We start from the raw sequence: 128,577 nt of genomic DNA on the forward strand, positions 1-128,577 counted from the left end.
GGACCAATTAGACCCACAATCTCTACTGTTCACTTGAAACATTTTCATTTCATAGGGAGCAAGCTCTCAGGATGACTGTGAATACGCTACTGCCATCCTCATGGGTCATAGGTCTCCTTCAGAGGCTGGATAAAGGGGATCTGAAGAATCTTTCAGCTTTTCCATGTTGGTTAGGAGTAAGGGATGGTGGCGGCCAGCGCTGTGGATTATTAATTGGAGAATTTTTGTTCTAGAACATTCTATGGGCAGTTGCTGAAATCAAGGCCATTTTGGCCACAGCCAGATGACCAAATGTGCAGTGATGTATTGCATGCAAAAAGGTGCAGGGAACAAAAAGGGGTCATGTGCATCTTTTGAGTGCGGTTTCCTAACCTTGATGTGCATTTCCCAAACTAACAGAGCCTGGATACCTAGGATGTGTGAAGAGCAGCTATATGGGGAATGCCAGTAAGATTTCTTAAAAAGATCCTCAGTATATGTTCCCCAAAGGAACATGTGAAAGTCTTAATGATGTGCAGCCCTAGCTTGTTTCTAGCATTAGGAGAGCTGGAGCGTCCCCCGCCTCCACACACCCCAAACACCCAAAAGGCTTTTTCCACACAGCTACACACTGACAAGAGGATACACAGGCAAACTGAAACCCCAAGCGTGTATCTCTAGCTCCACATTTTCTGAAGGAATAACTGACAAGCTGGCATCACCTGCCTGAATTTCTCCTTGCTCTCTGAATGGCAATAGTCAAGGAGTATTAATTTATATTTCATTTGACACATTCTGAGATTTAGCCTGGCAGACTGTCAGAATCTGCTGAGGGGGTACGAAGAGAAAATATGACAAATATTTGATGATGGGTTTTGTTTGGTTTCGAGACGGTGTCACTTGAAGTTGCAGTCCATATGAGATTCTTCCAAGCCATTCTTCCCAAAAGCTTTGGTGAATGGCATCAAGAACACAGCATATAGAGGGAGGTGTGAAGTTAAATTGAAAGGTGAGAAGATTCATCCCTGACCAAAAAAAGCATTCTTTACAGATGTGAATTTAGATTACTGAACATGCTGTAGGAGAGCATGACACTGAATTTTTGTGAGAATCAGACTAGGCATGTCTGTACTCCGTAGGCTGGATTTAATTTTCAAAATAGGAGGTTCCAGAATGTGAGCTGACCAAAAAGGAAGCAGGAAGTGCAAGCCATTAATGTCAAATCCATGGGCTCAATGACATTCCAGCCATGGGGAAGGTCAAATCCCAAAGTGGGTGTGGGCAGACCCATACACAATCTTATATCTCAACCTCTATTTTCTTCAAACTCTGTTTTATTTGTTCTGACTGTGGGGGGGGGGGAGGCAAAAAGAGCTCAGTAGTCCCAGCAGAAGCACCCAGACTTAAGTCAATGCACAGCTGAAATGCATACGGCTATTTAATTCTCAGACTTCAAAATGCAATTTCACCCTGAAACTTGCATGCATTTAATTGCAAAATGCATGAACTAGTTTTTGCAAGGAACACAAGCCTGCTGAGACAATGACCTTTCTGCTTTTAGCTGATTGTCTTACACAGGAAGTAGATGCAATGGATGTTTAACAAGATCAAAGCCCCTTTTCTTCCCCACGGAATAGTTGGGAAAGAATCCAGAGGGTTGCATGAAATTTGGATGTGCATCTGACCGGAAAACTGAGGTTTCCCCACCTCAGAGTTAAACCAACTATTATCTAAGATACAAGACATACGGTATTTATTCCTCTCTCACTCCAATGGCCTTTGGGGTGATTTGAGTTGGGCAACATGCCTCGTTTTGCTATTTTGAATTGTGACCCAATTTTTTGTGCATGGTCGCCTACTATTTACCAGTGCTTTCTTTTTTCCTAGAAAAAATAGGTGATGGTACTCACCGAGAAGTTGTTACAGTAAGTGTCACATTTCCCCCCTCCCCCCAAAGGTGCTGGTACTGTGTACCCTTGGGTACCCCCTGAAAAAAGCACTACTATTTACAGACCTGTTTAATTGAATATTGCTATGGTAAGAGAGAGCTATGTTTTCTCACCTACTTCACCAGAAACTTCCTTTGTGGCTATGACTACAAAGTACAAATGGAAAGAGACAGAGGCATTTTTAAAAGGTAAAGGTAAAGGGACCCCTGACCATTAGATCCAGTCATGACTGACTCTGGGGTTGTGGCGCTCATCTCGCTTTACTGGCCGAGGGAGCCGGTGTACAGCTTCCGGGTCATGTGGCCAGCATGATGAACCAGAGCAGCGCACGGAAACGCGTTTACTTTCCTGCTGGAGCGGTACCTATTTATCTACTTGCACTTTGACGTGCTTTCAAACTGCTAGGTTGGCTGGAGCTGGGACAGGGCAACGGGAGCTCACCCCATCACGGGGATTCGAACCGCCGACCTTCTGACTGGCAAGCCCTAGGCTCAGTGGTTTAGACCACAGTACCACCCGTGTCCCGAGGCATTTTTAGTGGAGCGCAACTGGTTCACCCACACTGGGCACCATGCCAAGAGGGTGCCAAAACAACGATGTAGAGCAGAAGGCGAAAGGTAAGGGTGTGTCAAATTTTGGCTGGCACAGGGTGCCACTGAAATTTGAGAGTACTAAGTCTGCTACTGGAAGAGGCAGAGGCAGCTGTGAGCTACACTGGTGGTGTCCCAAAGAACCTTGCTTAGGGTTAAGGAAACTGAGGACAACAGGTTTTGTTTTTTTACTTGAGCAGCTCAGACTTTTCCATCACACTCCTTTGCAGGCTGTGTAACACTTGACAATAACAAGTGACATCATAGCTACTGTTCCATTTTTTGCCGTTGAAGGGCCCTTCTACTCAGCAGATATACCTTGTGCTCGGTAAGCCAGGCTTGGCATGCATGGTTTAGCTGCAGTGACATAATATAAAGCAAGCATCCCCAAACTCGGCCCTCCAGATGTTTTGGGACTACAATACCCATCATCCCTGACCACTGGTCCTGTTAGCTAGGGATGATGGGAGTTGTAGTCCCGAAACATCTGGAGGGCCGAGTTTGCCTATGCCTGATATAAAGGAATCTGGCATAGAGATGGAAAGGTGGCTGTCTCCTACCCATTGAAAAGGGGAGATTGCATTGCCATTTTCATACAATAACCATTGTACAAAACTGAACCTATTCCTTCCAGACTGCTTCCCCCTCCCCTCCCCACACACTTCATTTTGGTCTTAATAGGATCATCTTCTTTTCTGAGGGTAGCAGAGTTCATTCATGGGCATCCGACAAGCTGCTTTAAATCATCCTGACACTATGAAAAAGGGCATTCTTTCAACTGAAGCCAGTCATTTGATTTATTAAGAATGTGAGGTATCTAGTGACTGTCCTTTGTCTCAGAAAGAATAGGTTCCACGTTGATATAGAAACAAAGGTCTGGTAGCAATAAAATAATGAGGCTATGTGGTAGATGCCATTACATTGAGCAAATGAACCCTCTACTCAGCAGAGATAGATGACTAATGAGAACAAACATATTTGTGTGAAATATTTCTGGCGACTTTGCAATCTACAAGGACTGCATTTCACAACACAATTGGACATTAGCAGAGTCACAGAGTCTGCTTCAAATCGTGTATTAGATGAACCTTGGTGGCAACCTTAGGAGACGAGGAACTTCAGGCCCTGACCAGAGGCGAAATATGGTACTCAATGTCTCTCTATCTGGCCCTTGGAACTCTCCACAGATTGCCACATGCCCTCTGCCCAGGGGCACATCCCTCACTGGCCATGCTTTGCATCCAGAGTGTTTTTGCCTGACTGGAATATGGCCTTGACATCTGACAATGCTTCTTGGTTGTGTGGATGGAAAAGAGGGTTTTGTGTCAAAACTAGCCTGCTGTACAAAGATGAAATATATGTTTAATGTTCTGCCTGCTTTTGCCTCTACCTCCCCCCACCACCAAAATGGCACGTGGCTCTCAGAAAGTTGCTCAGATGGGAATAAAGACCTCAAACTGTAAAAGGTTTCTAGGTGGAGCTCTTCTCATCTTCCCAGCTTAAAAAACTTTCCAGTGGTCCCTCACTCTCCTTTTAACTTTTAGTATTGGTTCCCAGGGACACAAGCCTGTACCAATGAGCTAGGTTGGATCCACCAGAAACCCTCATTACCCCAACCCTTCTTCCTAGGCTCCATCTGTACACCTAAAGCAGTGTCATGCCTCCTGAAACAGTCATGGCTTCCCCTAAAGAATTGTGGGGACTGTAGAGTGTTTAGGAGGCTGAGAGTTAAGAGACCCCTGCCCACACCACTGATCTACAATTTCCAGAGTTCCCTCACAGAGGGAATGATTTTTAAAGCACTCTGGGAATTGTAGCTCTGAAGGGGAATAGGGGCCTCCTAATGACTCTCAGCGCCTTCAACAAATGACAGGCCCCAAGATTCTTTTATGGAAGCCATGTTGGAAATGCTCTGAAAGTATAGTTCAGATGGGGCTCTAGTATACTCTGACACAGCTAGAATTTTTACCAAGGCCAGGCTTTCTTGGGCCTCACACTGAAATATTCAGCACTTGCCACTTGTGAGTCTACTCCTATTTAGCCTTGGTATGAAGCATGGACCATAAAGCTGGACCATAAAGAAGGCTGATCGCCAAAGAATTGATGCTTTTGAATTATGGTGCTGGAGGAGACTCTTGAGAGTCCCATGAACTGCAAGAAGATCAAACGTATCCATTCTTAAGGAAATCAGCGCTGAGTGCTCACTGGAAGGACAGATCCTGAAGCTGAGGCTCCAATACTTTGGCCACCTCATAAGAAGAGAAGACTCCCTGGAAAAGACCCTGATGTTGGGAAAGATGGAGGGCACAAGGAGAAGGGGACGACAGAGGACGAGATGGTTGGACAGTGTTCTCGAAGGTACCAGCACGACTAAATGACTAAACAACAACAACATGAAGCATGAGGAGGCTTCACTTGGAATTCAGTACTCATCTGTACAAAGGATAGTTCAGTTCGTAGAACTCAGAGTCATGAGTTTGAGTCCCACATTGGGCAAAACCATTCCTGCATTGCAGCGGGTTGGACTAGATAACCCTTGTGGTCCCTTCCAGCTCTGTGATTCTGTGGTCTCAGAGAGATTGCCTGATGCTTATGGTAACATGGTGTTTGTGGATAATTCATTGGTTTTAAATGGACTGAAGCCATTCCACACCTTGCTGTCTGCTGTGGTCTTAATATCTATTGTTTGATTTGTAAGGGTAGCATTATATGGTAGCTCTAATTGAAGACGCTGCTGCTGCTGCTTTTGTTGCTTTGTAGTGATAACTTTACTGATGTTTTCTGAGTGTTTCTTCAGCAGATGTGTTAATAAAAAAACAAACTTTAAACCATAGTTAAGACTAATTCATTTAATTAGGGCATAAGAGCCAACTGAAAGGATTTGAAGATCCAGTTGTGGAAGGAAATGAGCCTTGAGGACATTACATTATTTTTTAAAAAAATTAAGTCCCTGTCTATACTGCCATAATGCCTGTTCTTTATTCTCCATTAAAGAACACATCTTTGGGCCTGCACATTGAGCTGTTTTCATTAAGAAATCAAATTATGTCATTTCTGTCAAGAATGGAAATTGAACAAAAATGACTCAGCTTCAGCTTATTAAATTGTTGTAGAAGTTTGATCAAAATGTACAAAGCAACCCACAATCAAGGGTATCATATGGTGCGAGGGAGCAATGCATGCAACGTGAAATAAACAAACATGTCAAATAGACCCTGGTTATTCTGGAAAGTCAAGTAATGAATGGCACATTCCTGATGCATCAGTGGGCAACGTGGAACCTATATTCTTTATTTTGTACTTGTACTGGGTGTTTGTTTATTTGTTTATTGCATTTATATCTTAGCATTCCTCCAAGGAGCTCAAGGTGGTGTGCATAGTTCTCTTTCTCACCATTTTATCCTCACAAAACCCCTGTGAAGTAGGTTAGGCTGAGAGTGATTGGCTGTCCCAAGGTCACCTAGTGAGTTGCATTGCTGAGCAGGGATTGGAACCCTGGTCTCCCAGGTCCTAGTCAAACACTATAACCATTACACCCACAAAGGTTCTATGCAGATGGTTCAAGAAAGGCTCTCAAGTGGCAGGATTGGAGACCCTTGACAGCTGTTGTCAGCTGTCCATAGTCAGTATGGAACTAGTTTGGTTGTGCTATGTCTTGGCATAATTGCAAAGCTTTTCTCACGATAAATACTCTCAAAGCTCTTAATCAACTGATAAGCATGGACACAAGTATGCATGCACACAAACATGTTTGTGTGTGTATTTGTACTTGCGCATGCACACACACACAAAAACCTGCAACAAGCAACATTTTTATAGTGCATGTCCACCCCGTATGAATAATTCTTCTAGCTAGCTGGAAGCCTTGTTCAGGCCGTGTGTGTGTGTGTGTGTGTTTGTGTGTGTCAAAAAAAAAAGAAAAGAAAGTGTGGGCCAGGCCACTTTCAGACCCTCCAAGTGCCCCTATTTTCCAGGGACATCCCTGATTTAGAGAAGCCGTCCCAGTTTCTGATTTGATGCCGGAATGTCTCGCTTTTCCTTAGGATGTCCCTATTTTCATTGAAGAAAGGTAGGAGGTTATGGAGTTATCTGACCCACACACCCCCAAGCTGTCTGAAGGCAATCCTGTATAGGGAAGTTTTTCAAATATTTAATGTTTTATTATGTCTTTATATATGTTGGAAGCTGCCCAGAGTGCTGGAGCAACCCAATAAAATGTGTGGGCTATAAATAGTAAAACTATCATTATGAAATGGGAAGTCCCCATTTTCATTGGAGAAATCTTGGAGGGTATGCACTATTTTGTTCTTTCCACCCATGAGGCATTTCTCTGTTGTGAGGTCTGGCTCTACCATTAGGCAGGGTGCCTCAGGTAGCTGACTTTGGTTGTATAATCTATCCAAGGTGTAAACTATTTCTTACCTCAACTGTCTTCAAGGTTTTTTTAATCCTGGCTTTTCGTCAAGGTCCTTCTTATGAGGTTTTTTTATTATTATTATTAAAACAACCTAGCAATTCTTTTCCTTCTAATTTACAAATTTCTATATTTCTGCATTTGTGGGGAGATGCCTATTTTCTAAATAGTAGATGGAAGGGGGTTGGAATAGAGACTGCTATCTTATTTTGGGATGGTTCCATTTCAATACTAAAATGGTAGGCAGCAGACCCACCTACGTTTGCTATAAGAAGAAATGACCCGACATCTATACAGAAAAGAGGTGCCTTCTGTAACGTATTAAAAGAAGGGTTCTATAAGGAGCCTTCATAGTCTGCCTTGCAAATAAGTTTTAACTAAATAGAGCAAGCTAGTTGCTCCCTTCAGCAATACACCCTCTATTTTTAGACTTTTCTCATCATCTTCTCCTAAATAAGAACGCTGCAGAGGACTGAAGAAACCTCACTGATGAGAATAACACTGGATTGTGTTGATATTTGTTCATGTCCTAGTCAATTTAGAAATACCAGTGTGTATGTGTGTGTGTGTATATAAATGTACAACAGAGCATCCCAACATTCTTCACCTCTGTCTGTCACAAAAGATTCCTTTCTCTTTATTTAACAAGACATGGCAACAGTAGAGGTCAGGTAGGCAGATAACCAAGAAAAAGAAATCAAAATAACCTGAAGGAAGAGGACAGGAGGGAGAAAACAGGGATTGCAGGAGAATTCACCTGAATTCACAATCTATTTCATTTGATCCCCTCCTTTATTTTCAACTTCATAATGGAGGGAAGCAAGTGTCTACCAAGGATGATTTATTAATAAGTGATTTGGAGTCAGGGATGAGCACTAAGTTAGCCAACTTTGTGGAGGAACACTATGTTTTTCAGAATGGTAAAAACCCAAGCAGGCCGTAAAGAGGACCCCTCTCAACTAGCTGAATGAGAAACACAATAGCAAATGAGATTCAATCTATATCGTGCATTTTGTTTATATAGCACAGTTATTTATGGCATTCTTGTGTTAATGTTGCCTCATAACTCAAGCATAATTCAGCTGCCCATGAATTCTGATTTATCATTATGAACAGAATAGCTGCTATATACTAGCAGTATTGTCTCATAAACTAGTAAATAGCCCTATAAATGTTTATAGTACTTTTTTTATTTGACATAACTGAAAAATAGTAAGAATCTGAATGGGTTCTGCAAAGTGTTATGGAAGAACATATCTTTTCTAAGCCATACAACTATAAGCTGCCATTCTATGTGAACAAGCTTGATAAATCATACATAATATTGCTATCGGAGTGGAGATAATACTGTAGTGGGGTTTCCTACAATAATTTATGCTAAGAGGTTTTTCAAGACCTCAAGCACCACAGTGTTGCCAAATGACTTTGAACTGTCCTGCTCCTTTGCCTTTTAGAGCACCTTGAACTTCAAGAATCAACTGGGGAAACTTTTTATGGCATGTTACATGTAGATGACAATCATTACCCACTAGTGTAGACTTTCCCAACCTGTGACCTCCAATCCCATCAGTTGCAGCCAGAATGGCCAACTATTAGAGTTTTCATTCAAAATGTATGGATGGCACCAAGATGGTGAGGGTTGTGTTAATGTGTGTCAAAGAAGCTGTTGTCAAAGGCACATGAACAGCGGTTTGTAAGAAGTTGGCAACTCTTAGTAAGAATCTAAAGCTTTTGTGTTCAGATGCAAATGCCTCTGAATCAAAGTAAATACACGTAAGAATGCAGCCTTATTAAACTGGAAATATTTTTAAAGTACTTGAGCTATTAATTTTTACCACCCTGCCAGTTGTTATTCTTGTTTTGCCCTTTTATAGAATTGCTCTTTTGATGTGTGGAGTTCATTCCTACTTGATGCAATTTTTAAAATAAAGGCATATAAAAGAATAATAATAATAATAATAATAATAATAATAATAATAAATTAATTAATTTATACCCAGCTCATCTGGCTAGGTTTCCCCAGCCACTCTGGGCGGCTCCCAACAGAATTAAAAGCATAATAAAGCACCAAACATTAAAAACCTCCCTAAACAGGGCTGCCTTCAGATGTCTTCTAAAAGTCAGATAGTTGTTTATTTCCTTGACATCTGACGGGAGGGTGTGCCACAGGGCAGGTGCCACTACTGAGAAGGCCCTCTGCCTGTTTCCCTGCAACCTCACTTCTCACAAAGAGGGAACTGCCAGAAGGCACACGGCGCTGGATGTCAGTGTCCGGGCTGAATGATGGAGGTGGAGACACTCCTTCAGGTATACTGGGCCAAGGCCATTTAGGGCTTTAAAAGTCAGCACCAACACTTTGAATTGTGCTCGGAAACATACTGGGAGCTAATGTAGGTCTTTCAGGATCAGTGTTATATGGTCTCAGCGGCCACTCCCCATCACCAGTCTAGCTGCCGCATTCTGGATTAGTTGCATTTTCTGGGTCACCTTCAAAGGTAGCCCCACGTAGAGCGCATTGCAGTAATCCAAGCGGGAGATAACTAGAGCATGTAACACTCTGAGGGCAGGTGGGGTCTCAGCCTGCATACCAGATGGAGCTGGTAGACAGCTGCCCTGGACACAGAATTGACCTGCGCCTCCACGGACAGCTGTGAGTCCAAAATGACTCCCAGGCTGCACACCTGGTCCTTCAGGGGCACAGTTGCCCCATTCAGGACCAGGGAGTATAAACTAGGGATGCGTGTTGGATTTGGATCCATCCTGAGGTAAAACAAGGTTCTTCAGAGGGAATTTGGACATGTCTGAGGCAAAGCAGGATCTGTGTACCCATGACTTCTGAAGTGTTCTGCTGCTCCTTGGCAATCCAGACATTTCAAAAAATGCTGCAGTCAAGTGTCTATTAAAAGTAAGTAATGTCTCTAAGATCACTTTTATAAGGAATAATGCCAGGTGGGGATGCTAAAGAAGGGGGAGCGGGAGAGGGCAGGGGGAGGGCAGAGGAAGAGCTCCATTATAGCCTTATAGGGAATGGTTTCAACTGGAAAGCAAAGCCCTTTTAGTTCTTCCTCCCCAAATAATTTTAAAGCTGTCTAGCCCATCAGCTCTGGACTTTTTGCCTATACCGTATTTTTCGCTCTATAACACGTACCCGACCATAACACGCACGTAGTTTTTAGAGGAGGAAAATCCGTAGGCATGCCACCCGTAGACATTCCCTCCATAACACGCACAGACATTTCCCCTTACTTTCTAGGAGGAAAAAAGTGAGTGTTATGGTGCAAAAAATACGGTAATTTGGTTTCTTACCCAGGGGCCCCCATCTAATGTCTGCAGTCTTAAGGCCAATTGTCCACAAAACACTGCAGGAGATTAAGTGATTCATTTTCTTATCCATCTTAAAAGTCTAATAGCTACTCTTGTGCGCAAAACTACAGCAGCTATCCTTCTGGAATTTGACATGATTCATGTCCTAAGAAGGAGAGATGCCTGCAAATTTCATTCAGTCATGCCCCCAAATAAAATAAAGCCATGGACTTTTACTTTAAAATAACAAAGCCTACATTTTAAATGTCACCAGCAAAAAAATCCTGTAGTTTGGCAGGCTTCATCAATGTATTTTGCCTATACATTTCGTTCACATCTGTCAAAAGGTGGGGGGAATTGTTGACTTTTTTTTTCCCAATAGTGAATGGAGGGATGAAGTAGAGTAAGATGGTCTGAAGTTGAAATGGGCTACATCACAGACTGAGACAGCCTTTTTCCAAAGCCCAAATCCTGGTCCAAACTAAACCTTGTTTGTATGCACCTCTAATACAAACTTGGTAAAAAAGTGGGGGAAAGTACCACTTTGCTGAGCGATGTATGATTGTGTGCCCATTAATAAGATTCATTTTATATCCTGAGGGTTTTGTCAAGAATCCACATTTTAAGCAAACCCTCATTACCTTAGGCTTAGTGGAAGGCCAGTTTAGCAAAGGTTTTGTTACTTACATTGCTTTCTATTACCTGTCAGATGACTGAACTTCTACCATTTAACGATATGCTAACAAACTAAAGTCCCTAGAGAGTCTTGGAAGCACAGTCTGTTCTAATGAATGCCTACCAAAGAACCCCTGCCGCCTCCTAAGAGACTTTGTGGTGTGAACAGCCTACTTAAATGAGAGAAGATGACAAAATGTTGTTGACAGTGGGTTTCCTACATTGGAAGACAAATATTACCTTAGAGGCCACTTCCAGCTCATGATTCTAATCCTATTTCAAGATGAGTTTACTGCATGCTGACCTGGGCATCATGTGTGCTTTATTAACGAAACAATAAATATTGTAGAAAGTTGTCTTCAACAGAGTCGGAACATGTCTCCATCTAGCTCTCTATTGTTACTGACACTGGTGCTCCGGGGTTTAGGATAGGGAGTCTCTCCCAGCCCCATAACAAGAAATGAGTTTAGGATTTTTGGCATATAAACACATGCTGTTCCTCTGTAGAGAGAAACACATTTTCACAAGACCAAGCTAGAGGGGCACATCTGAAGCCATGTTATGGCATTTGCAAACCTAGGAGGAAAAGCAGATTTCACATCTATCTGTGCCAGACATTGTAGCATCTGAGCCTAGTATGGCTTTATAGCTGTACATGCTCCTACAAAGGTATAGAAACCTGCAATTCTGAAAGCCCGCTTGTTCCTTTAAGTTTCTCCACAATATTTTCTTTCCCCCTCAGAACGGGAACAAGAAAAATATTCTGAATTCTAGTCAGGGTAGTGATTTTCAAAAGAGCTGGTTTTGCTAGCAGACAATGGGCAGATATGAAAAAGGACAGATAAGGATATAGATAACAAGCTGAACAATGGGCTTCCCTGAGTGAGAGGGGAAAGGAAAAGAATGGGAAAATGGCACAATGAAAATTCCATTGCCATAGAAAAGGTTGTTCCAGTAACAAATTAGGCTACATGTGGTAGGTAGTTGTGCATTAGGACCAGTACATACTGTCAGATGCAACAGGAATTTCTATTGTCATAATCCAGCCTCAACTAGGGTGGATAGCTGAGAATATTTCTGTTTCATTTCAGTTTTACGTGTGTCTAATCATAAGTCTGTTCTGGCCCATTTTCTGCATATTTTTGTTTTATTTTTTAAAATACACACACAAAGCAAATTCATTTAAATGATATGCATTTTTTACTTTAAAATGCACATTTTGTATATTTTTCTATTAATTCCCCCCTAAAACACAATTTTGTATGCGTTTTGCACTCATTTTCCTTGTACAATATGCACACTTGCATTCACTTTTTAACCAAAACTGCACTGCAGTTTCAACAGTCCCATTGTTAAGTGTGTTCTAATCCACAGTTGGAAAATTAGTCTGGACCACTTTATAATGTGGATTAAATGAAATTCTCCTCCATCAAAGCATAGGGTCATAGAATTCGAGAGTTGGAAGGGATCATGAGGGTCATCACCGTGCAATGCAGGAATCTTTTGCCCAATGTGCGTCTCAAACCCATGACTTTGAGATTAAAAGTCCCTTGCTCTACCAACTAAGCTATGTATGACAATGAAAATCCAGAAGCCCCTATACAATCTAGCAACAAACATAGATGGATTGTCATGCTGCCCATTTGCCTTGTGCCACACATTTATTCAAACCTCTGCACGTAGCCTACATCTATATATGTGGAACTCTTATCATCACTCTCTATGCAGTCTCTTGAAATAATGGAGGGTGGAGGGACTAGAACATGCATGCATTTGTAGAAGTACCCTCTGTACAGAAGGTCAGATCAATGTGCAAAGACCATACACAAGGCCAGAAAGTCCATGTTCTCTTAGACTGTTCATCCTCCCTATATTATTTTCTGCACAGAGTTAGAGAGCAGACTGTGTGCAACAGCAGGAACAAAAGAACAGCAGGAGCTCTGCAAAAGTGTGGGATCATAACCATACCTTGTACTTTGTCTACAGATTAAAATAACAAATAACCTACTTTCAGCCCAAGTGGAGCTGTACTAGAGGGAAGAAAGAAAATTGAATCTGGAGTGGTAGGGAGCATGCTTTGCATGTAGGAAGACCCATATTCAGTCATATTATGAAGGGCCAGTGGGTGTGCTGGGAAGTTTTGATAGAATGAGCTATAGGGATAATTGATCTGACACATAATAGATCATACTTGTCAGCAGGAAAAGCACATTGAAGTTCCAGATTTGAGCACTGGGGTTTCCAAAAACAGGGGATGTCTCAGAGAAAAGACGTCTGAAATCCAGGGGAACCACTGGAGAAGTGGAATATTTAATGCTGGGTGCCTCTACAGATTATGTTCAATTCTGCTGGGTGTCTTGAATGAACGCAGTCTAGGTTCAGCCTTCTGTCACATTAATAACATCCGCTGGAATCTCTTCTGAGTGGCAGTTTCTGTTGGGCTAGGCACATTCAAAAGGCTCTGGAACTCAAGATGCCAAAAATGAATCTGTCTCCAAACGCTGTGATCTCTGTTCTTCCGTAATCCATGCTTTTGACTATTCTACACACACATTACTTCTTTCACTCACTTGCCCTTCTTTGACCTTGCCTTGGATTTTCTGAAACTTGCAGCATTTTCTGATTATACAGCTACGTTTTCCAGATCTCCCTGATAGTTCCTGGTTCCTTGATGCTTCCCTGTTCCAAATTTTGCTGTTGTGGAGAACATGTAAGTGTTGCAACTTGTTGACACCACAGACATGGTAACACCTTGAGAGGATCATTCTCTCTTTCTAAATGTGAAGATTGTTGTTGTGTTACATCCCATTCAACAAATTGGTGTGAACCCATTTGTGGCTAATCATAGTTCTAACATAGATTTTTTAAATAACAAAATGGTCATGGCTGTTAAGTTAGTCGAAGGGTCTTGCAGATTTTAGAAATTCAGTGGAAGGGGACTGGCTTTTCCCTTCATATAATTGTATATGTAGGCTGCCATCAATATATTACATAAATGCAACAGGAGGGGACTCGATGGTAAATGTTTGTTGGCCAGCAATGAGATGTATCACAGATTCTTTCCAGGAGGGAGTTATCAAAGAAAGTACTGCACCATACTCACAAATGCACCTGGATTATGTAGTTAAAGGGAAATGTTAGGAAGGCAAGTGTTGCAGATTCCTTTTTAAATGGACTGAAGTGTGATTTGTTGTGCTTCTGGTGTTTGATTGAAAGTATGAGAATGCATTTGGGAAGTTGCTGTTTGCAACTTGCTGGTATGGCTAGTTCCAAACATTTCCTTCCCTCCAATGGAGGAGCTGAATTGTCATGGTGGAAATTCACCTTTCCAAGTTTCCTGCTGGCTTGCTGCCCATCAAACTTCTGATCTTCAGTGAGCTCTCCCTCTTGATATGCCTGCACCAATGTGAGTTGGCCATTAAACTTCTGTGCATTGCACAGAAGACTCTGAGGGAGCACTCTTTGGTACCTTGAGGAAATGGCAAAATCTGTTGGGTTCTGCTGTTGCCTTTCACAAACTGAGAATGCAGTCTAGGATATGACATTGCCATTTCCTGTGCACATTGCAGGGGAAGATTTGGTAATTTCCCTTAGGGAAGCTGTTCAGTATTACTGATCTTGTTAAGAATCACTGTTAGGTTTCCAAGAAGCACTGTTGCTTTGGGGGGGGAAAGTCTGAAAATCATTCTTCTGAGGCAGGGAGAGCACAAGAGATTCAACGAAACATAGGAGAGAGAGGAATGACAATGCATTTGTATGTCATACATGATATTAGAGCACTAGCTAAGGTGTCCATTTATCTTTAGTGGCTATGATGCTCCGAATGAAACCATCAACCATATGTAAATAGTGGCGTGTGATGGAGATAATGTAAAACCACATATTGAAGTCACTTGACACTCATTCCCTTTAGAACTTGGCTGGGTTCTTCCATACTTCCTTTACAGACACTACCTGTTATGACAAGCACTCTGTTTTCACTATGACCCTCCACTGGGCAATGGCGTTTGCAGGACATTTAGACTCATAAACACTCCTGCACCTAAAGAGCTCTGCTGTGAATTAAATGGCAATTTGTGCATGCATAAGTTTTGGTATGTGCTGAACAAAAGTGGATATACATAACTTAATGGGGGAGTTGCCTAACTAAAAAATGTAGCTTTTTACAAGTACTTTGAATTCAGAAACACCATTGCTCACTCTCTCTCTCACACACACACACACACTAAAACGCTTTTAATGAAGTCAGGAACTAAAAACTACTGTGAGGTTGAGTGCAGCCATTTTATTGGAAAAAAAAACTATGGGTATGTGCATTTCTTTCTTTAAAACACATTAGACAAGGAGCAATTGATGATCAGGAGTTAGTTATAGCTTTCTATACATGTTTATTTCCAAAACTATACAGATATTGGAAAATTGTCCTTAGGTCTCTGTATTGGTTAATTCTGCAGTGATTTTATATATATATATATATATATATATATATATATATATATATATATATATATATATACATTATATATATATATATATATATATATATAATTCCTCATTCCCAGTTGCAAACCTATTTGATATGAACTGGTGTTTTCAGTTTGTGACAATAAAAAAAAGTTGGTTATATTTACATGTGCTTAACGTTGCATAATTGACCATTGTACAGGTGTTTTAAAACCATTAGCTACTGCTAAATGAATTTCAAGATTGACCCAAGTGGGTTTGGTTGTTATTTGAATACACATGTGCTACACAGATATGGTTTATTAAAGACACCCTCTCTCTCACTCCCCCATCACCACTTTTGTGTTTTTGCTGTTCATTTACCTCTAAATCCTGTTTTAGCTGTGGATATACTCTATATCATCATCAACCAACTGGGGTAGAGGAATACCACTGACCCCACACAAATCCATGGTGAACAGTGGGACTATATACTGGCAAAAATGAAAATGTCCCAACATCTGCTTGGAAAACAAATGTTTGCTGCATTTGTGAAAAAGCAAATATAGCAAGAGCTATATTTGGCTCTGGTTTATTTCGATGGATCATGCATCTCAGCAAAATATTCTAGGTGCAAATGATCGGCATTCAGAGTAGGGAATGATCAGTTGGCTGCAAACAAATGCTTCAGAATATCGCAGCCAATCTTGTAGTACATAATAATTGTAGTTTCAGTTGCTATGGAGAAATGAGGAATAAAACAGCAGCAAACACCTGGAGCTAATCTATAGACTAAGGTATTATTTATATTGGTCTTACTGATGTGCTCTGTCTATGGATCATGTTCTGTTCAACGTCTTAAGGCTTGTCTAACCTCTTACAGAAAGTGCTGTCTGTTCAAATCTTCCATGCATGAGGGAGAAGGCATTTCTGCCAGGAAAGAAAAGGATGATTTTAATCCATGTTTTTTTCTGCTATAACAGCAAAGCCAGGGATATGAAATAAAATACAATATTGTATATGGTATCTTCGCTCCATTTATTCCCCCCCCCCAAAAATAATAATTCTCCATGCACTAGACCCAAGTACTACAAGGTAGTGAAATATTTACAACATTTGTACATGTGCTTTTAGGGAGGTCACCCAAAAGTTCTATTTTTATTTGGATGTAAAGAAAAGCTATTTTCCCCTAGACTAGTTACATCGATCTGAAGTGAGAGATGACTCTTCCAAAAGGAAAAGCCCACAGAGGACAAAGATATCACATATTTATAGTGAATGCTCACAAACTGAATGGTATTTTTACCTTTGAACTGCTGCCACTGCATAATGCCCAAAATCTAATGGTCTGTGGGTCCTCTCCCTACGGTGCCTCTCAGATTCATTGGTATCGTATGTAATACTTGTTTCTTTTTTTGCTTATCGAATTTCTTAAAACGTTGACTGATAGCATTCAAACTACAACAATTTCATGGTAGCCTTAGACAATATATATGATATGATATTTACTGGGCTATGGCACTAAAGAATTCAGACCACTTTAGAAGTTCAGAGTTCCATGATGTGCAATGGATTCCTAAGTGACGCAGGGCTGATCCACCTCCTGCACATGTCAGGGAATGCTCTGTGTGCATAAAGGAGCGTGCGTAGAGTATTCCCAGGCACTGAAGAGAATGGGATGCTTCTACTTGCAGGAAAGCCCACAAGTATGTTAAAAATTCCCCTCAAGTGCACTACAGCCATTGGAGCGGGGCGTCAGCTTGGATTTATACAGGTTACCCATCTCTCTAATAAATTCCAGGAGTAAGGCTCTTCTCACCCAATTTCTTTTCTACTTGTTTAAAGGTAAAGGTAGGAAACCCAGTAGACCAGATTAAACAAACAGAATGCAGTTGGGAAAAATATACGGGCGTATGAGTCCATTTTGGCAATGCGGATGTGTATCCTTCCATGCCGCCAGGCTCCCGTTCGGCAATCCTCGAAGCAGCAGAAGAAACTTGCGCAGTCCTTGCCATCGAGACATTCATATCCATATTCTTCGTCCCGTTCTTGGAGGTGTGTGGCATTGTTCATTTGGATAGTAGCTGACCTGGGGCGGATATCGATTGTAGGTGCCTAGGACAAACGAGCAGCAAGAAGGGGCAGAGGGGAGAATGAGTGATTTGCTCGTTGCTACAATGTTCTGTTTCAACTAACATTTGATCCATCAAAATCGGTTGCTCTACATAATGTCAGAATGAGGGAGCCATGATGCTTAGATATGTTACAATGATGAACCTTTAATCTGGAACTTTCTCAAAGCAACAATTCAACACTCCGTCTTTAAATTCCCATTTTACTTAACAGCATTGGTTTGGTTGGGTTTAATTCCAAATAGGAATGCAGAATAAAAAGTGCTGAGATTTGTTTAAGTGACTGCTTCATATAAGAAGGCAATCACAATTCTCCCTCCCCCACTCCATATCACTATTAAATTGGGGGGGGGGGAGATAATTTAAATGCAGAATTCTTGAAAAAGAATGCTTTATGTTCCTGCATGGCTAGGTAACTTAATTTGGTTAAGGGGAAGAGGATGCCACATAAGAATTATTTGAATATAGGTTAGGTGGGGCTCTATAATGATCTCTGCTATGAAGCACTCCTGACAACATGCAGCTCTTGATTAACAATGGTCCATTGACTAAAAGCTTCATAATGTCAACACAGTATACAGCAGCTGTACATGTAGAATCACTTGAATCACGTTTTACTGACAAACTATTTTGATCCTTTGGTGAACATACTGCACAAAACAGCAGCTGGCACACAAATGATCAAAAAGAGTGAATTGTTAAAATTAAGGCTGGAGTCAGAAAATTGTTTGAAACAAAGTAAAATTATAATTTTAATAAAGCTCTGATTTTGGCTCCCACCTGCCTTTTTTTTCTTTTCTTTTTTGCAAAAAAACATAACCCAGAAGAACTAAGTATCTGCATTTCAGAATGAGGGATATTTGAAGTTGTTATACAGCTACCTGTATTTGCCATTTTGGATAGCAAATAATCTGAAGAGCTGGGGACAGCATCAAATGTAAGCAATTTATACCCTTTCAAAACTCTGAGCGTTTGTGTAAGAACAATATTGGCACCATTCCAATGGCATCTGATTGTTCATTGCAGATCTTTGAGAGATTTGAAGCTTGCATAACTTTAAATGAGATCATTAAGAGTCAGCACTGAGTTCTAAAAGGGTTTTTGTGGATTCTTGGTGTAGCTAGTGGATTGGATCCCATGAATAACTAAAAAAGAGAGCAGCACAAATGCTTTGGATATACTACTAGGCTCTCTTCATGCATGCGATCCAAACATGTTAAAATCCATTGAACTTATCATAAGTTCAAAACAGTAGTGAATTAGTGTTTGGGCTGCTGAATCAACTTCATGTTAATATCTACATATTAGCCATTCTACTTCACTGCAAGGTTGCTTCAAGTAGAATGCATAAATATCTAACAAGCCTTTACTGAAGCTATAGTTGTTCAATTCAGCAGTCACATGCAGTGGATTTCTATACCAAAAATATTATACCTTGAATGAAAACATCCGAAGAAGCTTTGGTTTTGTAGACAGAAAAAGAAAGAATCAGAGGTTTTTAAATTAAAGAAAGGTAGAGAGGGGGGAAAGGAGACAAAAAGTAGCATAAATTAAAGTTACTTTTCTAAACTATAGCAAGTCAAAAGAAATAGAAATAGAAAAAGGATTTAAGATAGAATTTTCTATAAGAACTTTAAAAGCGATTAACATGTAAAGAAGGATCTGAGTTAACAAAACTTGGAAATCCAATTTAAAATAGATTGACAGTTCAGGGTTCTGTGGTTTGTTCTGAGTTATTTCCATGGATAGGCAAACATACTGTGAGTAAGACAGTCAAATACTACCATTTTCTTTTCTGCTCCTCTAACTAAGGGGAAAGACCCACTAGTCTTGAGTAGATACTGTTTTTCTTCAAGGCCTATAGGCATTAGTTTCTACTCTTTTACCTTCCTAGTTCACAATATGGTGAACAAGGATTGCAGATTGTAGAACTATCTCTTGGTTCTTAAACTATTTGTTTAAGAGATTTATATATTGCCTTTTATCAATGATTTCAATGCAGATTACCCAAATTAAGACAACAGCATTAAAAGGGAGGAGGGACAGCATTGTGCTAACAGAACACCCTATAAAATAAATTATAATAGTAAGTGGTAGAAAAGAGAGAAGGGAGAAAATACAGGCAGTAAAAAGAAAAGAGATGGGAATAAAGTGGCAGGGGAAGAGATACAAGAAGAAATCATTCATATTTTGAAATTCAGATTTGTAATGTCCATACTCTCGACCTTCCTTCTGTCCTTAATACAATGCTTCTAGGACTCAACAGGTTTATAGGATCAGCGAGGAGACTTCTATGGGTACAGGTAGATCATCTTGAGGTAACTTCCCTCCTGCCATCTTTCAATATTAGCAAGGAGTCCAAGGACACCCATAAAGGCAGTGGGTCACATTCCTCAGATGCCCCACGTTACAGGCCTGCCTTCTAACCTCCACCACCCATATATCTGTAGACACAATTCCAAAAGGCTACTCCTATCAGAAACTGTGGTGTGCCTTGGTGGGAACTGGAACAATACAAACACACATCTATAGTCTTAATTTGCCCTGTTATTTTCAATCAACCAGAACTGTTCTCTGTGCCTGGGCTACAAAGCAGTTTGACCACAGCCTCAGAGTTCACAAGCCATCACCAAATGAGCTAGTTGGTGAAAATACATGCTCCAAAAGAGAGAGACCATAATTCCAGGCAGATTAATTTTAAATGTTACATGCAGCCCAATCCTGTGCTGGAATTCAATGCAGCTTGCTCCCACAAAGTGTACCTAGGATTTAGTTTGTTCCCGTGGTTACAGCAATTAAACACAATAGAAGATATGCATATGAACAGAAAATGGACCAAATAAAAGTGGTCAATTTTCCTGTCACTAACAGTTAAGTTTCCTTTAACTGTGAGATTTGATGTATAGCTATTTGTCAGATTTTGTCACTCAGTCTTGATACTCTTCTGGAATCTGGTACTCTGGTACTCTGGTATTCTGGTACTCTGGTACTCTTCTGGAATCTGGCTATCAAAGCCAACCCCAGTATAAAAAAGGATCATGTGAACCTGATCAGCCATTTCCTTTCTTTCCCTTCCCTGGTCATCAAGCAAACCTTCTATGGTTTCCACTTCTAATACAGCTACAGGACAACAAAATGCTCATTTCTGGGAAACATAATTAAAATGTGGGTTATCAGTTGGTGTAGTAATAAAAATACATACAGGGTTTTTCTTCTTTTTGTCTTTATCCTTGCTTGGCTTTCTGTTACTGACAAAATAGTGAAGAGTCCCATACTCCACCAGGGCAGAAAAAACAAAAATAAAGCAAACTGATACAAAAAGATCCATTGCTGTCACATAAGACACCTTGGGGAGGGATTTGCGAGCGATCGTGCTGAGGGTGGTCATTGTCAGAACAGTTGTGATACCTAGGAAGGGAACAGAAAATACAGTACTACTTCAGGGTTCTCCCTTGCGTAGAGGAGCTGTGCGGCATATGCTGGCATGAGCAGAAGGCCCTTTCACACTGCTGCTGAATGCACAACACCACAATCCTCTCCCATATGCTTCAACACATGAGGCATTCCTTGAACTGCTTAATTCCACATTAACATTCAGCTCCCTCATTGTGAGTCCCTATGGAATGCTCCTGGTTTCTGTGGGATTAGAACAATCAGCTTGCCTCGATATGGTCAGAAATGTGCTTATATAAACCAATAAACTGTGAGGTTCCCCTGAGAAATGCAAGCAAAGGTCTCAGTGCTTCAGGATGAGGTGAGCAATGCATCATAATAATACCCTTGGGTTGCATGCTGCCTCTCTCCTCGGGCATCTCCAAAGTGTTTACAGATATTGATTAACTGAGCTTACAAATAGGCCTCTTTCACTTAAGATCTATGTAGGACCACTGGTCCATGTAAACATCTCACTCGAGTGTGCTTCAAGGGATAAGGAGTGTCACAATATTGTAAATGGCAATGTTTATCACACTGGGCAGCATTTGCGCATAGCAGTGATTGAACTAAAAGTGCTGGATTTTCCATTTCAGTTGCACAGAAGGATGTAGTTACATCAGCTTCAACTGTTCCATTACTCCTGCTAAGTATCAAAGGTTGGCTGTGTTTTCATGACACGGAGCTACTGTATCAATAGACAAAGCAGAGGGCCCAATTTCATGAATTGGAAAAACTAGGCCTAGAAACACTCTGGGATTCTCTAAAGGTCATTTTAATTCTACTGAAACACCATGGAAATAATTTTGTTCACTACAATAACATGAAATAAAGCAGGCATTCCAGTCACACAGTGGGATGCCCAGTTTATGTATGAATTGGCCCCAGATCCTGACAGTTTGGATCCATGTGCACAGGGAATGGTCATAATTCAGTATAGGAACACAAACAATCAGAATAAAGAGAAGCCATGACCTACCCAAAGATGTTCTGGCTGGGACGGCATCCTTATTAATCCAGAAAGAGACCCAAGATAGCACTACAATGAGTGTGCAAGGGATGTAAGTCTGAATGGTGAAGTAGCCCATTCTTCTGCTTAGATCAAAGTAGACTGCCATGACCACATAATCTCCTGTAAAATATATGTTATGCAAGGTGATAGGGCTTAAGGTGTAATAGTCATTCCTCAGTCATGATTTTTCTGTAATTTTCACTGGATGGTATTCAATTAAGTTTTATTCATAGTAAATATATCAAAATTTATGAACCTAATTAATCATGTTCATTAAATCCAATGGAGTATAGCCTGGTTTAATGTCACCCATTGTGTTCAGTGAGGGTTATTCCCAATTAAATCTGCAAAGGTGTTCAACCTTAATCTGCCGTCTAAAGGTCAGTAAATAAGGCACTAGACTGTTCCTCTGCTCACCCCAGGAAAGGCCCTACTGTTGAACACCACAGAAAAGATTCACAACTCATGCTTTCTTCAAGGCAAAGAACTGAACAGGTGTCTCTTTAAAACTAAAGGTAGTGCCTTATTGACTGGAAGGAATGCAGTGAAACTTCTTTGAGGTTACTGTGCTGTGCTTGGTACAATACAACACAGCACAATAAAGCAACATGCTTGCCTCATGTCAGAACACACAGCAAATGTTAATTCATTAGAATTATTTTAATAATAAACTTCCCGGCTTTGAGCACTGACATTTGGCGTGCCTATTGTTCGACTATAGAAGCAACCCAGATAATTGCATACCACCATAAGCAATCATAGTCCAAATTTACTACAACAAAATATTTGCATTTAACTTTGTTCAGTGCATGTCACTGCTTGATTTTTGTTTACTTAAAAATGTTCTGCCATTGCTTTCCACCACTGGGCTTTTTCCAAAGGACTCTGAGGATGTCTACTAAACTTATATTTAAGCCAACATTTAGAGGATTACACAGTTAATTCATGGATATATGAGTGAAAGGGAGAGAGACTGAGTAGGGGGTTGCCCAAAGGTTGATTGGGATCTACTAATAGCTCTCTGGGTGGTCTGAAGTAGATTGACGGGAATTGCTGACTCTAAGTGGATGAAATGTTTAAATGAAGAAAATGGAGATAGGTAGGGGATATATATAAAGAAAGGCACAAAGAAATGCAGGATGGGGAGAGTAACCAGGACTAAACAAAAATATGTGGGAGCCATGTAAACTCAAATTATTTTTTGGTACTCAGAAAGTTCAGAACCCAGGGATTCATTCTAAGTCTGTGTATCTTTCTTCTCCCCCCTCCCCAACCTGGCTGCCATTGGTGGATCTTAAGGCTCTAGTAAAACATGAAGTAGATCCCACAAGCCTGAAATCTGCCAACCCCCATGATAGAGCATAGTGCAATACAGAGAATGTGAGTCACACTTAAATTAACTCACATTAATTTTTCTTGTGGATTTCAATGGGACTTAGTTACCACTTTATATGTTGATATTGAGACCTATTTCAGAATGCTATCTCTAAATGTCTATCCTCAGCCCTTTGGCCACCTCATGTGCTATTAGTTCCAGGTTGTAACCCCTTTAAGTACTTGTGCTAAAGTGGCTCTATGGAGATATATATATATATATATATATATGCATAATAAATGGCTCCCAAAGCTTCCCTCAGAAACACTGCACTCTGAAATTAACAACACAAGCTCCCATGGGAAATTGAGTTTTCCTGCTCCGTGAATTAGTCACACTGAGCCTTAGGCTGACAGTATATGCCCCCTTTCTCTCTTTTCTTCTCTTGCATACCAGAGGTGATTGGAAGCTCTCCTTTTAACTTCCATCTTTTATATCAGAAGGAGCTGCTTGTGGACTCGATATGTCCCCAAGGTTTTTAATGCCCCCCCAAGACCCCCCCCCATAATTTGGCAGTGCTGGCATACTTCTTAACAAACTGCTGTGCCTTCTTCACTTCAGACTTCTTTGCTTTTTAGTGTTAAAGGTCCCTCCCCCAGACTGATTTTGTATGTGTGTGGGGATGTGTGTGCGCTTTCTTATACTCATATACATTATGGCACAACTATATGATATCCAAAGATGTGTCATGAGCATGTGCAGACAGTGTAAAAAATCTGGGATATTCTGTAGAACCCAAGATGGGAGAGTCACAGGACATTGTGGTCCCAGTACCATCCATGGAGTGGCTATAGCTATGGTGTTAATGAACAAACTCAAGCAGACAACAATCTGGATTAAAAATGGCCACAACCTTATTGATTCCAATTGTAGGTGGATTTTTGCTCAGGCATGGGGTGAATATCCATTCCAGCCTCCTGCCAGAGGGCTGAAGCTTTTAACAGTGTTGTGCCAAGGATTATGGGCTCCCCAAAATAGCGGTCTATGGACGTAGCCATCCTCAGGCTGCCACTGGAAGCTCTATGGCCCATCTACCCCACATTTGGCTTCTGGACAGGGATTTGCATCAAGACTCCTCTAATGGGGTACACTGAATATGCCACTGGATAAGGTCTGGGTGATGCACCACTTCACCCAAAAGCTTGATGACTAGGATTCCACCCAATGCCTTAACCACCAAAAGTTGTGACATTTTGCTTTGGAGAAGGCAAAACCTCTAGATAGGCCAATCTCTCTGCAGGCAAATTCCTTCCTGGCTCCAGATATGGCAACCATTAGCAACCAGAGCAAGGTCAGATGGTACAAGGAGGCAAAAACATGGTTAAACAAGAAACCTAGGAAACAAATATGGTTAAACCAGAAACCTGAGAAGCAAGTTATAGTGAATATACATGATAAAACAAATGACCTAGAATGTAACTAAAAGGGTAAAAGGGTAAAAGTACAGGAGCATGGGAGGGTTTGCTCTTCTGATGATTGTGCTGAAGGAGTCAGTGTCACTGGTGGACCAGAGCAGGAGAAACCAACTCACAAGGCTCTGCCCACTAGTGGGATGATCCTGACTGGCTCATTTAAATACAGAATTTTGGCAGGCAGTCCTGCCCTGCAGTTCAGCCAGCTGAGGAAATTCCCAACGGCTGGTTGAGATTGTCTGTGACAGCTGCCAGGGACAGTGGCCAATCCACGAGGGGCTGCAACAGTCGGCCCCCCAGGAGAAGGCGGAAGTGGCCATTTTCTCCCAGTGATTCCTTGAAGGGCCCTGAGAGAGAAACAGTCCCAGGAGCTCCTACCAGAAGCTCCCACTATCTAAAGGGGGCTTTGTGGTGGAAGGCTGAGTGTAGTACAGATGCAGCCCTGAGAGGCTGCTGCACAGCAATGCCCATATAACTGCAACCCTGGAAGAAAAATACACATCAAAAATTTCTGGGCATCAAACCACCACCTCCACTGTTAAAAGAAAATAACCAATTAGAGTTAACCAATGAATTTTGCTTCTAATAGCAAGACTAGCATCTTAAATGTTAATTTAGCTAATGTGTACAAACATGAATAAAAATCTGGAATCAAGCTATTTAGATGGGCTCTGTTCAAAGGCAACAGGAGTTTGCGCAGCACAAACTGCTTTTCATGGGTTAGGAGTTTCCCTTGTTTGCTTCAGGAATAAATAGTGCCAGGACAACAGATGGATGGGGAAAGGAATGAAGAGAAATCTGTGATGCATGACCTAAATTGGTTCAAAGTTTCCCGTGTGGTTTATCAACTGTTCCTTAAGGACTGATCAAATGTTTAACAGCTGGAGTAAACATGGGTCACTGTTTAGATGATAACTAGTAGACACAATGTTATTGGCACAGTTGACAATGGCCACATGGCATGTAGAAACCCAGATATACACCAGCTGTCCTAACAAACCATGCTCTTTACAGGGAGGAAAAGGGAATGATTTAGAGTGGACATTCTGCTTAAATTCAGGATTGGCTGAATTAAATGTGTTGTGGCAAAATATTCTAATTTAGGGGGGTGCGGGATTAGTATCCTTTCCTCTTTCATTATTGTATCTTGTAGTATCTGCTAAGAATTTGAGCAAGTCTATATTTCAAATGATGCATCTTCAGCATTTGAACCTGCTGTGGTGCTTTATATAAACACTCGATAATAGTAAGGCACCCAGCGCCTCTGAAATTGTACAACTGGCAAGTCATGGCACATCTTGTCAGCTGTATAAGTAAGAAATCTGCCCACAATTAGCACAGGCCCCATGTATAGCATCATGAATTAGCTCTATCTGCTCTGTCCTTTCCGAACATTCATTTCCATGCCACAATTAGAGTTTCACTACATAATGAAGTCAAGCACAATTGCATCTTTAACAACGCTTGCTCCAGAGTTCATTTATGTCAGATTCTCTTTGGGATGAAGCTAGGAACCCAGAAATCCCAACTATATTTTATGACTAATTCTGTATGTGTATCGTGCTAGTGAATGAGTCAGAGATGATCAAACATGTTCAATTCATGAGTGGGAAGCGCATGTATGTCCCAATCTTGGTTCATCCTATGGTCACAGAATCACAAATCAAATTGCTGTGGAATCCACGGGGCAGTGCAATGCTTTGTACATAAGACTTGGTGGGCAGGGGTTATTCCAGAGAATCACTCTGATATGAAATGACATTTCATTTTTTTAAAATTAGTGTGACTTTTACTGCTTAAGTGCAATTAAGCATTTGGCATTTCACCATTGTTTGTAGCTCCATCCTATTGAAATTAAGGAGCAATGTATGTCTGTGCATTTTATTCCAAAAGTAAATGCTATCTGTTCTGACATTATGCTGGTACCATTCTTTAGCAAGTTATAACTCACCTCTAGTTACCCTTTAGACGTAAGCTGACAGCTAGAGACCTACAGTTAAAATGCAACCTTACATCTATTACCAAAGGGTACAATACAGTCAGCAGCTCTTTACATGCTCACAAGGTCTAGGACATCTCAGCATATCTTCTAAATCCACTTTAATGAGTGAATTAATGTTTTCTCTTTGCAAATGATCCTTGGAAGGGAATATATGGAAGTGTACTGGGAGACTTGCTCACTTTAGCTTTCTATATATGCCTATGTAAGGCACCACTTGTGAATCTTTGGAATGTAAATGTGAACAGTAAACATACATACACACAATTCCCAAGAGTAGGTGTAGGGGTGTAAGGGTATGTGGGTGTGGGTGCACGCACTCTTTAAATGTTTTTGTCATTTTAGTTCTGAAAGGCTTATAAAATGGCTGCTATGCAAAATACAGCTTTTATATTTTACCAAAACTTTTAGCATATAATGTAGTTAACTGGGACATAATTAATATAAGTAAGCCGTTGTCATTTAGAAAAGTAGCACAGTGCCTATCTGGGGATTAGCAGAGACTTGTCAGGAAGATGTTTGGTATTTGGGATTAGCATCTATGTGAAGAAAAAGCACTGATGGAGTAGACTGAAGTACCTCAGGAGGTACCATTACACACCAAAGTGTAAATAATCTGCAAATGAAGATGCATCTGCTTCCTTTTCCTTTTATTTCCTCCTCAGTAAGCTACCACTGTGGAGGAGAGCAATATGTTTTTTTCATTTGAGCTGTTCAGACTGGTTGAAAGATTGGCTTTCCAATTAACCTGCAGAGTTCACTATTATACCAATAATATTCAAGGAAATTGCTCTGCGGTTGTGAATAAATGAGATTTTAGAACAGAAGCATTTCCTCTGCATGCAACCTAGGATGCAAAAACGCCTTCCAAAACTGGAGCCAAAGTTCTGACAGTTCAAACTCTCAGTTCTTGTATCTTGTAAATGCTCTGGAAAAAAATGTACTCCATCTCACTCCCACACCCTCCATATCCTCTCATGGGACTTTCACTTCTGTGGTCCATTAGGATTAGTACCATGGGATGCATCTTGGAAAGAGTAATCCAAAATCAGATTCCACCTCTCCACCACTGTAGAAAATTTATGTCCCTTGTCCTACTGATGCTGGAGCATAAACACTGGTAAGGCTGAAAATGGATCATTCTGGCAAATGAACCTGAAAGATCCAATGCCTTAAAAACGCGCACACACACACACAGAGAGAGAGAGAGAGAGAGAGAGAGAGAGAGAGAGAGAGAGAGAGAGAACTACAAGAGCTGCTGTAGCTTATTCCCTTTGTGCCCAGTGGGAGGCAGATTTGTTGCTGCTTGAGAAAGAAAGAAAGAAAGAAAGAAAGAAAGAAAGAAAGAAAGAAAGAAAGAAAGAAAGAGCAAAGGGGTAAAGGGAGGGAAATATCCAGTGTGTTTTCGGCCTGTCAAATCCTCCATCAGAGAATTTCAAATACAGAAGTTAAGTCTCTTGTACTCAGTGGAAGGAAAGAGGAAACAGTAGAATAAGAGGTTGAACATTCTGTATTGAAACTCCCTGATGGAAGACCTGAGAGGTCCCAAGTGCCTTGGATGTTAAGCTCTTACTCTGTCATGTTGCTCCTTGCTCCCACTCCTACCCCCATGGCCTGGGGTTTCCCCCTTTTTGTTACATTCCTCCACCTTTTCCTCCTTTCTTAATAGTGTAAGAGCTCCCCTCCACCTGCTGTTCCACCCTGGCAGCTCTGAATGAGGTGGAAGAACTGCCTTTGGTTTTTCAGCTCTCCTTCAATCCTAAGAGTACCATGCCTGCTTATCAGGGAGGCAGTGTAAGTTTGTCCCCATTTCTTTTTCTTTCTTCATGTCAATTTGCTAATTGTGGGATACACAGAGTACAGAGGACCTATTTGACCAAACACACTTTTGAACCCCCTGGCAAAGTGGAGTGTCAAATCAAATGTACTAAAGATATTTGATGAAGATTTTATTGGCAAGACTGGTGGGAGAAACCCATGAGCTCCAGCTTCTGCCCAACTCACAGCTTGTGGCAGCAAAGATCCCTAGAATTAATGTCACCACAGAGTGAGAAGAGCCATGTAAAAGGCCAATGGCACAGACACAAATTACACAAGCAGGTTAATGCTTAGGATTCTACTTCGTCAACTCTCTTTCAAGTCTCTTTAGATTGCCAGAGGTAGGATAAAAGCCAGCTCAACACTCCTCTAAAAGCCTTCCATTCCCAGGGAGTTGGGAAAGGCAAGGCTCCTATGCATTTAATCTTTGATGCTTATATTTCCAGCTACTTTCAAAGTCAAGGGACAGTACTGCATAATAAAACTGGAACAAAACCCTTCTAGCTCAGGGCACTGATCCTCGGAGAGGCTACAGATGTTAACAGATTCATTCTGCCTGAACCCACACCAGGAGAAATACTTCTACAAGGAAGTGCCATTAGAAAGTACACCACCATCAAGCTGGTAAGAAGGTCTCATAAGGAAAAAGCCAGAGGGATTCTGGGATGCAGACAAGATGAAAAGCTGTTTTATTGCTCAAGTTCTTCTCCCTCCCAAACACACACACACACACACACACTTCCATGTTTTTTCAACTTCCATCCTTTAAATATTTCAGAGGACTGCATCACCATTTTTGCTGGAACATTTTGTTTTAAATTCCCCTTAGGAAAGTAATCTAAGCAAGTAAGCAACGAGAAAAACTTATCTCACTACAAGATTCTGGAGGGCAAAACAAAAGCAGTGCAGATCAAAAGCAGACTCTCTTGGAAGCTCAGTGTGATCAGTCAGGCTAATGGCATATGTATTTCAGGGCAGTTCAGCTTCAAAAGAAGTGGAATTTCAGACCAACTATAGAGAGCTGGGGTGTTTGGGTGGGTGGAGGCTGGAAAGGAGGTGACTATGCACAATGTCCCTTCAAGGGAAAAGCACAAATGCAGCAAGATACAGCTTTGCTGAACTGGAGTAATTCCAGGCAAGCCATTTGCAGCCCCTTTAAGGTCTAGCAGATGCTTGCTGGTGTGCAGCTGGAGGAAAGCAGCTATAATTGGGTACCGCAGTCTTACATTGCATGGTGCATGTTATACTAATAAAAGAAAATGCATGAACTTTCGAAACTAAACTAGACCCAATCTAACTGCAGAATGAAAGGCTATAAATGGAAAGTAGGCAAACCCAACGACAGTGCAAAAATAAGCCTCCCTATGGTCACCCAGTCCCATTCTGGTGTTCAGGATACAGAGACATGTCTTGATTATTTTACTAATTATATACACAGATAGGTAGGGAAAGCACCCCATATACATGATAAAAATTATTGGAGAACATTTTCCCTCTTGTTTATTTCAGGTACGGCTAACATTTGGGCCACCAAATAAACTTGCATCTTGCTTCATGCACAAATAAGCAACTATCCTGTCCTGCCTGATGTGGCAGGCAGTGACTGTTTAGCAACTTAACAAGCCACAGAATGAGAGCAGTCAGAGATAGATATTTCAGGACCCTGGATAGGTCCTAGAGAAATACAAGTGCTCTGGAACAAAAAGCTTAAAAAACGAACAAACATGTTTTGGAGACTTAATGCATTTCTTAGTGTGAATTTTAAAAACCCATGAAATGTATCGTTACTGTATCATGTTTCTTATCGCATTAGAAGAAGCAATCTCTTTTGTAATCTGTAGACTTTATCTGTGCTCCTCCATTAAAGTCCAAGCCTCTTGGGGGAGAAAGGAGACAGAAACATCTGAATTTGATTGCTCAGTTTGCACCATCCACCCCCTGAATATTTGCTTTAAAAGTTTTGCCCCATTCCCAGCCAAATCTCCACATTTGAAACACACATTTGCTTGAGCATTATGTTTCAGTAGACACATACAGATGTCTATTTTTTTTGTATGAAATATGCATTTATGAAATAAAATGTTACAATAAAAAGGACTTATATGTGGTTAAGTAGCATTACAGCTGAGTGAAGGAGTAAGCAATACAATCCAGGAAACAAAGAGCAAAGTATCTTCAGGGTCCTAAATTGTCCCACCCTGATGCCTAAGACAGGATAACAAGTTTATACTAAACTGTGAAATCAAGCTTGGTTGCAAGTCTAACACCACTTACATGGGACTTACTTCTGAGTAGGTATGGTTAGAATTGCAGCCATAGATGGCTTTGAGTTGGGCTGTTTTGCCGTTTAATTGCCACAATATTCTTTGTTGCTTTTACTGCAAAAGACTACCAAGGCTACCTGTCTGGAAAAGCATTAACTTTAATTATAAAAAAGTTTACCCTACCTTTCTAATGCACATGCATTGCTAGATACAAACCCAACATCAAGTCACCCCTCTAGCTACCTTCTGAAAACCACACATTCAATTGAATGTGTCAACCCACAAAGTATGAAACCCCATCAGTTAGGGTTCCCCTAATGCCATTGAAGGACACAGGTGGTGCTGTGGATTAAACCACAGAGCCTAGGACTTGCTGATCAGAAGGTCGGCAGTTCAAATCCTCATGACGGGGTGAGCTCCCATTGCTTGGTCCCTGCTCCTGCCAACCTAGCAGTTCAAAAGCACGTCAAAGTGCAAGTAGATAAATAGGTACCGCTCCAGTGGGTAGGTAAACGGCATTTCCGTGCGCTGCTCTGATTCGCCAGAAGCGGCTTAGTCATGCTGGCCACATGACCCGGAAGCTGTACGCCGGCTCCCTCGGCCAATAAAGCGAGATGAGCGCTGCAACCCCAGAGTCGGTCACGACTGGACCTAATGGTCAGGGGTCCCTTTACCTTTAATGCCATTGAAGACAGCATCCTTAAAATTCATGGGAGGAAGGAGGGCATTTCTAAGTCATGACATAGCATACTTCCTCAGATGCATTGTGAGGTGAGAATGGAACCAGATCACAGAAGAATCATTCTACTTTCCAATGGCAGGAAAAAACTGTTTGTTTGCTTGTTTGAAAATGAAAAACGCAGAGAAGTCACCACAGCTGACTCCATTACTTTTCCACCTCCCACAGTTAAAACCATTACTCTCCCACCCCACAAAGTGCCCCTGAAAGTCCTATGAATTTCTTCCTCCTGCACCAGATTGTGTAGAAAGTGGATGCTAGTCAGCTAAGTTTTATTCAGAGTTGACCCATTGAAATGAATGAACCTTGACTAAGCTAGGTCCATTAATTTCAGTAGTTCTACACCAAGTAAAACAAAGCTGACTATTGCCCACTGTCTTCTGAACATCTCAGGAATGGGCTTGTGAGATTGGGAAGGTACTTTCTAGCTATCCCTAGATAATGTAATTTGCTGTACAAATCGCTGCAACAGAAACACAACTTTCAGGGCAGCTCCCTGGATTCTCTGCAGTACATAAGTAAGTAAAGCTGCATATTGCTCCTCTACAAACTGCCTGCATTGATTATGGGTTCCATTTGGGGTATGATGTACCAAACTGGATACTTAGCCTATATGTTCACTCTGTTTTGAAGCCGCATTCCCTAACCATCTCCATTCTCATAATAACTCTGCCAATAACCAGCCTAATAATAGTTTTCACATAATAGCTTACAAATATAGGGCACAGCCCATAGAGATTTTCTGGGATGCATCTGGTGAACTAGTTAGTTAATCTCACAGAGCTCTAATGAAGCTAGAAAACATCTTGCATTTTACAAAAGCGTAATCCCAGCTCATTCCAAAATACCATTTCAGACAGTAAATGATTACATATTGTCTGTACTCTCAGCTGCAAATCATAGTTAATGCTTACATTTTACATTATTTTGTTCATTTTGTCAAACTAGCAAATGGCCTTATGAATGCAGAGCACCATTTTTCATTCTCTATTACAGAAGATAGAGTTGCACAAAACAGCCAACTATTTTGTGGAATTCCAAATATCCAGAATATTCTGTTAACTAGAAGGTAATGGAACAACATTTTGACTCGAAGACGAGCTTTGAGGAGAAGACACCTGATTTAGAGTAGTTTAACAGGAGGGATGTCCTACCAAGAGATGAGCAGATTTTCCCATTTCTATCCCTTTACTATGTGTGGTCTCTGCCATGTGCTCCACTGCTCTTGAATTCTTATTCCATTAAGATAATATATATAACTAATTTCAGAATGGAAGCATGAACAATTCATCTAAGTTATTTCAGGCATTTGCATTCCCCACTGTTACTAATATGCACGTAGACGTTCATTTTTTAGAAAGCTACCCTGCAATGCTCATGTGGTCATACACACAACTATGAAGTTTGTGTTTTGTTTTAGGAATGCACACAAGTGCTCAAACAAAATCTATATTGACTCAACTATACATACAAACACATCAGGACTGGATTTGACGTTGTTTTATCAATGCAAACCTGCACATATATCTTAAAGATGTGTACTGGGGGAAATGATCGTTTTCCTTTTGTGATTTTGGCTTTAAAATTATTTTTTTTAATTTGTTCCTTTTGTAAAACTTTCACTTGTATTTAGCTAATTTGGAATTCATTTTTTGGACATCATTATTTTCAAGGGAACACACACACAGCATTTTTTTTTATTCAATGGCATTTCAAAGCTGACTAGAACTACATTTGAAGGATTTAGATTACTTCAGGGCATCACACCTGCAATTTTTTAAAGAGAGATTAGATAAAGAGTCTCCATTTGAGATGCAATTTAAAATGGTGAGACTTCCAATAAGCTTTCTATTACATTCAATGGAGTCTAAACCAGATTAATGCTGCCTGTAACTTTGGAGTTCTGTGCTCAACTACCATGAAAATTGAACACATTATATTACTCCATAGGGGCATAACACTTGCCATGTTTCAAGAAGATCAGACAAGAGTCATCCATGTCAAAGACTAGGAAAAAATAACACCTTTAAAAATTCTCTGAACTTGGATTCTGGGGTCCAAAGATCATTAATTAGTCTGCTTATAATCCTTTGAAATGTTCTTTGAACTGACATGGGTGTGTAACTTTGGAGTTTTGCATTCAAATGCATGACAATTTTAGGGATTCTAGTACTTCCTCTGGGTATCTGACCTGCCATGTTTTGAAAAGACTGGAAATAGGGAACCAATCTTAGGTCTCTCGTTAAATCATAGAATCATAGAGTTGGAAGAGACCACAAGGGCCATCGAGTCCAACCCCCTGCCAAGCAGGAAACACCATCAGAGCCCTCCTGACATATGGTTGTCAAGCCTCTGCTTAAAGACCTCCAAAGAAGGAGACTCCACCACACTCCTTGGCAGCAAATTCCACTGTCGAACAGCTCTTACTGTCAGGAAGTTTGCTTTTAAAAAGAAAACTCTTCTTCATTGTGTTCCTTTGCTCATAAGATTGGTACCCTATTTCCAAGAAAGTTGATATAGGGGCAAGGAACAGGGAGAAAGGTTCTGAGGTGGGGGATGTAGAAGATGATGGGAGACTTATGGGTATAAATGAGACAAAGGCATTGCTGGTGCAAAGTGGAGGACAACTTCCCTGTCAGTTTTAGAGCTGGCCAAATGTCTTCCCCATTCCCATGCGAACTTTGATGCAGTGTTTCAGCTTTCAAAAACTGCCAAGAAATACATAGAATCATAGAATCATAGAATCATAGAGTTGGAAGAGACCACAAGGGCCATCGAGTCCAACCCCCTGCCAAGCAGGAAACACCATCAGAGCACTCCTGACATATGGTTGTCAAGCCTCTGCTTAAAGACCTCCAAAGAAGGAGACTCCACCACACTCCTTGGCAGCAAATTCCACTGTCGAACAGCTCTTACTGTCAGGAAGTTCTTCCTAATGTTTAGGTGGAATCTTCTTTCTTGTAGTTTGGATCCATTGCTCCGTGTCCGCTTCTCTGGAGCAGCAGAAAACAACCTTTCTCCCTCCTCTATGTGACATCCTTTTATATATTTGAACATGGCTATCATATCACCCCTTAGCCTCCTCTTCTCCAGGCTAAACATGCCCAGCTCCCTTAGCCGTTCCTCATAAGGCATCGTTTCCAGGCCTTTGACCATTTTGGTTGCCCTCCTCTGGACACGTTCCAGTTTGTCAATGTCCTTCTTGAACTGTGGTGCCCAGAACTGGACACAGTACTCCAGGTGAGGTCTGACCAGAGCAGAATACAGTGGCACTATGACTTCCCTTGATCTAGATGCTATACTCCTATTGATGCAGCCCAGAATTGCATTGGCTTTTTTAGCTGCCGCGTCACACTACAGTGCAGTGCAAATCTTAAAACAGAAACAAAATAATTCCGAAAGAAATAATTTTATAATTTCAGCAATATTAATACTACGTTATCTGAATTAATAGAAATAGAAATTACTTTTAATTAATTTTATTCGTATTTCTTACGTCTGAATTAAATACAAACGAGGCTCTTTTATATCCTCTACCCGTAATAAGCAAATACAGCCCTGGTGTACACCAGTAAAACATTGCACAAAGAGAATATTGATGGAAATCATGTGTACAATCACATCAAGCCTTTTACATAGTTTATCAGTAGATATTTAATGTAGATGTGATAAAGACACAAATGAAAAGAAGAAACAGAATGCTTCAACCAAGTGTGTAGAGGTACCAGGTTGCCCCCAAAACTGAGGGGGCCCAGCACATGTCATGTGTGTGTGATGCATGCAAGACATCATGTGATCTGGAGGAAGTCGAGCATTCTGGAGGAGCTGGCCACTGAAGCTGTGACACACATCGCATCATGGGTTTCCCCCACCTGTCTTGTCAATATCACCACTATCTTCATCATCATTGAGGGGGGCAGGTCCCTTCCAACAAATATTGAGGAGGCCAAAAACACCTGCTGTGAAGTAGCGTAGCAGTTCTATCCTCCATCCCATCCAACTAGTTTCTCTAGGCTAGGCAGCATAAGACAGCTTCTTGTGCTCCCTTTGTGACACAAGCTGTAGTATTTCAGCTCAACTCAAACAGGTAAAATGTTATTAATATGTAAAACCCCTCAAGGACTTCATAACAATCCTATATAGCTGCCATTTGACTCTAATCGTGATGCTCTTTGCCTGGAATGATAAGAAAACACATTATCTAATGGTTCACATCTTATATAGCAGATTTAAAGATATCATAATATGAAAAGCCTTTTTACGATCACTTTAGGAAAAGTGCCATGTGCTGCAAATAATTCATTTAACCAAAGCAAGAAGAACCATCTCTTAAATGTAAATTGAGAACAGAGCACACAAAAATCTTATTGCAAGGGGTGTCTACCGCATGGCATTCTTTTTTTTAAGTCTGGAAATTAAAATGTTCCAAAAGAAAGCCAGCTGCTGTGCGGAATTTTGCAACACACCTCCCAAGAATGGAAGGTAACAGCAGGAGCAGGGGCAGACCTAAAGGGAAGGGAAGCACCTGGGGATATAGTCTGTCTGCACACTACATAACTATTTGGGTTTCAATTAACCCTTCTGCAGCTCCCCCCTCCTTATGAAGCCATTTAACATTCAGTAATTTATAGTCTCGGGCAATCTGGGTCTTTCAATAGCCCTAGTTCACCTGACAACAGATTTTTCACAGCATTCTGTTTCATCCAGTCATATATGTGACCTGAACTAGTAATAATGATGATAGTATTAATAGTGACAGCTCAACCTGTAACCTAGTTATGCCAGTGTAAACGTATTGAAAACGTTTTGGTTCTAGTCCCTTAAATAAACTGAATCTCGGATAGCTCAGCTGGTAGAGCATAATCCTCTTAATCTCTGAGTTATGGGTTCAAGCACTATGTTGGGCAAAAGATTACAGTGGTACCTCGGGTTACATATGCTTCAGGTTACAGACTCCGCTAACCCAGAAATATTACCTCGAGTTAAGAACTTTGCTTCAGGATGAGAACAGAAATCGTGCTCCGGCAGCGCAGTGGCAGTGGGAGGCCTCATTAGCTAAAGTGGTGCTTCAGGTTAAGAACAGTTTCAGGTTAAGAACAGACCTCTGGAACGAATTAAGTACTTAACCAGAGGGACCACTGTACTGCATTGCAGGGTCTTGGACTAGATCACCCTTGCACACACACACACCATTGATTTAACTAGATTGTGGACTAGGTTGTTCATGTAACTGAGGATCCTATTCCTCTGCTTCCCATTCTGCCTTGCTCTGAATTAAAGCTCCTCATTACAGTTGATGGGCAGCAAGAAGGGCCTTGGCGTATTAGCTAAGTAGGTTACCAAAATGCTATGTAACAACATGAAGTTGAGAAGCCGGCAACTGCAGTTACATTGTGAAAGGATTTAATTGGGCAAGAACAGCCTTGGAGGCATCTGTGTTTATTATTGAGGACATATATATGCCAGAAGCCAATCTCTCTCGCTTTCTGTCCCCCCCCCCCACCTTCATTCCAGCAGTATCTCTTCACTCTGAACTGCCTAGAAGTATTCCAGCTGATTTTCTGTTCCAAATCAAAATGTGACATTTTGGTTACGACCTGAGCCCTGTCCAGCTGTTCAAAGCATATTCAATTAATGCACACAGGAAAACCCAATTCTGCTCAGAAACTTTTGATGTCTGGACAGATTCCCTGTGTTCAGATGTACAAATGGTGGAGGGGGTGGGGGCTCCATCCAGGGTGTCAAGTAACGGGGTATGGGTCCACTGTGGTTTGCCCCCACCTCTCACATGAGTTGGTTACACACTGTGTTACCCAAAATAAGGAAAGGTTTGAAAAGGAAGAAAAGTAGAAGACTTATTTAGATGCTCTCTGGGCTATCAAAATCACATGAGGGAGCTGGTAAGGCCTGTCCCATCTGCTGCGTAATCTTCAGCTCCCTTTTTTTTAATCCCTCCATGAGTTCAAGTGAAGTCCTTTAAAATAGAGAAGCTGCTCACTGAAGCTCCCTCTGCAATAGAGTACCCACATGGCCAAAGTTTTAGATCATGTAGGGACTCTCCATAAATACACCCTTCAGTCCTGCATTTCTGTGATTCTCGGTAAAGGTAAAGGGACCCCTGACCATTAGGTCCAGTCGTGACCGACTCTGGGGTTGTGGCGCTCATCTCGCTGTATTGGCCGAGGGAGCCAGCGTACAGCTTCCAGGTCATGTGGCCAGCATGACTAAGCCGCTTCTGGCGAACCAGAGCAGCGCACGGAAATGCCATTTACCTTTCTGCCGGAGCGGTACCTATTTATCTACTTGCACTTTGACGTGCTTTCGAACTGCAACAGGAGAGTTGACATACCAAGGGCAGAAGAGCTTGCCAGCCCTACTCTCCCTCACATGATTAAGTCAGCAGTGGGGAACCTCTGGTCCTCCCCATTTGGCCTGTGAGGCCATTTTGACCAAGCTGTGTCCACCTGCCCTATATGAGATCCAATGAGGGACACGCCCAGACCTGGCTCAGCTGAAAGGAGGTTTGCAGGCACCACCAATCAGCTGATCGGTGGTGCCAGCAAAGCCCTAAGCATTGGGCTACATGAGACCAAATGGTCAGCTGATTGGTGGGTCTTGCAGAGGCTGTGCAATAGCACTTTTGAAGTCAAACCCTTACCTGGGAATAAGTCCCACTGATCTCCATCAGTGAATTGTAGCATTATTGTTGTAGATGTGCATCAGTGGTCATTAAACATTTTTTGTTTGTTTTAACTTTCTAATCTTTTTAGGACAAATATCTTTTATCAAAATTTGTTTTTATTACATCTATCTCCGGTTGCAGACTTTGGTAATGAAATTACAATGTATTTCTTTCCTGGTATCACAACAGTTTAATGAAAATAGATCATTAGATTCAGTGATTTCAATAAAAACAGGAGTGTGGGCCGTGAGAAATGTAATTTGCACAACATGTAATTTGATGAATGTGTCACAAAGTGTCATTAGTACTTATAACAGTTGCTTGCTTTAGGGTAAGATATTCTTAATGCATGCTCAGCTTGAACATTTGCTTTAAAAATACAAATTAAAGGATAAAGCAGTCAATACAGAAATGCTTATATCTCTGTATTTTGTTATGGCTCAAATGTCTTATTTTTGTTTGTGTGAAACTAAATTATATTTTGACTCTTTAAATGATTTTTGTAAATTTTCCCACTCCAGCCATGAAGTCCTTTTCTGTACTGCAGAAAAGTGCATTAACTAGGGAGAAACATTGGTGGTCTTCACTAACTGTATTTCATAAATATACTTGCATTGGAAAGAAAGGAAATGTTTACAAAATCTGACAGCTTCATCATTATGACTGTGTATCTGGTAATCTGTTATATTCTCACTTGACCTTAGTAGAGCCCATGTTAAACTATGGCCACCAAAGCTTTCTGAGCAATTACCCAAGTAGTAGAGATGGACAAATATGTCCATTTCAGCTTCTCATTCTCCCTGTCCTAAGTACAGTTGGCTATATTTCAGCATTCGTTTTAAATAAAATTAATACATTTTAATACTTCCCTAAAAAATCCATCAGTATTTTAGTGCACTTTTCTCCCAATATGCACATATTTGCAGGCAATTTTGCATCATTGCATAATATAATGCAGCTTTGTATGTTATTTTTATTATTTATGCATTTTCATGAACACTATGCCTAATACGTGCATTTTGTACAGTTTTTCGGTGGAAAACCGACAACACAAAATTAAGAGAAGTTGGGTTTCAATTTGCATACATATTTTGCAGGAAGTTCAGTTGCCAAATCAAATTTCTCCCGTATCCCTACTCAGTGAACTTTACCACTGTCTGTACCAGCCTGCCAGGAAAATGGTACTATGTGAGGGTGTTTCAGCCTTAGGAGAAGCCCTCACTTCATTTGGAGGCAGGTATTAGGCATTATTACAATCTGGTAATTGAACTACTAATCTTGTAATTTAATTGTCAAGGTAGCTAGCATGAATATAGCTTGGCCATGGAGTCTTAGTACATAAATAATCCAGCTACAGGATACTTTATTTTCATGGATTTGGGGACTGTTATTATATACTAGAGATATTGGATCCCCTCTCCACCCCTACCCCACACTCTACTCAAGTTGCTGGTTGATTAGGAGGGGATTTATAGTTATGCAGAGGGAAGAAAGAAGGAAGGAAGGAAGGAAAGAAAGAAAGAAGTCACTGAGGAGTAATCCCCCCCAAACACAGCAAGACCTGCTGTGCATTAGTTTGCACTTTCAATTTATCTTTGTGATATATGTGAATAAGATATATTTAACAGTGTTTGGATTTAAAATAGGGACTGTAGGAAGAGAACTTGCAATGGCAGGACCAATCCCTGACCTTGGTGTGTTCTGCAGAAGGTCAAAACAGATCAGAGTCCCTGATCATGTGAAAAGAAAAGAAGGCTGTGCACATTCAAGTTGTTAATGTGGAGACTTTCTTTGGACCTTCCACCAAGGACATGGAGGTCAGCAGGATGGGGATGGGGATTTGTCACCACAAACTTCTCCCTTCCACTCATTCACTGTACCCTGTTCATTCCCTGAAAAGGACTAAAAGAGAAATAAGAGCAAGAAGTGGAAGTGGAACCCATTCAGAATAGTTAGCTGAACAAAGGGGAGTTAATTCTTATTTTATGACTGGAAGCACAACCCACTGATTTGCGGATACCTGCTTTGATGGCTGCTCCACTTATATCTACCTATATTACTTTCAATAATGCATTCCTTCATGCCTCACCTTCCTATATGACAGATGCAGATAATAATAGTTACCCAGACATGTTTCTGTCCCTGTGACCTTAACTTCATTTAGAACATTTGTAGAGTCACCTTCTCTATTTTGTCAGCAAAATATAGAAAGATGTTGACTCACTTGGTAGAATATGTGCAGTGGACTGCAGTGGATAGGTAAAATTAACTGCTCCTCTAGATATAACTATTCCCATAATTCAAGGGAGATGGTTCTTCTGATTTATTTCTCTCATGATGGCTCACAGAGTAAGAATCACGTTAAACCAAATTCAAAATGCAAATTCACAAAAGCAATAGTATCAAACAATTCAGTCTATTGCTATCACTCAGTAGTATTAAAATGCAATATGTCATATTTCTTTCATGATTCGGCACCCATCCTCCCTTCTGTTCTGAATGGAGGAGAGGTACAAAGAGCTTATTTCTGTGAGTTGGCTTAGTGGTGGCTGACGTAGATCCTTTTTTCTTCATTGGTGGGAGTGACTGATACAGGGGGGCATGCCTAGACCATTTTGTGGTCCTATCTCTCTTCTGCTCTTTCAATTGTGTCAGCCATTTTGCATTATGCCCATATAGCAGCCATTTCATGAGAAAGACTTTCATTCCACTAATAAATGCTTTCTCTCAGTGGAAGAATACCTATTGGGTCCTACCCAGGATTTACTGGATTTTATTCCATTATCCATTTCAATATTATGTGTGGAATTCAACTAAGTTTCACTCAGGGCAGATCCACTGAAATTAATGAACATGACTAAGTTAGGGTCATTCATTTCAAGGGTAAAACTTAGTTGACTAACACCCTATATTTTGACTACATGGATACACATACTGGTATGTGGTCAATTATCAGAATACTCCTGACAAAAGACCACAAGATGCAAAGAATCCACATACTCTTCAGGAAATAAATATATCTTACTGTTCATAATGCGACACTGGTGAACATTTTATTGCAAGAAATGAAAATGACCAAACTAAAGCAACATTTGTGACAGAAAGCTTCAAACGATGTTTCTTCTCCTGTCAAAGGTTTCCTGCTCTAATACATTAACCTTCTTACCATACTATATTTGCATGCAGCTTTAAATATGGGATTGAATGCCTGGACCCTCTAAGTATGTCAGGAGCATCGAAAATGAGGACATGGTCATGCTTTTTTCAGCATGCGCTATAAATATCTTAACAATTTTCTAGAGAAGTGACCCACAAACTCACGTGGCAATCCTCTGCATATTTAGTCAGAAGTTCAGTCTCATTATGTTCAGTGGAGTTTACCTCCAGGTCAAGTATGCATAGGATTGCCGCCTTGTGTGTGTGTTTTTGTTTTTCTTTTAAACTGCAGCCTGTTTACCTTTTCAGCTATAATGCTCTCCCTGGTCAATGCAGTCATTTATCAATTCAGCTAACTGGAGGGAGGACGCAAAGTTGGGTCAAATAACCCATCATTGCAGACTCATTAACTACTGAAACAATCAGGTGAATCTCTAGTTGATTGTTGGGCTATACGAATTAGGAAAATAATGTGTACTATCACGCAAACATCTTGAGGATCTCAGCACTAGGAGCTTGGCCACAAAATGGAAGCTAAATATACATTCAGAGGAGAACCACGTGCAGATTTGATACACCCTACATACATGAAAACAGAAGATGAGGCAGAATGAAAGCAATCATAGAACTGTAGAGTTGGAAAGGGACCAGGAGGGTTATCTAGTCCAACTCCCTGCAATGCAGCAATATTTTGCCCAACGTGGGGCTCAAACCCACAATCCTGCTGACCCTGTGGCTCTTGACACTTGAGGCAGTTGCCTCACCTGAGTTTGCTTTTTTCTCCCCTCCTCCCTCCAAAGACTTTTTCCTTTTATTTCAGGCATAGGCAGACTCTGCCCTCCAGATGTTTTGGGACTACAATTCCCATCACCCATAGCTAACAGGACCAGTGGTCAGGGATGATGGGAGTTGTAGTTCCAAAACATCTGGAGGGCCGAGTTTGCCTGTGCCTGTTTTATTTCACGTCTTCCCATTGTAAGCCTGAAGGCAATGTTATTGGCATTTGTGAGCCACTCGGGGAGCATTTTTTGGCAGGGTAAAAATGTATATAATTAATGCCTTTCAAGCATATAGCTATATGTCACACATACCAAATATTCTGATACAGTTCTCTGCTTAAAAACAACAACCAAACACATTCAAATACATTGAAAATGGATATTCAGTTTAAGCTGTGGAATAAATACGGAAACAGGATTGGCTGGACTTACGGGTGAAAACATACAAATGCTATATGGACCAGAAACAGACCAGTTTGTGCAGATCACTAGGAAAATTGAATGTGGGATGAAATATCCCCCGTTAGCTATTTTATAAAAGTTGCAGTATTAGGGAGTGACACAGACCAGTTCAGTCCATAAAGCAATGCAGTCGGAGTGCTTGTATTTAAGTCAGTTCAGTGCTCATACGGCAGTCTGCAGAGCTACTCATTTCAGGGCACATTTGCAGCACCAAGCTGAGCCAATTCTAGATCCTCTGGCTCCTCAGATTTGTAAAGTGCCACCTGAAACAGTTCCAAGTTATGACAACAGAACACTTGTTCCCTCTATGTTCTCTTTGACCACAGAGAGTACTTGAGTTGCACAGAGAGCTAAGAAGTGACTACCCTTTGCACTTGGTGATATGCATTTCAAGTTTATATGCAGGGTCCTTTGAGCCTGCGCAAAGCTGAAGTCTCCATTTTCACACACACACAGAGAGAGGGGGGGGGGAAGATGTGCACTCTGTACAGTTCTTCTGAGGCTTCAAGTACATCCCTAGCAGGCTAAATTCGTCAGGACTAAATTGTCTCTGGAAAGCATATTATATATATAAATATATATTCTAGGCTAAAGCGAGCTTTTACTGTGTACGAAGGCACAATTAATATTGATCAATTTATTTGTTTAAGTAATGGACAGGGACAGTGTGCATGAGTGCATTAATAGCAAATATGATCTTTCAATTAGATGGCACTGCTTAGACCACTACTGAGGGTTCTGAAATGAGATTAATGGTCCCTTAGGAGGATGGTGTTAGCTTAATGTGAATGGATTGTTTCCTTCAAGGAACACTCTCTTTTAATATTGCACAGAACTTCATAAAATTGATTCACTAAATATAACAGTAGAACTGAAGCTCATAGCACTGATTTTGTTCCTATCTGACTTAAAAACAAAAACAAAAAACTGTTAGCAAAGAGACAGAAAGGAAACCAATAACTACAAGAAATGCAAATTGTGTTCCAGGTGGAATACAGCTCTTACTGATGTGAGATTTTCCATTAACCTTCCTGGAATGGAAGCAAAACCAAGAAGGCCTTTTCATGCACAGATGTATATTTGTCCACATTAGAAACTAGGCTGGAAGCTTGAATTTGTTTCTTTTGTTGAGGAGTCACTGGCACCCTGATGCATTACTGGGTTAAGGGGCTCTCTTGAGTCATCACCTGCAGTCTGAGGCTTAGAAGTATTTGTGGATATCCATAGAGCCTGGTGTCTGCACATTACTAAGGCTCACTTAGTATGGAGGGAGTATACTATATTTAAATAAATATAAACTTTTTGCTCCAATACTGTGTGCTGGCAATGCATATATATATATTATAGATTCAGGTGGATAGCCGTGTTGATCTGTCATAGTCATAATCAATAACAAGAGGAAAGATGAAAAAATCTTTTTAAATAATCCCAGTGGCACCTTTAAGATCAACTAAATATAAGCTTTCAAGGTATGAGCTTTCGTGTGTAATACACACTTTGTCAGATACTTTTTTTTCATCTTTCATCTTGTTAATTATTGAGATTATTATATTATGTGATGCTGGTGGCACTATGGTCTAAACCACTGAGCCTCTTGACCTTGCAGATCGGAAGGTCAGCAGTTTAAATCTGTGCCACAGGACGAGCTCCCGTTGCTCTGTCCCAGTTTCTGCCAACCTGGCAGTTTGAAAGCACACCAGAACAAGTAGATACTGTAAATAGGTACATCTGCAGCGGGAAGGTAAACGGCGTTTCTGTGCGCTCTGGTTTCCGTCATGGTGTTCCATTTCACCAGAAGTAGTTTAGTCATGCTGGCCACATGACCTGGAAAGCTGTCTGTGGACAAACGCCAACTCCCTCGGCCTGAAAGTGAGATGAGAGCTGCAACCCCATAGTCGCCTTTGACTGTACTTAACCGCCCAGGGGTACTTAACCTTTACCTTTTACCATTTTACAAGGATGTGGGGAACCACAAGAAGTGCCCCATCAGAGGATCTGAGGTAGAGCATAAGGGATCAAAAGGTCCTTAATGTGCTTTGAACTCAAGTTGTTTAGGGCTTTCTGAATTAGCAAAAGGACCTTGAAGCTAGACCAGTAGCAAACTGGTAGTGTGAGCAAAAAAATGGCTTTTTGCTGCATTGGACCATTTTCCTAGTCACTGCCCTATCCCTACATGTGCTTCAGATATAGACAGTAGAATTTAAAGGAAAGTTTTGTCAACAATGCCCTTTTTTGTACAGTAAGACGCTACAACATCAGAAGTGTGAAATCTATTTCAAGACAATTAATCTACAAAATTCAAATCGAATTAATTATGCAATGTATTTATCTACACTAAGCTCCACTCAGGATCCAATCCGTCTGTGTGACCCACAATTGTGTGCTTCATCCCAAGCTCATTGCTCTGAGTCACTCATCTTTTGTGGTTATTACAGATCCTGTTACATGTGTGCTCTGAGGGTGACACAAACAGGCAAAAGGAAAGAGATTTAGCTCCCTGACATGCAGTCCGTCCAGCACAAAGAAGCAACCCCAATTTAGGACTAGATTGTTCCATTTACTGCTGACCCTGAGGCAAAGGCAAAATGAAGCACTGCATCTCCAGAAGCCTATTAGAAAAGTTGTGATACTGAGTTACCAAAACTTCTCTGTGAAACCCCTTTTATATTGCAGTTCTGATGACAGAGCAGGCACAGCCAAGAATTTACCTCACATTAATTCTGCTCATCCATCCGCCAGTTGGCTGTATTCAAGAGACCTGAAGAGTTACACAGGTTATATTTGGTTTAATTTTGGTGTTTTGCAGTGAGAATCTAAAGCTATAATTCCACACATGCTTACTTGGGGAGTAAGCCCCATAGAATTCACCAAGACTTGCTTCTGAGTAGATGTGCATAGGATTCTGCTGTAAGCAATTATATAGAGTTCTCTCTCGCCAGATGGTTTCCTTCCAAAATGAAGGTGGAATAATAAATGTTTAAATGTTCTCTAATATAAAACATTATCCATTTATACAAAATTACAATGTCAAAGGGTCAGGAGAGCAATAGTTCCACCTAGCAAGTAGAAATGTTTGCTCCCTATTTAATTAACATTTTGCTGCCCTTTCATGTCCCCCCACATCTACTACCCACATTGTCCACTTTGCCTAATGGCAGGACAGGCCCTGCAGAGGAAAGCTAAGGCAGAACCTTCCACCTAACATGCTACTTTTGTTGATTTTATATATATGGCAGCATCTAAGCCACAGAAGGGTAACCTTCCAGATGTTGTGGGACAACACCTCCCATCATCACTGACCACTGGCCTTCCTGGCCACGGCTAATGGGGACTGGAGTCCAACATCTAGAGGGCCACCACTTTCCCACGCCTGATTTCATGTTTTGATCCCACACTGGTAGTCTAAAATGGCATAGTTTGTCAACAGAAATATCCCATGAAAATGATAATTACAGCTACACAGTAAGCATAGTATTGCCCTTTCCCCACTTCAGCGTCAAGTAGGAGCAAACGATCAATTAAAGTAGAGCAGCTTCGCCTACCTGAAGTTGTTGGCACGACTTCAGTTGTATTTCTGAGCCCAATAAATGAAAACTGATACAGCCTCCAGGATCTAGTGTCTCCTACTTCTACTGAGCTGCGCTTCCACATGTAGATGATCTCTTCCTTTGGGTAGCCATCTTCAAAACAATGAAGATCATCATTCCATCACAATTTTCATTTACATGTTGCTTTCCTTCATGGTCACATGACCATAAATGGCACTTGCCACAAATGCATTCACATCATTTTCCCTCTCACTGCCACACACACACACACACACACACACACACAACAAAGTGGTCATGATGCTTATATTCAGAAAGGGACCTTGCAGTTCCAAACAAATACAGAAAGGCATGCTTACGTTATGTCTCTTTTTGCTCCCCCAAATAATGAATTGTCACAATTATTTTGTTTCCATTTATGACAGCCTCTAAACTGCCATGAATAAATTCTGTAATGCTTCTCTGCACTTATAATGACTTAAATGTGATGGGTTGTATGTAGATCACTTAAAACGGTAAGGTCTTTAATGACGCCCCATTTCTCCACCTACCAGCATTAAATTCCCCACTGTTGTATCCAGTATATCCTGTACATAGGAAAACACATAGGTTGCTTTCAGGCAATCTGTTTCTTGACTATTCATCCTGATTTGTTTGTGGGGACGTTAAGACAACATTACATCAAGCAAATGTTATCCTACATTTTCCGGTGCATTTTGCCGTCTCTTTTCTTAACTCCTTGTGCAAGAGTTCCAAATCAATCTTAATTTTGCAACCTGAATAAGCCAACATGTGATTTAATCCCGCCTGAAAATAATGGTTGCCTGGAAGCTTATGTTTGTATTACTTTGGGCGGGGGGGGGGGACTAATGTGGTGTAGTGGATGTAATATTGACTTTTGGACCTTCTTGTGTTTAAGTAGAAGGCATGAATCACAGGACAACAGAAGTCTAGTCTGACCTGTATGTTAAAAATGCCCACGTAACATAAGGATTATTTACAATCACCCTCTCGAAATATGTAAGATGGCAACTCTGGGCTAGTTCATCAGCTACTGTAAATAGTTACAAGTGATCCATGTTAAGCATCTGTCCATAAATGTGTTGTCTCCAGCACCAACACACTTATCATGCAATTCTGTACACACTGATTCAGCAGCAAGCGTATTGAGTTCCATGAGACTTCCTCCCAGGTAAATGTGTTTTAGACTGCAGCCTTCTTCGGACTAAGTACAGTAGATTTACTGAGCAATGCATTTTTAAAAATTTAGATTCCTCTTTACTTTCCAAATGAATCAATTTTTTTTTTAAAATATTATTTTTTAGATTACTACTTACAGCTTGAAAATGCCAGTGGACAAGAATGTTCATCCATTGGAAAGTTGTGCAGCTGTAACTGACACTCAGCATCTATCGTCAATCTAAGAAGAAGCATATATTAATATTAATCAATTGTTCATAGCTCTAGAAGTTCAAGGTCTACAGCAGTGAACAGGTTGAGAGAAGACACAATCCACTCTTTCTTTTAATGTATTATTGATTAGGATGTAAAGTAAAATGCTTTCTTATGTCACAGTGTTGCATGACAAGGTCCTGAACCCTCCCCCATTGTAGAATAAAGACATTTGACACCAAAATTTAGGTTAATGGGCTGAAAAAGGCAACAACGTTATCGATTACAGAATGTGAGTGGTATTGGCTTAGGCATTGGAACCAATGACTATATCTGACTCCTGCCCCCCTGCCAGGAGTCTAGTAAGGGTTAACCACCGAAAGGGGGAGACCTATTGATGCACATCAACTAGGAATTTCCCCAGGGTCACTGATAGGGGTCGTGCTATGGCCCTGGCCCCTGTCTGGGCTTCAGACAGAGGACACACACCCCGGATTCCTTTAACAGAATACCCTTGAAATAGGAGGGGTAGGTGATGAACGCCCTGTGACGCAGAGCTACCTAAGCCCCATGTGCACAGGTTAGGCTCATGACCAGCCCACAATGTTGACTCCCTGCGAGGGGAATCGGCTTTAAGGATCGACAATAACTTTTCTTACCCAATGGAGGGAGGTTTCTACAACAGGCTGTGTTTTGAATGATCTTGCCCCCTTTCATAAAGCCTTCAAGAGTGGTCATACCAGCTAAACTGACTTGATTATCTCCTGGAGCCATCTTGGAAAATGTAGTTCTCAGAGCAGGCTTCAACAGAACTGTTAACTCTCTCAGTGGAAGCCATTATAGTTAAACTGGTTCAAAACTATTCTCATTTGGGGTGCAAGGCCCCAGTTCAAAACAGTGCTGTGCAGGGAGCTATGTGTAGGCACTTTCACAGCCACTGCAAGCACACTCTGGGATTGAGAGATTATGGTCTCAGTCCTAAAGCCTAAACTGCATGGGGGGGGGAAGGGGGGCAGAGCTGTTCACCTGGTTCTTCCATGCTCTATAATAGAAGTTTAGCTGCTGTTGAAGCCCCCACCCACCCGCAAATATACACTATACACATTGAAGGTACAGCCTGTTTGAGAATGACTGGTGATAACAGGTGCAAAATCCTTCAATGGGGCATTTCAGGGGCAGAGGTGTAGCATATCTGGGCAAGGATTTGCTGAATCCTAACCCAGCCCATTTCCAGGTTGGTGGGTGCCTTAATTTGGGCCCCACTTCTGTGCTTAGACTGAGAGGTAGTGAGTAGCCCAAGGTCATTCACTAACCTCTAACCAAGACACCACATGAGCTCTATGGGGCATTTAGCTTTATTATTGTTTCATCTTGTCTAAAATATTCAAGGCATCGCACTTCTTTTCATTAAGTGGAGATACCATTTTCACTCATATTGGACACATGTAACAGGTATATTGGATAAAATTAAAAAAGCGGTAAGATTACCTCAGTGTATATAGTACTCTGCCATCATTCCAGATCCGGAGCATCCGATTGGGAGTTGTTATCCAATGAGCATCAGCCTTTTTTGAGTTTCGGAAGAATGTGTCAGGGATCCAGATCTTCCCCACCATGTTGCTGTTCAACCTCAGCACTTTAATGGTGCTGTTAAATCTTAGCCGTCTGTCGTACCAGGTTTGAGCAAAAAAAATGTCTATTGTATATTCCTGCAATGTTGAAACACATCAAACAAAATAAGTTTCACGTCCATTCAGTCCTGCTATTCAAAGCTTTCATGGCCAGCTCACAGAGAACACACACATCACATCAGTAGCCTGACCCACAATAAAACAGAGCTCCTGGTTTTAATGTGATGTTTCTGCATCGGATGCTATTGCCCCATTGACACAATTCCGATTTATGCCCACTCAGATGTAAAACCCACTGAGCTCATTATGATTCCCAGGTAAGTGTTCATTAAAACTGCAATCCTAATGAACTGTTGCTTTAGCTATTTCCCCACCATTTTCCCAAATCTATGTTTTCATACAGTAAAACATAAATCTAAATTTTGGGTTGTTGTAAATGAAAATTATTTATTATTGATTAATTAAATTTGTACACCATTCTTTATCCATATATCTCAGAGTTGTTCACAGCATCAAATTACAATATAAAAATTTAGGTTAGTTGCTGGTGTGGTGTTTCCATAATTCTTATTTGGCCCACTCAAACTTAAATAGAGAGAGATATTGTGTATAATATCTACTAAAAAGAATATTACTGAAGGAAGATTTCAGTATGAAATGCAGAATTAAGAATTTAGTATGAACAGCTCTTAGGTATTTATTTAGCAACCATAACTCTTTGGACACAAATATTCATGTTAGCTACAGAAATTAATTGATCTTGGATGGAATTTAAGAACCACGGCTCTACTAATCCCCTGACTCCGAAAGGGATTATTCCCATGTAAATGTGCATAGGATTGCAGCCTTATGGCAAACCTATGTGCAATCAGAAGTCCGATTGAATCATGTGACCCAGTTCTAGATACATGTGTATAGTCTTCATCATCCAAGCATTGTGCCCTTGCTCCGTCTGATACATGGGGTAGAATACAGGGGTGTTGACTGGTGTGTACAGCAATGTGTATTGGCATTCAGGAATAACATACTGTAATTTACAATACAAACATGGGAAAATGCAGGGCATTTTTTAAGCTGGAACTCACCGGAACTCATGTGACTTCCGGCACCTCTCATGTGGGTGCCATTGCCATTATAAGAGAACAAGGGTGGCATTCGTGGTGAGTTCCAAGACCTCTTATTCTAGAAAAATAACACTGGCAAAATGTATTAATATATGCTACTTACCATATTGATGGCATTCACTGGGCCAATGCTATTGATATACATATCAGTATGAATTACTGTTGGCTGCACTGTAACAAAAAAAGTAACAACTGCTAATATCACATCAGGTAAAACATCTAGAACATAAAGGAAAATCTTAGATACAAAATATAGTATTTGAAGAAAGAATCTGATTGTGTTCTAGAAAGAAAGAACATAAAAGGACTTGGGTATGTGAGATTTTCCATATCAATAAATGCAGGATGAATAAAACTGCATTCTTGCTTGATGACCGTAGTGAAAAAGGGGGTGGATTTTGGCCCCATCTATACTATTGTGTTATTAATGTGACTGTAATCAAATCAGTATTTTTGCAAGGGGTGGGGATAGTTATAACGCTTATTTCCTTTTTTAATCGGAAACTGTATTGTATTTCTGAAGTCTCTTAATGATACATCACATCAGACATTTCACATTGTACGAATGAACACAAAATGACTAATTTAGCCAGAAGAGGGTTCTGCAGATATAGAAAAAGTCCAAGAAACAAAACAGCAGCAACAACAACAGTAACCACCAACATCATGAAAAAGAAACCAACATCAACTATAACAATAATAATGCTTGGAGGATTGCAATGCATAAATCAAACCGTGATCAGCATAACTGCTTTCGAATTATATTTTCTCTCCTCCTTATGAGCCATCATAATGCAGTCATAGATAAAAAAACCCCATGGAAGAAGTACTCATTATCTTTCATTTCTATGCCTATCAATTTTGCTGCCTCAGCCCTTGTCCATCCTGGCCCAGCCTCACTCTGAGTTTCCCAGTTCCTCCAAATCTGAATATCATTGGATGGGTTGGTGGTTGCAACCCCAGGCCACTCATTGACCACTTTATGACTTCTTTTGATGCCTGTTATTTGGACTGGATTAAAATAGTACCTAGTTATCCGTTATCATGCTCTTGCTGGCATTTCCACTGATGATTTCTTTGGAACAACATGACTTGTTATGACCACACTAGCTCTCCAGGACTTGTATCTGACATGATTGTATTAGTTTACTGACAATACCTGAAAGCTTGTCTACTAAAGTACAAATAATTTCATTAATGCACATTGATTAAGGATCAAAAAATTACCTTTGCCATATTCTCTTCCATCCATGCCACTATATATTACTGTAGCTTAATACCTTTGTGATCATGCTGTTAAATGACTTAAAATATTTACTGACCATGTTAATCTTTCACACACCATGACAGCATGACCCTATGCCTTGAACCACTTAATTAATCTTAATTGAAATTGTTCAATGAATGTTATAGTAGAGTGGTGCAGTACAAATTCTGAAACAGTCTTTGCCATTGACTTCAGGCACCACTTCGCTCATAGATTCCTGAACATTTCATCAAATTAATTTGAACAGCAATGTGTTTATGTTTATAATGAGATGCCATTACTATTCTTTAAATAACTACGAGAGTTGGTGTGTGTGTGTGTGTGTGTGTGTGTGTGTGTGTGTGTGTTTGTGTAATACCAGTTAGAGGTCTAAACACTTGTTTCAGAAAGTTTTGGTTACAGATTCTTTAATGGAAACACTAATTGTCAGCAGCTATTATATTTTCTTTATTGTCATTTCCACTTTGTTAAGTGATCATCATCACTTCCCCTTCCAACTCACTGCTATTAACAAATGAAGGAAAATCCCCTCACCTCCTATATCTGGCCTTAGTTTGTTATCATATCCCTCCAGCAGGCCATTTAAAATAAGGGTAACATCACTTTCATGAACTTTGGGAGTCAAAACCCAGGTTTTGTTGGTTGTATAATCTTCATAATCGTCATCACTCTTTTGGCTAGAACTGTTTGAAAAAGAAAGGGAAGAAAGCACTGGAGTCATATAACAGCTGAACACAGCAATTACATTCATAGACAGCTCCATTAGAAACCATCAAGACTAGATTTAGGCCCCTTTTAAATAATGACAGTTCTGCACAAAACACTGAAATGGCTTTACAGAAAGAAATGAAAGAGGGAACACCATTTACAGACTGATGTTTACAGCTCAATTTACTGAGAATGCCAAGATAGCTGAGTAGACATTTTCTCTCTTCTAACTTAATGCATCTTTCAAAGGTATCCATTACTTCTATTGGTTCAGATTTAAAGAAAAAAAGTTTTTAAAGGCAGTGTATCACCTAAACATTAGTGTGCATGAACAGAAAGATGTATGGCACAGTCTTTGTCTTAGAATTATCTTACTATAAGTTGTATTTACACCCAAATCATGTCAACCTTAGCTTGTTGTACTATTCTACATTAAGCCTGCTGGGAAGTTCAGTATTAAGTATGATTATTTGCCCAAAGTGGAACATAGGAAGCAGCCATACACCAAGTCAGACCATTGGTCCAGCTCAGGGGTCAGCAAACTTTTTCAGCAGGGGGCCGGTCCACTGTCCCTCAGACCTTGTGGGGGGGCCGGACTATATTTTGGAAAAAAAATAATGAACGAATTCCTATGCCCCACAAATAACCCAGAGATGCATTTTAAATAAAAGCACACATTCTACTCATGTAAAAACATCAGGCAGGCCCTACAAATAACCCAGAGATGCATTTTAAATAAAAGGACACATTCTACTTATGTAAAAACACGCTGACTGTCCGCGGGCCGGATTTAGAAGGTGATTGGACCAGATCCGGCCCCCGGGCCTTAGTATGCCTATCCATGGTCCAGCTATTCCTTGACTGGTAACAGCTCTCTGGGGCTTGATCACGAGTCTTTTCCAGCCCTGCCTAGATATATTAGGGATTGAACCTGACACCTTTTAAGTGTAACATGTATGCTTCACCACTGAGCTATGGCCCTTCCCTAGCCTCCTTTACGATGCTCATTCATCTTCACAATGGCCAATAATATTAACATTTGACAGATGGAGAACCGAAAGAGATATAGTAATTTGCCTGTGAGTGGAAGACTAATTCCTCTACATTTCTTAATATATTATTTTACCAATGACTTCTCACTTTCTGTACTTGCAGTTGAGGTTACCACTTCCAAATCACAAAAACAGAGTGCAAAAAGAGGACACATTTGTGTGAAATATATGCAGATCCCCACTTGAAAATCAAAAGGCAAGTCACCAAATATGGGCTTTATCTGGAAGCAATTGGCCTGTAGTAATGCTATCTTAAAAAAAACCCAAACCCTAAATCATTACAAAATGTACATTTCTGGGTGGTGTGTGAAAAACTAAAAAGGATGTCCTTTTTCTTTTATTTTTCAGGATTCTGTATTGATGCAGCCAGAAGCGTACAGAATGTAGGGCAAAGTGCTGCTATAAATCTGCTTTTGCTGGGGCAGCGGAAACAGCATTTGTACAGCCACCATTTAAGAAGCGCCATAGGCTTGGCAATGGAAAGCTCCATTAAGCTACGCCTGATTTGCGGTTGAAGCTCACTCTTCAGATAAAGTTATTATGATTTTTTATTTATTTTTTTAATGCATGGGTCTTCACTTATAGCCCTTTGGGTGTCATATGAAGGTTTGCCTATGATGGTAGTGCTGGAAACCTGCTTCCCAGCCCTATAAAATTGGTATCTTCAGATGTTAGGCTGGCTACTAGATAGAGGAAGTCCTCTGTCTGAAGAGGTATACTGAACAGCTGCCCACTTGCCAAGCCTGGTTTGAATATAAAGAACTCTAAGGAGGAAGAGCACAGAGCAGAGGTCTTGAAACTGCCAATCAACAGTTAGTACATGAACAGCAGGCTGCTCACCTGGACACAGTCTCCCCTACTATGGTGAAATGGATTTTATTTCTATTTACATTAAACAAGCTATGTCTACAACTGAATCTAGATACATATCCAAATTTTCTTCAAAATCGTCCCTCTTTGGGGATGGTGGATTTCCACTTTTTTGGTGATAGATAAGAGGGCCACCCTGCCAGAAGTGGGGCAAGGGATTAAGGCCCAATTCATAAGATAACTGAAGAGTGTAGAAGCTGCTTCCTTGGAGTTTGGCTCTATCTGTGCCATTCCAATAACGTCCGTAAGCAGCAACTTACATAAATGACAAGACAAATCTGATCAGAACAAAGTGACCAGCAATGTATGAAGTTTCTGTTGACTTCCAATATTCTCTCTTCCATATTTATTCGTGGGTGGAGTCGAAACCCAAATCAGTCTGGGTCAGCAAATGAATGGAAAAGAGGCAGAAATGCTGCTGGTCTCTTTCCCCATGTGTCATTTTCCAAAATCACCCTCTCCCTTGTTGCTTTTTCTCACATCATAGAATCATGGAAGGGAACCCAAGGGTTATCTTACTCCATCCCCTTCAATCTTTTGCCCAACATGGGGCTCAAACCTATGACCCTGAGATTAAGAGTCTTATGCTGTACTGACTGAGCTGTTGTATGAGTTATCATCACCTACTTATACCTCGGGTTACAGACGCTTCAGGTTACAGGCTCCGCTAACCCAGAAATAGTACCTCGGGTTAAGAACTTTGCTTCAGGATGAGAACAGAAATCATGCAGCAGCGGCGGGAGGCGCCATTAGCTAAAGTGGTATCTCAGGTTAAGAACAGTTTCAGGTTAAGAACTGACCTCCAGAACGAATTAAGTTCTTAACCTGAGGTACCACTGTATGCTGCTTTCTCCTCAGAAGCATGTGCCCAAAGTGGCTCACAAGGTATAAGAGGAACAAGAAGGATCACCATTCAAAACACATTAAAAACAATTATGGATAAACCATACAGTCAAAACAATCAATCTATGCAGCATTGTACACAAATACCAAATAAGCTAAGCTAATTTAACAGCTGAAATGAAACACTGTTGTATAAAACAATATTAATAAGCAAACATAACTAAAATAACTGAAACTAAGCTGAAAAAGTGGGGAAGTGGCAGAAAGATACGGTGACCCTGTATCTCAGTGGTGTAGCGTGGGTTGTCAGCACCCGGGGCAAGGCAAGTAATTTGCGCCCCCTAACCTGTGGATTTGCGCCCCCTAACCCGTGGATTTGCGCCCCCTAACCCATGGATTTGCCCTAACCCCAGATGTTGCGCCCGGTGCGGCCCGCCCCCCCTGCACCCCCCACGCTACGCCACTGCTGTATCTTTTCTCCCACAGGTGAAAATGCAGCTTGGGGATGAGGGTGATTTTGAGCTGGAATAAGTTATTAGAGAGGAACATTTTTAAGCAACATCTTCCCTTCTGCCCTTCTTCCATTTAGAAATAGGCTGTCCCAAACTGCTTTGTGGAAAGGGGAAAAAACATGCAAGGAAAACATACTGGGACTCTAAATAGCATGTAGTTGATGCCTAAAGCAAGGTCACCATCAGTCATTTTCACGAGGAGTCCAAAGGAATCTCTGCGCAGAGAGATATAAAAAGAGGGGGATGTCCAATGATGTCACATTACTAGCGCAGAAGCCATTCCAATAACAGAAGCCTTATGTTGAATCTTGTGCCCTGCTTAAATCTAGTGGGTCACTTGCACCAGTAGAATATAGTGCACAACAGCTAGTGCAACCATTACCATTATTTCTATACTGAGTGACAGTTATACTAGTACTTCAATGTTCACTACCGCTTCAAAAACTGCAAATCAAATGCCACACTAATATTGTGTTGGATATTCCTCAGAGTGCCTCTGTACGGCCCTCCATTCTGCACAGCAACAAATCCCAAGAATCTCGCACTAAAACTGTGTATCTTTAAAAATTGGTTAGCAAGCAACGTATGCTAAGCTCCGTCTTCGAGATATCCCTTGGTTGCCACTTTGTCATTAACTGCCATGTTTCCCCAGCACCATTGCTTAGGTCCTTTGCAGCCAAAGCACAGCTTGTAATGAGCCCTCCTTGTTTTATTGAGTCTCAAAAATGAGGATTTTTAATTGCCATTGCGTTACACAGCATTCCTCTATGTACAGAAAAACAGGGCATGGACAATTAAACTGGTGATGTAAGCAGGTTTATGAAGCTGCCTGCAATTCTAACAAACTAATTGCATTTCAGGGAGACAAATCTCACACAGTCTCTGAAGCTCAAGCCAACATATCATTTGAACGTGGTTCGGCAGAATGCTATATTTGCGCCCCAGAGAAAATGTACAGGAAATCACTTCAGTTTGTCAGCCTCCTTACATTTTCCCAGAAATTATTTATTAGCCTTCTTTCTGCAAAAACTGCCTAAGGCAATGTAGGGTCTCAAACCAAGGTTACCACAGAAATAAAACATTAATAGAAAGTATACACAGGTGTCTCCAACAATGTACACTACTGCTTGTACCCGTCGGCCCCTGGAGTGGATTTTTTTCCTATGCAATTTGCAATCAAATCTGGAAATAACACCCTGCTCTCATGCTTATGAATTAAAAGCCCTATTCAGGTTTTATACCTGCACCACAAGAAGGGACCATGCATACCAGCCCTGTTCCCCACATTGCAATCCACATGGAGGGTGATGAGAATGGTGACAGGGGAGAGCATTAGCTTGTCCCTTTCACAGGCTTACTTAACACTGGATATGAATGCTTGAAGGGGGCCTATGTCTCAATATAATGCTGCCTTTGCTGGCTGTGGCTGGTGAGAGGTGTCATCCAAAACATCTGGAAGATACCAGGTTGGCAAGGGCCAAATGTGTAACTGGAAATGTGTAAACCTTGCTTGGAATGCTCTTCTGCTGTGGTCATGCTAGCTCTGTCAATTGTCCCTACAGCCTGTGTGCATACAAATGAACTGAATATTCCGGCTTGTATAACCTACAAGCACCAAAGGCAGGCATCCCCAAACTCAGCCCCCCAAGGTGTTTTGGGACTACAGCTCCCATCATCCCTAGATAACAGGACCAGTGGTCAGGGATGATGGGAGTTGTAGTCTCAAAACATCTGGAGGGCCGAGTTTGGGGATGCCTGACCAAAGGTATAGCACAAATGCTTCTCACATCCAAAGCAAGCATTGTAACAGCACTTTAACAAATGGTGAAAGTATTTAAAGATCCCGTCTCCTAATGGGAGATTCCCTTCTGGTATTCTGGGAAGCCCAAATTCACACATAAACTAATCCAGGTGGGGGGGGCCTGGGAAGAGTGATTGAAGAAAGCAAGTTCACTGTCATCCATGTACAGGGCAATTAATTACAGAAGGAAGAAGCTATGCATTCCTTTGGGTATGTCAACCCAAAAGCTAGCAATTATATTTTATAAACCGATGTGTAAATAAGAGATGAGCAATAGTCCAGTATTTAGAGAATGTATTATACTTCCATGTGCAAGTGCAGGGCATTATCTGGGCAAAACTCTCATTTATGCCAATAAGAGGTATGTGACTACAGCCCACACATATCCTTAAGACTCTTTAAGCTCATATTATTAGTAACAGGCTGTTCTGCCTTCAGAATGTTTTTTCCAAGTTATGAAACAAATCTATCGAAACCCACAGTCAAAATTATAGTGGGCAGACTATGGATCTTATGAGAATGCCAGACAACCTCAGATAGACAAGGAATGGAAAGCATAAGAGCTTTAAACTATGCAAGTACAATTGCCCACTGTTTCATTGATTACTATATCAGTTGGCCCATAGGGGCGTAGCGTGGGTTGTCAGCACCCGGGGCAAGGCAAGTAATTTGCGCCCCCTAACCCATGGATTTGCGCCCCCTAACCCGTGGATTTGCGCCCCCTAACCCTAACCCCCAGATGTTGTGCCCGGTGCGGCCGGCCCCCCCTGCACCCCCCACGCTACGCCACTGCCCATAGTCACATTTTTCCCTCCAGTTATACATGTTTAAACCCATGGATTTCAATGAGGGAAACTATGCATTGAACACTGGATGCATTAGTGAAGCCTAACATTCTTCTCTGCTTAGCAGCACAGAGATTTGTGTGCAGATCATCCTGTCCTCACTGGACCTGAAGGAAGGGAGACTTTTCTAACCTAAAGCCCTAGGAAATTCCTACTTAGAATATTATCAGCACCAGTCATCCTCACCCTCATCCTCATCACCACATCATCATCAAAAGCAACAACATCACCAGTCCAATAAGCACCTCCTTTACTAAAGCTTCATGCTTTAGCAAAAGCCTCAATGCAGCAATGCCTAATCTTTTTTTAGAAGGAAGCTGGCATCCGTCTGTCTCGAGAGACAATGGAAGGCGTGTCTTTTTTAAGAAGGCATGCAGCGCCACATGAATGTTAACATATGGCTTATAGTAAATTGTATGTATCTGTTTAATCTAGAGCTGACACCATTAAAGTTGCAGCTACAACTTGTACTCTTTGCTTGAGAGAACAGAATGTGCATGGGTGGAGTCCTTCTCCTCCTCCACTTGCAAGTTTCAGCTGACACTAAAAAGGGAATGAATGGCACGTTAAGTGGCTTTGTGCCATCTGAGTGAGAAATGTGCTTTACTAGGCAAGAGCTGACATGGGTGCTATTACATTGCCATAACATAATACAGTGGTACCTCGGGTTACAAACACTTTGGATTAAAGATTCCGCTAACCCAGAAGTTGTACCTTGGGTTAAGAACTTTACCTCAGGATGAGAACAGAAATCACGTGGCAGCGGTGCAGCAGCAGGAGGAGGCCCCATTAGCTAAAGTGGTACCTCAGGTTAAGAACGGTTTCAGGTTAAGAACAGACCTCCGGAACGAATTAAGTTCGTAACCAGAGGTACAACTGTGCAGTAGTTGCTTGGCTTTCAGCTAGTATTAGCAATGTATATAACTGACCAGGAAAAATGCCAATTAAGGTGGAATCATGTCTGGACATTTGGGAAGGATAAGTCAACATCCATTTTCTTTGCAGTGATGCAGACTTGGGTTCTTAGAAATGTTTGCAATGCTCTTTATCCTGACTGATAAAGAATTATATTAATAGTTTGTTAAATCTTGACGAAAGGTACAATTCTTTTTTTTTTAAAAATGGAACCTTTTCACACATAAAGCTTACTGATCGGCTTGCTTTTATTTTGCTGGATGGCGTCAAACAGAATTTCAATTTGTTTACTCAAGGCACAGCAAGAGACCTAATCCAATTTTTATTTGAACTTTTCCTCTAAAGGCCCCTATCAGCTACATGTTCCCTTCACCTCTGCTGCCTCTGCATATTATTTCGCTACCGCCTGTGCAATTTTGTGTCTCCTCTTCTTTGCTATGCAGAGTTTGTATACTTCCAGCCTCTTCTAGTTCTGATCCTGCATTAAATAAGAGTTTAGCTCCACAAATGGAGGAATTGTCACACAGTTTAATCAGATATTTTCCCCTCCTTTTTGTTTCTTCTCAATATTTATTTAATTGAAGCAAATAACAGTTCCATGCTTCATCAGTTCTCAGAAAAAGGTTAGAAAAATATAGTCAATCTATTCCAATCCTTCCCAGTTCTAAATGCAGGACAGCCTCATATCTCATTAGATATGAAAGGTTGGCAGAACTATAAAATGCAGGAGAAATATCAATTATTTGATATAAGCTACTGAAACATCAACAGTAGCCCTGGGAGACCAAGGCCACAATCCAACAAATTAGTAGGTCTGGTTGATAAAATTCTTCTCTTTTCTATGATTTTTTATACTCCTCACCGGGGTGGGGGGAGCTTTTAAAACCTTAAAAATGTTGTTATGGGTACTTTACCCCAAACTACATTCCAATGTTAGAAGAAGGGAATTTAAAAAAAAAAAATTATTTTGCTTCCCTGAGTCAGATTTTGTTGAGGGGGAGTAAAGTCTAGTAACATGAGTGAGACAAAAAACAAACAAAAAATTCTGTTGGTAGAACAAAATCTATAGATTTCTTGGGGTATTTTTTTGCCCCAGTCCTTGGCACTGAAACCTACAGCGCTACATGCATCCCATCATGTTACCATGCAAACAGCCTATGTACAACAGTCAGTTGATTTTCTTGAGACATATTTAGAGTTTTTGTGTACAGAAATAAACCTGTAAATTGTAAGTAACTGAAACTTGGGGGCATTTTTAACCATGGTGACATGGCAATGCCCTAGAAGGACTATGTTGCCTCTATGTAAATTCAGCAGTGAAAAGTGTACTGGGGTTGTAATTTAAGTCTTGAAGGTCTGGGTTAGTGTTCAGAATAGGAAATAGTGATCCTGCACCACAGCCACCATCTGGCGTGGGGAAGTTGGGAAAAACCAGGGGCTGCTGGTTCCTTTTCATCAGTAAATGAGGGCTCATGCAAGATGCCTTTGCAAACCTTCGTTCAAGGTCAAGAAAGGGCATGTGCTTTTTAGTTCTGCTGGTACCCAGGGAATTATCTGTTGAAGCTTGGCAGATGAAGTGTCTTCCACCACAACACTTCCAGGGAAGGGAGCAAGAATGTCTCGGCATGTCCACAGCAGATCCTGCTTTGAGTGGTGTGACAAGACTGGACCCACCATTATGCAGAGTGAGGAACCCAGCTCAGGAAACCACTTTAGGGTGTCACCAAGAGCAAAAAACTGTTAGATGTATCATTGTTATATTTTTACTCTCAGGGACAGGTGCTTGTGGGATTTTCTGCCTCAGGTGCCAAAATAACTTGGCCAGCTTTGACTAAGAGTGGGGAGTACCATTTGTTCTTCCACTTTGGGCAGAAAAATAGAGTGGATGTGTCTGGTCCAAGGTCCAGTTTAAAGATATAGAACCATAAGAAAAAGCATGAGGAGACTTGAAGTTGCCCAACAACAGTTTGCAGCACTTGGCCAACACAGGTCACCTGGTAACTATGGTGAGATGCATTTTTACTTAATTCTGCATCTATACATATAAATTAGTCATTTATTTTTTGGTGATGCACCTCTTTTCTGGTTATGTATAAGTAGCCACCCTACAGAAGAATGTATTGATGCCTCAAAGCACTGCATAAGTCACTGGTGAGGAAAAAGTAAGGAAAAAATGTATGCATTCTGAGAGGTAAGAGCAATTAATCTGTTGCTCTATTGATTGTTAGAGGACAACTACAGAAGCTATCAGAGCAAATTTGTATGCCATACTTAGCAGGGAGTAAGTATTACGTATATACTGCAAGTACTAGACTGTGATTTATGTTTCGTACAATATGGTGGGGAAACATACATTCAGTTTACAAACTCCAATATAAGCTAGAGGGAGTTTCGTTATGTAGCAAAATAAAATTGCAAGAAGATGCTTGAACCAACAATGAAAACAACCGCCGCCACACACCAGTTAATCTAGATATTGTATTTTTGCAACATACATTCATGCAAGAGAGATGCAATGGTAGCATGCAATCTAAAATTCAGGCTATGAACATTGGATTTAAAATAAAAGGCAGTGCATAAATCTCCATCGCATGCAGGATACTAAAAGGTGACCTTAGAGCCAGTCTAAGATAACAACAGCAGCAACAACAAACTTTATTACGGTCACAGGCCAGCATAAGATACAAACATGCGAATAAAAGAGGAGACGGATAAAAGCAAATAGTTAAAAGTGGTTATAGCTCACATAAACTTAATGCAGATAGAAACAAAAGACAAGGGGTTAAAAGAGACTACAGTTGTACCTTGGTTCTCAAATGCCTTGTGACTCAAATGTTTTGGCTCCCGAACACCGTGAACCCAGAAGTAAGTGCTCTGGTTTGTGAACTTTTTTTGGAAGCCAAACATCTGTCGTGGCTTCCGATTGAGTGCAGGAAGCTCCCGCAGCCAACCGGAAACCACTCCTCAGTTTTCAAACATTTTTGGAAATCGAACGGACTTCCAGAACGGATTCTGTTCGAGAACCAAGGTAAGACTGTATAAGGGAGGGAGGGTGAAACAGCACAGGTCTTGCATTATAGGCCTTCAGTTTAGGCCTGGTTTGTGACACAAACCATCCTTCTACGTGTAAGATCAAGTAGCTAGCATTTCTGTACTTCTTTTAGTGTGCTAAGTACCTCACAATCCTTATCTCATGTGACCTCATTGCTCCACCAGACTCCTCCCTCAACTGTAATCTGTCAGCAAGCATTCCATCAGCCTACTGAAGAGAACTGAATTCCAAGTCCTCTCCATCAAGGCCAGCAACTGTTGGCTGCTCCTCCCCTTGAATTGTTTCCATTCCAGCTGCTCATTACAAGCACACTTTAACAAAGAAACAGCGCTTGAGCTTTTGTTTTAACTCCTCCCTTCCAATTTCATTTTCCTTCATGCCATATGTTTTAGCTTGTAAGCCCGAGGGCAGGACCTGTCTTATTCAAGGGAACAGCATGTGGGGGAACTGCCGGGGTGATGGCCCCAGGCACATTTTTCTGGGGGGCTCTGCTCACACCACCCCGCCAGCCCTGTGAGGCTGGGATCTGATCTGAAGGATTTGTTGGGCTGGAACTATTCCTAACATTGCAAAGGAGCTCGGGGCTGGCAGGACGGCTTGAGAAGGATGCAACAGCCATGTGCCCTTCGATCCCAGCTGAGGAAAAAGAAAAAGAAAAATATGCCTTCTAAGAGGAAAGAGCAATCATTAAGGGACAACTAGAGAAACCATGAAGAAATGTGTGACGGGGGTGTGTGTGGCTCCTTAGGCTAGCCCAGCCAGTGCTGCAAGTAGAACCAGCAGACTCAGCATCCATGCATTGGGAGATTTGGAGTGGGTCAGAAGAAGCGTTTGGATTTGATATCCCGCTTTATCCCCTAAGGAGTCTCAAAGCGGCTCACAATCTCCTTTCCCTTCCTCCCCCACAACAGACACCCTGTGAGGTGAGTGGGGCTGAGAGGCTTCAGAGAAGTGTGACTAGCCCAAGGTCACCCAGCAGCTGCATGTGGAGGAGCGGGGACGCTAACCTGGTTCACCAGATTACGAGTCTACCGCTCCTAACCACTACACCACACTGGCTCTCAATGTGTACTGATGTAAGCATGTACAGTTCTTCCATGCTAAAGGGGCAAATTAGAACATTCTATGAGCAGTCTTACACAGGAATGCTACTATGCACATAAAAGTAGACACGTGGATAGTGAGGGTATGGCTGCCAAGCATTTGGCAGTGAGGGCAGGGTTAGCGCCAGGCATAGGCAAACTTGGCCCTCCAGCTGTTTTGGGACTACAACTCCCATCATCTCTGACCACTGGTCCTGTTAGCTAGGGATGATGGGAATTGTAGTCCCAAAACATCTGGAGGGCCAAGTTTGCCTATGCCTATGCTTATGCACCCATGTAATCTACACACACACACCACTGATACATATTCTTTTACAATGTGGATTAAGTCACCTGAACCCCCTTATTGCCACCAGGCAAAGCATATAATGGCTTTCTCTTCAAGCAGCAGAAATGTGTTTCCTATTTTACATCTGAATTATGCACACTCCCATTCCAGGAGCTACTACTAATGCTCCCAGCTTTTGTCCACGCTCCGTTTCTGTATTAGAAAATGTGCGGAGGTGACTGCATGCAAAATTATTTAATGACTTCCAAGAAAAGAAATGGAGAATTGCGTTTATCGTATTTTCATTAACTGTGCAGCCATTCTAATGTCTTTTACATTTTGAAGTGGGAACTTGCATCTAGTGCTAAAAAGAGAGAGAAAACTCTTAATTCCAAATGTCTAAGAAAGTGAATGAGTTTCAATAATATTAATATCAACTGAAAAGAAACCAATGACAAAAATAATAATCAATACTGGCCATGCATTCATGAGGATGATTTTTTTAAAAAAATAGTTTTTATCACAGATTTTCTTTGGTTTGTCTCTTTTTTCAGGTCATAGTCTCTTTGCTACAGATCAGTTACATTCAATGTGAGACATTAATATTGTATACAGTATATGGTTGGGAGAGAAGAGAGGGGGGTCATAAAACTTACATTCTTTTACTTAGCATATGTGGGGGGTTTTGGTGTCAGCATCACTCGAATAGGTTCTCTTTTTATTCATTTATTATATGATTTATTATATGATTTTTAATATATATAATTTGATTTTTCCTTTCTTTAAAAACAAACATTTGCTCCACTGAACAATTTCTTTTTTAAAAAAAGCAGTATTGTGTTTTTGAATGCTATGAATTTTTTTGCAGCATTTCTTATAATCTGCTTCCCAAGGGTAATCAGTCTGAATAAACAGGATTCAATTCAGAGAAACCCTAAAAGCATTTGTTTCTCTCTACTTTCCCCCAAATGTCCTCATCCTGCACCTGGAAGGTACTTTTGAAAGTTCCTTCTGGGAAACTTGCTGGTTGTTGGGAGAACAAGCTGCTTTTGAAACGGGAGCACTTAGAAGCTTCGCTGTACATTTGAAGTATGTCTCCATCTGGATCGATACATCAGAGAAGGAAAAAACTTCATTTGAACCAAAATGTGCTTACTTTATAGATCTAACTCTTCACTTCTCCCTCTCAGCAATGGCTGAAAACCAAAGTTTTCCCCCAGATGAATGTGCATATGGTGTGGGTGATTTGGTGCTGGTGGGGGTGTGTTATGCGAGAGAACTATCTATAGCAAAGATGAAAGAAGGAATGAGTAAATATGATCAAACATTGTGATATTGTATGATGGTGAGGGCAAAGAGTGAAAACTAAATGCAGAAAGAAGGTGAAATATTAAAAGAATGAAGTGAAAATGGGGAAAAGGGGGCTAGGAAAAGGGGAACAATAATAGTGCAGTGTCCCCTGTTTTTTTACCAGGATCCTACAGGAAATTGCTCTTTTCTGGAAGCAAGCAAATGCAAATTTTTATCATCCATGGTTTATTAGCATTTTCACAGTACAACAATAGAACAGTACAATCCCTTATTCCCCCTCCCTCCAACCTCATGCACTCTCTCTCTCTCTCTCTCTCTCTCTCTGTCTCTCTCTCTCTAGCTACAGTATTGTCATCTCTGTTGTTCAGTTTTTTTAGGATGCTACACAATGTTCAGGTTTGCATGCCCAATAAGGTTGAGGATAAATGAGTGCCACTGTTCTGCACTAGTCTTAGATCAGGCATAGGCAAACTCGGCCCTCCAGCTGTTTTGGGACTACAACTCCCATCATCCCTGACCACTGGTCCTGTTAGCTAGGGATGATGGGAGTTGTAGTCCCAAAACATCTGGAGTTTGCCTATGCCTGTCTTGGATTAACATCCATTAAGTTGGGGAAGTTTCCATTTCTGCATTGTGCCTCCCACTGCTTCCAGTTGTGGGTACTACTTGGTGAAGGATTCCTAAAATGCCCTCCAAATCTTTTGGAAGACTGACTTTTCATGTACTTTGTAGAGTAGAATGTTATCATTGGCTACTAGTTGCAAGAGGTCTTGTATCCAGTGTTCTGTACATGATATGGTTCAGGCTTTCCAGGGTTGAAGGATTATTCATTTTGCTACTAGTGTGGTTAAGTAGAACCATCCTTCCTGTCCTTTTGATAACCTCCACTTGGCAGGCATGTAGCCAATTATTGTGTTGACCCATCCACCCATAGCTTAGCTACCAACTCCTGAAAAAAGACTGGTTGCTTCCACACTAGCAATTGAGCCTGCAATTGCCATCCATTCTTCACACACTTTTTACTTAGGAATCAGATGGTGTGATTGTCAGCTAGCTGCAGTTCAGTTTTTTCTGTTGCCCTGTGTTTCATAGCCCTGATTTTGGAAGGGTGTGTGAATGTTTAAAATACACGTGCAGTGGTACCCTGCCCAAAGAAAACTGGAAACATTGAATGGAGGCTTTTCAGGTCTACAATGACTTTAAATCGAAGCTTCCTCCTTTGGAAGGAATATCTTCCTCTGCTCCTAACTGCTTCTTGTTCTGTGTAGGCCAGCATTACTGATTACGCGGGTGGAGCTGTGGTCTAAACCACTGAGCCTCTTGGGTTTGCCGATCAGAAGGTTGGCGGTTCAGATCCCCTGATGGGTTGAACTCCTGTTGCTCTGCCCCAGCTTCTGCCAACCTAGCAGTTCAAAAGCACGCCAGTGCAGGTAGATAAATAGGTACCACTGCGGCAGAAAGGTGATGAGTGCGGTACCCCATAGTCACCTTTGACTAGACTTAACCATCCAGGGGTCCTTTACCTTTAACTAATGAATTACTGATAATTAGGGGGCAGTTAAGGAGCAAGTTCCTGTTCTTCATCAGGATGGGAGCTTTCAATTACAGGTACTGGTTTCCTTTCATTAATAGTGAATAGCTCTAAAATACTTTACTAGTTTAGCCTATTTTCTCTTCACTACAGCCTCCTTATCCTATATACTTTTGGTTGAGAATTCAAAAGTCTCTTTGCAGGATAGATTGAATGAAAATTCTATACCAATAAAATATATATCAGTAGCATGAAGCTACAAATTTAGATATATAATAAGAATCTGCTGTACTGATTGGCCATTAGGTTAAGACATTAAATTACCCTTGGGGTGTACTGTATTGTAAGTGTCAGAAATTCTTGAGTTAGAAGTTTTATTGATATGTATCCATAAATGGCAAGGCACAAGGTTGAAGATGGTCAATATGCTTGATTGTTCTTGGAATGCAAATATCAGAATGTTCTAATATTTCCTATTGGCCTTCTGCAATCTAAGAATTACAAGTGAATTGCAAGCTGGCATGCACTCTAACAAATACTCTTCATAGATAATTTCAGATATTTGGGTGTTTATTAATAAGGGATTAGGATTAATGATAATGTTGGATATTTTTCATCTTGGGGGAAGGGATCTAGCAACATCTGTCAAAGGGATGCTTCAAACATGCACAGTACAAGGAACTGCAAATGCCATTGAATCTTTAAAGTTAGTCACTCCTCTCTCCAGCTGCCATTGTTCTCACCCTTGTCCAGTCTCTCTGCTCTCACTATCTTGGTGCCATTGTCTCATCTGCCTCAACATCACAGTCGGCAAGAGCCCTGCCCATGGTGACATCCATTTTGATGGTGTCACTGAGAAAATGCCCAGCTTTGCCAATGCAGCTAATGCTAAAGAGGGCTGTGGAGACAGTGGAATGTAATAGAAACATTTCAATGAATGATACATATATATCACGGCTATCTGAGTACTTTAAAAATGACAAGAGATGAAAGGAATGCAGGGGGTGTGGGAACAGACATATATTCTTTTGCCTGGGTATCTCTCCATTTTATTTTCAGACACTGTCAAACAAGACCATTCTGAACAAGGATGAATGTGTCATTCTCATTAATTCACCTACCAGACACTTTTATATTTAGCAAGACTTGTCAAGTTCACATTATGCTAAAAGACTGGGCAACTGGAACAGCAATTTAGTTGTTAATCCTCAATCTGCCAGAGAGTACAGACTTTTGCTTATATCTGAAGATATTCTGATGCAGCTTAGTAAAAACCTCATATGACCAGAATACACTATTTATATTGTAAAAACTATGGCGTGCATACATGTGCCTATACACTACAAAAACAAAGTCTCATCTGCTGCCTGCCTCTTAAAATGCTCCCTGAAAATAGTAGCTGGTGGGCCCTGGTTCGTTCTCTTACACCCTCTTTCTCTCACTGAATTGTTTGGGAGGGAGGAGAGAACAAAAATAAGGAAGACCAAGATATACACAGCAGAGGCTTTGGTGCAGGCAAAAGGCCCCAGATTCAATCCCTACCATCTCTGGGTAGGGCTGGGAAAGTCTCCTGTCTGAAACCTTAGAGAGCCACTGCCAGTCAGTTCGCTGTATCCAGTGTTGTGTGAGTGGCTTTTACACTGGGACAATGGAACTTCCCTTCTCTTCTTCCCCCTATCCCCAAATCTGCTCTGTAGGACCCCCAACCCTCTGGAGCAGATTTTGAGGATGTCTGAGGAGGTATAAGGGAGAGAAAGGGGAAGTTCTGCTGCAGGAGTGGAACAGCAATGTAGCATACAACCCCCCCTCTCTCTGTGTATATATAGATATAGATGATATAGATATAGATATATAGATATATAGATATATAGATATATAGATATATAGATATATAGATATATAGATATAGATATGAAGCACTGATATCCTACCCTACATAATGTCTATCCCAGAGCAGTTTTCAGTACTACTCAAACAGAACCAAGCAACCAAACATGTGCTAGCTAAATTAAAATTAATAAACAGCACAATTTGTCATCATCATCATCACTGAAAGGTAAAAATTAAGGCAAAGCCCATCCATTGTTCTCCAAACACAATGAACAAAGAACAGGATGAGGAAGGTGTGGGGCAATAAGTAACTGAATAGATAAAATTAAATGCTGCCTTACACCTTACTAGTAAATGGCAGGTACATTGAAAGGAATGTAGAAAGCTGCCTTATATAAGCCAGACCATTGGTCCATCTGTTGGCATGAGCCTTTGCTATCTCTACCTGGAGATGCCAGAGAGAGAAAGTGAGACCTTCATTTAAAGCAGATGCTCTTCGTGACTGTTTAATTCTCTCAGTGAAGGTCCCCTCTCACTGAAACTGTGGCAACTGGGATGTCATTCATGAGCTTGCCCCTGCCTGTTATCCATCACTGCTTTTTAATTTAGAATGGGCAGGAGGTGAGGTTGAGCAACCACATAGAGTAAGAACTTGAAAATATACATTCAAAAGCAGATATGGTTAGAAAGCATTATATTCTTGTGACCAGGTGTACCTGTATATTTCTTCAAAATGAATAACACTGAATATAGTTTCCAGACATGTAGAGAATACTGAGCTAGCTGAGTCAATGGCCAACTCAGTTTAAGGCAGTTTTTGCTGTTACAGGAGTGTCTTCCCTACTGCAGGTGTGCACAGTCATTCTCACATCCATTACCGGAATATAGGCCTGCGCCAAGCTGTCTTCTTGCTTAAGAAACACACGTCTTTACCTTAAAAGTCCTAAACTGCCTGAGACCTTGTTACTTTCTTCTGTATGTAACCTTCAGTGCACAGAGATCAGCCCAAGAGAACCTGGACCATATCTAACATTTGAATGCAAGAGGCAAGTCCTTTTCTATCCTGGCACTATACAATTCCCTCCATGGAGAAACCCACCTGACTCAACCACAGCTCACTTTTTTGCATGCTGAAGAACTGGACCTTTTGGAGATGTTGGTTTGCTTTTGTGACTGCTGCTATAAAGAAAGACAATGTATCCTTAAAAAAAAGAACTTCTGTGCATAAATCCCTTCAATCTTCTCTTTAAAACACCCAGGGAGGAGTGAGATGGAGTCAATGTTACCTGTGTTCCCATTCAGAAATAGACATAGGAAAAGGAAAATGTCTAGAAAACGTCTAGAAATGGAGGGTGTCTTAGACCTACCCATAGATGTAACATTTGTGTAAATCATAGTTCCTCCAACGAGCTTACATCTTATCATGTCGCTTCAGAAATAAGTTCCATCCCAGCCAACCCCATGGGCATAGCCAAGATTTATTTATTGGGGGGGGGGCAGGCTTTAATGCAAAAAGTGGTCATTAAAAAGGTAGAAAACAAATGAAAGCAGGGCACTTTAATTCATCACCTCAGATAATCACATTCCAAAGAAACCCTTCAGAAATATTTCTCAACAATAGGATCATTTATGTGAACAATGGTAAGAAGTACAATTGGTATAATTTTCTCAAATCCCATTTGGTTCTTTGTTAATATGACACATGAATCTGATCTTCAGTGAGCAGTTGCTAAAGTTCAAACCCCAAAAGTTTGAGGATTCCTCATAGCTCTGGCAAGTTTGGTCAAGTGATGAGGTGCTGTCAAGAGAGGCTAGTGCTTGAACTGGGAGGCTTTGCGGTGAGCCACCGAACTGCATGTTGAAACCTCTGCATTGACAGTTTAGCATTCCTGGGCTGACTCTGCCCACCCATATTGGCTGTTGGATCCTCCTGGATGGGAACAAGTGTAAGAGGACTTCCTTGCCTGAACAGCAATGGTGTTTTGTTTTCAAACTCTGGCACATCCCTGTATTTTTTAGTTGTCCTGGTCCTGACTTCTGGCTTCCTTCTCAATCCTGGCTCATTTGTCCTTTGGTTCTAACTACTGGCTTGTTCCATTGCTCCAGGTTCCCATTTTATGGACACCCCAGGCTGCTTCCCACAGGCCAATCCTGACAGGTGCCAAAGGGAGACATAGTGTCATCTACACATAGCACATATGAAGAAGATTTTAAAGCCTATGCATACATATTATTTATGCAAGTATGACTTGCTCCTGTGATCCATTCATTTCTGTTTCTGGTTAAGATTGTGCTGTAACTGACTAACTTTCACTTTCATGATACTGCTTCAATTCTGATTATATGGGACTATTTTAGTTACATGCAAATTGGTATATGCTATTATAATAATGGCTTGTATCAGAGCCAGACCCTTTCTTTAAATCTCACCACATTGACACTGAAGAATATCCCTGATGTTGTGTAGAGTTTAGTTCAACTTACAGAACTGCCAAAGAAATTTAACCAATGTAAGAAAGGCAGTTGCGCCGAGTATAGGATCACAGTCTTACATTCTGTTCTACAACCTGTGCATTAGGAGCAAATTTGGGTTGCTATCCTCCACACATTTAGATCTAATTAATAGGTTGCCATTGTGGCATGCAAACCACTTGCAAGAAGATTGTACCCATGCTGCAGCATCACACACATACACATAAATCACATGGAACAGGTGAAAAGGGCAGGCTGGTGACTCTGGCATAGGAAGTAATCACATCATATGTCAGTCCCATGTGATTCTCATATAATTCACACTCGTGTGGTATGAGTAAGACAAAGGACCCACAACTGTGGTTGCCAGGTGGACAGCAGTGACTACAATCTCTTTTTGCCAACTATCTGCCCCTGTTAGCCCAGTGCAAACCTTCCTTACATTCTCTGTGCATCTCAGAGAAATTGGGGGCGAGGAAAAGCACCAAGCATCATGATGGAAGCAACACAGTGGCTCCCCCATCCTTTCTGGTACTAGTAGAGAACTTTGGGTTGAGAAGGGGCTCAACCTTCTTGCCAAGATTTGGAGACACTTTGAAGCAAAGAAACAAATGCCCCTGCTTCCCAGTGCCTACAGCACACGGTGTGAAGTGAGACAATAACTCCTCTACACATGTGAGAGGGATCCGGAGGTGGTCATGGAGCAGGAGGACCATGGCTTCAGGGGAGGAATAGCCTTGCCAGTGTATGCCACCTTTTGCTTTGTCTAAACAGTTGGATGAATGCTCCTTCAGATGAGTGGCACAGCAGGTGAGTGGCTCGGCTTTCAAAAAGAAATTTAGAAATTAAACATTTAAAAGGTACTTGAAGCAGTACTGACATCAATGGAAGAGTCATGTCGCTTATAGTTACCAATGTCACATGCAGTTTTAGTGGTGCCCATGGCACTAATCCAGTCCATTACAATAGAGGTTTTCAACAAGGTGGGCAGAAATCAAATTTTCCTAGGCACAAAACATTACCATTTTAACTTTAAGAGGTAAGCTCTGCAACTGAAACACTAACTTAAGGAAAGGCAATTATAACTCTACGTCAAAAATCACACACACACACACACACACCCACACACACCATGTTCCCACAGAACTAAAAAAAATTGCATTACTTTCACAAAAGTTATATAGAACTTTTGAGTACTAAAGCTGCAATTCAAGGGGCGCTGGCTGGATATCTTTAGGATTTGGTGCAAGTTCCCTACACTAGTGGATTGTAGCAATATGCCACCACCTGGGGATCTGACACCATGGCAAAGTCAAGGGTATTCTGCTGTAATGTTATGTTGAAGTATCCCCATCACTGGAGGGGCTGAAGATGGAGTGTACAGGGACATGTCGAGGGAGGAGCAGGCTTAGCTTGAATGCTAAAGGCCAGAATCTGTTCCCAGGCCCCGTGCAAGTCTAAAATTATGTAGACAAATGCACAGTATAATATGAATGAAAAAACTTCCATTGAACTCAGTGGAGAGTCGAAAAACATAGCCCCCAAAGCCAGTTTCCCACACTCTGATACCAACAAAGGCTATGATCCTTCCTGGCTAACTGCACTCAATCACAGCACCCCCACAGCAATAGTCAACCCCTGGTAGGGAGCCGATCACTCAGACGAGAGGGTGCATGACCTAAGCCTCATATTTTGCACTCTTAAAGTACACAGGGGAAACTTTGAAGAGGATGGGCAGTTTGCATAAACATCCTGACCTCAAAACAAAGGTAGAAAGAGCAAATTACTAGCACTTCTTTTCTCATGGTCCCTTTACTTCACAAGGTTTATTGGAAGACTGCTTCTGACCTCTACACACAAACATCCAATAGAATCCTGAGTGCTATCCCTGGAATTGAGGACAAGGTAAACACAGACTGAATCCATGCTTTGAATTATGACTGTTGCAACTGTTTCCCATGACTTTCCCCATCAGAACCACCAATTTAAAATAATAAAAATCTGTGTTGGCTAACCATTGCTTCCTTCCTTAACAGTAGCTTCCTTCGTGGCAATAGCTGAAAGAGTTGCCAGGCTCCCAATCCATTTCTGAGTGTTGGTGTGTTGCCCTCTAAAATTTGAAACTTGGATACCTGAAGTTATGCCTATTCCCATATCAACCTTCCAGTTTACTGAGATAATCATCTGAGGGCCATTAGGTAGGTGCCTTGACTGGGTGAGGTGGGGCAGATGGAGACTGGGGAGGAGAGGAACCCTTCTCAAGTGCAGGGGACAACTCCCTCCCCAAAAAGGCTCACCTGGCACCTACATTCATGTATTTTAGACCTTTAACAATGAAAAGCAAATCTAGAATGGTAATATGACAAAACTATAGCTTTCTGCTCATTATGTTTGTGTTTTAACACCTTTTTTTAAAAAAAATGTACCTAACACTGTGCAGACATGCTGTGAAGTTTCAAAGGGAAATTGCAAATGGCTACCTCATTTGCCAAGGTGACAGGACCAGGGAGAACAATTTTCATACACATTTGTGCTGTTTTGTTTTGCTAAAGCATATTTCAGAACCCCATGGGGAAGGAATCCTAGCAACCCTTAAGATTTGTACAGTTTCATTTCCCCCATGAATGAAATTGATGGTGGCCTCAGTGTGAGGCCTAGTTCTCAGATATGGCGGATTTCAGATTTGTATGGGTCAAAAACAGGGTTCCTTCCCGATGTGGTTGACCTCCCATGATACCTGGCCAGCATGGGCAATGGTAAGGTTGGCAGGAATTGTAGCTTACAAACATCTGGCCATTACATTGACTACCTCTGTCAGGAGGACAGATGGAATAAGTTTGAAATGTCTGCAGAAACAGCCATCACACCTTCATTTCATTAATATGTTTCAGTAACAGGCAAGATGGAACTCTTGAGCTCACCCACCTGCATTTTCAAACATGGAAAAGGGGAGAGAAAAAGAGAGGAAGGAGGGGGAAATAGCACTAGACACCCTAAAGCAGGGTTAGGCAACCTAAGGCCCAGGGGCTGGATGTGGCCCAATCACCTTCTCAATCTGGCCCGCAGACGGTCCGGGAATCAGTGTTTTTTTACATGAGTAGAATGTGTCCTTTTATTTAAAATGAATCTCTGGGTTATTTGTAGGGCCTGCCTGGTGTTTTTACATGAGTAGAACGTGTGCTTTTATTTAAAATGCATCTCTGGGTTATTGGTGGGGCATAGGAATTCGTTCATTTTTTACCCCAAAATATAGTCCGGCCCACCATATGGTCTGAGGGACAGTGGACCAGCCCCCTGCTGAAAAAGGTTGCTGACCCCTGCCCTAAAGGAAACAAACATGGGCCTCCAAACCAAAAGATAGACCACAGCAAGGGTGCCAACTTGAATAAAATATTGTGGGGGCCCAGGTAAGCCCTGCCCCACATAATTGATCACATGATGATCACACACGTAATTTGACTGGGAATACCCATCAACTGTGTGGGGACCTGGCCCCCTCTAATATTTTATTGTGGTGGGCAAAGCTTTCATGACCCCTAGGAGTTGGCTCCTATGGACCACAATGTTGGTTTATGGCCCTGATACCTGAATATCCCTGCTTGAAATATAATACTTTAGGAAACCAAACACAAGATTATAAACACTTCTTGTTTTTACAAAAACATAAGTTCCCCTCCACCAAATCTGTCCCATTGTTGAATTTATTACTAATGTTCCCATTTCTATTTCAGGTTTTCCCACGTTTTAAGAGGATGCAAATGAGCAAAGTAAAACAAGACTTGTTAAGCATGTTATTTTTAAGACTCCCCACCTTCCCCTATCTAGAAGTTGAAATGAAAAAAAAAAATTAGTTCTGGAGCAGCACGTTGTGAGCTTGGCCATTTCTCCAAGCATCACGCTGGTTCTGTTCTTCAATATGGCAGGTAAAGGGGAAGGGAAGCCAGCCAGAGAAGAACGTAAAGCATTGCCTCTGCTCTCCTGTTGCCAAAGGGGAGGAGGCGCCTCTTTGCCTTCATGCACCCACGGAAATCGAGCTTGTGTCACTACCACGGAAAGCAGTCGGGGGCATGAATGGCTGAACAGTTGGCAATGGTTTGCTACTTTGGGATGCAAACCTGCTATAAAACGCACAAAATCTCAAAACGCCTCGTTCAGCAGCCCAGTGCTTATGCACCACAGGAACCATCGTTTCCTATTCCATCCCCCACAGCATCCTTTCTCTACAACCTATTTTCTTACGTACCATGACGTTCAGTGCACAGAAAACACACATATGCATATGTAATCACACAGCTCGCATGTATAGTGCAGCTGACGGCGCCCCTGCGAAAGCGATACACCCATTGCAACGTCAGTGTAAATATTTGCCGAAGAGAGCAATAAACTGTCACCGGGCGAGAGGGAGATGCTGGCTTCTGCATGCCATCACTCCCGGCTCCGGGGAACGGGGAGCCTTGCCAGGCAGGGACAGCATTTTTTGGCGAGTGTGGGGGTCTGTGAGCCGCCCTTCGGCCCAGCAGGGGGATGGGGAACCACGCCAGCGCAGAGCACTACCCAGAAGAATGCCCAAAACCCAAACCACCCAGCCCCGCCGCTATGGCTGCCCATTCGAGAAGCTGCCCGTGCTGCCCTCCCCATTAGGCTCTCCCGTGCCATTCCTTGCGCGGAAGCAGCCGATAAACTGCAGGGAGGGAGGGGGAACCTTCATGGGAATGACGCCTCTCTCCCCACCCCAGATCTCACCGAACCCCCCCCCCCCGCGCGCCCGCTTAAATCCACGCTGAGGGCCCTGGATTCCCAGCGCAGCAAAGCCGAAAAGAATATGTTCATCGTGATGGTTGGGAATAGATCTAGAAAGGGGGGGGGCAATGGAAAACGCAGGGGTTCCTCTGCAGCCCTGTGCATTTATAATCGGCATCTTCTTCCCCCCTCCCCCTCCATCACCCCCACCCCCACCCCAACAGCCTACCCCCAGCCCGCGGTAGCAAACAGAAAGCACAGCTTACCCCTGGATGAGCGAAAAGAGGAGCAGCGCCCGCACCATCATTTTGAGAGGAGACGCTGCATCCAGCACTGAAAGGCTGCCTTGGCTGGGCGGATTTCGAGGACTCATCCTCTCCCTCTTTCTCTCTCTCCCCTTCTCTCTCTCTCTCTCTCTTCCTCTCCCCCCCTCAACCCCACAGACTTTCCCGCCCCCTTTTTCCTCTCGGTTGCCGACGGATCCGTCCCCTTCTTTATTTAGTGATCTGTAGGGGTGGGGGTGATGGCGAGGCCCCCCTCCCTCCTGTTACCAGGTCCCGCCAGTAGGATGATACATTGCGCTCGCTCGCTCGCTCTCGCTCTTTCCCAGCTGCTGAATTAATATTCGGTGATTTGCTATCGGGGGAGGGTGGGGGGGAGAGAGATATAAAAATCAGATCCTCGCGAACCCCTTGGCGGATCCAAGCATCTGCTACGGCTAGCGCAACAACAGCAGCTTCCAAATTTAGAGAATTGGGAGAAAGGGGTCGAGGTGAGGGGGGGAGGGAGGCGAGGATCACACGTACACACACTACTGGAGCAAGCAAAGGGGGAGGAAGGAGAAGAAGAATCCCACACAATCCATCACAGAGAGGGGGCTGGGGAGATGCGCTGGGGGGGGCACAGGAAGGATTGCGCGCAGTGGGAGGGGGCGCGAGAGCGCAAGAAAAGCTTCTGCCTCGATGCAGATTAAGTCGGAGGTCAAAGTGGAAACGACGCATACGGGGCTGGTGCGGATATTGCTGCTGCCTCCGCCGCTGCTGCAGCGGAGATCAACACATGCGTGGTGCCAAGCGAGCTTTCTTTCTTTCTCCTCCTAAACGCCTTTGGTTGCACGTGCGCGAGGCTGCATCTGGGAGCCGCGAGAGAGTTGCAACCGCGATTCCCAAAGCGAGCACCTTTACCCGCTTCTGCTGACCGCCTTCGGTTGAAAGAGGAGAGAGGGCCGATTTGCCAAGCAAAGACGCGCACAGCATGCTACTAAGCATTCTGTTGCAAGAAGGATGGATGGATGGTGCTGATGGTGGCGGTTGCTAAGCAACCCGGGCACTTGGGGAGAGGAGGGAAGCATTGGGAAGGGGATCAGGCTATAAGGGGTGGGGTGGGGGTTTCGGGTGCAGGGCCGAGCCAGCGAGAAACGGTTGACCCAGGGATCTCATCTTCCCCATCCTTCTAATCGTCAGCATCTTAAAAATCACTCGAACGACGTGTTCTGAAATAATGACACGGAACAGGAGCTTTGCGAAGTTGAGGGAACAGGGTCACCTGCCCCAGGTTCCACAAAGACAGGACTCCGGGAAAGAAGAAGAAGAAGAAGAAGAAGAAGAAGAAGAAGAAGAAGAAGAAGAAGAAGAAGAAGAAGAGGAGGAGGAGATTTGTGATCTAGTCACATGGTTTTAGACAGGGTCAAACTATGGGATGTTTTCTTTGCAGTTTAGATGAAAAGGGAAGATGGGAAGATGGAAGCCTGATGCCAACTTGCTGATAGGCTTGGTAAGAGCAGTTGGCCAAGTAGGGTGGCATTTGTTGGTGCTTGCAGCCTGACACAGTGAAGCACATTCAGATACTGGGTGCTGGTGGTGGTCCAGAAGAAAATAAGAAACTGAATGCTGGCCAGCCACTCCTGATTGGGCAGGAAGGTGTTGTTGTTGTTGTTGTTGTTGTGCTACAGCTTCAGAGCTAACTCCTCCTTGTAAAACAGGAAGAATATAAAGAACTTGGAATGTTAATAGTAATATGCCTAAGTGCTGATTAACTCTAGAAAGCCTCACCTCAAAAAGGCTATGGAAGAGTTGGGCAAGGTTAAGAAAAATGCAACCCAAATGATCCAGGGAATGGAGGAAAGGTGGCAGCATTTGCGACTTTTTAGTTAAGATAAAAGGTGAGTAAGGGGCGACATGGTAGAAATTTATAAAATCATGCAAGGCATGAAAAAAGTGGATGAGAAAAGCTTTCATCTCTTTCCTCCTCTCAGCACTAGAACATGTGGAATGTTGGAAGATTCAGGACAGATAAGAGAAAGCACTTTAAGAGGGTATAGTTAAACTATGGAACTCCCACAGAAGGAAGTATAGACACCAACTTTGAAAGAGGATGAGAATAAACCTATCAATGGCTACTCGCCAAGAGGACTATGCTTTCCTCCATGGCTGGAGGCAGTAAGCTTTTGAATACCAGTTCTGGAAATTACAGGAGGAGAAAAGTTTCCCACAACCATCTGGCTGGCCACTGTGAGAATAGGATGTTGCACTAGATGGACCATCAGCCTGACCCAGCAGGCTCTTCTTACATCTGTATGTTCCCAAAGCTGCAAATTTACCTTCATGCAGCAAGGGTACCTCTGCAATGACTGCTAGTAGTTACCAAACCAGTAGCATGCTAGGTGTTCTGTAGAACACACAAGTGATATTCTTCACTCCTAAGTAGTATTACATATACTCCAACTTAAACATTACCCCAATGTTATATTCCGTAGATGTGAACTAAGGATTAAATCCTTTGACTCACAAACAAACAAAACAGGAAGAGGGAAAACAAAATGAGAAGACGGTGCTAGAAAAAGGAATAGCGAAGCAAAGATGGCCAGTCAGTGGTATACAAGCGGAAATGATTCAAGTATATGCCAGAAAATTTAGGTTTACACATTTAGAACCCTAGTGCAACAAATTCAGTTTTAAAGAGCAAAAGCCTTCCTGCAATTAAGAAAGTAATGGGGAAATTGCAATGAAAGGTGTGGGGTGACTGAATAAATAATGGAATAAATAATCAGGATATATACTTAGAAAAAAGGTCATCTGAAAGAGATCATTGGGAACAGCCTTTGTCAACTCTCTGGGGAGCAACAGGGTCCAGCCACCCTGGAAAACCAACCTGCTCAACAACTTGCCTGAAGGTGAACCAAAAGGATTTCACTTTGCACTGCTCTAAGGGTGTGTTCCCCTTTCACAAGGGGCATCAGCAAGCTCGGGTGGCAATTAAAAAAGAATCCTTTCGCTAATCCATTTGACTTCAGAGTGGGGGAAAGGAGAGGTCCCAGAGGATGTATATTACAGCTTTTAGTGCTACTGAGGCATTGTTTTTCCTCAATTATCTGGAAGTAGAATTAAAACAGTGGCCCCTGATCACTCTTAATGTAATGCTATATTAACTAGCAGTGTCCTTCCCCATGGCCAAGATCTTTCTACAATGTCTACTACCAAGTAAGTTTCATTTAGCAAAGGTTCTTCCAAAGGCTAATTGAAATCTTCCAGTTTGCAAGTTTAGCCAGTTTTATTGCTTCCCCAGTCAGAGAGGCTGGGAGATTAGTACCAAATTGCACTATTTCACTATAATAGGAGGGAAAGGGGGGCGGGAATAATAGACAGCAACAAGTAATTTAATACCACCCCATGAGGGCCCAAACCTGACTAAATCAGGAACCATTTAGGAGCAATTCAGCACCGATTTCCTACCTGTGCAGACCAGGAAAGCAATGAATGAATCGATTTATTTCAGAAACTGACCAGAGTGAGAAAAGCAATGAAATGGACTGAACCTGCAAAAAAGAACTAGCTTCTCTTAAAAGCCTTAATAGTGTGTTACCAGTTAACACTGGACAGACATTTGCTACAATTCTGTTATATTACGAAGCAGGGTGGGGATCCTAGCGAAACACAGAACACAGAAAACACTGGCATCAAGCAGTTTGACATGACATTGGTCACTTCCACATTTCAGCTCTTTTGCATAGATCTCTCCCCCATTCAGGTACATGTTTGTTTATGTCCCTGATGCAATAAAGTGCACCTCCATAACCTCCTCTCCCCCTTCAAAGAAAGTGGATAGATTGCAGTAAATAGCAGCAGCAGCACTACAACACTCTTGCACAAAAATACATTTTTTAAAAACTCAGCTTTCTGTAGCATGAGAAATTATGGAGAAGTGCACCAGAAAGTGTGGGGTGACAGAGCCTTGATTGCAATAACATGCAATCTCTATGCAAATTTTGTACAAACAAGTGAAGGCAAATGTTCCAGAAGTAGGCATCTGCAAATAGACATTGTGTGGATTCTCAGTGAAATGTAAGTGAACAAGGGTTGGCAGTTCCAGAGAACAAGGCAAGTGAGAAAACAACCTTGACTGGCAAGCAAGGAAACTACTAAGCAAGGTGCACTTTTGCTCTGGACTGCAAGCTATTTCCTTCTCAAACTACCCCCTATTTCCATAACAGGCCATGAACTGGCTTCGTAATGAAGGAAGGCAACAGATCTCTCTTTTATTACTCAGCAAATCTCTGACAAGATTAGTGGTCCTCAGTAACTATCCTATGTGTAGGACATCTGCTTTGCATGCAAAAAGCTCCATATCCTGTCCCTGGCATCTCCAGGTAGGACTGGGAATGTACCTTGTCCGAAACCCTGGAGAGTCAATGTCAACAAGTGAGGACAATACTGAGCTAGATAGACCAATGAACTAACTCCGTATGAGTCAGCTTCCTGTGTTCTTATGTTCTTGCCAGTTCCTCAAGGTCCAAAACATCACCCTCAGGATACAGGCAGCATTATGGGGCAAGGTAGCCAGGTTTTCATGGATGCCTTCATAAAATACCATCCAGCTAGCAAAGCATCATGAAAAGTAATGACAGGGCAGGTGTCCATAGGTGGAAGTGCAGTTACTGAACAAGCAAATAGAAATCTGGATTTTTCACCCTACAGCTGCATGACAGATCCCTTTTTCCAGAGCAAGTGCTACCTAATCTTAGCTCACTTCCAAACCCTTTCCCCGCTGTTGCTCTAACTATCTCTGGGACTGAAGCAAACGCTTGATTCACAGGGGCTATTAGCTCCACCCAAGGCATGATGAAGAACAGCAACAAGCGGGAAAAGATAGACATCATATTGTACAAGGACAGGAAGAAACAGCATGGACAGAATTATTGCCACACACAGGAAGAACAAGGCTATAGCTTGAATGCTTCACCTGTAGATTTATAAATCATTTAATGTGTCGATACGAATGGAAGTAATAAATATTGCAGTCGTTGTATAAGGGATTGTTATTTTGACTGGAGTGTAATTGAAATTAATAAGATTTTGAAATGCAGAAGTAAAGTAAATGATCAAACCATAAATTCTAGCATGTGGGGGGGGCACATAAATGATATAATTTGGCATCTAAATGATTGACATTAGTAATTGTAATTTGCCATTGTTATAATGAGGCTATTGTTGGATTATTGTAATTGAAAACTAATAAAAATTATTATTGACAGACAGGGGTTGCGTTTTGCCACTGAAATGTCTTTTGGGATTTGTTGTTCCCCTCTGTACTCTACTGGCTGTAGTCATCATATGCCCCAGCGACTAAACCAAATAAGCATTTAGGTTGGTAGGTCTCCCTGCCCCAGTGTTTCACACACACTGTAGCTTCATTGTGTCACTTCCCAACTCCAGATAATCCCAGGTACTCCTTCCCTCCCCTGCGTAAAAAAAACCAAAAACAGTACAGTGGTACCTCAGGTTACAAACACCTTGGGTTGCAAACACTTTGGGTTACAGACTCCACTAACCCGGAAGTAGTACCTCGGGTTAAGAACTTTACCTCAGGATGAGAACAGAAATCACTCAGCAGTGGCATTACGGCAGTGGGAGGCTCCATTAGCTAAAGTGGTACCTCAGGTTAAGAATGGTTTCAGGTTAAGAAAGGACCTCTGGAACGAATTAAGTTCATAACCAAAGGTACCACTGTATATCAATGTATCCCAGCAACCAAACACATGGTCCTGAGAAATATGCAGTCTCTGTTTTAAAACTCTCTACAATCAAGTAATCAAAACTCCTTGAACAGTCTTCTTTGCTTCATTGTTTCCTTGAAGAAAATGTTTAAATGCTTTTAAAAACTATGCAGTTAGGATATTCTTTGAACTACCTGACAAGGATTTCTCACTGCATTTATTTTTTTAAAAAATAACCTAAAGAATTAAATCCATATAGATTTGTAGTTATGTTGAATGTTCCTATTATCTGAGGCATTATTTAAAAAAAGAAGAAGAAGAGAAGCAAATGTATAGTTCTCAAAGGCTAGCTATGATCAAGAGACTCTTTTTCCCCATCTCTTTATGGGAGATGATTCTATATCTGACCTTTGTTAAGTAGTTCCTGGATTATACTGTATCTGTTAGCACCACAACATCTGGACACCCCAGTGATGGTGCCATGTGGTGGTGGATTAATTCTTCTTCAGAGTGGAAAGCTGCAGTTTCTTCCTATGGCTACATATTTAGTTCCGCAGGACCTGAATGGCATAATATACTGCAAACTGAGGATGTGGTCCTGTTGTAATTCCAAGTTTAAATGTAAACTTCACATTATACAACAGTGGATGCTAATGTTTGTGATCTGATTAGTAATTTAGTAAACAATGATTAATATGTTTGTTCTAATGCTGACCTTTAGAAAAGTTTGCAAAAAAAAGTCTATCCTTTGCAGAATGAAATGGGCTTATACCTGTATTTGACTTTTTAAAACCTGGTAGTTTTTATGTGCAGACATTAATGAAGTATTGCTTATCCTGTCTGCTTGTATTTTTGTAGTGCAGATTATTGGCTCTTTAAAGGACTGCTGTCTTTGCTTTTTCACCCCCTTTCTTTTCCTAGATGCTTAATCTTGCACTGGACAGCTATCATTTCAAGCTCTCGTGCTGTTCACAGGCCAGCAATCTGCTCCCTGAGCCTCCTCATACACTGATGTTGTGCAGCAGAAATGGCATCCTTTAATTTTCTGCTTTCAGACTCCAGGTACATTTGCAGATTTGAATCTTTACTTTCCCAGTGACTTAGCTAGCTCCGAGGACCAGCTCATGCAATCATTTATGGTCATAAAAGTCATCACAAAGTTGTGTGGTAAAGGGGCCTTATTTTTTTATGCCTGAGTATTTTTTATTTTATTTTTTTAAAAAACACACTGAGTAGTTGGAGGTTAGAGGTAGCTCTGCTTAAGCAATCTGAACCATTTTAGCAGATTAGTCTGTCCCAATCGTAAAGTGGTTTTGCAATGATCTGGACGGAAGATCCTGTACATTATGACTATAATGTCTATTTGCGAGCAACCTCCAGAGCAATTTGAAGCGATGCTCTTTGGAATCTACTCAATTATTAATAGAAAAGTGAAACATCTCCATGTGGGACCTGTCAAAGTTTTGAGCTAACATTTAAATAAAAGGTTCTGGTGGGAACTCTCAAAGCCATTTTGTCCTGATTGGATTGATCTCTCCAAGCCTTCCTTCCCAGACACAATGGTGCCTTTTGAAGCAAGGTATTTATGAGGGGACACACTAAATGGAGGTGGCATAAGCCCCAGCTCAATACATTTTGGTGCCCAAGGTTCAACAAGATGGTCTCCACTCTCATAGGTAGAAGCTGACTGGCCTGGCAGCAGCTGAATATTATTTCAATAGCAACAACAGCCCAGTGTTCTTCACTGTACCCGAGAACAGGAGGCTAGCTTAGAGATTACTGTGCAATCTGTGGGGCATGTACAACTCTCCTCTCCAGCACTTCACCATCACTCCCCACACCCTCCCTAATGGTTGTGGGTGGAAGAGTACTCACTTGCAACCAGGAGTGCCAACTTGAATAAAATGGGGGGGGGGGACAGGTAAGCACCACCCTGCATAATTGATCACAAGACATCATGCACACACACCATTTGAATGGCAATGCCCATCAACTTTTTTGGGGGGGGCTGGCCCCCTCAAATATTTTATTGAGGCTGAAGGGACCTCAGCCCCTAGGAGCTGGCTCCTATGCTTGCAACACAGGCCAACAGATTGCTTGACAGGGTTTTTTTTTAGTCAGGAGGTATGATAATCCAGTGAAGGAATGAAAGCAAGGGGGGGAGGGAGACTCCCCCTTAAAATAATAATGTCCACTAATTCCACAGATTAATGTGCTTCGCCTAATTTAGGAATGTAAGGAGAGCCTGGTGGGTCAGGCTGATGGCCTGAGTAAATCTGAGAATGGTACATACCAGATTTGAGGTGGATGAGATTGGTTGCCAGCTGGGTACTTGTAACATGGGATAGTACCTTCAGCTGCATGGTGAATTCAACTACACAGACACAAGGTATCTATTCCAGTGACCTGATAAACCTGGGACTTGGGTCCACCCCTTTGCCAGTGACAGCCACCCAACAATAAGGTAGTGGTGAAGCTTGAATGAACCACAACATAGGATACCATACCATATCTCTAGTGCCTAAACAATGTTTCTGTTAAGGCCGTTTGTTGCTGAAATTTCCTGGCATTTTGGAGCGTGACTGAACATGGAAAGTCCTTAGCGCAACATGCTACACTAAAAGGTCTTTTCATTCATTAAATACTGTATCACTATATAACAGTTCCAGAACCTAAAATACTCTGATGCTTCAAGCAATTCATAGTGGGCATAACATGCAAAACAAAGCATATTGCAGCTTATTGTTTAAGACATCAGAAGGCAGCCCTGTATTGGGAGGTTTTTAATGTTTGATGTTTTTATTATATTTTAGATATGCTGTAAGCTGCCCAGAGTCGCTGGGGTGGGCAAACCCAGCCTGATGTGTGGGGTATAAAAAAATAAAATTATTGTTAGTATTAATATTATTTAAAATGTATGCAATAACTAGGACTTTTGAAACTACATTTGGCATTTATTTATTTACTACCCCTCCTTTCTGCCCCCCCAATCCACATGTTAGAAACAAACATAAACAATATAACTCACACCAAAATAATAACCATGAGTTGTTTTTTTGTTTAAAAAAGCTTTGATTTATGCAAATTAAAAAAACAACAACAGTAAGGCAAGTGCATGAAGCTGGGTCAATTAAAATAAAACAGATAAAAGCATGAAAATCAAATGAAAAGCTTGGCAAACATTTAAATAGTTTTACCATTCTTCTACTTATCCCACAACAATCTGCAATCCACTTAAATGCCCATGTAATGCCAGGACAGAATAGGAGGAAGCCAATTTAATAAGAGAACCAGCAAATAAACTTTATTCACTTCTGAAACCACAGGAAAAATCCATCCTAGGGAAACTCTGCCCCCACAACCTACTCTCTTAGTCACCCCTCTGGCAAACCTGCCCCCACAAGACACTTTGCTTGCTGAACCATGTGCCCAACCAAGAAAACATCCCAGCTTTTCTCTTCTGCTCTTCAACCTCGCTCTGCATGCCTACTATCTTCACGCCCATATCCATGCATCCTCCCCTCCCCCTTTTCTAGAATCCACCCCCCCTTGCACACAGACCACTCCCTTGGTAACTCCCTGCACCGTCCTCCTCCATCACATTGCAACTACTAAGCACCCTTCTACCTTCTGCCCAATTATGGAGCCACCTTCCCCCTGTGTCGTAGTCTCCTGGCTGAGCAGCAACATGCAGAGCTCAGTGGAGTGGGAGACCAACCAACCAGAAGGGTCTCTGTGGTGCAAACAGCAATCCATGTGGTCAGACAGTCCAGGGGTCAGGGAATCTGATGGTCAGGATGAGCAGGAGGCAGCAAGGCAGGGCCAGGAATGGCAAGCATTGTTTTCAGAATCTGACTGCTGCTGGAAGCTCTGCTTAAGAAAGCTGAAGCCCGCTGGTTCTCGTCAGTGCCTTTTCCTCTGTGTCCTTGAAGCCACTCCCCCTTCTCACCGCTGTTCAGCAGGTGAAACTGAGTCCTGGCCCATGACACTCTTTATCCTGCAGCCCCACGTGTAACCCCGTTTTAATCTTTATCCCCATTCCTGTGCCTCTTACTCCTTCATTTTTTGTATATATATAAAAAACCAACCAAACAAAATGCTTTGCACCCCACTTTCATCCTTACTCACTTTTTCCCCTGCATTTCACTAACCTTGTTGTTATAAGAATTTAAGGTCTCAAATATATAAATTAAATGTTCATAAATTTACAAGGCAAACACATACATAAGTATGTAAACCACGTGTCTGCAATAGTACAGGAGAACAATCCTGAAACCATTTTGACCCTCCCAAATTGACTTCAAATGTTTCTCTGCAAGGAGAAAGGAAATGGGAAAGCCTCTCCATTGTCTTTTGCTTATCTGTCTTTAGGGCATCTTTGTGTATGAATAGGGTGAGCCTGTGACCTAGATTCAGGAATTAAAGTATTTACCACCACAAAAGAATGGCCGGGCTGCCCAAGTAAGCAATCACTGGCCATTGTCAGGTATCCTGGCGGACAGGATCTCTGCTGTAGACCGCCTCCTTCTGTGAGGTATGTATGATGTTTTTGGGGGTGGTCTTGGACTACAGGGTGGGCAATTTCAAAAGTCTATATAAGGGCTTGCGGACCATTGCTCTGGGTTCCCCTCCTCCCTCCTGCATGTGAGGAGTGAGGACCCTGTTGCAACAGTTTAATAAAGATCAGGCTTACTAGCTACTTTGCTTCTCAAGATATTCTCTGGCTGGCCTCTGTTATTTTCTCCTACCGATAGGGAATCCACTTAAGGACTCTACATGGGCTCTTGGATACCCCATAAGGGAAAAGGAGCAGATTTTGTTTACATCATTGTTGAAACTTTTTAAAAATAAAAAACACCCCTCGGTGTTTCTCCCTTCCCAGTCTTATTCAGACCCCTTCCACCATCACTCTTTCTCTCTCAGTTTGCCTCCCTTCTTCCTTCTATGCCACACCTACTGCTGTTGTGCAGCTTACCTTCTCTTTTGCTTGCCTATGTCACCCTAGTGCTTTAAATATATGGTGAGGATGTGATCCAGAGCTTCAAAGGAGATGCATTCCTGGTCCTATCTAGGGGCTGAAATTCAGACCTTCTGCATGCAAAGCATATACTGGAGCTAAGGCCCTTTGTGTCTTCCTTAATCCTACTTCAAGGCATTATAGCCTTGGCTTCCAGGTCTGGCCCTTACTAATTCCTTTTCTCTATGCATTTACATAGTACTCATTGTTAGTACTCATTAGTACCCATTGTTAGTACTCAGAAAAACACTTTCTGTATATAAATAAGAATAACTGATCTGTAAATTAATAAATATATTTGCTAATTAAATTAATATATATATATTTACTAATTTCAGTGGGTTGGGTCAAAAGGTGGTTTTTCCAGCTTCCTTCAACAGAAGGAGCTTTCTTGGAGAAACACTCCTCCTGCCGCACTGAAGGGTATCCTTGGCTCCAACTCTTTATTTTTGTTAATTTTCTCCAAATACATTTCTATTAGTTGCTCTTTTTGAGTTTAGAAATGTCTTTACCCCGCTTTTCTTCTCTCTACCTCCCTTTTCCAAATGCTGCCAAATGCCTGCTAGCACTTTTTTAAAACTGAAGTGGTTTCTGAAAGATTTGTTGTTGTCGCTGCTGCAAATATTATCCCTAATTTTAGTACTGCTATCATTGTTGAATTAAAATTAGAGAACATGCCTCATTATCCGTAAATAAAGGCAGCGTGATCTGTGGAGGGCACTTCCTCCCCCAGCCTTTCTAATTCAAACCTTGGGTGCACAAAGGAAGGACACAGAAGTTATTCTAAAGGTCCTCCTCACCTACAGCATGTGTCAGAGTAAATTGTTGGAAAGTACTTTAAGAAAAAAAAATCCAATCTAAGCAAGGTGAGAGGAGACAGAAATCGTTATTCTAGTTGTTGAAGTGAAATCTGTGAGCTATTCAGGCTTGATGAGTCAATTGGGAGGGGAGGGGGGAAGCACTGCCAATTTCCAATCCACTTTCTTCTATCTTTTCAAAGTGTTTGCGTGAACAAGTTTTTGCATTGCCAAAATGCCAGATATTCAGAGATGCTTCCAGAGTCTTAAGACCACTTACTGCAAAATAACCATATTTTCAGACGAGTTCTACATGTGTCTACTGAGAAGCAAGCCCCATCGTGTTCAGTGGGACTTACTTCCAGGTAAGTTTATATAGGATTGCAACCATTACCCTCCTTCTCCTCTGAAATCTTATAGGACAATTTCTCACAATGATTGAGCCCTACTCCCCAGCAAAAAAATGGATAGCATTGAGTTGCCAGGGACCTCAAAGGTGATTTAGTCCAACCCCCGCTACTGCAGCATCCCATCTGGCCTCTGCTTAAAAGGTAAAGGGTAAAGGGACCCCTGACTCTTAGGTCCAGTCGTGGCCAACTCTGGGGTTGCGGTGTTCATCTCGCTTTATTGGCCGAGGGAGCCAGCGTACAGCTTCCAGGTCATGTGGCCAGCATGACTAAGCTGCTTCTGGCGAACCAGAGCAGCGCACAGAAACGCCGTCTACCTTCCCGCCAGAGCGGTACCTATTTATCTACTTGCACTTTGACGTGCTTTCGAACTGATAGGTTGGCAGGAGCAGGGACTGAGCAATGGGAGCTCACACCATCATGGGGATTCGAACCGCCGACCTTCTGATCAGCAAGTCCCAGAGCCACCCATGTCCCTGGCCTCTGCTTAGGAACTTCTAAATGAAGGAGAGTCCACCACCTTCGAAAGGTAGTCTTTCCCACTTCGAAGAAGACACATTGTCAGAAAGTTCTTTGCAACATTTAGTCCAAGTCCCCTTTGTTGTGATTTGAACTCCCTGGTTTGGGTGCTACTCTCCCCCAGAGCAACAGAAAACAAAACCCACCCATTATTTCTATGTCAGTCCTTCAAATATTTGAAGATGGGTATCAGTCTCTACATTGTTCTTGTCTAGCACTCCATCGCCATAGAACTGATGTGCATGTTATAGCTGACACATGACTCCTCCCACACACTTTTAAAACACTCTCTGATTTTTTAAAATCAGAGCATGCTATTTTAAGGCCCTTTTAAATTGTTGTATCTTGCAACACTCACCATGTGGTAAACCACTGAGAGTGATCATAAAAATAAAATCATGTTTAGACACCTCCATGCTGTGTTTTTTTTTGGGGGGGCACATGTTTAGACACCTCCAGCTGTGTTGTGGGGGCGCACATGCAATGGCATGGGGAAATTCCTCTGATCCTAATAATATTAGCTGCCATATGATTCAAAATGGATCAATATGATGCCCTAGTTTACACGTGTCCCAAGTAGATACCACCAAGCATCCCAGTCGTATTTTATTCTCTTAAATTGATTCTTACAATCAGGTTAAACAGATTTAAGAAAAAACACATGGCTCCCTTCTATTTGTTAAGCAATTGTCTAATGCAATGAAATAGAATGATCTGTGAAACCTGTTCCATTAAAGGTTCCATATCATCTAATGAAGTGATCAGCTGTGGGGGGTGTGCATGCATGTAATCATTCATCTAGAATATTTGATTTTGTCAGAGGCAAGCTAGCATTCTGGTTAATGCATCAGCAAGATACATCTTTGCATAATGACCGTGTTTCAGATGTGGTCTGCTTAGTTTCCAAGGCTGGATACTTAAATCCTAATTTTCAGTGGTTACAGATTAATATCAAGACTTATTAAGAATTGGGGAAATAGGCAGCAAGCATATGGCCTGCTTGAGGTTTTTAAAAATGCTTTTCACTATATGTATCACCACAGACTTCCAAGAAAACATGCTAGTCGTGAGATGAAAGATGGATGGTATTGTTATGAGGGGTCTTTTGGGGGGGGTGACAGAATGCCTTGGGCCCCTTCTAATTATTGGAATAGCCAAGCTAGCTTCTTGATGAGGTGATGGGCCATTAGGGGGAACAAAGGAAGTGGATCTGTGTGGGATGGCACTTCTGACTTAAGGTCAGTATCGTGTCCCTAGTTGACCTAATGATAGCACCAGCCTGAACCTTCCATTAAAACAGAGTGTGCTTGTGTATGCATTTAGAAGGAGAAAACTAAAAAATAAAATAAAATTGTGATGTTTCTGAGAACAGACTTCTTCTGTACAGTATTCCTTTGATAATACAGTGGTATCTTGGTACTCAGACAACTTGGAACCCAAACACTGCAAACCTGGAAGTAAGTGTCCCTGTTTGTGAACTTTTTTCTGAAGCTGAACATGCTCCGTTTTGAGTGCCACACTTCCGTTTTGCGTGTTACGCTGAAGTCTGTCTGTTTTTGCTATTTATTTTGTGCTTGTGGCTCTTTTTTGTTTTTGTGACTGTGTGGAACCCAGTTCAGCTACTGATTGATTGATTGATTGATTGAGTGCGTGACTGCTGTACATTGTATATTGCTTTCATTTTAGGGATCAGTGGTCTCTTTAGATAGTAAAATTCATGTTAAATTGCTGTTTTAGGGGTTGTTTTTAAAAGTCTGGAATGGATTAATCCATTCTGCATTACTTTTTATGGGAAAGCGCGCCTTGGTTTTGGAACGCTTTGGTTTTGGAATGGAATTCTGGAACGGATTAAGTTTGAGAACCAAGGTACCACTGTACAAGTATTTATGACTTAGCGGTACAATTCCCATGATGCTGTTTGAATAAAAGACTGACATACCGAAGACGAACCTATTCCTTCATTAAAACAACAATAAAAAAGAAGAAACATGCAGAAAGTTCCGCAGCTATTGCATTTGCCTTTTTGTTTTTCTAAGCCCTTCGTCTCAAAAGAAAAGAAAGAATTTGCACAGCACTGAAATCCTGACACAAAGAACAGTCTTGATAAAAATCCAATTAAACACCTACATTTTAAAGTCAATGATTACTGTGTATTAAAATACCAATCAAGCCCACATGTTTGCTGAATGTCATCCCCTTTAGCGAGGCGTTTGATCAAGACTCCCTGCTCCACTCAGATGTTATTCCACCAATTGGAAGGACTGTGGTCCAATTCTGATGTTAACTGACACTGCAATACCTTACATGAAAGGGTGCATATTCATGGCATGACACTTTTGTTTTTAAAAACTACAAAAATCTGTTTGACCAGTGGAGGCACTGGTACAAATGAAATATATGTGTGTATGTACCATAGGACACAGGTGGCACTGTGATCTAAACCACAGAGCCTAGGACTTTCCGATCGGAAGTTTGGTGGTTCGAATCCCAGCGATGGGGTGAGCTCCCATTGCTGGGTCCCTCCTCCTGCCAACCTAGCAGTTCAAAAGCACGTCAAAGTGCAAGTAGATAAATAGGTACCACTCGGGCGGGAAGGTAAACGGCATTTCCGTACGCTGCTCTGGTTCGCCAGAAGCGGCTTAGTCATGCTGGCCGGCTCCTTTGGCCTATAGAGCGAGATGAGCGCTGCAACCCCAGAGTCGTCCGCGACTGGACCTAACGGTCAGGCGTCCCTTTACCTTTACCATAGGAAGAGGTGACTCAAAGCACTATCAGTTAGGGAAAAGGTGAAAGGACTTCATTCCCCCCCCCCCCCATTCAACAGTCCACTATTCCAGGAAGTGAAAATGGGACTCATTTTAGTGATTTTGGAGGCTGGGGTGAATTACAGCACCCAAAGCCTCCCACAGGTGATGGCAGCTATCTTTCCCTACCCCACCCCCCACAAAGCCTCTTCTGCATGACACTGTGTCATGTATGTCAGATCAGGCACGAAGGGCTTTCTTGGGGGGAAATGGTGGACCATCAAAAGTAGCAGTGCTTCAACTCCTACTGCTGTGAAACAAAGAAGGGCAAAAGGATGTAAATAGTTAAAGCCTCCATTCCCCTTAAAAATGCCCCCAGATCAGGATTACAATCTTTCCCCTCAGAAAGAACTTTTGACCCATGTTTACTTGTTAGCTTTCCAAGCTATTTTCTGTCTCCAGCATTAATTACTTATCACTCAGGGTGTAAAACCAGAGAGTTTGCCAGACTTACAGTTGTTCCCGAGGAATAATTTATATGGTCTGACTCACAATGGAGGGGAAGTAATCTGCCCAAAATGGTGGCCTGGTAACCAAATATTTGTAGAGAAATACTCTGAAGTAATAATTGTGAAAGAGAGTCTGCAGAGTCTTGGAGGAGGTCAAATGCCTTGCCAATTTTTTTGCCAATAAAAAACAAACACTTTTGCTATTAAGTGATCTAGTGAGCTGAAAAATGGGAGGAAAGGGGGTGGGAGGGAAATAAGAAATCCAGCTAAACCCACAATCTGTGGGCTCCTTAAATCACTATAAAGGGAAGCAATGTATGTGGATGGAAATTACTTTTCTTTTCCCCCTTCTTTTTTTTTAGTTTGTCCAAGTTAACAGTATAAAGACATTAAGCAGGTATATTATGAATTGGTTCTGTCCTGCAGAACATGTTAAAGAAATAAATGGGATGGAAATTGAAATTAACTGAACCCATTTAAGGGCCTCTTCTAACAAGAACATGTCATAGATTAGATGATAGATAGATAGATAGATAGATAGATAGATAGATAGATAGATAGATGATAGATAGATAGATAGATGATAGATAGATAGATGATAGATAGATATATATGAAGTTGCCTTGTACTGAGTCAGATTATTAGCCCTGTGCTTGTCCACTTAGGTATCTCTCAGGCAGAGGTCATTCCTAGCTCAGCTACTTGAGATTCCTTAGCTCAGGAACAGGGAAGCTGTGGCCCTTCAGATGCTGTTGGACTAAAAGTGCTTGTAGCATCTGGTTATCCACTAGTGAGAGCAGGATGCTGGATTAGATGCACCAGTGGCCTGATCCAACAAGGCTCCTCATCTGTACATCTGCCCTGTAAATGCTTCAGAAGGATGTCCCCATTTCTGTTGGACAACCCTGTGTGTGTGAAGTGTCCCTATGTCTTCTGCCAGTCTAAATTAAACGCTCAACCCTTCAGAGTGCTAGACTCCTTTTGCTCTTCTTATACATGAGGAGCAGAGACTTTATCATCTTGTCTGCTTCTCTGAGTGGATGTTACAAGCTAACCTTTATAGTTATGTCAGCTATGGATTGGTTTAATTCCAGAAGGGATTTGGCTATCTATGTGCCCCAAGGATGTCCCAAGACTCTTTGCAGTCTGATGTCAAGAGGCAGATTCAGGGCAGAGCGACTGGTTCCCTTGCACAGGGTGCAGGGGCCAAGAGCTTCACTCTCCCTGGACTCACAAACTGCAGTTTCCTTTAAAATAAATTCAGGTTTAATTTGTTATTAGAAGTCTGTTCCCCAACCCCAATGCCACAGCTACTCAAAGCACCACTATGGTCTACATGAAGCAGACCTGATCTCCAGGTTTATTTTATAAGAAGGTTTATGTGCAAACAAGTTGTTAAGTTGGGGGGGAACATATCAGACGACACAGCGATTCTCCAAACAGCTCTTGTTTATTCACAGGTCAGAACAGAACTGAACTGAACTGAAGGGTTCAGTCAGCCTGCTTATATAGAGCTCCAGTACAATGTAACTGTAACAACTTTCTGTAACTATCCAATCACTGAACGTCACTTTCAATCCCTTATTTGCATATGTGGACCTGAACTATCTACAGTATCCCCCTGCTGGTCCAGGGTGAGAACTTCAGTACATAACACAAGTGGAACAGCTAGCTAGGGATGGCATATTTAGGTTTTTATATGTTTGGGGTCCTCTGGCTTACGGAAGGGGTACAAGGCACAAGGTTAAAGGGAGCACTCTGTGTGCCTCCCCATGCCATGCCAATTGCTGGCAGCCCTTGATGAAGACCACAGTGGGCGATGAAAGCAACATCACTGGGTTTACCACACCCATGGTGTCATTGCTGCATGGTGGCATTGTCTACAATGTGGGGGGGGTGGGAGGGCCTTACACGTGTTATTATGAGCAAACAAACACACCTGCCACTGTTTGCAAAGCAAATAAGATTCTAAATTCTCCTGCCAGGTTTTGTTTTGACTTTGCTGTAGTACAGTGCATGAATTGCTGGATGTTTGGCAGAGATTTAATTTTAAAATGTGATTGACTTTGGGAGACACAACGGGGATTTAGCATCCTTTATTACTTTTTCCAAAGATATTTCTTGACTTCAGGTTTAATTTGGGTTCTCCTCCAAGAAAGATAAGCAACACTTTTGTGACCTTGATGCAGCAGCATATGATTTAACACTATTAAAAAAGAAGAGATATTCAGAAGATTATTTTGATGTCTGTCCATTTGTAAATTTCTTCTGCAAATCTGCTCTGACTGGATTAGTGTCATAATACATGGTCATACAATTTCTTTGAATTGTAATCTGCAAGTGTGCGTGTATGTGTGCACATGCGCACACTCAGACGCACACTGACAGATAGACAGATAGATTTGTTTCTCTTTGGATATTGCAAAAGAAATTTGTTTTGTAATTCAAAATTAATCTCTCATGAATTTTGGCTACACCTCCTGCCACTTGATGATTTTCAGGGATAAGAACCACGAGGTTCTCTTCAAACAAGCTGTGGCAGTGAAGCACCCTTTCTCCGCTTGGCTGCTGACAGGATGAAGGACATTTGACCAGAGACCACATAGTATATTAGACAAGTAAGGTGTGGTATAGGCCTGCAAGGAATCCTGTCTGATCTGGATAAAGGTGTCACTGAAGTCAGCACTCAGAAAAGCTCCCAGGCCTGCTCTGAAAATGCTTCCCTCCCAACTGGAAGCCTTGATTCTTTGTGGGAAACAGCTGCACCCATCCCTAACAAAAAAAAGTAGGCCCATTTAGAAGCTACTGAAACTTTAATTGAAGTGATAATGCACATTAATGGTTATATTATGAATTTTCCAGCACCACTGATTTCAGTGGGAGGGGAAAGTGCATGGTTAGTTATTTCCCACTGAAATCAAGGGGATTTAGAAATGTATTACTTTGGCTGCATTGTGTAAATGTGCTGTATCTAACACGGCAGATAAGATAATGTTACCTGGCCCACATGATTGATTTGGATGTAGGGATGGATAGCTCTATTTCTGATTCCATTTTTCAATACACATTTCAGAATGGTTTTAAAGTGAATATCTCTTTTGCAAGAACTGCCAGTTCCAAAGGAAAACAATGCTCTGATTACTGTATTAGTCAGGAAGGTATGAATTATGGTAGTTAAGTTTTCTTTAAAATTACTCCCCATTCCTAGTGAGATAACTAGTCTGGACAGCTGATACAGAATTTAACATTTTATGAATTTCAGCTGTGCTTTTCTAAAAACCAATGAACTGACCCAGATGTGGATAGCTGTAACAGCAAAATTATGCCTATTAAGAAAAACCTGCAAGCAACTGCTTTTTAGGGTATAATTTATTCTATTTCTTCTTGCCATGGGTAGGCACAGAGGAGAAACTTGATCACTTGGCATTTTAACGCACATCTACCTAATGTTCACTTTCTGAACCGATATGTGAACCAAAACATACCTATCCCCTTGGAATGGCCATTTCTCCAGATATTGTTATGTAGTTCTCCATCGGCTGACCCATGACGCTTCAGCCACACTGCCCTCTTTAAACAGCAGTAATCCAGGCTGCTTTCTTCCCCCATCAAAGAGCTGACAGGCTTCACTCCTGCTGAGAAGAACTAAATACACAGAATGCATTTGCACATACAAACTTCCTCATGTAGGGGAAAACACAGGCACACATTTGTTCCTTTGCTGGATCAGGGCAGAGTTTTCTAGGTCTTATGGTTATGAAGATATAAGCTGAAAATTGCATGGCACAAGACCCCTGAAATTTTAGAAGGAAAAGCAATACTCATACAGAAATGCCTGTGGTCCACAGGTGAGGCTTTTCTGTTCTCTGCATCTGTTCCTACCCACCTCCTCATGGCTTCCAAATCCTGGCTTCTTTGCAAGCAATTAACTTTTTGGTCTGTCTGCATAATTCCTAGAAGATATGGCTTCCTGGCCCCCACTCACATGGAGTGAATAAAAACAAAGGGGTTATATGTGTGGATGCATAAACTCATGCATATCTTGGCTTATTAAGTCTGGATTTGATTGAATATTCACCGTCACAGCATGCCAATTTCAAAGCGTCTCAAAATGAATCTGCTTGTGGGATCTTTTGAAAATGCAGTTTTTAGAATGACTTTTTATTTTATCTTTGTTAGCTTAGTTCACTATAGTTTACTAAATGAACTGGATCATAATCTTCAAAACTGATGTGTGTGTGTATCCTTGAGGATATTTGAAATTTATGGCTATATAATATTAAGCCACATACCAGTTTCTTATGCAAAATGTGAGACACCTGACCACCTTTCCAGGATTTTTTTTATAGCTAGAGTATTAACAAACAGTTGGTGTTCTGAAGACCTGTGTGTGTGTGTGTGTGTGTGTGTGTGTGACAGAGAAAAAGAGAGAGAGAGAGAGAGAGAGAGAGAGAGAGAGAGAGAGAGAGAGAGAGAGAAGGAAGGAAGGAAGGAAGGAAGGAAGGAAGGAAGGAAGGAAGGAAGGAAGGAAGGAAGCATTTTTGATAGGAAATAGAGTGAGGGGTGGTCAATCTAACCGTGGCTAGAAAAAGACTAAACCAGTCAATTGCCTTAAAAATGCAACCCTTGCTGGGCTGCAGCTATGTCTGAGGAACAGGCTCTGATTTAAAACCTAGACTTCCTTATCTGGGTGACTTCTGCCACCTTACTCCTCTTTCCATATTTGTAAATAAACATAAATGGCACATCTGCACTATTCTCTCCTCAGAAGAAAACTGAATATATAATGACTGCTTCTGGAACTTTCTGTGAGCGTGAAACAGTAGTGCTATGCTCAGTGCTATTTTTCCTAGAAAAAGAGATGCCGGAACTCACCATGAACATCTCTACTGTTCTCTTAGAATGGCAATGGCGCCCACCTGAGAGGTGCTGGAACTGAGTTCCAGCAATTTCTGGCTGAAAAAGCCCTGGCTATGCTAAGTGTCCATGCATTTCAAATTTCAGGTTAAAAGTAGTGCTTTTGGAGAGGCAGAACTATTTCCTGAAGCATCCTTTAAATGTGTGGTGCGTATTTGTTTTTCGAAGCAGTTGCCACCACTCTTTCTCCCATCTGCTGTTGCTTGGTTGCCATTTTTTCCTCAGTCCAGGCTTCTTTTGAGAGTAATTGAAGGTTTTCAGGGGTCGTGTAGTGGATGTGATGTTGTTCCATAATGCTTCATAGACAGTACTGTCAAGGACATGGTGATGTCACCACACATTTAAAGGATGAAACCAGTTTAAAGTGGGTCATGCTTTCTAGATGGGTCACATGGGTGATCCTGGACAATCAGAGATCACATGCTGTCTATGATGGGAAGTGGAACCTGTTCAAAGGAAGGTGATGCTTCCTCAATGGGTAAACACTTTCATCCCCATTCTTAGTGGTTCCTGAACAAGAAGGCATGCCTTTCAATGCTGAGCAAGCATTCTTGAAAATTCCTTCCTCCTTTGGTTCTAGTCCTAGAAACAATACATTGGAATTTCTCATCATTATCGCAGGATAACTGGCAAAACCCCAAGGGTTAAACCATTACACATTGGTTTTCTAAAGTAGGTTAAGGCCATTAGTGATAACTTCATCAGATGGGATCGATACAAAGGGTAATACCTTGCTCAAATGATTTCTAAGTGCTCTTTGCAGTACACACTTGAAGGAACAGACTCTGCTAATTTTATTACTGTAGCTACTGGAATAGTATTAAAGAAGGATTGGAATGATGGTATTCCAATTATAAACAGCTTTAGGAAGATTTGATTAACTACATTTTAGGCCTTTATGTATTCACATAATTAGAATGGCCTATTTAATAATAACTTTTCAGAATCAACCCCCTGCCAAAAATTGTACTTAGCTAAATCTTGGGAAAAAGAATCCCTAATATCCTTTGTCTCATAATTTTAATAAGCTTTTAAAGAACAAAAAAATAGCTTGAGGGGTAGTAGTGCAATCAGTATTTTGCCCGAAAGAATCTGCATCTCATTCATAATGTCACTGTAATAAAGACAGTACTTGCATTTGTCGATGAGTCTTACAGCTCTTCTCTTTAAGATGGGCCCTGTATGTCTTGAGGGCTATAATACTGTTCCTTATTTTACTACTTACATTTGTGAGTAACAAATTATGTCCAAAATATCCTGGCTGGAGAAGGTTAGGATTTGACCTAAGTCCCCTGTGAAGATGTATTTTCAAGATATGGCAATGCCAATTCCTGACACCAGCATAGGATCTAGTGTGGCATTAAGCCAGCATATCCCCACAACTTATAGAAAACACTAGTGGATGGGCAAAAAAATTGGGCAGCTCTTGGGGCGGGAAGAAACAGCTTAGCGTGAATCCTAAAGTCATTTGCCATCTAAGCCTGAAAATTATAACAGCAAAACAGTTAAGTTAAAACACTTCAGTCGAACTCAGTGAAGAACCATTTACTCAGATGCTTGGGCATATGACACATGGTTATATATTCCTCATGCATGGGGGAAATTTAGTGATAGGAACTATGGAGAAAGGGCATGAGCGGCCTGGCCTCAGAACAAATATAGAAAGGGCAGACTGCTAATACACACATGAATCACGCAGCAGAATTCTGAGCTTCATTCCTCAAATTAGGGATGCAAGCAGAAACTGTCCCACATAAGCAAGCACAAGAAGGAGAAATCCATGCTCAGGTATGCTGAAAATATATATTGCTCATTGTCTTCAAATATATGAAAACTATGTGTTGGCCAAAGAAGCTGTATTGCCTAGCCAGTCCTTTCTCCATCAACATTGATACCAATGTCTCACTCACAAATGACATAAAGATCAGCATGCTATGTGACAAAGAGGGGAGCAGCAATCTTTGCATAATGCCCTGTGGCACTGGGGTGGTCCTCTTTCTCCTGCCCCAGCCCTTGCTCCTCAAGCTCTTCCTCCATGACATCCATTCTTGTAGTTGCTACATTTTTCTTTGAGCTGTGGGGAGCAGCTCCTATTCCCAGCAGATTGGCATCATCTGAGTGGCTTGGATAAACTGAAGCTGCCAAGATGTTGCTCAACACCTCAGTATGGGTCTGCAACGGCAGTCCCTTCTCATGGCGAACTACCAAACAAACCCATTCACACGAATCTCCAAAGCAGCTGTGTAGCAGTCGTGTGTGCATTGGCTCTTAAATTCCACTCCAGGCAGAAGATGGCCTGTGCCACATGTGCTCAGTAGCCACAACCAACTAACACTGGTGACATATGGTGACTTTTCTACAAGGACCAAGCTACAGCTAAAGCAGAGCTGCTATAGAAAATATCACGGGAAGCCTATCTAACAGCAGGAACCTATGAAGCTGCCTTATACCAAGGAAGACCATTGGTCCATCTACCTCAGTGTTTTCTGCATTGACTGGTAGCAGCTCTCCAAGTTTTGGACAGGGGACATTCCCTTCCTTATCTGGAGACGCTGGGAACTGAACCTGGGACCTCCAGCATACAAAGGAGATGCTTTGTCACCAAGCTATCACTCTGTTCTCCCTTCAGGGCTAATGTTTCTGAGGTGACCACATTGACAAAACCACTCATAATTTCATTTATGGAGCAGTTCATTAAGAGACTGGCTCAAATGACCCAGCCATTTATTCATTACAACTAATGCCATTATAGCCAAAATGCCCATCAACGCTGCTTTTGTCATTTATAAAGCTATTTATTATACATGACAGTGTAAAATGCAGAGCTCAGAAAAGCTGCAGGTTAAACCTTTCAATTAGATGTCAGTAGAAATGAGGGCACCAATTTTTTAATGGATGCCAGATTCTACTGTGAATTTTGATTTTATTGAGAAAGTGCTTTTGGTCACCATCTACATAAGGTTAGTCTGTACTGATATAAGCCTGTTAAAGAGAGCTAATTTTGCCAGCAGTAGCTGAAGACATTGGATGAGCTAGAAAATACAAGGGTGGGAACTATGTTATATTCACAAACACAGAGAGAGAGAGACAAACAAAAATCTCCACTGGGTTTGTTGCATATCAAATCCCACTGGATACCACTGTCAGCACGTAAGAGCAGCCTTGAGGCTCAGACCATTTAGTCTGCGAGTGTGCAGCCTGCAGGCAGTTGTTAACCACTAGCTCAGTTCAGCTAGAACTCTGTACATGCCCCAGAAATGGGTGTGTGATTTGGCTTTACTCTAGGCCAGAGGTTAGCTTCAATGCTGGTATTAGGAAACAATAGGCTAAGTGAAGAGAGCTGGAAGGAATAGGGGCCAAGCTCATTGCTTCCTTCAATAATATTAAAAGTCTGTTAAACAAGCATTCAGACATTCAGAATGTGACTTAAGTAAACACATGTGAAGGAGACTGTCTGCCCAAGTGCACTAGCTCTGCCCTGTTCCTGTCACCCTCCACATGTTCAAATGTGACGATCTGCAGCAGGGAAGCCTCCTGATTTTCTGGGGTTCCAAAATGCGGGAAAGCTTTCATGGGTACAAGAGGCTCGTAAGCCACATTCTGAATGCCAGAATTGCCCTGGTGTACAGTTGCTCTCTGCTGGGCCAAATAACAAGGCACGTCAAGGAGATTTAGGATGATTTTTACTCGTCCCTGAGTCAAACCACAATGCCAACAAAGCACTCAAATCAGATCAGGAAATCTACAAAGCCTTGTACTGTTTGTGTGTCATCATTCTGTAGTCTCCACTTTTCTGTGCGCTGTATCACTGTTTTTCTAGATTATTCTACTTCAGCTCCATGGGCTTTGCAAGAAGTGAGGCTGTCTAACTGCTGCCTCCAGAACACTTGCGGAATGCGGAATGGGTTTTCGTTTGCTTGCTTGTTTCATTAAAGCAGAGAAATAAAATACTTTTCTCTTTATGGTCCACTGCTCTGCCGGGGAGGCAAGAATCCTCAGGAGTGCTTCAGCACTCTGCAGGCAGTATTCAAGACAGGTTCACCTAGTAATATTTACTGGGAGGACATCCCCGCCCAACAAACACTGAAAAGCTAAGTTGGCCAGTGTAAAGCTGCTATGTTTTTTTCTTTTTTAAAAAAGTCCAAACAATAATAAACACTGTTTGGCCACTTCTTAATTACAGCAATGTAATAAAGAAGAAGAAGTGACCCCCCCCCCACACACACTCACCGCCTCCCTTGAAAATGTGAAAATGAAAATGGGTTTTGGAGTTTTGGTTGGGATGAGACCAAATTTTCACCGGCCGCCACCTTGATTCAATCGTTTGTATGATTATTTTAATAAAGATGACCATTTTAAAAAAGGAGGCAAGAGGGCTATCGGTGGCTATTAGACGTGATGGTTCTGCTCTGCTTCCACAGAGGTAGCAATGTTTCTAATACTAGTTGCTGGAAAACATTGGACCCAACTCCTAGAGATGTAGGTCCCTTCAACCTCCCAGTAAAATATTTGAGAAGGCAGGGGCCCCCAAAACTGATGGGCACTGCCATTCAAATGGTGTGTGCGTGCTGTGTCTTGTGATTGATTATGTGGGATGGGGCTTATCTGCCCACCCACCAATATTTTATTTATCGTATTTTTCGCTCCATAAGATGCACTTTTTTCTTCCTAAAAAGTAAGAGGAAATGTCTGTGTGTCTTATGGAGCAAATGTGTGGTCCCTGGAGCCGAATTGCCCAGGGTGAAAAGCAGACCATGCTTTTTTTTTTGAAAGAGGGAAGTGGGTGTTGAAACAAAGTCGCTGATCGGCAAGTGATTGGGAGGGAGATAAGGGACACTAGCAATAAAGGAAGCTTGCCTGGGAGGGGGGAGGTAAAGACAGTGAATTTGCAAGGAGAGGAGACAGGAAAACTAAAGCAATGAGGAGAGAAATTAGAAGAAAAGGAGGGGCAAAAAACTGCTCCAGCTCAGGAAAAGACGCTAAGGCAAACAAGTAAGTTGGCAATCCTGCTGGAAGCCACAGTAGGGGAGAGCGCTCATGTGTTCTGGTTCTGCTTGCAATTTCCCACAGACACCTGGCTGGCCATTGACCTGATAAGAAGACCGTCCTGGATCAGGTCAGGACCCCCTGACCTGATCCAGGAGGCTCTTCTTATGTTCTGAACACTTTGCTCATGAGTCTTCATTGTGGCTGTGAGGGCAACACAGGATTTCAGTATCGGTTCCTCTCCTATTTCCCAGACTCATGTATGTCCCCACCCCAGTACCACTTCCCGGGCTCCACAGTACCACACATTTCAATGCCAATGCCTATACACAATATTGCAATTCTAATAAGAGACAAAATGAGCTTTGCATTAACATGAAAACTGGCGGAGCTGCTTACGAGATCCAGCCTCCTGTTGGAAGAACGTTTCTGAAACACCAAGCTAATGAACGAGCATTATATCCACCTCCCCGTGAATGTTTAAACATAAAATTACAGTACATTTTCAAGAGGAATATTCCAAAAAGAAAAGAAAATGCCACCCAAATGATGCATATTTATCATAACTTGTCGTACCAGAGTGATGATGCCATTAGCGTGGATTACATGAATAATTTATGAAGTCTCACCAGTGTTATCTGGAGTTGCTAAAACCAGTGGGATATCAGTATGTAATTAACCAAGTCATTATTTATAGGTATTGAACCCCAAATAGTGGCATTAAACTACATTAATGGAGTGCTCTAAAGGAACAAATGGAAATTGAAAAACATCCAATTATTTAAAATATGAAATTTAACCCATTCCTACCTCTTCGAGAAAACCTTGTTTAAGCCATCTGGGGTTTCACTTGAATACATCAATGTTTAAATAACTGTTATTCAATTAAACGAATCTACAGTCAACCCCTGTGAATTTTGTTGTGTGGTTTGGGGGCCAGAAATGGGGAAACTGCACATAGGATTACCCAACCACTGCAGGAACTGATACATGGATGGCTTTTTTATAAACCCATTTGTTGGACTTTAGTTATGAATTCCTACAAAGTGCTCTGGTTCTGATGTCATGCTATCCCATAACTTAGCATGAGAGCAAATCAGAGCAAGCCTTGGGCTTGGCTGCTCTCCCCCACCCCTCTGGTGTAGCTGCAAAGAGGTGTTCAGAAGCTTGTGCTTTCCTTTTTCCTCAACCGCAGCTTGTCATCCAAACCCCCAAATTAAGACTCAGCTTTCTAGACATTTAACAATAATAATAATAAATTTATTTGAGACCAGTGCTACTAGACACACACACACCGGATGTCCCTTCTCGTACAATTTAGTGGCCTTAATTTCGTAGGCTAAGTAACCATCAAGGACTATATTGTCAGTTGCCCAGGTTTCCGGAAACATTATCACACTGGCCATGGCAATGTTTCTTTCGGAAGTTAAAAGAAAGAAAGATCACCACGCTTGAGACATAACAAAATGACCGCCTCTGTTTCTCTCACTTTTGTGGTTGGCTGTCTTAACTGTATTTTGTTCTGAAATTGTTCTATGGGTCTTTGGACCACAATAAAGATATTATTATTATTATTATTATTATTATTATTATTATTATTATTATTATTTCCACCCTGCCCATCTGGCTGGGTTTCCCCAGCCACTCTGGGCAGCTTCCAACAATAGATTAAAAATCCATTAAAACATCAGTCATTAAAAACTTCCCTAAACAGGACTGCCTTCAGATGTCTTCTAAATGTCAGGTAGTTATTTAACAGAGTACTAAATCTCTTGAACGTGTGTATTTGGGGACCATCTTGACTTCGGCACATATCAAAATAGGTGCATGTGCATGGACACAAAATGCCTTTCGCTTCCAGTTCCTCCCCACAGGACTGCATACTCAGCTACACGAAAGGTTACTGAATGTGCTAGATGCGTCATAGGCAAAGGTAAAGGTACCCCTGACCATTAGGTCCAGTCGTGGCCGACTCTGGAGTTGCGGCGCTCATCTCGCTTTATTGGCCGAGGGAGCCGCCGTACAGCTTCTGGGTCATGTGGCCAGCATGACTAAGCTGCTTCTGGCAAACCAGAGCAGCACACAGAAACGCCATTTACCTTCCCGCTGGAGCGGTACATATTTATCTACTTGCACTTTGACGTGCTTTCGAACTGCTAGGTTGGCAGTACTAATCCACTGTGACATGAAACATTCTTAAACTGTTGGATATATCTATATCTGTGCTGATCCCGAGGGTTAACCATGCAGCAAGGTCTGAGTCCAGTCCGAGGTCGAGGGTGCGATATGGAGGCTGTACGTCAAAGCTGAAGCGGGGTCCAAGGCAGGGAGTCGGATAAGGTCAGGAACTCTGGCAGGAGAGCAGGAGAGGATGCAGGCAGGAACAGGCTACCGACAATGTTGCTCCTGCAACCTGGGACTGGGGCTGACTGGCTTTTATCTGCCCCAAGGCATAGGGCGGCCTCGGTCCACAGGTGACTCGCCTCTCATGGCCTGGAGGCGAGCACTCCTCCTGCGGGAACTTAGTTCCTTCTGCCTCTCTGACCTGAGCCTCTGCAGCTCAGGAGAGGCTGGAGGGTTACTGGACCCAGAGGCAACCTCAGCTTCCCCTGACGGGGCTGAGAGTGGAGCACCTGCAGGCAATGGGTCCTCCATCACCTCAGGAGCCAGAGCAGACTCAGCTGGTGCCTGCACCTGAGGATCCAGCACAGGTGAGGACCCTTCAGGCTCAAGCCCCAGCCCCGGCTCAGCTGGTTCTGGAGGTGGGGACTCCTGTGCAGGCTGGGATTCCTCAGGTTCAGCCTCTGAGTCCGAATCCCAGGCCATCACAATATCTATATGAGAGAATGACACTGCTTCAGTCCACAGTAGGTGAAAGAGAGTTGCCCCCCCCCTTTGGAGCATTAGCTGGGTGGAGTAGCTTCATATATGGCAAGAGGCTGTGAGGCCCTGCCCCTGTTAATGTTATGCATCTTCCCAGGTCCACACACTGAACATGGAACACTGCATAGGTGAAGCCTAATTGCACAGACTTCTGTGCACCTAGTTTTCTATGCTTAATATTTGGAGATGGGGGTGCCATTAATGCATGAAGGGAGCTATTGGGTAAGTAAGGGGAATTAAGAGAATTATTTTTGCTGGAAGAAGAGCATGTTATACCAGAGCACCACTGTTTCCATCTGTGAAATGCTGGATGGCAAGGACAGCATCTGTTGGGCATCCGAGAGCTGCTGCTAATATATAGAATTTGTACTGATGTGTTTCCCGTGGTCCTGTGTGGCGCCATCTAACAGCTCAGTACCTCTAGTCTTCCTGCGCCCCTCCAAATCTGCATTATAGAGTGGTGGGAAAGCGGTGATTTATGCCATTATAGGGCTGGACATGATCAAATCCAACACTCTTTCCAAAGACAAGATCATTCATCCGCCCATCAAGAGAGAAAATCCAGCTCCAACTGCACAACAAACCGATCGGGAACAGAGAAAGTGCATTGCACCAAATGGTATTTACAGGAGGGATCGCCAAACAATTTAGACAAGGCCCTTATTATGGTTCAGGAGAGCTGTGGAAATCTATCAAAAGCAACAGAGACTACCTATGGAAAACCTGTCATTATGAAATTCTTCTAAGCTTTGTGTTAAGGCCACATTCAAGTCAGCTATTCAGTGCCCAGTATTACTGGTGGGAATCATTTATGAGTGTGTCTGCCAAACCAAAGAGCTGAATATTAGCCAAACACAGCAACAGCTCCTCCCAAAAGAAACCAGTTGATTGTTTATTTTAAGATACAACAAAATATATTATTTTAACAATAACGTGGGCATCGGCATGAGCTTCCTTAATTTTAAAGGTTTTGCAACCACATGTGTTGGCAGTTTCTATATAGTCTTACTGATTTAAATAAAATAAAATAGCCACCTTCTTTAGAGAACCAGTGTGGTGTAATGGTTAGGGTGTTGGAGTGGGACTCGGGAGACCAGTGTTTGCATCCCCACTTAGCCATGAAACTCACTGGGTTACCTTGGGCCAGTCACCATCTCCCAACCTAACCTATATCACAGGGTTGTTGTGAGGATAAAATGGGGAGAACCATGTACACCACATGGAACTCTTTGAAGAAAGGGGTGGTATATAAATGTAATAAAGATTTTTTATAAGCATTTGCTTAGTCCTCGTCAGTTTGTTCTTGGGGATCTATGGTGCCACAAGACTTTATGTTATTTTAACTGCACAGCTACCTCTCAGAGGAGGATATATAGAGTTGCCTGTACTACTTCAGATGACGTGTGGTTCAAAGGCATTTCTTATTCTTTCACCATCATCTACAGTTACAGCTACAAAGGGCTGACGTGCAGAAACAGTTCTTTCTACCTTCCCTACCTGCACCTTGCAAGGATGGCACTATTGTCTTTGTGAAGTCCACTGGAAGGACATGCCAGGGACTGCCCAAGCCATATTAGCTGCTGCATTAGATCTGGTTTGGGAACTGGCCCTGGCATGAAGAGATATCCTGTTCCTTTGTGTCAATGATAGGCCCATTATGCTGGAAATAGTACACCTGCCAAACCCATATAGCAGATGTATAGGAATAAAAACATAAGAGGTCTGCTTGATCAGACCCAAAACCCACCTAGTCACGCATCATGTTTTCACAGTGCCCAGCCAGGTGCCCATGGGCAGCTCACAGCAGAACCTCAAAGCAAGAGCACTGTCCCCAATTATAACTCCCAGCTGGTAGGCAGACTGTGAAGGTAGAACACAATCATGATAAATGAGCAATTATAACAATATTTGTTATTATCCGAACCATTATCAGTTTGTTCTCCTTCTGCCATGTGTTCTTCAGTCATGTTTGATTTTGAACACATTTTGAATGTATCCCTTCCTAACACCGTAGGCAGCCACTATATTTTTTCTTCTTCAGAAAAGTGGAAAATCTGTATGCAGCCAACATTCAAATTCCATTTATACAATGAAAGGTTGGCTGGTCTGAATTCGATCTTTAGCTCCTAACAAAGTTTTATAGATTCCAGTTCTATTTCACCTCTTCGGCTGCACACGCTTGCTTCTACCCACTGGCTGTAGTAAGGATGACAAAATGGAATCTTAATCCAAGTTGACAAAATGTTCTTTACAAAGAGATGAAGATGTTTTTAATTCACGCCGTCACCAAATCAAAGAAAGGGCTGCTTGCATGAAGCAGCCTGTGGAAGGTTGATAGGGAAAGACTTTCATGCTTTTGTTCCAGCTCTTTGTTTTCCTCATTTTCAATAATAAGGAAGTCACCTTGAAAAAGTTACGAATAATGCATGACTATAAAAACAAAGGATTGTTGCCATCTAATGGAATATCATTAAGTGAATGTTCACCTGCATGCCTAGGGATAGGAGAAGATTGTTTATAAAAGCACAGCATGTGCATTTTCTGCATAAAATGTGCACCTAATAAAGTTTACTGCACTCATTTGTTACTCAGGGCAGTCCACTGACCTGCATGATACCAGGTCAGTAATGGTTAAGATCTCTGCAAGCCAGGATTTGAAGCTGGGTGTAATGGCTTTAGGGGTTGCTTGTGCGTAAGTTGCCGCCGCTCTGGGCTAGGTTGGCTGGTTAAACCATTTCTCGCTGGACAGCCATCCACTCCGTGGCTGTTCAGTCGCTGGCAGAATCCGTCAGTGGGCGTTTCTTAAACCTTTTCCAACATAAAAGTTGTTTGACGCCCAGTCTCCTCCTACTCTCCCTGCGTGGAAGTCTTCTACACAGGGAGGGCGTGGGTAGCGGAGGACCTGTGCTCTCCCCGCTGGTGTCCAGTGAAGAGTCCCGGAGCCTGCTCTCTGCTTCCCCCATTGGCCCCCCTCTATCCCTGGTGTTGCGCTGATTTTCTTCCCTAACCGGAGACCTGCCTCTCTCCCTGCTTGGCCCCTCTCCAGCATCGCTGTGGAGCCTCGCCTCCTCCTCGAGTTCTGATGGCAGTTCCCTGACACTGGGTGAACATCTTAATTTTAATTATGTAACAGAAACCTGGTTGGAAATATGGAAGTTTAATCTGGGACAGTTATGCCCACCAGAATTCAAAGCACAGCATCAGACAAGATCCAGTAGGTGAGTAGTAGATTCATGGTTCCACCTCCCATTGAGGTACCCTGTCTAGCAGTCTCCTAATACTGAGAATGTTTACCTAGCGGTGGGTTATCAAGACCAAACTGGCGTCAGTGACAACCATAGCCCTGTCTCAAAGAAAATTTCTTCTTGGAGTGCTTTCTGGGCACAAAGAAAGTAATCTGAGGTTTTTAGATTTGTTGGGGTGCCTAGCTTCTGCAGGGGTGGAGGACCAGTTAAGATGATTTGGAGGATAAACTTGGAGGTTTATGGATCCAGATGGATGCCTGAAAGCTTTGACATATTTTTTTTCCCCATACTCAGGGTTGGCAGTTTATGCTGAAGTTTTGATGATTGACACCTGGAAAATTGGAAATGGACCAACGAGTTCCAAGCATCCTCTTTCAGTGTGTAGACCCTGTACCATAGAGCACTTTCCTTTGTTTACTGAGGAGGGTGGGGAAATCAGATAATTGGGCAGAGGCTATAGTGATGGTAGGGAAAGATATGAGACAAGTCTGACCAAAACTGGGTCAGTGCTTATTTTAAGGCCTACTCCATGGAGGAGATTGGGCAAAGAAATTAGACCTTCTCCACCATTGTGCCAGCCAATTCAGCTGTTTCAAATGGAGAGGAGATTGTTACCCATGAATCCCCCAAGTAGCAAGCAGGAATCTTATGCAGCCAACTGTGACTAGTTTGCAAAACATTAGTTACAACTTGCAGTCTAGAAAAAGGTAGCTGTGAACATGGCTTCAGACGACACACCGAAGCAAACCTTGGCTTAGCTCAGCACAGCACAGCTGCAAAAAGGAAGGGAAAGAATAAAACAGCCATGAGCTGCTCTCTGAAGCCCACACGCTATGGCTGAAACCCTGAATATACCTCCAAATACCAGCTACTACATATATAAAAAAGTGGACTTCATTTTCATTCTATGCTTGACAGCTTCAAGTGGCATCTGGCTGGCTCTGGTCTCCCCAATTCCAGTTTCCATTCCAGACCTTCAACCAAAGGAAGCTACATTATACTGACACAGACTGGATTGGTTGGCCCAGTGTATTGTCTACACTGATTGGCAGTAGCTATCCATGGTTTTAGACAGGGGTGTTACCTTTCCAGTTGGAGATACTGAGGATCAAATATGGCCCCTTAACATACAAAGCATGTGCTCTAACTCCCACCACCACCACCTGCAAACAAAGGAAAATCTCATTTATTCTCGCACCATGAACTTTCTCTCCAGGCCTTCTAACTCCCCTCCTGTTTTCATTTTAGCATCAGATGCTAGTAGGAGTTTCCACTTTCATTCTTCCCCCATGCAGCCAGCATGGTTCTGTTCTGTTCTGATGGCCCCACCTCCAGGCAGAAGAAAAGGGTGCAAAATCCAAAATGGGTGGAAGAAAAGGAAGAAGTATTTTTCTGAGTATTTTTCTCCTTAGTATGCTGATTTAAACTGAAGGCTGTCACTTGAAGTTCACTGAGAGCACTTATATGCGTAAGCAGTCATTTTGTAGCAAGCATAATGTGCAAAGACCGAGTTCATGCAGCAGCTCCTATACACATGCTAGAGCATCAGCCACTTGGGTAACAGGAATACTGCCAGGCAAAGATGCGTATGGGTGGCACACAGTGCCTACATGAGCAACAGGTTTTTGGCAGCCTTCACACACTGGCTGTCACACTTAAATTGTACATTGAAAGGCATACTGTACAGCAGCTGTAGCACAGCCCACTAAGCAACACGTCTGAAACACCAGTAACAGATGTCTGTCATTACTATAGACTCCCTGACTAAAAATGGCTTACGCCTTCTATTTTTAAATGAATCAGGAGGCAATTATCATAAATGAAAACAGCATATGGTACTAGCAACAAAGTTTTAAGACATCTGGTGGTTATAGCTAAAGACACATTGGGCTAAATTTGATTTTAAATTATTATTGTTTTAAAAAATGGATGTCCTCACTCCACAGCTACAGAGGAGTGGCTAAGAAGAGGAGCTGGCTTTTCAGCACTGTAATATTGTGGCATCTTTCAAGGACAAGCTCATATCTGCTTCTTCTAGATTGTAGATCGGGGTGGAGAGCCTTTCGCCCTTCAGACATTGATGGGCTCTCATCAACACTGTCCATTGGCCATGCTGGCTGGAGTTAGTGAGACATGGAGTCTAACAACATTTTGTGGACTACATGTCCCCTATCCCTTGGTTAGAAGTTGGGGACCTGCACACTGCAAAACAAGTTACAGTATGCAGCAGATCTCACACATTATATCAACTACTAGCAGCCTCGTACTTGATATGGCTCAGGAATTCCAAGAAACCAAATGATCAGTGCAGTGCTGAAATGAGTGCTTTAAAATCAGTGCTGTTCTGGAAGGTTCAATCCACTATCTGATTCAAAATGGCATCCAGTTCTAAAATGTAGATGAAAGCCTGCTCCTTGACTTCAGAATCTATTTTGCAAAATTTGGTTATGACAGAGGTGGAAAACCTGCAGCCTGCAGGCCAGACATGGGAGTCTCCATTTGGCCCATGAAGCTGTTCCCCCGCCCCCCAAAACCAAGCCTACCCACCTACACTGAATGCAGTTTGTGATGTGTACATAGAGGGTGTATTTCCACTGGCCATTAGCTGCTCTGGGAGCCTTTTTCAGGCACCTGCTGTGTGAAGGAGAACTCACTTGAACAGCCAACGCCTGCAAAATGCAGGCTTCTGTCTTGCCAACATTAGCTGATGGGTGGGGGTGAAAGAAGCTATTTTCCAGACTTATGCTTGGCTGTTCCCAAAGTGCTTAGCTTAGTGTTAGCAATGCTCATTGCACCGCAGTTCCTAAGTGCCTGGCACCCAGCTGGCTCTTGGGACCCTGGGAACACCATACAAGGAATTCTGACAAGTGGATGGGACAATCCAGTTTTCATTCATGTGACATCATAATGACCCGTCAAAGTTGCCCATAAATGACCTACTACCTGTCAAAGTTGGCCCATGGAGTGGGACCAAATAAAGATCTGGCTCCAGGAGCTAAAAAGGTTCCTTACCTGTGTCTTAGGCAGTGTCCAAATACATAGCAAACAACTTTTCAAATTATATAGGAGGTCCCAGAGTTAGCACTACTGAATTAGCTGTGCAGAATAAGCCCAAAGAGGTGGTGAATGAACCCTGCTTTCTTGGGTCTAGGAAACCCCTAGTTAAAGCAGGAGACAGTGCAGCACAAGTTCCTTCAGGGAAAGGGAGCATGCTCTGTTGTGAGGTAAAACCTACAGCTGCTTTCATGAAAACTCAAAATACACTGAGTAGTGTCCAGAAATGAACTGTAAACCACTGTAATGCATAGCACCTACTCTCTGCATATGTCACAATTTTTTAAATGAATTCAGACATTGTCGCTCACAAGAGGCTTATCGTGGTTGCCTAAGTAGAAAGGTCTGTGTGTTCCTGTGCCCATACAATCCACTTAGCAATTTTATTAAAACTTATCAGATATACACTATATTGCCTTCAGCTCAGCAAAGGCAATCAGCATCTTGTCAGTTATAACTGTCAATGAATCTTCCTTAAGCACAAAACCAGATTGTTGCAATAAAGCAAGCACATCACTGTCAATAAAGTACAGTGGTACCTTGGTGCTCAAACTTAAACCGTTCCGGAAGTCCGTTCCAAAACCAAAGTGTTGCAAAACCAAGGTGCGCTTTCCCATAGAAAGTAATACAAAATGGATTCATCTGTTCCAGACTTTTAAAAACAACCCCTAAAACAGCAATTTAACAAGAATTTTACTATCTAACAAGACCACTGATCCATAAAATGAAAGCAATAAACAATGTACTGCAGTCACACTGTTAGTCAGCCAGTAGCTGAACTGGGTTCCACACAGTCACAAAAACAAAACAAAAAGAGCCGCAAAAACGAAAACACAAAATAAATAGCAAAACCAGACAGACCTCAGCATAACACTCAAAACAGAAGTGTGGCACTCAAATCGGAAGCGTAACACTCAAAATGGAGCACGTTCAGCTTCCAAAAAAAGTTCGCATACTGGAACACTTACTTCCGGGTTTGCAGTTTTGGGGTCCCAAGTTGTTTGAGTACCAAGGCGTTTGAGAACCAAGGTACCACTGTATAACACGGGATCCCTTCCAAGTAGAAAAACAAACAAACATGTATGTCTTCTGACCTACTCCAAGAATATCCTGGAGCTGGTACACATGCTGACCTTGGTAAGAAGTGACATTGCACAGTGAAGGGAACTTCCGCACCTTCTCCCAACCACAAATAAAAGGCACCTTTGTGAGCTTGGCATTCCAAGCATAGACTCAAGCATGGGTAGACATAATTCATTTGATCACATAAGGTTCTGTTCTGTTAGGTTTCATATGTACAGTATGTACGGTTGATGCTTTCCTTAATTCTTGTTTAACCTTTAAGAGGGTGTGGGTCTTGCTATGCATGTGCTGGTTTCATACAGCACAGGTTGGAAGCTGCAATGTGGCACACTGTCTGGGTACTAGGAACTATCCTATGGAGATCACTAGCTTGTTCACAGACTCACAGTTCCCAAGGATCCTTCATGAAGGAAGCTATCCCACTTCAACTACTTGAGATACCCAATGCAATGTGCAGTGTTTGTTTCATCAAAGCAGATTTGTATTGGAGCACTTGGCTCAACTTAGGCCAAGCTATAAATCAAATCAAATTTATTTATTTGCTTCAATAAATCAAAGTGCCATGAGATTGCTCTCAACTCTGATTCCATGCAAAAATGAGGACAATCAAGACTTCTTAAATTCATATTTCTGTCATGATAAATTGTGTGGGTGTATACAGAGAGAGAGATGTAAAAGACATCATTTTCCAAAATATGTTAATTAAGTTGTCATTGCATTATTCCACCCTGTTCATATCAGTGAAAATGAAACACAATGCAAAGGGGATGGGGAAACATAATCATTTGTGCATCATTTGCAGTATCAGTTGTATTCCCAGGATTTATTTATGGTCCAGACATGGGGCAAATAAGCAAACATTGGCAATTTCCACTCCCATTTCTGTTAGAATTCTCTCACAACACACACACACCCTCACACACACACACAAACACATTTTGAGAAAAGGATACAATGAATAAATCTAGGGTAAACAAATGGACTACAATGTGTCTAAAATGTGTCTAACATTCATTAGTTATTATCTGGTGAGAAAGTAATATTGCTGTCTTTCCTGCATGACATCACTTCTGAGACATAGCAAGAGCCATTGTAGGTTACTAGGCCTGAGACTCACCTTCCAGTGTTGGTGTGGAAAGAAAGAAAGAAAGAAAGAAAGAAAGAAAGAAAGAAAGAAAGAAAGAAAGAAATGGGGGGGTGGGGTGGGCAGTGAAAGAGCCATTTAAAAAATCTTGAGGAAACAAACAACTTTCAGAGTGGACCTAATTTTTGTCATTCCTTTCAACTTCCAGCCCACACGGCACACCTTAAAGTTGAGCAGAGAAGAACCAGAGCATGCCACATACTCATGAAGCACAGCTTCCCGAGGAGATATCAGTACATCCTTCCTGAGTCAACAAGCTCTTTAGTGGTGAGCTGAGGAAACACATTCACCAACATATGATGATGCTTCACAATGTTCATCTGCCTTGAACTACTCCCCACCATGGCAATCATGAAAGTACTTCATAAAAGCCATTCAGCCATGCACATTTCATGCCTGCAATTACCTTTACCTGCACATGTTGCGCAAAACTTCTTTTTAAAAGTTACACCATCAGACAGGGACAATTTATTCACATTTGGAGCAAGGAGCAAGTTTTTTGATGAGGCAGCTGCCAGGCCATTTACAGTTATGGTGTGAAACCAATCCAGCCAGCTTTCAATAAGTTCATGCAAAACCAAGTTGGCCTCCCACCGGCCCCAGCCCCTTAAGCACACATTGGTCTAGCTCCATTCCTCTGTCTACAACAAGTCAGGTCGTCAGGGGGTCAGGTATACAAGTTAAATAATGCTCTAGAGGAGTAAGCCAGGATTACTTTATTTTCTGCACAACGTTTCCCACCTGAATACTTCATTCTTCTGATCAGTCCCCTTGCCTTTGATTACAGAGTAAGAAGCCAATCAGTTGCTGGTACTGAATCTAGCAAAACAAGTCATTTGTGACAACAGCAGATACATCAGTTTCACTAACTTACTTGCATTTTAGACCTGCCCCATTCCAATTACATGCCAAGGTTCCCATAGTCGTCCATTTAATCTTCTCTCAGAGCAACAGCCCTAAAACCCAGAATTGGAGAATTTAGAGTGAGGCAAATAGAGTATACATTATGCATGCAATTTGGGAAGTCTTCCCTGGCAAGCATCAGTGATGGCTGCCTCGGGAAGAGCATGCTGACAGTTTGCCGGCTTAATCAGATGGATTGAGGGTCTCTGATCCAAAAAATGATTTTTATTTCAGAATATCATCTCTGTTGTGGTTTGTCATCATATCAAAGCAATATAATTTGTCAAAACTTGAAAGGGATAACACCAAAGACTACTGGTTTTTAGATGAGACGTCATTGCTTTCTTACCACCACCATATAGCACCAGGGCTTTGGCCTTGCATAACTAAAGGAGTGTCTTCAACCCCACCATTTAGCCCGGACACTGAGATCCAGCTCCAAGGGCCATCCCCTCACTGTGAGAAGTGAGGTTACACAGAACCAGGCAGAGGAGCTTCTCAGTAGTGGTGCCCTGTGGAACGCCCTCCTGTCAGATGTCAAGGAAATAAGCCACTATCTGACTTATAGAAGACATCTCAAGGCAGCTCTGTATAACGTTTTTAATGTTTGATGTCTTACTGTGTTTTAATTTGTTGGAAGCTGCCCAGAGTGGCTGGGGCAACCCAGTCAGATGGGTAGCACTGTGGTCTAAACCACTGCTGATCAAAAGGTCAGCAGTTCAAATCTGTGTGATGGGGTGAGCTCCCGCTGCTCGGTCCCTGCTCCTGCCAACCTAGCAGTTCAAAAGCATGCCAGTGCTTTTGAACTGGCATAGATAGATGGGTACCACTTCAGAGAGAAGGTAAATGATGCTTCCATTTGCTCTGGCACTCGTCATGATTCTCCATGCGCCGGAAGCAGTTTAGTCATGCTGGCCATATGACCCGGAAAGCTGTCTGTGGACAAATGCCGGCTCCCTCAGCCTGAAAGCAAGATGAGCACTGCACCCCATAGTCGCCTTTGACTGGACTTAACTATCCTGGGGTCCTTTACCTCCCCCCCTTTTATATATTAGTATTATATATTATGTGCAAAACTGGTCAGTCCCTATAGCAAATGTCTACTTACTCACACTTTTGAATTTATTCACAATTGTAGGCATGAAAGCAGCTATCCCCAACCTGGTGCTGGACGCCAATTTCCATCAGTCCCTGCTACTGTGGCCAATGATCAGGGATGATAGAAGTTTTAGTCCAAAACACCTGGAGGGCACCAAACACATATCTAAACTAGATATTTAAAACTGGCTTAATGGCTACTCTCTCTCCCCGTAGGGCCTGAAAGATGTACGTATGCTTAATTTCACTTTGTCCTATTTGGGTATAGGTTCACACAACCATGACTGCCAGTGTAGAGTTGGACTAGGACCTAGGAAACCAGGATTCAGTTCCCAATTCAGCTATGAAATTCACTTAGTGATCTTAGAGCAGTCGCAGTCTCTCAGCCTAACCTAAGTCACAGGGTTGTTGCGAGGATAAAATAGGGAGGAAGAGAACCAGGTGAGCTACTTCAAGTTCCTAGGAGGAAAGGTGGGATATAAATGCAATGAATGAATGAATGTCACACAATTGCATTGCTTGATGTTTAGTGTGGTAGAAGAGCTGAAAATAATGACGTATGTGAATTTGTTTTCATCTCTTCTATATGCAGTACATATGAAGCATAAATGAGCTTAACTGTAACGGTTTTTCAACACTGATATTATTGGCCATTTCAAAAGGAGAAAAGTTTGTCTATGTTGAGCTGATGGCTCTTTGGTGAGCTTTATCACTCCGCCAGCAAATCTAGTCTTCTTAAATAGATTACCCCAAAGGCTGAGAACCATGGCATGCAAGAATCAACTGGAAGCTGCCATCATTTGCTACAATGTGACTTTTAAAAATAGGAATGCAAAGGCTTTTGGCAGACACCAATTGTGCAGTACTCAAGAAGTGTATATTTTCTAATACAGAGACATCAGGGTACATATTATAAGTCAAGTGCTTATGGGAATTGCAGATGATAGTAGAGGATCTCTGTGCCAAGCAATGACCAATGGAAGCAGAGTACAACAAATGATCCAGCCTATGTTGTCTGATCATTGTTTCACCACAAATGGAAGGTGGGGAGAAATTAAACCTCCTAAAATTCTGAAAACCGGATGTCGTTCAGCACTTCTATGTACAGTTGTTGCACTGACTGCCTTTTGCAGGTTCTCAGATTTGCTCCTCTAAAAAGGTGATTTATTGGTTTTCTTTGTGAAGCTTCATTGTGCTTCAGGTTGTCTACAGGTCTGTGCAGAATCATAGTTAATGAAGACAGATGAGGTCTTCAGCCTCAGGCTACTCTTTGCATTTTTCAGTTAACAGGATCAGAAAGAAGAAAGAACTGGTTGAGAGGGAGAATGGGAGGTGGGCTGATTCCATCACAGATACTTAGTGGTGTTGTGGAAGATTGATCTACTCAAAATCTACTGGAAATTTTTGATTTTTAAGTTGGAAGGACTTGCATTTATCCCTATCCTGTGATGTTGTGGAGCATGAGTAGCTATGATGGTTCTGTCCAGATGTTATGGACTACCACTCACATCAGTCCCAGCCAGTGGGGCCAATGATCAGAGGCAGGCCTGATGCTGGGGCTGCGCATACCAAGGGAATGCATGCTGATGTCGGGTGTGCATGTCCCCAAGGCATGCGCAGCCCCAGTGCAAAAAAATGTTGGTGCCCAACCCTTTCATGGAGAATGTTGCGGGAGCTGGAGCACTCAAGGCCCATGATCAGGGGTGATCATTGTAGTCCAAAAGATCTGGAGGGAACCCGTCTTGGCTGCCCCTGTTGTAGGGAGTGAAATGTGCTACCCCATTATCTTGCTGTATAAGGGAATTAAGAGCAGGTTGTTTCTTCTATGTTATATGCAGTTTTGAATATCATTCTAGTACCACACTATGAACAAGCCCCATTGAACCTCTGAGTAGACAAGTGTAAGGAGGGTGCCATGTTTACATTATCACACATTATTTCAATGCATCCAAGGGTCTTCTGAATCCTCCTTATGTCAATAAGTAATATAACTGAATTTTTGGATGAGGTAGAATAAAATTTGATTGACCACTAATAAAGGTAAATACGTGTGCCCCCTTGTCAAGTCAAGTCAAGTCATTTTATTGTGGTCAATGGCCAGTATCAAAACTGTGTCTGAGTTTCTCTTTATAACCGCTGGAGGTGTAATTAACTATATGTGTATTAACTATATGTGTATCCACATCACATTTTCTATCATTGCCCTTTCATATGATTTTGAAAACAGATCAATATACTGAAGAGTGGACAAGTTTTATTATATGTCATGATCTGCTGCATGAACCATGTGCATATTTTTATATCAACCAGTAAATCATTACAACAGAGATATGGCTATTAATTTACTTAATGACATCAAAACTTGCATTTGCATTTCATTAAAACAAAAAAGAATCTCCCTTTCATAAAGAGATTGGTATTATAAACTAACCAACATAGATAACAGTGAAACTTACTAATTATGTGTATAAAAGAGAGGGAAGACAACCAGGAATTAAGTTTTGGAAAAACTGGTCCTTTGTTATGATTTAGGACAATGCATTTCACGACAATGTAAACTCTTTTAATCTGTTGCCTATGCTTTAATAAGTTTTACTTAATTAAGAGTAATGATACAAAACATTCATTCATAAGTCTGCTTGTTTAATCAAGCAAATTCACATAAATTATTGGAGGGAGATATGTATATAATAGGATCCAAGTTTTAATTAGTTTCATTGGTAGATTAGTAATTTAAACTAAGTAGCCTGTTCGCATACATATTTTGTCAAGAATAAGTTCCAGTGGATTAATTAAATGTAGTTTCCTCCTAAGTAAGTAATGGATAGGATTAATCTGCCTCTTCATTAATTTCAATCCAAGAGGCCAGTTTTATTTGGTGGGCTGAAAGTTAAGGCACACTATTTTTTTGGCCTTTTTGGTAACTGCACTGAGGAACGCAAATGATAATACTGAAGATGTTCCCACACCCAAATAAAAAAATAGGACTATTTACACAATAAATGAAGGCCCCAACTTGAGAAACACAATTCTCTGCAATAGGATGAAGTGTTCATCAGCCCCACAGCATAGTCACTGGAGGAGGAAGAGGAGTGCGGGGGGAGCACACCGCCTCTGGCAGCACAATCCCAGTGGGGTGCCATCACGGCTGCCCCCCGCCCACGCTGGGTGCCATGCCCTGGGATGTGCGCTAGCCCCGCCCCCACCTGCTCTCCAACCCCTGGTGACGGAGCATGAAGCTCCGCCACTGAGCATGGTTGCTATTTTTTAAAGTAAAAGCTAAGAAGACTTCATGTTGACAGCTTCCTCAACAGGTGACTCTTCTCAGGGAAAGACTTTGGTCTTTCAAATTTCAGTTGTGCCCTGCGCAAAGCCAAAATTCATCTCTCTCTCTCTCTCTCTCACACACACACACACACACACACACAGCCTCTCGCCTTCTGTTCTGTGCATGCTTTAGATTATACTTGTGGCGCCCTGTGGCACCCTCCTTAGCTTGGCGCCCAGTGCAGGGGAACCAGTTGCACTGCCCTTAAATCTGCCTCTGCTCCTCCCTGGCTTCAGTGGCGTAGCGTGGGGGTGCAGGGGGGGCCGGCCGCACCGGGCGCAACATCTGGGGTTAGGGCAAATCCATGGGTTAAGGGGCGCAAATCCACGGGTTAGGGGGCGCAAATCCACGGGTTAGGGGGCGCAAATTACTTGCCTTGCCCCGGGTGCTGACAACCCACGCTACGCCACTGCCTGGCTTCTAGGATGCAATGAGCCTCTGGGTGATTCCTGTTCCTCACGGCAGTGGGCTGAGGGAGCAACAGACAACAGCATCACCCACAAGCCATCCAGGCTTTCAGATTTATTATTAATAATAAAATACATGTGTCTTAGGGAGCTGCCCTTGGTTGTTATCTCATGTTGGTCAGTCTTGAAAACTGGGTTGGGTATTCCTTCTTTCCTTCTTTTACCACAATGGTTCCTCAGGGAGGTCTCCAGTGTGCCTTAATGCTGCACAGGATTGCAGCACCAATAAATAAAAATAAAAATTGCATGATCCCTTCTTCATTAGGCTTCAGAAAATACCTAAACACTGTTTTTTTCATTCCAGTCAGCACTTGGAAGATCTTACACTCAGATTTTATTTTTCACTCAATGCTGTTGCTATATAGTTGTTTGCTGTTAAAAATTTTGGATTTTCATGTAGTATTGATTTGTTGTAGCCCACCTTGGAAGGCAAACTAGAAATCCACTTCTACTACTGATGAAGATAATATTGTTGTTGTTGTTGTTGTGGTGGTGGTGGTGGTGGTGGTGGTGGTGGTTAACAGCAACACCACCACCATTATACTACTACCTCCCTATACATTTTCTAATGACCTCCCAACATCCATTTTGGCATCATCCCTGATGAGCTGTGAAAAGTAAGCAAAAGACCCAAACCCAACGACACTCCCCAAAAAACAAAGCCGATCACATGGGAATCAAATAAATTCTGCTTGGACCCCCTAAAGCAGGAGTCCCTCTTCATTTCAGGTCCAGGGGCATATGCAGCAATCTAACCAACTGTTGCAGACACCACAATATTCCCATCCAACAGAAGAAAAACTGGTGATGCTCAGAATCCACTGAAAACAGGTGAAAGTCCTGCACACATCCCCCCAAAAATAAAACACAGGCCACTTGTCCAACCATGTTTTTTTATTAACACCTCCCCCCCCCCCATGAATTCTACATTATTCTTTTAAACAAAAATTGGGAGGAGTGTGGAGGCCTTGACAGGTGCCATGGGGAGTAGCTGAGAGCACCATAGTAGCCATGGATGCCCCATTAGTATCCTAGCCATAAAGGATAATCAGCTAATCCTACACTGTTAATATTAAATATGACTTTACTGCATCAATATGTGTTAGATTTTCTTCATTAAATTGTAATTTGCTTTACTTTTTCAGTATCTCAGAATGGTATCTGTTTCTGAAAATATGCAAGTTTTAATCAATTCATTATCAGTTAATTAGATAAAAAAATGACGGAAGTAATTAACAGCCATATTTCAGAAAATGGAGTTCTAATGGTTTGTTACACTTCATGGTTTAATTCTACATTGCAGCATTTTTTTTTTGTTTTCTACCAATTCAGAAAGACTTTTTGCTTACAATGACACCCAGAGCATTATAACTCCTGGCAGTGAGTTACCAAATACAGCTTTAAAAATCTCAGTGTATCCTGAGGAAAGCTGTGTTTTTCTGTTTTGAGAGAGAAAGAACCATAGAAGCACCAACATTTTCAAAAGCAGAATTTATCAATAAATGTGAAAGATCACCAGCTATTTTCCCTCTATTTCCCTTTCTTTAAGTTATTATATTTCCTTCTATTCACTATACATCTGGCTATTTTTCTTCCAGTTTAAATCACTGGGCAAAATATAGCTCAGAGACAAGCTGAGAGGAAAATCATCAGCTTTACAATGTTCCCCGAAGAGTAGCTCACTATCTTCAGAAATAAATAATAAGAATGTATCCATACACTTTCATCAAACAGTAAAAACAGGGTAGTTTTTGATCAGTGCCTTTTGTGGAATATTTAACAGAAGTTTCAGATATAGGGCCTGATAATTATCAATCCTTCCTCAGCAAGGCACACTAGGAAAGCCGCAACACCTGATGCATGCCTTTTCCCCATCCCATGAATAGCGCTGAACATGAAACAATAAACTCGTGTTATGATGCTACACACTCAGTAGCCAGGAGGTCACAACCATAGTAGCCCCAGGATTGTGGAACTCCTTGACCTGAGAGATATAATCAATCACCTCCTTGCTATCAGATAAATGGGCTCTAGAAACATTTTCATGACTACTTTTAGTTAGGGCCTCTGTTTGCACTGAGGTGGTTGACCGATGGATTAAAATAATTAAAATGTTCTGCTGCTGCTACTATAAACATTAGTGTACTGTTTTATATTACACATGGTTTCAAATTGTTTTTATATGCTGTAAACTACAGTGGGGAGATAGCCATATTCTGAACAGCGGCATAACATTCTTCAGATAGATGCACTGTGTTTTATACTGGTTGAGAAACAGACAGGTGAAACCAATAGCTCTTCAGACTAAACCTAGAAGCCACAGAGGAGGGAAGTAAAATGAAAAGTGGGTTTGGAAATGCGAGACAACAACAAAAGGAGCTGCCTTGCTGTGAGCTGAGTCCATCTTGTATGATCCCAATTTCTTTGCCTGGAAGCAGATCTCCCATTTCACCACCAGGGATGTGCCAGCTTCTATCAAGAACTGAATACAAGGCTTGAATCATGTGTCGCATTCATGAGCAATGGTCCCCTCTTATGGCCTTCTCCATTATCAAAATTGTCAGAGGAATGTACAAAATTGGAGTATAGCTTACTTAAGAATTCCAGGCTAGTGCCACCCATCTCACAGTTTTGCTCACCCCTCACTTCAATTAATCATTAACCTCATTCCCCCAAAGGAAACAAAAGCAATTATCAAAGCTGAGACTGATGAGATGCTTGAACAAAAGATCAATATAGTATCTGTGTTTGGCTGCCCTGAATGGCGACTTAAAAGTAAAGAGATGGGCATTGTGGGAGATACTCAGGCTTAAACAAAACACATGGTGACAAGACTATTTACTGATAGTGGGGGTTTTGGGGGGGTGTTTTATTCCTTTTCCCATCACTCTCCAAGGAAAGGAGTGGCTTTGATCAGAAGCTCTCCTTATTATGATGATGAGAGATCATCAGGGGGTTTGGGCTGGGTGTCCATCAATATGCAGATGATACCCAGCTCTACCTCTCTTTTAAATCAGAACCAGTGAAGGCGGTGAAGGTCCTGTGTGAGTGCCTGGAGGTGGTTGGAGGATGGATGGTGGCTGATAGATTGAGGTTGAATCCTGACAAGACAGAAGTACTGTTCTTGGGGGACAGGAGGCAGGCTGGTGTGGAGGTGTCCCTGGTCCTGAATGGGGTAACTGTGCCCCTGAAGGACCAGGTGCAAAGCCTGTGAGTCATTTTGGACTCACAGCTGTCCATGGAGGCGCAGGTCAATTCTGTGTCCAGGGCAGCTGTCTACCGGCTCCATTAGGTACGCAGGCTGAAACTCTACCTGCCCACGGACTGTCTCACCAGAGTGGTGCATGCTGTAGTTATCTCCCGCTTGGACTACTGCAATGCGCTCTACATGGGGCTACCTTTGAAGGTGACCCAGAAACTACAACTAATCCAGAATGCGGCAGCTAGACTGGTGACTGGGAGTGGTCCCCGAGACCACATAACACTGGTCTTGAAAGACCTACATTGGCTCCCAGTATGTTTCCGAGCACAATTCAAAGTGTTTCTGCTGACCTTTAAAGCCCTAATACTTTGTGTATTAAAAGATATGCTCATTAAAATCTTGATGAACTGTTGTGAAGATTAAAAAAAAACCCCGCAAGCATGCAACAATGTGTTGAACTGAATTTAAGATTGGAAAAATAAGAAATTGAGAGAATTTTGAATTGTACAGTTTTGTCCATCCCATTGTTCGGTTCCAGCTCCTGCCCATCTAGCAGTTTGAAAGCATGTCAAGTGCAAGTAGATAAATAGGTTCCGCTCCAGTGGGAAAGTAAATGGCGTTTCCATGTGCTGCTCTGGTTCACCAGAAGAGGCTTAGTTATGCTAGCCACATGACTCAGAAGCTGTCTGCGGACAAACGCCGGCTCCTTGGCCTATAGAGCGAGATGAGTGCGCAACCCCAGAGTCGTCTGCGAGTAGACCTAATGGTTAGGGGTACCTTTACCTTCACGTAGTGAGCTTATGCACAGGGAAACAAGAGTTTTCTGGAGGAGTCCTCACAACTCACCATCTGAAAACATTTGGTTATGTGAATACTTCCTTTATTGTTGCTGACTAGCATAGAGCAGTCATCTGCTGCTACCTCTACTTGTGTATCCAAGCTGATGTATCTCATTGTTTTAATTCATTTCCCCCTTCCCAGTTGTGAAGGCTCATTACTAGTGGTGCCCTGAATGTTCACTATGAGAGCAGGGTCTGAAGTTTGGGAATAACCCCTTCTGCTTCATTTTTAACATGTACAGTTAGAAATATACTATGTTTAGAAAATAGGAAATTTTGTTAAACTTGTGTCTGACATGCGTGAGCCAAACAGTTCATAACCAAGAAGTCAGACTGCTTAGGGCTTTTTTCTTCTGAACTGCTGTTTCCTTACATTTCCAGATGTCCACAGCCTGGCCCTGCCTTATCCTAGTATTAGTACTACTACTTATCCTAGTATTAGTACTATCTACTATACGTAGATATAAAAGTTATAGAATACATTATACTGTACTGTGTTTGAGTGCCATTGTATTTAAAATGTTGTAAAGAGAAGTTTACATCAGGCAGGCGCTTCTCCTATAGCTAATATGATAAACCCAAGAAGCATTGCCAGCTACTTAAGAGTAACGTGTTACTTTGTTTCTTTGTAACATTTACTATTGTAACTATTCAGGACTGTTTCAGTAAAGCTTTGAAACACCTTCTTTGGGTAGAAAGCTCATTCATTTCTACACAAGGTCCAGATCAGGGATTCTGTTTCAGCAACTGTAACACTTACTACGGCTAGAACTACTACTACTACTACTACTACTAATAATAATAATAATAACGATGATGATGATGATGCAAACTATTTACATATTATTAAACAACCGTAATATAACAAACACAGACATTTATGGCAAAATGCTCTTAAGAGATGCAAATCAATTTTATGTTTATAGCACAGTGAATGTAAGACAGAATTATTTAGCACATATTTGAGTCATCAATTAAATATGCTGCCCCTACAGACAAATGGACTCTATATTAATGTAATGCTTCTAACAGACTATTGCTTTTACCAATGTGCAGCACAGGTCTACTCACAAGTAAGCCCTGCTAAATTTAGTTGAGCTTAGTGCCAAGTAAGTGGGTGCAGGATTGTAGCAGTAATTGTTTCCCACATCATGAAGGGCCTGCTTTTGTTTGACCTTTTACAGTATCTGGCACATGTTATCTTAGCCACCGCTAATAAATTAAGTACCAGCTTCGGCAAATGTATCTGTGTACCAGATTTTATGAAATTCAATAGATGTATGTGAGGATCATAATTTAGCTGTATATTTATCATTTCCTTAATTGCTTCAATTACCATCTTCCAGTTGTAGGGTGAGTAGCCCTGCTCATTCCCTGTGGAAGACAGATGTTTATCTCAACCAGAAATGTTGTATGTGTATGAACTGTCTGCCGCATTGCTGTGATGAAAACAACTTTGTCATCTAAATGCCTTTCTGTTGTGACCTGTGAGAACTAAGGACGCAAAACCTAGTTTCTATCAATGCCCCAGCCCCTTTCCCACTATTCTGGAATTTCATTACTGATTAAATCTTCCATGCCCGACATCATAGAGGGGACATGCCGGGATTGGACTTTGCCCCAAACATAGATGTGATCCTTGGGGCAGGTAGGGACCACTCAAAAAGGCATCCTCACACCCCATCACCTCCCTTCGCTCGCGGTGTGGGGAGTCTGGGACTGGCCAGTCACCTATGTGAGGACTGAGTAGGAATGATGGAAGGGAATCTCCCACAATTTAGCTGAATAAACACCCCTTTTTTGCCCATACAGTGGTACCTCGGGTTAAGAACTTAATTCGTTCTGGAGGTCCATTCGTAACCTGAAACTGTTCTTAACCTGAAGCACCACTTTAGCTAATGGGGCCTCCCGCTGCTGCCGCGCCGCCACTGCGCAATTTCTGTTCTCATCCTGAAGCAAAGTTCTTAACCCAAGGTACTATTCCTGGGTTAGCGGAGTCTGTAACCTGAAGCATATGTAACCTGAAGCATCTGTAACCCGAAGTACCACAGTACCGAAGTATTGTTTGATCTGTTAGTCTAGAAAGTTGGCTCTTTGGTTCAGTCAGAATGGGCAGGCAGCATAAGCAGGAAGAGAAAAAAGAATAGCTTCCTTGGTGCCCTGGAATGGTGAAGATAAGCTGCACGACCTACCTCTCACTCTCAGCTTGAGGAGAGTTTGAGTGGGGGAGAGAAGCGCCCTGCAGCCCATAAGACTCTTTTGGCTTGGTTTGTGGTTTTTTTATGGGTTGTTTTTTTTTTTTCAGTGAGCAGGCAAAGAAGGCCACAGATCAGTCAATCTTCTAATTTGCTTCCTCCAGCCAGGATGGGGGTCTGCTCACTCATAGGGAAGGCGAAAGAATCAGTTCCATTGCCTCCCCTAGGCAGTGGCAGAGCAAGCCGATTGGGCACCTGGGGTGGCATGCGTGTCCTGCGCCCAGGGGTGGGGCCAGCTGGGGCAAGACGCTCCACAGGGTGTCCTACCACTCAGCCAGCCTACAGCTGAGGGGGAGGCAGTGAGAAGACTGTTTGGGGCAGCGTGGAGCCTGAAGGTGCCCAAGCCACCATGTCACTCCCAGGAGAGACGCATGGCTCGGGCACACTGCAGACCCCATGGTGAGTGCCACCCAGCAATTTGCCACCCCCCAGTGGACACACGGGGTGGACCGCACCCACCGCACCCCTTTCCTCTGCCCCTGCCCCTAGGTAAGGGTGCCTTCATGCATTAAGGCTATCAACCCTGCCTAGCTGATCCTTTTCTTAATTAGTACAGTTGTCAACCTTTGACCCATGATCTTGTCCCTACACATGACCCTTTAGATGTCACAGAGTGTTATACAGACCTTTTTATGCATATAAAAAGAGTAATGTTGGAGGTTGGTTGCAAAGAATACATGTTAACTCTTTCCTCTTCTCACAACTTGAAATGGTTTGATGAATTCAGCTTGTTCTCAAATGTAATATAATAATAATAATAAAATAATAATAATAATAATAATAATAATAATAATAATAATATATTTGTACCCCACCAATCTGACTGGGTTGCTCCAGACACTCTGAGTGGCTTCCAACATAAATAAAAACATAATAGAACATTACACATTAAAAGAACTATACAGAGCTGCCTTCAGATGTCTCCTAAAGGTTACATAGTTACTCATCTCCTTAACATGTGATGGGAGGGTATACCACAGAGTGGGTGCCACTATCGAGAAGGCCCTCTGCCTGGTGCATTATGGGTTTTATTGTTCTGTATTTTCCTTTGCATCAGTATTTATTGTTCTATTTTAATGTTTGAAGGGAAAATATCAAATTACAGGTAACAGAGAAATTCCAAACTTGAGATAAGCAAGGGCTCTCTTGGCTTGAGAAATTATTGGCATTTTTGCTGTGTTGCTAAGACACCACCATTTATCTCCAATGATACGGTTCTAGCCATTCACCCAGTTTTCCAAATAAAAATGTGACAAGGTTTCTAACAAAATGAGGAAATAACATCTCTTACATCAATAGTGAACTGGATGCCTGATGACCTTAACATTTATTTTACCACATTATATTAAAATAAAACATGGGCTACGGTAAAGAATTCAATCTTTATAAAGCTGACTTTTCTTATACATTTGTTTTTATTTATTTTAAGATACAGTCAATGAAAAGGTCAACTAGTAAATGAAATAATGAAATGCCCTCTTCAAAGCACATACTGCACTGAAAGAATATGAGGCTCTTACCGGGTAAACAATTCCCTTTTCAGTGAAAATTACCAGTAGATGTTAGGTTAACCCGAGCTTCTGTCTTACAATTCCAAGAAGAGAACACAGAGAACTATAAAAAAAATATACACTTTGGCATAAATGGTGAGAATATTTCTTAATTAGTTATTTCTTTGACCTACACCACAATAAACCTGTCCATGAGTCATGGCAAACTTCTGAACAGATAATCAGCTTTGGGAATAATGGTAAAGTTATGAATTTTGCAGTTTAAACCCACAGATCCCTCACATGCACGCACTAAAATGTCAGAGATGCAGGATTAATCTCTTTTAGGTCACTGGCTGTATAATGATCCATCTGTTTGGTTGTATAACTCTGTCCAACATGTAGTGAGGATATTTTGCTTTATTAGGATTTCCAGTTAATCAGTTGTAATCATTGTCTGTGTTCTGCCGCTGTCTGTTTCTTTGAGTATTTTCATATTTGAGGTGGCTTTTCAAACTAATGAGTGGCATAATATGGAAGCAATGACCCTTCTGTTGCTCCACAGGCCATAGCCATTAGACAATCTACATAGCTGCACGGCAAATTTTTTACACATGATTTCCTTTCCATTCCTGACCTTTTGTTGCAGTCATGCCTGGAGGGCAAGGTCTTCTAAAGACAGCATACAGGTTCTCTCTCTCTCTCTCTGCCCCCCCCCCCTTCTGAAGAGCCAAATGAATAATCACTTTAGAAAGGTGGCGTATTTTTCCTTTCCAGTCTTCCACACCATAGCTTTAACATAAGAATGTTAAAGAATCATATATGAGTTATCCATCTATGTGCACATCAAATGTGGGGATTGGGAGTATGCCTACAAACCCACATGCTACACACTCAACTGATGTCCTCCTCAACATCCATATTTCAGCTTGGCATATGAAAAGGAAGCCTACATGCATATCTCTATGCACATGTAGGCTCTCCATGCAACTGGAAAGTCTGGTCCTGTAGGGTTCCCAGTTGGGTGAACAGCTTACACAATATGCCAGTGTGCCTAGGTCTAAACCACCGAGCCTTTGGGGCTTGCTGGTCGGAAGATAGGCAGTTTCAATCGGCCTGATGGGGTGAGCTCCCAGCTCCTGCCAACCTAGCAGTTCGAAAGCATCCTAGTGCAAGTAGATAAACATTTACCGCTGTGGTGGGAAGGTAAACGACGTTTCTGTGAACTCTGGTTTCCGTTATGGTGTTCTGTTGCGCCAGAAGCGATTTAGTCATGCTGATCACATGACCCAGAAAGCTGTCTGTGGACTAACAACTGCTCCCTCGGCCTGAAGTGAGATGAGCACTGCAACCCCATAGTCACCTTTGACTGGACTTAACCATCCAGGCAGGGATCCTTTACCTTTTTACAAAAATATATAAAATTCTGAAGGCTGTTGTGAGTCGGTTTCTCAGGGTGTGCAATGTGGGCAAGGGGTGTGCTTAGCAGTTCCACATTCCTCTAATTTTAACAAGCCTGTTGTAAAATGATGCCACTAAGAGCAGGTGATGAAACTCAAAATGAGAACAGAACACTGTAAATACATTTTCGCCCCAGAATGAATGGACCCGAGCATGAGACTTAATCTCAGGATTGCGGGCTCAGGCCCCATGTTGGGAAAAAGATTCCTGCATTGCTGGTGGTTGAACTAGATGACCCTCTCTTGGTCCTTGCCAACTCTACAATTCTATGATTATTCGCTCCATAAGACTGAAAAGTGTCAAAAATCAAAAACAAGCATTTATTGGTGCCGCTCAAAATGTTTATTAATGACTGAGTCCCAACACAGCTGATGTGAGTTCATCATGGGTTGTCAAACATGGAAACAGCTCAAGAGTGTTTTGGGCATTGACAGAAGAAGCTGTGCAGTAGAAAGATACATAAGGAAGCAAGGAGACTCTAGAAGCCGATTTTTCTAACCCTCTGTTGGGTTAGCAGCACAGATATCTACATGTGCAGCATTTCCTGGGTAGTTCACAGCTGTACATGTTTCTCTCGGTCAGATAACATAAGGTTATTGGCAAAGGGAAAAATGCATTTAAAAGGCAAGGATTTTTTTTATAATAAAAAAGCACATCAGGTTAAAAAAATGATTCTAAAGATGGTAATAATTTTGGAAAACATGACTTATTACATCTGAGTATTTATAGTATGACTTCAAAGTACTGTAGTAATTTTTCCTCAAGCAGAAGTAATGAAGCGCCTATATGGCATTTGCTACCCATAAA

General features: G+C 41.9%; 1 protein-coding gene across 2 annotated transcripts; it reads right to left on the reverse strand.

Moving 5' to 3' along the window:
• Positions 1 to 15,631: 15,631 nt before the first annotated feature.
• On the reverse strand, positions 15,632 to 76,066 carry GABRG2 (gamma-aminobutyric acid type A receptor subunit gamma2). Of its 2 annotated transcripts, XM_083597236.1 has the most exons (10): positions 75,697 to 76,066; positions 52,112 to 52,260; positions 50,414 to 50,481; positions 49,044 to 49,264; positions 47,501 to 47,583; positions 46,158 to 46,295; positions 21,897 to 22,049; positions 20,688 to 20,893; positions 18,920 to 18,943; positions 15,632 to 17,468 (listed from the first exon to the last, which is right to left on the reverse strand). In XM_083597236.1, the coding sequence occupies exons 1-10, from the start codon at positions 75,801 to 75,803 to the stop codon at positions 17,193 to 17,195; spliced, it is 1,425 nt and encodes a 474-aa protein (XP_083453362.1). In that variant the 5' UTR covers positions 75,804 to 76,066; the 3' UTR covers positions 15,632 to 17,192. The 2 variants fall into 2 exon arrangements, with proteins under 2 accessions (XP_083453362.1, XP_083453363.1); XM_083597237.1 differs by lacking the exon at positions 18,920 to 18,943.
• Positions 76,067 to 128,577: the final 52,511 nt, after the last annotated feature.

Source organism: Podarcis filfolensis (assembly GCF_964270895.1).
Source record: "Podarcis filfolensis genome assembly, chromosome: 2".
Taxonomy (NCBI): Eukaryota; Metazoa; Chordata; class Lepidosauria; order Squamata; family Lacertidae; genus Podarcis; species Podarcis filfolensis.

Bases quoted from the DNA above. Each gene is read 5' to 3' on its own strand.
- GABRG2 (XM_083597236.1), bottom strand. From the start codon at position 75,803: ATGAGTCCTCGAAATCCGCCCAGCCAAGGCAGCCTTTCAGTGCTGGAT. The intron at 50,482-52,111 runs GTGAGGGGATTT...TTTTTGTTACAG, and splicing joins ACTAAGGCCAGATATAGGAG to TGCAGCCAACAGTAATTCAT. The intron at 18,944-20,687 runs GTATGTATTTTT...ACAAAACCAAAG, and splicing joins ACAAAAAGAAGAAAAACCCT to CTTCTTCGGATGTTTTCATT.